Below are 144,179 nucleotides of genomic sequence, written 5' to 3' on the forward strand. Positions count from 1 at the left end.
GACTGAGGGTCTCCTGCATTGCAGGTAGATTCTTTACCAGCTGAGATGCCAGGGAAGCCGTGATAATAGTAGGAAGCCTCAATACCTCACTTTCAGTAATGGAGAGAACATCCAGACAGAAGATCAGTAAGGAAACATACTATTTGAATAACACTCTAGATCAAATAAATCTGGCAGACATATATAGAACATTTAACCCAACAGCAACAGAATATACATTCTTCTCAAGCACACGTGGATATTTCTCTGGGATAGGCCATCTAGGCCACAAAACAAGTCTTAACAAATTTAAGAATACTGAAATCATATTAAGTGTCTTTTGGATAACAATGAAATGAAGCTAGAAATCAAAGCAGAAAGCAAATCGGGCAATTCATGAACATGTGGGGGCGGAAAACCACATGTTGGAACAACCACTGGGTCAAAAAGAAATAAAGAAGGAAATTAGGAAATACCTCATGACAAATAAGAATGAAAAGACAACATATCAAGACTTATGAGACAGTGAAAGCAGTACTAAGAGGGATGTTCATGCCTGCATTAAAAAGAAGGATGATCTCAAATCTAGCTTTAAACCTCAAGGAACTAAAAGAAGAAGAAGAAGAACAGGACTTCTCTGGTGACTCAGTGGTAAAAAGTCCGCCTGGCAATGTAGGAGGCACGGGTTCGATCCCCAGTCCAGGAAGATCCCACATGTCACAGAGTAACTCATCCTGTAAAGTCACAAAATGGCAACCCACTCCAGTGTTCTTGCCTGGAGAATCCCAGGGACGGGGGAGCCTGGCGGGCTGCCGTCTATGGGGTCGCACAGAGTCGGACACGACTGAAGCGACTCCGCAGCAGCAAAGCGACAAGTACGGGGCCTGTGCTCGGAGCCGCGGCAAGAGAAGCCACTGAGCGCCACACTGCGCGCGGGGCCCAGCCCCCGCAACTACAGGAGAGTCCAGGCGGCAACCGAGACCCAGCACCGCCGGAAAGAGACAACCAAATAACACTTGAAAAAATGTATATAAAAAAGAACAAACGAGCCACAGCTGGCAGAAGGAAATAACAGACACTAGAAAACAAACAAAACCAAAAAAACAACAAAACTAAGAGTTGGTTTTTTGAAAAGATTAAAATATTTATAAAACTTTAGCCAGATTAACTAAGAAAAAAAAGAGAAGACTCAAATAAATAACATTAGAAATGAAAGAAGAGACATCACACACGATACAACAGAAATATAACTGTGAACAGTTCTGTGCCAACACACTGGATACCCTAAAAGAATGGACAGATTCTTAGAAACGTGAAATTTTACCAAGACTAAATCATGAAGAAATGGAAAGGCTGACCAGACGTATGGCTAGTACAGAAATTTAATTGAAGGCCCAGAACCAGATGACTTTACTGGTGAGTTCTACTGAACACTTTAAAAAATAATTAAAACCACTCCTTCTCAAAAACTTCCAAAATACTGAAGAAGAAAGAACACTTTGAAACTCATTTTACAAGGCCAGGATTACCCTGATGTCAGAGCCAGACAGAGACACCACAAGAAAAGAAAACAACGCGTCAATATCCCTGATGAATGTAGACACAAAAAATCCTCAACAAAATACTAGCAAACCAAATCCAGAAGCACACTGAAAGGAACGATGGCTCGAGACACAGAAATCAATTAATGGGATACATCACGTCAACAAAACGAAGGACAAAACCCACCTGATTGTCTCCATAGGTGCAGAAAAAGTGTTTGACAAAATTCAACATTCTTTCATGATAAACACTCTCAGCACACTAGGAACTGAAGGAAAAGTACCTCGGTGTACTGATCTTTTCTTCCGAGAACTCCTCTGCGGGTAGTCATGTCATATCTCTTAGCTAAGTGGTTTTCTTCTCCCCTCCTTCTATTGTTAGTTTATATTTGAAGAGGACAATATCTTGCCCTAAGTTAGTAGATGAATTAGCAGTAGATCAAGCTGAGATTAAAAAAACACTTACTTTTTATGTATTCATCTATTTAGTCAAAAACAGCTATTGAATGTCTTCTATGACCTAAGGGATCTATTAGGCAGATACATTTATCACTCATCAGAAATATTTCTGTTATCTTCCTATTTTGGTTTATAGCTAAACATTTTAAAGCCGAGACATACTTTCGAGTGTGTCTGCAGTGGTGTGAAGGCAACAAAAGAGAAGTTGTTTGTGAAATTGTGTATTAAAGGTAATGACAGAGGGGGCTCCGCACATGCCAATTAGGTTACAATGTGCTCCCACAAATGCACTCAGACACCATGATTAATGCTCCCTGGAGCCTTCAGTCTCTATAACTAGCTGTCATTGTACTTATCAGAACCCTACTTGCCCAGGAAATTATGATAAATACTGTGCTGGTTCTAATATCGCTCTAAGTGATCAGGCCTGGGTGTGAGAGGCAGTGGTGAGACGAAACGGAGATAAAACGCAAAGTTTCTGTTCTGGCCTGCTTAGCAAGAATTTAGTGCGGAGCCAAGTCAACAGTCCTTAAGGGAGGTTTTAGGGCAACACAGAGACACCCCACCCCACAACACACACCCAGGTCCAGTCTGTGCCAGTTATAAGTGCTGTTTCAAATCGGTTTTCCTTTGGGTGTATCCAGAAGCTCAATGGGCTTCCCCAGTGGCTCAGTGGTAAAAAGTCTGCCTGTCAATGCAGGAGATGCATGTTCGATCCCTTGGTTGGGAAGATCCCCTGGAGAAGGAAATGGCAACCCGCTCCAGTATTCTTGCCTGGGAAATCCCGTGGACAGAGGAGCCTGGAGGGTTGCCGTCCACGGGGTCACAAAGAGTCAGATATGACTGAATGACTGAGCACCCACACACAGAAGCTAAATCTTGGTGAAAGAAAAAAAGAAAAGAAAACTAGTCTCCATGTCAGAGGCATGGAGGGCATCCTAAACCTCATTCCTAGTCCAACGGAGAAGCTCTCAGAGAATGACATCATCAACAAACAGTCCCATTGGTTGATTACATGGCCAATGCCATTGCTCCATCCCACCCTCATTAAGGGAGAGGTAACTGATTGGAATGTACACCCCAAGTCAGTAAATATTCACTATTGTGGATAAAATGTTTGTGTCCCCCCAAAATTCATATGTTAAAACTCTAACCTCCAATGTGATGGTATTTGGAGATGGGGCCTTTGGGATGTAATTAGGGTTAGATGAGTTCATGAGGCTGGGGCTCTTATGATAGGGTTAAGAGACCCCATAGAGCAACATTCCCCCTGACCCCATACAACCCACCAACGAAAGGCCATGCGAGGACACGGTGAGAAGGCGACTGGGTGGCTGTCTGCAATCCAGGAAGCGCCCTGGCCAGAAACAGAAGGGATTGTCACCTTGATCTTGGACTTGCCAGCCTCCAGAACTGTGAGAAAATGATTTTCTGTTGTTTAAGGCACCCAGTGACATCTTGTTATGGAAGTCCCAGCAGATTTACACATTCACATTCACCAGGCTGTGCTCCCCTTGAGGCTGGGTGCCCTCTGAGTTCAATTTCTGAATCCTTAGCCCATAGCAAAAGATGTGTCCCCACCCTCAGTTCCAAGCCCCAAGAGAGGTGGGGTAGAACAAAGTCTTCATGATGTCCTGGGACCACAGTGTCCCCAGAGATGAGTGAAGTTGCTGAGATCTGAGTCCTGCCTTCCCCAGAGGCTCTGACCTACCCAGGAGGAGCCCAGCATCCTCTAATGTGGGGAGCTGGGGTCTGGCCCAGGAGCCGGGAGGCAGGAGGCATGCACAGCCAGGCTGAGCTATATACTTGCTTCGCTGGGCCTGCACACGTTCTCTCAAGGGTGTCCTTTTTCTTCTCTCATCAAAGTGGCCTTTCTTGAAAGCAGTGCTAACACAATCAATCATTTTCAGGCAACTCTCAGATGTCTTAGGTAAAAGCCAACTCAGTATGGCGATGCCCTCATTGTAGGCTGGGCACCTGGATTCCCCAGCGCTCCAGCGCCTCCTACCCTACCCTAACCTCCGTGGGTGGGGTGGGTGTACACACCCCTCCCTCTGGAGAGGAAGGAGGCCTCAGGAGGGGCCACGCCTGTGCAGGAGAGGCGCTGGGGAAGGGGTCTGTCTTTGTTCTACAGGAACACAGTCTGCTGCAAGTTTGGTTTTCAGTTACTTCCTTCTAAATCCATCAACTTTTCTCTATATTTCTCAATATACAAAATGATAGGTGGAAGAAAACTAATGAAAGATATATTTTACTGAAATCATCAAGCAGCAAGAAAAGCAAAGTGCGGGGGGGGGGGCACAGAAAAGGCGAAATAAAACTGGATCCTCCTTTTGAAATCAGTAAGAGATTTCTGAGGTGATTATTCAACAAGTGTTCCTTGAGAGCCTACTATGGACCAGTCTGTGTGTAGGTGGCAGAGAGCACAGGGCAAAGACTGAAGCGTGGGTGCCACCTGTGGGTTACTCAGGACTTTGTACCAGTGATGTCTGTAAGGGCCCACAGCCACAGACCGGGGATGCTTCCAGGGGGACACTCGGTTTCTGGGTGAGAAGCAGATTCAGGGGACGTCATGAAGATACCATTTGGGCTGTAAAGAATGGTAGGATTTTTGCAGAACCCGCCGTCTCTGTGAGACAGTGAGAGCTTTTGGGAACCATGTCTTATTCATATGTGTCCCCATATCCAGCAAGGTCAGGCACATATTAGAAAGATGATGGGAAGGATGGCTGGGGAGCGGAACAGCATCCAGAGCATCCAGTGACCTGCCTGACCGGAGTTGAAGGGTCTTTGTTTAGGTTGGCCCTGAAGGCCCGGTGCAGAGGGAGGCTAGAATGGCAGTGGGGAGGGGAGGCTTGGGTGCCACTGAAAGGTGTGAATATTATTGGAGAAGGACTTGGCAACCACTCAAAAGCAGAGTAACAAGGTCAGAGTCGGGTTTCAGGAAAATTAACATATCCACATTTAAAACATGGATTAATTCATAATCTCATCAGCAGAAACCATTTCGCCTCTCTGGGCCTCCCTTTCCTCCACAGATGCAGGAAGGCCCCTCCTTTCTGGGCGCCACCGTGACCAGTGACACAGGCATGACAGGCTCCATGGGAGCCAGGACACCCACTGATAGAGCACAAGTGTGCATAACTGTCCACAGAGAGAGAAGGAAGGATGTGGTGCTCAGGGGAGAGGCATGCTGCCTGGCCCTGGAGACGCCTCTTTCTTACCTGTAGTTCAGTTTCAGCGCGACAGCTTCCAGGCCACCAACCTGACAGAACAGCTCCAAGTTAGAGAGTTCATACAGCTGGATTTCACGGTTTCTGTTCAGAGATCAGCACACTTGGAGTAAACTTCAATTTCCCACTTGATTTTTATATAGAGCATTTTTTATAATCCACGGATTCCACAAAACAGAAACAGCTGACCAGTGAAACACCTGCCTTCCTGAGCATGGCCCCTTGCTGAGCTGGAGGCTTCCTCTCCAGCTCCACTCTTTGGGGACATCATTTCCATCTGGTTCTGAACTGGTCATGGTACCCGTATTCCCCATCAGGAGGCTGATTCCCAACAACATGGGCTCTGGATGCCAATTCCCTCGTCTGTAAAATGGGGCTCATGCCTGTCTTACAGGAGAGTTACTGGGATTAAATGAGAGGGTATGTGAGAAAGTAGTTAGCTTGATACCTGGGACTTGAGTGCCCAAAAACGTGAACTGATTTTTGCTGCTAATAATACAGATGATTAGATCCACACAGTGGAGAGTCAAGGACTCAGTTCCCTGCTCAGTCCTCCTTAACTTGGGTCCTTGACCCCTTCCTCCTATGTTAGCTTGTCCACCCAGGAGCTGACTGAAAGAACAAGTTTGTGGGTATAAGAAAAACAGCCTGCTGCTTCAGCCTGCTCACATGGAACGCATGTGTATGTGTGTGGGGGTGTGCATGGGGGGGGGGGTCACTCCGTAAATTCCAAAGCCTTGCCTTACTTGCCGTCAGTGATTAATGTAGTTTTCCCACTTCCTTTCCACCTGACACGCAGCTCAAGAGTGGTTCGCTGCCTCCAGAGTCATTTGTCTTGCCTTATTTTCCCATTTGCCAGCTCAGAGAGTCTCTAGGAAGTTACTGCTTTAATCTCTGAATTTCTATGTGTGTAGAAGACATGGTAATTAAAGCTATTGAACATGCTTTTTAAAATCAAATGGGGCTGAATTTAGAAATCCAAATTTGTTGTTTTTTAATGGTTGATATTAATTATATGAGTAATATTAACATGCTAATATGTTTTAATAATTAAACTTAATATTAAATTTAATTGTATTTGAGAGCCTGGATGATGTGGGGTTATATTAACTGTTAGCTAACGTCACTGAAGCCTAGGGAACCAGGGGCTGCTAAAGGAGGAAAGTTTGGGTTTGGGAGGAGTCAGAGGTGGAAGGAGCAGTCTGAAGACGGTCAGGCAGGGCGATGGAAACCACATTCAACCTCCACTCCTTCATGTAGCCACACCCCCAGCCCCATGCTCAGTTCAGTTCAGTTCAGTCGCTCAGTCGTGTTGGACTCTGCGACCCCAAGAATCACAGCACGCCAGGCCTCCCTGTCCATCACCAACTCCCGGAGTTCACCTAAACTCATGTCCATTGAGTCAGTGATCCCATCCAGCTGTCTCATCTTCTGTCGTCCCCTTCTCCTCCTGCCCCCAATCCCTCCCAGCATCAGGGTCTTTTCCAATGAGTCAACTCTTCGCATGAGGTGGCCAAAGTATTGGAGTTTCAGCTTTAACATCAGTCCTTCCAATGAACACCCAGGACTGATCTCCTTTAGAATGGACTGGTTGGATCTCCTTGCAGTCCAAGGGACTCTCAAGAGTCTTCTCCAACACCACAGTTCGAAAGCATCAATTCTTTGGCACTCAGTTTTCTTCACAGTCCAACTCTCACATCCATACATGTCCACTGGAAAAACCATAGCCCTGACTAGATGGACCTTTGTTGGCAAAGTAATGTCTCTGCTTTTGAATATGCTATCTAGGTTGGTCATAACTTTCCTTCCAAGGAGTAAGCGTCTTTTAATTTCATGACTGCAATCACCACCTGCAGTGATTTTGGAGCCCAAGGCCCCATGCTAAACAGTCTAATTCCTCAGCCTGGACACACCCACCACTCCCATCACAGTTCACCCTCCTCTGGTTGCTTTTGCCTTAATTTGGAGTTTCCCAAAATTCCTTCCCACCAAGCTGTACACGCCCTTGCCTTGGCGCATTACTGAGGTTGCTCAAGCAGTGCCCAGGACGCTGCACATTTATTTTCATTATTTTGAAAGTGTTAGTCGCTCAGTCGTATCTGACTCTTTGCCACCCTGTGGACTCCAGCCCTCCAGGCTCCTCTGTCCATAGAATTCTCCAGGCAAGAATACTGGAGTGGGTAGCAATTCCCTTCTCCAGGGGACCATCCTGACCCAGGGATGGAACCCAGGTCTCCTGCATTGCAGGTGGATTCTTTACTGGCTGAGCCACCAGGGAAGCCTACTTTCATTCTGTTCAGTTCAGTTGAGTTGCTCAGTCGTTTCCGACTCTTTGCAACCCCATGGACTGACAACAGCTTCCCTGCAGGCTTTCCCTCCCTGCCAGGCTTGCCTGCAGCTTCCGTTCCCTGCCTTGCTTCCTTGTCCATCACCAACTCCTAGAGCTTGCTCAAACTCATATCCATCAAGTCGGTGATGCCATCCAACCATCTCATCCTCTGTTGTCCCCTTCTCCTCCTGCCTTCAATCTTTATGTTGCCCTTGATCAAAATCTTCAGTATATCCCTTCACAGCTTGAGGCCATTCTTCCAAGGCCCATTCTTTAGAGGCTCTCCACCAGTGAGTATAGTTTTCACTGTGGATTTTATTTTTTGAATCAGTCCAAAGTTTTCTGGACTGAATTTTGGTGGCTAATAAAATAGCAGCATTATTTTGAATCTAAAATAAAGGGTGCTAAAACGTAATGACATTTTTTTCTCACTCTGGAAGTATTCCAGAAGAGGACTATCAATTTGAGACAATGACAATGTCATTGCAATTGGCCAGACAAACTGATAGCTTTCTTTGCACAGCAGCTTTGATGATGTATGAGTTCTAGTATATTTTTTAAAGGGCTTCATTCTTCATCCTTTAAACATGAATATGTCTGTGTAAACCCACACATGGAAATGAATTTCACAGACCAATGATGATTCTTGTCCTAGTTGAACAGTCAAAGACACTCACCCAGTCCCTAGGATCAGTTTGTTGTACTGGGGCATGATGGTAACATCCGTCACCCACCTGGACTTCCGAATAATGGGCCTGTCCTAAAGGGTAGAAGGATGGAAATGTACAAAAATAAAACTTTTTAATGATAAGACAGTTTCAGTTGTCTCAAGCCACTCTGGTCCATAATACACGTACTTAACATTATACAGTTTTCTTCAGTTTCCTTTCAGCCTCAAGTATAGGTACATCTTGGAGATATTGTGGACCACTGTGCTGAAGTGAGTCATGTGAATTTTCTGGTTTCCCTGTGCAGACAAAGTTATGTTTACATTATGCTGATAGTCTATTAAGCGTGCAATGTGTTTTTTAAAAAAAATCAATGTACACATCTTCATTAAAAAATGCTTTCTTGGGAGGGGACTTGGGTCAATTTATGGCTGATTCACTTGGTTGTTTGGTGGAAACCAATGCAGTACTGTAAAGTAATCATACTTCCATTAAAAATACACACATAAATAAATACTTTCTTGTTAAAAATGCTAGGCACCATCTGAGCCTTCAGTTGAGTAGTAATCTTTTTGCAATAGTAACATCAAAGATCCCTGCTCATTGATCACCACAACAGATATAATAATAATGAATAAGTTTGAAATATGGCAAGAATTACCAAAATGTGACACAGAGACACAAAGTGAGCAAATACTGTTGGGGAAATGGCCCTGATAGACTTGCTCAATAGAGGGTTGCCACAAACCTTCAATTTATAAAAAATACAGTATCTGTGGAATGTAGTAAACCACGATTTGCCTGTATAGAGAACTTGCTACATAGACTTGAGGGATTGACTTTATTCTCTCCTTCCCTGGTGGCTCAGATGGTAAAGCGTCTGCCTAGAATGCGGGAGACCCAGGCTCGATCCCTGGGTCGGGAAGATCCTTTGGAGAAGGAAATGGCAACACATTCCAGTACTCTTGCGTGGAAAATCCCATGAACAGAGGAGCCTGGCAGGATACAGCCCATGAGGTCACAAAGAGTCAGACACGACCGAGCGACTTCACTTCTAGGGAGGGTTTATTTGGCAGCCTGAGGGGTATAGTTTAGCTATAACTACTAGGTGGATGATAAGTTTCCTGAGGGCAGAAATGGGCGTCTATTCCCAGCACCCAGCATAGAATCTGAGCAGCCACAAGAGCTCAACTATTTGCTGAAAGATGTAATTAAAGCAAGACTTCAAAGTTAGACTCTATTCTGTAATGGGTCAGGTACTGTTATTCCTAAGTGTACTTCCCCAATGCTTCTTGCCTTCTGAATTTCTGATTCTGTGATTCAGTAAGTTCTCCCAGAATTACCTAAACTGAAAGAACCATTAACAGGGAGAAAAACGGAAAATTCCTTTCCATTTGTCATTCATTAAGACATGATAAATTACATGATGGAATCATGTGTAATTCATCACTCCATCTGATTTTAGCAGCGGAATGAAGAATTATCTTGTCCTACATATACAGATCATATTTGCATCCCATAGACTGGCAAAATCCAACATGAATATATTATATTCAAGGACACAATTTCTATAATCATGCCACTCAAGGAGCAGTTTAAAATAGCAAATAAAATCAAACTGGAGCACTCAGCATCCTTATCAAATGAGAATCACATACAAAAACCCGCTTTCTTCTTTTCAACTTCAGCTGCAGGGACCAGAAATAAATGGCACCATCTTCTCTGATCGTGATTAAGGTGTCATCAGGCGCAGCGAGAATGCGCAGCACGGGACCCCTGAAAGACAGCCCCTGCAGCACAGCAGGCAGCTGGAAGGAAGCCTCTTGCTGTCGAGCCCGAGCATCAGCCTGCTCTGAATATACTAGCTGCGAATACGTGCAGAAGCCATCCTGGGGAAGAAGGGAAGGTTCATTAAATGTCTGCTGCCTTTTTGGCTTTCAAAAATTCTCCTTATCATCAGGGCATGGACATGAGGTAAATATTATTATGAACTAGGTCATTGGCATGAACTTGGCTGCCAAAAACTTGGAGCTAATAACTGGGGTGCACTAGCTGGGCTGGGGCTGGAAGTGTGCTACTGAGTGTCTGGGCTCCCTTCCCTGCCCAGTCTCTCTAAAGATGATGATGGTGGTGGTGGTGATTCAGATCATACCCTGTCTCACTTAGTGTGGACCTTCGCCTCCGTTCTTGCCATAACTGGATGAGATAAGTGCTATCGCTCTCATTTTACAAAATGGGAAACTCAAACCTAGAAAAACGAAATTATCTGCCCAAGATCAAACAGGGGCTTCCCCGGTGGCTCAGATGGTAAAGAATCTGCCTGCAATGCAGGAGGCCTGGGTTCAATCCCCAGGTCAGGAAGATCCCTGGAGAAGGAAATGGCAACCTGCTCCAGTATTCTGGCCAGGAGAATTCCATGGACTGTATAGTCCATGGGGTCGCAAAGAGTCGGACACCACTGACACCACTGACACCACCGACTTTCACTTTCACTTTAATCTTAAATGACTAACACACACACACACACAGCAGATCAAGCAACTAGTAAGTGGCTTGCCTGAGACTTGAGCCCATGCCGGTCTGACTGCACAGTTCTGACCCACCAGGACATAGGCTTCACTTCAAATCTCAGCAGTGCATGTAGGGAAGAGCAGACCAGTGGTCACAGGGAAGGAGTGGGAGTGCCCAAAAGGCCTGGGAACTTCTCCATTTTCTCTCCACTTCCCGCAAAGCCCTAATTCACTAGAGTCTTTCCTTCTCTTCCCTGGAATCCTGACTATTCCCTTTCAAATCAGATGACAGTGAAAACACTTGTATTTGCTTTCATTAGGGGATTGGTCCAAGTTCTGACTCAACTTGTCACTTTAGAGCTTAATTCATCCTAGAGTAATAGGAGGCTACTGATGTACAATGGCAGAGAATTTCATTGGCAGATGTCTCAGCTCCTCATTATCCAATCCAAACTGGGAAACATTGATGATGACGATGATGATGATGATAGTATTTGTAGAAAAATTATTCTGTGGCTGTCCTTGTTCTAAATACTTTCCGTGTGTCTCAGGGATCTGATTATCATTAGGTGTTGCTTGTTCATAGGGTTTCTTGCTCACTGGTGTTTCACTTTTGCTTTTGGGTAAGGTAGCAAATCCCCATGGACTGAGGAGCCAGGCAGGCTACAGTCTATAGGCTCACGAAGCCTCAAACACGACCAAAGTGACTTAGCATGCATGAAAGGTAGCAAATACCCAGGTGGCACTAGCGGTAAAGAACCTGCAGGAGATATGGGCAGGAGACATAAGACACACAGGTTTTGATCTGCATGTACGCAACGCAGCAACTATGTCCTTCATTCCCTGGTTTTAGGAAAGCCTTCTCAGGACTTGCCTGAGCTACTGAAATTCCTAGTTAACCTGATATACAAGAGCCTGAAAATTGTGAATGTGTATGTCCCCTTGGTTCACCTTCAAATTGGCAAATGTACTAAGGGGCATAGGATACTCCAGAAAGGCTCCAGAAACAAACATTTTATACCCTTTCCTCAGTAACTTCAAGTCTGATTCACAAAACACAACCCAGCTTACCCACTGAATTCTGCCCACTGCTTCATAGTCTATTTTCATGAAAAGTTGTTCTATTTGTTTAATATTCTAGAGGAGAAAAAAAAAATGTCTTTAGAGTGAGCTATTCACTAGATTGGTGGGTGGGTGGGGGGATACAAAAGGAGGAGAAAATCTTCATTTTTCCAATTTATGAAATTTCATATTCAAAAATACATAATACTCAAAGAAATCTGGAACATTCGCTCTAAAACATTAATAGGACTCTTAATCTGAATTCAGTGCACTGACACCAAAACTCTTCTGCAGTGAAAGACTGGGCTTCTAGAACTTCTGTCTTTGAAATCAAGCCTTAATTAGTAGAAGGAGCTGTGGGTCTCTCAGTGCTCATGTTCCCAGGAGGTCCCACTCCACCCTGGGAAGTGAACTCTGTTTAGGGGCTCCACTTTGACACTGCAAGCCGCATAGCAAGTTCTGAGGACAATGGCTGGGATAGTAAGGATACTCACTTGACTATAGCCAAGATGAAAAGATGTGAAAGTTACTTTCAAGTATTGGAAGGATGATTCTGTGGGAAAGAAAGTAAATTTCTTCTGTGTGGCAGTCTAGGCAGATGGACCCCGTGATCCCTGCCTTTTGGTATTCATGGCTGATGAATACCAACCCCTACTCCTTGAGTAACTGCTGGTAGCTAGTTGAATACGTCAACCCCAAGGGGATGTCACCTCTATGGTTATATGAGACCATAATTTCTGTCTTGCTGGTAGGCTCTCTCTCCCTTGCTGGCTTTGAGGAAGGCAGTGGCCATGCTGTGAGCTGCCATGTAGAGATGCTTACATGGAAATGGACAAACAGCCATCAAGGAACTGAGGCTTTAGTCCAACAACTGGCAAGAAACTGAATCCTGACAACAATTATGTGTCCTTGGAAGTGCACTGTTCCCTAGTCAAGCCTTCAGATGAGACCCTAGCATAACAAATACCTTGATGCAGCCCCATGAGACATCTTGAAACAGAGTCTAGCTAAGCCACAACTGGATGCCTAACTTACAAAAACTGTGAAATAATATGTAGCTTTAAGCTACTGAGTAGCTAGGAATGGATAACTCATCAGTTCAGTTCAGTTCAGTTGCTCAGTCGTGTCCGACTCTTTGCGACCCCAAGAATCGCAGAAGGCCAGGCCTCCCTGTCCATCACCAACTCCCGGAGTTAACTCAAACTCATGTCCATCGATTCGGTGATGCCATGCAGCCATCTCAGCCTCTGTCGTCCCCTTCTCCTCCTGCCCCCAATCCCTCCCAGCATCAGGGTCTTTTCCAATGAGTCAACTCTTCGCATGAGGTGGCCAAAGTATTGGAGTTTCAGCTTTAACATCAGTCCTTCCAATGAACACCCAGGATTGATCTCCTTTAGAATGGACTGGTTGGATCTCCTTGCAGTCCAAGGGACTCTCAAGAGTCTTCTCCAACACCACAGTTCGAAAGCATCAATTCTTCGGCACTCAGCTTTCTTCACAGTCCAACTCTCACATCCATACATGTCCACTGGAAAAACCATAGCCCTGACTAGATGGACCTTTGTTGGCAAAGTAATGTCTCTGCTTTTGAATATGCTATCTAGGTTGGTCATAACTTTCCTTCCAAGGAGTAAGCGTCTTTTAATTTAATAGCTGCAGTCACCATCTGCAGTGATTTTGGAGCCCGAAAAAATAAAGTCTGACACTGTTTCCACTGTTTCCCCATCTATTTCCCATGAAGTGATGGGACCAGATGCCATGATCTTCGTTTTCTGAATGTTGAGCTTTAAGCCAGCTTTTTCTACTCTCCTCTTTCATCAAGAGGCTTTTTAGTTCTTCTTCACTTTCTGCCACAAGGGTGGTGTCATCTGTATATCTCAGGTTATTGATATTTTTCCCGGCAATCTTGATTCCGTGTTTCTACCAGTCCAGCGTTTCTCATGATGTACTCTGCATAGAAGTTAAATAAGCAGGGTGACAGTATACAGCCTTGACGTAGTCCTTTTCCTTTTTGGAAACAGTCTGTTGTTCCATGTCCAGTTCTAACTGTTGCCTCCTGACCTGCATACAGGTTTCTCAAGAGTCAGGTCGGGTAGTCTGATATTCTCATCTCTTTCAGAATTTTCCACAGTTTATTGTGATCCACACAGTCAAAGGCTTTGGCATAGTCAATGAAACAGAAATAGATGTTTTTCTGGAACTCTCTTGCTTTTTCCATGATCCAGTGGATGTTGCCAATTTGATCTCTGGTTCCTCTGCCTTTTCTAAAACCAGCTTGAACATCTGGAAGTTCACGGTTCACGTATTGCTGAAGCCTGGCTTGGAGAATTTTGAGCATTACTTTATAGGCGTGTGAGATGAGTGCAGCTGTGTTTGAGCATTCTTTGGCATTGCCTTTCTTTGGGACTGGAATGAAAACTGACCTTTTCCAGTCCTGTGGCCACTGCTGAGTTTTCCAAATTTGCTGGCATATTGAGTGCAGCACAGCTCCACTGGAATCCCGTCACCTCCACTAGCTTTGTTCGTAGTTATGCTTTCTAAGGCCCACTGGACTTCACATTCCAGGATGTCTGGCTCTAGGTGAGTGATCACACCATCATGATTATCTTGGTCGCGAAGATCTTTTTTGTACAGTTCTTCTGTGTATTCTTATAGAGTGGTTCAAAAGATTAGAAAGTGGGCTAATGGGTAGAAAGTCAAGACAGACCAATTGCAGTTCATAAAGGGAAAAAAATTAAGGTCAGAGCTCTCCAACCTTGAAATGGGAAATGGGCTACCTTTAGCTGAAGTTGCCTCTAACTTAAGGTATTCAAGCAGATGCAGGCTCCTGGCTCACAGAAAAGAGAATTTGTGCACTGAAGAGGTAATATATAAGTGACCTTTCAAGTCCTCTCAAAACCCAGGCTTCCATAATTGCAGCTTCACTAGAGATGGTCAGGTTTTATGTCTATTTTGGGGAGTGAGATGTTGGCTTTTCTCTTACAAGTCTCAGGGGTGTTTGCCTTTGCACAGTAATGACGCTGAAATGGAGAAAAAGAGATGATGCCTGATCTTCAAGACACCAGGGCATCACCCCATGGTGAGTCAATACCCAGTTTCAGCGTAGGGGTCATGAGGAGACACCCTGGCTGTGGACTAAGGTCAGCCCAGTTCCTTCTAAGTCATGCTCCCAAGGAGACATGCTCTGCATTCCTGGGCGTGGCTTACAGTGCAGACATTACCATGGCAACAAGACGATACTATGCACATAGTTTGTAACAAATACTTTTAGAATGAAAACAAACCAAAACACCCGGAGGGGTGGCTTCCTGAGAGACTAGGACGGAGAGGGAAGTGAAAACAAAAAAGCTCAAGAGGAGGGCAATCACTGCCTGGGCTCAGGCTGCCCACCTGGTTCTCCCCTGTCGCCACAAAACAGAGTCTGGGAGAGGCATGGGTCTGCCCGGCCACCAGCAGGCAAGGGCCACGGTGGGAGTGGGCCCTCAGGCAGTGCACCGGCTATCACATGACCACCCCTTGGCCTTGCAGCATTGTAACTCTGCCCAGAGACACCCAGCTTCTTCCATCAGCCAGAGCGGAGTTGAGAAGCCTGTGTTTACACGAACAGCCTCTGCCCCTGCCCGGGGAACTGCCTTCTCAGCATGACTAGTGAGGGACACTGGACCACTGCCGCCTCACATTGCTCACTTGTTGAGCACCAGTGGTGTGCCAGGCTTTGCGCTGGATGTTGTGGCTTCGGAGCTGAAAGATGCCTTATTGCCCTCATGGCATTTGCTGCCTACTGGGGTTATGGTGAGTCAGCAATGTAGTGCAAAAGATAACTTCTGTGTTACAGGAAACTGCAGACCACTATCAGCTTAAAAGAAGCAGCAGCTACTTCTAGGAAAATTGCTGTTGTTCAGGCGCTCAGTCATGTCCAACTCGTTGTGACCCCATGAGCTGCAGCACTCTAAGCTTCCCTGTCCTTCACTATCTCCCAGAGTTTGCTCAAACTCATGTCCATTGAGTCAGTGATGCCATCCAACCATCTCATCCTCTGTTATCCCCTTCTCCTTCTGCTAAGACATACTCAACTGAGTCCACGATGACTACATTGCCTTAAAGTCATTCACTCATTCCGTAGCACTTATTTGGGCACCTGTACGTGCCAGGCATGGTCCTGAATTCTGGGAATATAAAGAAAAACCAGAAAACAGAGAGGATTATTACTCTGGCAAAAAATGGGAGGGAAGCATTCTAGATAAGGAGACAGCACATGGGAAGATACAGAAACAGGAAAATAGAACATCACCTTCTCTGCTCCCCAAGGCAACCACAGAGCCTGGTGTGAGACCACCGTTCCTCGATGCCACCCATATCCGAAATACTCACCCTTCACATCGGGCCCCTGAAAACAGCCCAGGGTTCATCTCCTCCAGGAGAACTTCCTGGCTTCCTGCTCTGCTTTAGATGTTCCCACAGCACCCAGACTGAATTCTAGGTAAACTCTGACCTGCCTAAGGACAGAGACCACGTCTTGGCTGACTCTGTGTGCCACAGGTAAATATTTATTGAAAGAATGAGTGACTGAGTGAGTGAATGAATCAGAGGAGAAAGAATGAGATGACTGACTAGGCTGGCAGGCATGCTAAAAATGTAGGTAATCAGACTGCTTTGGTTAAAAAGATCTGGGATATTGTTAAAACACCTGATAATTTATATGTTTATTTTCAAATTTATATTATTGAAGTATAGTTCATTTACAGTGTGTTAATATCTAAAATACCTGATAAAAATCTATTAAAAACACTCCTCTCTCTACCCAGAAGAAGGTTTTTTGTTTAACATTATGCATATGGAGTAGATATTTCTTAAAAGGTAGGTGCTATTTAATGATCACTTCACAGTGGATGAAACTCTAAGCACACTTAAACTTCTACTATAGCCATGAAAACTGGACACTTTGTAACACAGAAGAGGCGTTGGGGACCTCATCCACTTGCAGTTTGACAACGGTGGGGTTTTGTTCAAACTCCAGGGACAAGACTGTAGAACTTTACCTTGAATTTTATTTTTTTTTTACAGTTTAAGATGCAATGAAACTTTAGAAAGTAGAGTGTAAACAGCATCTCTTGATATAGCCTGTATTTTATCTTATGAATATAGCCTGTTCATCGCTATGGCTTGAATGTTTGTGTCCCACTCCAGTTCATATGTTGAAACCCTAATGCCCAGAGAGATGGTATTAGGAGGTGGGACCTTTGGGAGGTTAATGCTTGGGGCATGAACATGGAGCCCTCAAGAATAGCATTTGTCATCTTATGCAAGAGACCCCAGAGAGCTCCCTTGTCCCTTCTTCCCTGGGAGGATCCAATGAGAAGTCTGCAACCTGAAGGAGGACCCTCACCAGAGACTTTGGGCACCTTGACCTTGTTCCAGCCTCCAGAACTGTGAGAAATAAAGGCTTGTCATTTATAAGCCACTCTTTTCATGGCATTTTTGTAGCCTGAACAGACTAAAATATTCAATAAGATTTCATACTCTGGGCCAAAAACCAGGCAACTAAGATGGCAGAGAGAATATTTAAAATCCTAATTCCAGCAGTTTGGGGGTGGGAAAAATGCCCAAACTCTTTGGGAACAACCCATATCCCCGATGGCTCATTGGTAAAGAATCCGCCTACCAATGCAGGACATGCAGGAGACTCAAGTTTGATCCCTGGCTTGGGAAGATCCCCTGGAGGAGGAAATGGCAACCCGCTCCAGTATTCTTGCCTAGAAAATCCCATTGACAGAGGAGCGTGGCGGGCTACAGTCCATAGGGTCACAAGGGGTCAAATGACCGAAGCTACTGAGCACATATATACAAAGAACCAGTGATCTAATAAGAGGCTTTTTCTCCTTTTCCAGAAAAGTCTCCACATGTTTTGTTGGCCTAGTGTACTAAGTAATTTAGAAACATTTTCCCATATAAACTGTTCAGTAAGTCAGCTGGATCTCAGCAGAAATCACAGTTCAGAGCTGAGAGCGATTGTGCAGATAGATCATCAGGCCTAATTGGTTCCTACAGTTGAAGTTTTAACTGTGGTTTCAATGATCCAACATTTATAAAACCCATTTACTTTCTTCTGTGACCTCATGCTCTGCTTCATTATGCATTTGAAAGTTTCCATATCCAGCAGCTGTCTTCCTCTCTTCTCATACTCCTAGGAGGGAAAAAGAATAATTAGCTATGAACAAGTTGCATTTTGTTTAGTCTGGGAGCAAGAGTCCAAAGAATGGAATGTCTAATTGGACCTACCCTGAACTCTGTCAATTTCTAACATGCTATCCCTTTTGTTCACTTCTCTGATGCACTCACAATTTGTTTCTAATTCCATTAAGAAGTGACAATTACAGAGAGTTTATTCTTTGATGCTATTTTGTAGGAATTAAAAGGATTGTACTTTTCACTGAAAAATCAACCATCAAAAAGAGAATCAGAAAGCTCATCTGCTCAGTTCCTACCTGAAAGAGTGCGTTTAAGTGCTGTAGCTCTTCAGGAGTCCCTTGATGTTCGATCTCATCAAAACAAAAAGAAAATAAATTAAAAACATATAACACGAATACGAATGCCCATAAAATGCAATTTCTGGAAACCAGTGATTCTCTGTCTATGGGAGGCCAACGGGTAGCTGAGCCTGTGAGTAACACTTAGGCTATTCCAACCTTCATTGTTCCAGTCTCTACTCCAATTCAGCTGATTCCTCAGCCCCTAGCTCTGGGGCAGGCTTGGCCCAACTGGGTGGGAAGGAAGAGGTGGCAAGGTGGTGGAAGGAAAGAAGAGGACAGGCATTGACTTGGGAGAGAAAAGATCAGGAGCTGGACTGATACCAGAAAAGAAAGACTGAAAATATTCTGCCGGATCACATTCCAAAGATGCTCTTTTCCCTCTCAGGAGTCCAACGCGTTAGAACTGCCTTGTGTCACATTCTTTGCTCCCGGTCCATTTCATCTAGGCTGAACCAGCAGGAGACCTTGGGGGAACTGACCCCTTTCCCTGGGGTAAATTCTCTGAAGCTGTTGCCAGAGACTCTTGGTACTCTTGGTGTTAGGGAATTTCATTAACCTTCAGTAGGCCATCCTTAGTTCAATAAACAGACTTCCAGAGAATGCCTCTACCTCACCCTCCAGTCTTATAACTATTATCTCAGCAGTTTGGCTGGGGCTTTCCTGGTGGCTCAGACAGTAAAGAAGCTGCCTGCAATGCAGGAGACCTGGGTTTGATCCCTGGGTTGGGAAGATCCTCTGGAGAAGGGAATGGAAACCCACTCCAATATTTTGCCTGGAGAATTCCATGGAGAGAGGAGGCTGGTGGGCTACGGTCCATAGGTTCACAAAGAGTTTGGCCTTTATAAACAAAAATTGTTAAACTTCTGGCTTATAAAGAATGAATAAATTGTCATAGTGGATAGAGCCAAACTAAGCTCTGATGTTCTTGCACTGTCTCACGAGGCCAGAGGAAGATAGCCAAGCAGAAAATCAGCATTTCCTTGATAGGATCATCTTCTGAAATTTCTGTGATCACCTCAAGCTTCTAGGGCGGTGGCCTTTACCATAAACCTCAGGCTGACACCAAAGCCACAGGGAGCTCTACCGTCTTGTAAAATCGAAGCATCTGCCAAATTCTGTCTTAAATGACTCAATAATTACTTTTTAACTTGCTTTCACTCAGGAACAAAATTGGAAACACTAGCGCTAGAATGGGAAAACACTCCAGCTGTAGTTTCCACTTAAAATTTCCCTGTAAGGCTCTTCTGGCAAGACCGGAACCTGGGAGGTAATGTTTAAAAAAACTGACCAAGAGAAAGACCCTAACGGTATTTAAATACATGTAAAGGATGATTCCATCAAACTGAGGGGCTATTTCTCCTCCCCAGTAAAGGATATTACCCCGAATTAATTCATCACTTGCTTAGACTAAGCCTTCTCCAACATCCACAAAAGCAGTGAGTGTACCAGGCTCACCCACAAGACCAAACAAGAAGACAGTACCCTCTAAGAGCATGTGACTTCTAATCTTCCACCCCAGGTGGGACTTCCAGAGGGTGAAACAATTTTTAAAAATTTTATCTTTGTTAATCTTTGATTGGAGGATAATTGCTTTACAATATTGTTTTGGTTTCTGCTACATATCAACTTGAGTCAGCCATAGGTGTATATATATATATATCCCCTCCGTCTTGAACCTCCCTCCTGCCTCCCACCCCATCTCCCCCATCTAGGTTGTTACAGAGCACTGGATATGGGCTCCCCGCGTCACACAGCAATCTCCACTGGCGGTGTAAGTTTACACGTGGTAATGTATGTGTTTCAGTGCGACCCTCTCAATTCACCCCACCCTCTCCTTCCCTGCCTGTGTCCACAGGCCTGTTTTCTATGTCTGCATCTCCACTGCTGCCCTGCAGATAGATTCATCAGTACCATCTTTCCAGATTCCACATATATGTATTAATATACAACATTAGTCTTTCTCTTTCTGACTTCCTTCACTCTGCATAATAGGCTCTAAGTTTATCTACCTCACTCTCACTAATGCAAATGTGCTCCTTTTTATGGCTGCGTTCCTTTTTATTCTATTGTTTTATATGTACCACAGCTTATTGATACATTCATCTGTTGATAGACATCTAGGTTGCTTCCATGTCCTAGCTATTGAAAACAATGTTGTGATGAACATCGGTGAACATGTGTCTTTTGTGTGAAATAATTTTTAAAGATTTGAAAATTATTCCCCATAAGGTTGGAATATTATGGGAAAACATGATATTATTTAAAATTTTCAGATTGTATTCTCTAAGCCTTTACAATTATATTTAAGATACAATATACTTTATGAGTCTATATGTTACATAAGACATTTATTCTCAAATTTATAATCCTAAAAACATATTCCTAGAAAGGGGTGGATCTGGATTTGTACACAGCAGTCAAAACATATTGCAGATATGTTATCCTTACTGTATAACTTCTGTCTTTCTAGTGCTCCTGAATATTTTTTCTCTCTAGCTTCAAAATTTCCTGAAATCTATACCATAATCATGATCTGTCCACTAACCACCTTATTATGTGAAATTGGCCTTTCCATCTTTTTCTGCCTCCATTACTGAAAAGAACAAATAACAAAAAATTGCCTCCTTCCCAGGAGGGGGCTCCCCAATCCAGAGAGACTCTAATTCATCTTCTCATCTTAAATTTACTAGAAATGCTTCTGAGAAAATAAAGTGAATGTCGTCATTAGTAATACTAAAGACGGGTGTGAAATCAAAGCTGGTGATTATATAATTTATAAAAGGTTTTACAGCAATTTTCAATTAAGTATAAAACGTGACCGAAAAGGCTTGCTTTCTCCCTTCATAACTTCTCCCCAGAGCCATCCCTCCATCTCCCCAAAATGTCCTACTGACCCTGCCTCCTACTTGCTCTCCTGACACACCTACAGACTCTGGTACCTTCCAAAGTTTGCTCTTTGTTATCCTGGTCATTCCATTCCATCTTTGCTTCCTGGTTACAAATACACCTGCTTCCCGTCTCCCTTCTCCCACTGTCCACAAAAATAAGGAAGTGAATGAACAGTCTAACCACACAAGATTTTTCAGGGTGGCAGTACCAATGATGTTCACTGAATTTCCATTGCTTAAATGAAGTCAGTTCTTAAATCTCACAGACCTCATCAAATTTTCATACGTCATGACCGAGAGCAAAGACCCAGTGATCATTAGCCAATTTCATTTGAAAAGGCAGCAATAGAAATACAGCTACAAAACAGAGCCATTATTGTGTTTTTCCTTGAAAATATAAATCAGGCCTTCACTTAATTGCATGTTTTTAAGGCAGATTTGGAACACAAAGCAGAGAAAACATATGTCCCTTCTGGGTACTCCTGTGCTTGGCAGGGCTTGAAAATTTGTAACTGCCATCGACAGCCAGTCACATTATATCACTAAAAAGCTTGAATGACTTGTTTTCCTACAAATAAAAACAGAGAAAAGCCGGACTATTTTATTTCCAAACTATCATAGCTATAGTGACAACCATAAATAACTCAGTCCGTAATTGTGGAGTCTAGTTTTAAACATATTATCTATTGCCCAGCAATGCATTTTGGTGTGTACATATGCAATTTTGGAGAGAGCTACCTGGATAATTCTCTGAGATCCTGTATTGGGGAGGATTCGTGGAGCTCTGATTCTGTTTGTCCTTACACTGCAGTCTCCCCAAAGCAAGCAGTTTTTATGATAACAGTGGCTTTCCCATAAGGATTCATTTGCCTGCTGGTTGCTCATTTGCAATGCAAATCAGCACTCCTATTGTTCCACCCCAGCAGCTCATTGCTTCTCACTGTAGAGTCTCCTCAGTCTGGATGGTTTAGGGGTAATTTCACATCTACGACAAGGGAATTGACTAATTAATCAAATAAAGTATCCTTTTGAAAATCTGTTCCTTGAGTTGCTGTCTCTATAGCTTCAGAAAACAGACAGTTACAATCCTGTAGTCTTAAGATTCTAAAGGAGATGGTATTGCAGAAGATTTGAGGAGTTTTCCAGGTTGAAATTTAGGGGCTCCCATGGTAGAAGGTCCTAAGGAAGAGGAAACAGTGGGGCTATAGGGCATTCTCCAGGGAGCCTACATTGTGAAAGCAGTCTTTTTCTTGTGTAACACAAGATCATAACCATGGGAAGAAGAGTTAAAAAAAAAAAAAAAAAGGCCTGTGTGATTCTGCCAGAAACTTTAAAATCCACAATAAACCAAGGCTTTAAAAAAAAAGCCTGTCTTTTTAGCCATTTAAGGAGCAGGAAATCAACCCTGAATACTCATTGGAAGGACTGATGAAGCTAGACCTCCAATATTTTGATATTTTGGCCACCTGATGTGAAGAGCCGACTCACTGGAACAGACCCTGATGCTGGGAAAGATTGAGGGCAGGAGGCGGAGGAGGGGACAGAGGATGAGTTGGTTGGACAGCATCACTCCACTCAGTGGACAAGAGTTAGAGCAAACTCCAGGAGATGGTGGGGGACAGGGAAGCCTGGCTTGCTGCCGTCCATGGGGTTGCAAAGAGTTGGACACGGCTGAACAACTGAACAATTACAAAAAGGAGCAGGAAGACTAGAAAGTGGCTTCCACTGCAATTACCGTAGCCTTAGGCAGCACTGCCACTAACATCTAACCTTCGCTGAATTTATTATGTGCCAGTTGCTGGGTACTTTGCATGTGTGTTTCCCATTCATCTTCATAACAGCTCTGTGAGGGAGATACTAGTATAGTCCCCATTTTACAGATCAGGAGACTAAGGCACAGGGAGGTTGGTTAACTTTCCAAGCAAATGCTGGCACCAGGGCCTGGTACTGGCTTTCTTTTCTGTTGCCCCTCTCTCTGCCCATGGGCCCTGGCCAGCTCCCAAGAGAACACAGGCAGATGGGTAGACGGGAGGGGCGTGGACGTCCAGACCTCTAATGCCCACCATCACTCGTGTCCCTTCTTCACAGAGTCTAAAAAATCAGAGTGAATTGTTTCAACCCAAGTAACTGGTCCTGTAAGAGGGAACTTCGAATTCTTCTTTACTTGGGGTTACTTTTACTTTACTTGGAGGTATTATATGTTATAAGGCTAAAAGTATGGTGCCATTTCAAGAGTCAAACTTCTTCCTTCCTTCAGTGAGTATTAAAGACTTCCTACCACGGGGATACTCTATAGCTTATACAAGCTTTTAAGAGATTCAAATTTGTTGCAAGGAGCAGCGCAAGCATTTCCCACTTTGCTTCTGTAAATTAATCTAAAATGAATACCTTGCTGCTTTTCCAGCTGCTTGGGTAGATTCTATGGCCTCTTAGTGGTTAAAAAATAGAGAGAGAAGAGAAATGCTTCTGCCAGCCTTAGCAAATCAGAATGGCAAAGCTGACCTTGCACGTGCACACAGAGCAGATCAGCTGCAGCGGCTGAGTACTGTGTTGAGAAGGATGCTGAGCCTCTCAGCAGGGAAAAGCCAGGATGGATTTCCTCTATTTGCCACCAGCATCGGAGGGAGGAGTGAGAACATAAGAACAAGCAACAAAGCTGTACCAAGAACAAGGCGATGGAGAAAGAGACAGAGAAGGACGGAGCCGGAAAGGGTCTTAGAACCCCAACAGTCACCCGTTTTCATGACAGTGGGGAAGCTGAGGATGGGAGAAGACAGTTTACCAAGGAACTCCATGGTAGAGCTGAAAAAATCTTCATCTCCTGTATCCAAAGCCAGTACTCTATGAGCAACTCTGGTTCTAGTTTTAACACAAATTAAAAATAGCTGCCGGGTGCCTGTTTTCCCACAACTATTTAAATATGTGTCATTGAAGCCATGCCTCTTACTTTGAAGTGGCAGCATCCAACATGCTCCTGCATAGCCTGGACTCTGCACCAGCCCACACAGACTTCGCGCCAGGAGCTCCAGAGCCTGTCACTATTCCCAGACAGCGACAGGGGAGCCTCAGGCCTCAGAGGCAGCCGCCTGGCCACAAGTAGTATGGCCTGGGTCATTGCAGGCTCCAAGCTGGCTATTCGAGTCAGCAAAGGAGCATCAACCCGGCTGGCTGTAGTCAGTGAAAAACTCGCCCTTAACCAGGAAACGTCCCACAACCTCTGACAACGCCTGAGACTTCCTCACAGAAGCCTGGAAGACTGAAAAAGGATTTGATGGGCAAAGTGAAAGTGAGAGTAGAACCTACATGGCTAAGCGTACTTGAGAAAGTGAAAAAAAAGTGAAAGTGAAGTCGCTCAGTCATGTCCGACTCTTTGCAACCCCGTGGACTGTAGCCCGCCAGGCTCCTCTGTCCATGGGATTCTCCAGGCAAGAATACTGGAGTGGGGTGCCATTTCCTTCTCCAGGGGATCTTCGCAACCCAGGGATCGAACCTAGGTGTCCCGCATTGCAGGCGGATGGTTTAACCTCTGAGCCAGAGGTGACCAGAAATAGACTGCTCGTGAAGGTCCTCACAAGCTGAAAGTCTTATCATGCATGCGTGCTTAGTCGCTCAGTCATGTCCGACTCTTTGTGACCTTTCGGACTCGTAACCCATCAGGCTCCTCTGTCCATGGGGTTTTTCAGGCAGGAATACTGGAGTGGCTGCCATTTCCCTCCTTTGGGAGATCTTCCTGACCCAGGGGCCGAGCCCAAGTCTCCTGTGTCTCCTGCACTGCAGGTGACATCACATGGGGAAGTCTGATCACATGGGGTCAGCTCGTTTCAGACTTTTCGGATCCATTTGACATCATGACTCAGTGCACACTTAGGTAACAAAAGCTTCACAATGCACGGATTGTGCTTATTCAGAAGATGCTCTCCGATACTATTATCTGTCATTGTTCTAGATGCCAGCCATATTCCAACAAATCGGCCTCCTAACCTATCAACTACTCTTGCCCTCTCTATGACGATTCACACTCTGAGGAAAGCTTCTTTTTGATATATTATCTACATAGGTCACAACAGCAAAAAGAACAAAACTGATTTTTTCCCCCACCACGCAGCTTAGGGGATCTTAGTTCCCCAACCAGGGATTGATTGAACTCAGGTCCTTGGCAGTGAGAGTTCAAAGTCTTGACAACTGGATTGCCAGGGAAGTCCCTAATTTTTGACTCCTCATCATCTATTTCCAACCTCACTGTCCAGCATTCATCCTATTCCTGCTCCTCAGACCCTGTTTACTTTAATCATTTGTGTGGCTTAGTGTGCAGTTTCCTTTATGCGGGGTGGCCTCCACTTCATATAATCTTAGAAGAACTCTGAGAGATCCTTGAAGGCCCATGTCATATGATACTTCCTCCCTGACATCTTCCTTATCCCCAAAGCCAGAAGTAATTTTACCCTCCCTTTGGATGGGGTACGTGCCTTTGGATACACATCTTTCTCTATTATTGAGCTTCTGTTTCCTAACAATTAGTAATGAGTGCATCACCTGCACAGATTCTTGTCATTTCTTTTGTTAAATATTTCTCTTTAAATAGACATACTACCTTCTTTAGCCTCATCCTAAACAACAGTAATCATGAAATCATCGATTTGCTGTGCTTGTTAGATTTCCAGAGAACATTAACATAAATAAACTATTATTAAAATTTAAAAAATCTCAATTTTCCTTTGAGGAAAAACTGTACTGGTTGTGTAAAGTCTTGAGGGGCTGTATTTTGTTTAAATTGGAGTTTTCCTCTAGGGCTGGGTACGTGCTATTGCTCCATAAATATTTGCCGAATTAAACTTAAATGAAATGGATTAAATGGAATTTATTCATACTCTTAACATATTAGCATGAATCCGGAGAGGCAACTGTGACCGTGGAAAGCAAAGAATGAGACTGGAAAGGAATTGGACCTAAGAAGGAAAACGCTGATAGACGCTGAAAGGGCAGGGCAAGAGACATGGAGAGGCTGACCCCAACTGGTTATAGTGACGCTCCCTGAGGTGTGTGCCTGCCTCAGGGGCCAGCTAAGGCCCAGTGAACAGGGCGCAGGTCCAGATGGGTCTTCCGTGGGAGGAAGCCACAGCATTCCCCATATGGACCCCAACTTTAAACAGGGTGACTGGCCACAGGCCCTAGGGGATTCTAGCCCTGTCCCCAGCCTTGCCCCAGAGCCCACCTGGCCTACCAAGGCCATCCGCTCGCCGCCCCCTCACCTTTCCCGCCCGCAGGCTCCCCTCCAGATCTGCGTGGGGAGGCAGCATCCTCCTCTGGTCTGGGTCCTCTGTTCCCACCAAGTAGCTGCGTATCCTCTGCCCAGTGAGGCAGGCCCGTAGCAACCAGGATGGGGCATCTGCATTCTGCCGGCCCTGTTCCCCTGAAGGCCGAGGTCCCGCTGGGCAGGTCTGAGCCCAAAGCGTGACTGGCTCCCCTCCAGGACAGTGGCTTCGGTCAGGATGCTGGCCCGATCCCATCCCCAGACACAGGCCCGTCAGTCCGAGTCTGGTCAGGAGACTGGGTCCCACCCCACCCGTGCTGCCCCGTCACCCTGGGTCTCCTTCCCTTTTGAGAAGCCACATTCTTAGAGGAGGACCCAGAGTGGGGAAGGGACTTTAGAGGGTGGAGGCAGGGTCTCTGCCTTCATGTGTTATTGAAACACAAGTCTCTGGGCCCCATGGCCCAATGGGGCCAAAAGATACTGAAATGTCTGCTTTTGGTGCAGAGGAAGATTTCGGGTAGGGCCACCGAGGAGACAGGTGGCTCAGCTCCTAAACCCCAGACTCCCCAAAGCTCTCAGCAGAGGCCTTTTCTAGGAAAGGGGAGGGAGGGGCATGATGAGGTGTCTAAACTCCTTGGTGTCGTGGAGCCTTTCCCAAGGTCAAGTCCTGGTCAGGTAATGATGTTCCTGTAAATCTGCGCTAAACAAGTGTTATTCCTGGTTCTGAGGAGAAACGACCAGGCCCTCAGGCACGACAGGCACGACTTTCTCTGAGGTCCCGTCCTGGCTTGAGAGGAGGCAGAGCTCAGCTAATGGCTCCCTCAGGGCCAGGTCCCCAGACCCTGACCAAATGGCATCCATGAAGGACCAAGACGCCCGGGACACAGCCCTCTCGCAGGCTCCTCAGGCTGCCCAGAGGCAGGGGTCAATCCCACAGACCGCGTTCTATGCAGATGGTGGCTTCCATGAGGAGGCAGAGGCGGGGAAGGGGGAGAGGTTCACTGCCACCTCAGGGCCCGGCCCAGCAATAGGGCGGCCTTGGTGGGGACTCTGGAGCCCTGCAGAACACCACCTTCAGCCTGTTTCCTGGGCCACCTGTTCACCCACTGGCCCTAGGCAGGGTGAGCCCCGGGAGAAGCCAGGATCCACCTCTAGTCTCACTCTTCACCTGAGGACCACCACTTTGCCTACAGCTGACTGAGCAGGACCACTAACGGTTGCTCTCTGACAGTTGGTCGCTTGTGGGAGGGGCCACTGTGGCACCAACCAGTGGTTGAGCAGGGCCACTAGGGGTACCGGGCTGCAGGGTAATGCTAAGGGCTGCATCCCACAGGACTCTGTTACAAATTGACCAAGACAGAAGGCAGCAAGCCTTACCACTCTACTTTATGAAAGAGAGAGACCCCAATACAGCCCTAGAGCTACTAGTTTCTTAAATGTTTTCAGTTCTGAACAGGCAATATATATATAACAAGTAAACAGTAAATTGAGACAAAAACATGGAAGTTAATGATTGTAATTAAACAAAGCTTACAACAAAATGAATCTGCCATGATAATTTTTATTGTAGTGCATGGTAATTAGATATAAATGATAAGTTGTTTAAGCAATGATTCTAATTGCTATTAATTTGACAGCACTGTTTTGGGGGCTGCTCAGGAAAGCTCCAAAGGTGCCTGGGATGTCTGCTTTTTCCATGTTTCCATCTTACGGAAACAAAAGCAATAACAGATTTGAAATTAAAAAAAAAAAAGCAACTACTTTGCCCTTCTGTATTTGTACTCAGAGTAGCACTTTCTAGACTCTTGCTTAAATTTCCTTGATTTAAAGTTCTTGTTTATTGGATTTTTTTTTTTTAATATAGAGGTTAGGGAGAAACTCATCTCTTTGGTTGACAAATAAGGCAAAATAAGTTTGTAATCTCAAGCTAGAGTCGAGATTGCTGGGAAAAATATCAACAACCTCAGATATGTAGATGACACCACCCTTATGGCAGAAAGTGAAGAAGAACTAAAGGGCCTCTTGATGAAAGTGAAAGAGGAGAGTGAAAAAGTTGGCTTAAAACTCAGCATTCAGAAAACTAAGATCATGGCATCCGGTCCAAACACTTCATGGCAAATAGACGGGGAAACAGTGGAAACAGTGACACACTTTGTTTTGGGGGGTTCCAAAATCATTGCAGATGGTGGCTGCAGCCATGAAATTAAGACGCTTGCTCCTTGAAAGAAAAGTTATGACCAACCTAGACAGCTTTTTAAAAAGCAGAGATATTTCTTTGCCAACAAGTCCATCTAGTCAAGGCTATGGTTTTTCCAGGAGTCATGTATGGATGTGACAGTGGGACTATAAAGCTGAGCACTGAAGAATTGATGCTTTTGAACTGTGGTGTTGGAGAAGACTCTTGAGAGTCTCTTGGACTACAAGGAGATCCAATTAGTCCATCCTAAAGGAAATAAGTCCTGAATATTCATTGGAAGGATTGATGTTGAAGCTGAAACTCCAATATTTTGGCCACCTGATATGAGGAACTGACTCATTTGAAAAGACCCTGATGCTGGGAAAGATTGAAGGTGGGAGAAGAAGGGGACAACAGAGGACGAGATGGTTGGATGGCATCACTGACTCAATGGACATGAGTTTGAGTAAACTCTGGGAGTTGGTGATGGACAGGGAAGCCTGGCGTGCTGCAATCCATGGGGTCACAAAGAATCGAACACAACCGAACAACTGAAGTGAACTGAACTGAACTTCAATTAATTGGGCCTGTATTTGGGCTCTGGGAAAAGGAACAAAAAGGTAGACTGGTTATCCCATCAGAGTCCCAGCTGTCGGCCCTGGGGAAGACCATGGGTCCTCATCAGGGTTTAGGATTTTTGGATGATTAAGAGGGCCCCCTTTTGGCATCCTGGAAGCTGCATGTAGAAATTGAGTCTTCAGAGACTGTGAAACCCTTTGAAGAATCTCTCACTCTTAATGCCTTGAAATTTAATTCTCTTGTGACCAGAAGAACATAAAATCTGTTCTGGAGGAAAGACCCCTCTAATAATGGCAGGCCTTACCCAATAAATGAGACTTTCTGGGATCAGGTGAAGAGAAGGGCAGGGAGCTGGGGGTGAAGTGAGTGGGGCTGGATTTGGGTGAGTAGGGGAGGGGAGAAAGAGTAGGGATGGTTTTGTTTGGACCATGGAACATTTAAACAAAGCTCTTTGGATAAATAAATTGGAGCATGAATCTCTGCAGGGTGAGGGGCTGAAGAGGATAGAAGAGGTTAGGATATGGAAGCACTGCAGACGCACAACCTTTCTCTGGGGTGGTAGAGTATAGAGAAACAGCTCCACGACTTAGAATATTTAATTTCCCCAACTGGAAAAGTTGTGATTATAGCGCCCACCTCATAGGGTAAAAAGTAAAGTAAATGTTATAATGTGTGTCAAGTATTTAGAGTTGTGTAAGGCACACAGTAGGTACTCCAGACAGGTTAGCTATTGTTGTTGTTGTTATGAAGGCTGATCCTGCCTCGTTCTATCCTACAAAATGCTGATCAAATACCCTTGACACTCTTGCGCACAGCTGATTGGAAGAGTAAAAGATGTCCATCAACCTGAGGACTGTTGAAGAGATGAGCTGGTCAGTGTGAATCTCTCTCTCAGTGTTTAAATAGGACTTCTGAAAAGTGTTCAGGAAATGGTGGGGAAAATGTTCAGAAAATAGAGGCAGGACAGACACAGGCACAGACAAGTGGAGTGAGCTGAGGTACATGAGCAGGGAGGCTCCAGAGGAGAGCTTTCGAGCTATTGCTCCTTGGCTCCCAAATACCCTCTGAGTCCAAGCCACTCCCGACTCTGCCCCATGAAAGCCCAGTTTAGAGACAGCTTCCCCTTCTAAGATTTCCAGGAGATACCCAGTCATTGCATGTGTGTCCCCACCACAAAGCCCCTTGGCTTGACTCACCTTGAGGGGATTTCTGTTTCTTCCAAAAAGCCAAATTGAAAGAATAAATTGTCTTTGGATTGCAAAGAGTTGGACACAGCTTAAGGACTGAACAACTGGATGATAAATGGTGGCATAGTTGTATGAAACACTGTTTCATTTCTTCATCCATTCTCTCACTTTGATCTAGTTTAGCTAAGTGCATGACCTATACCAGACATTGAGCTAGATGTTGGGACTATTAACACAAAACACGGGGCTGACAGGGGAGCCAATCATTTTAATACTCTGAAAAGTGTCAAGTCTGTCGGAGACCTGGCATTAAACAAAGAGGAAGCACTTAACTGCGGCTAGTCAGCGTAAGGAGGTGGTTCTCAGAGGAGAAGCCACCGAAAAGATAAGTATTCGTTTTCCTGGCAGACTAGAGGGACAGTGCCTTCCAGGAAAAGAGCAAATAAAACAATGGGTGTCAGCTCCTGACCCCTGTGTACGTAGCGTACAGCAGGTTTAGGAGGTTGGATTTCGTCTTCAAGGAAATGAAAAGCCATCATTTCATTGAAGCCTTTGAAGAAGAACCATTCTCTCTGCAGCATGAAGGAGAGAGATGGGGAGGGATGGGGACGGTTTGCAGGAGTCTTGAAGTGAACTGCTGAGGCCTGAACCAAGAAGCCGTGGGAATGCAGATGTGCATGTGTGTGTGGGGGGTGTTGGTAACAGGCTTCCATGACTCTGGAAGGTGGGGGGAGATGGGACCAGGATTCTGGATGACAAGAATGGGAAGAGGCTACCAGGAAAACAGAAAGGGAAAATGACCCACAGTTTAAGATAAATCATTCCACTGGGGGCATATTGAACTGAAGCTCCTGTTGAGATATCCAGGGAGAGAGGTCCAACCAGCAATTAGAAAGGGAGGTCAGGGGCACAGAAGAGGTCTGGGCGTATCACTGCAGGGGCCACTGTCAAATGAGGTCACCACAGGGGTCACGGTAGGGTGAGGGGCCCAGGGAAGACCTGGGTGGAGGGCGTTTTGTTCTCATACAGAAATGTGAGTGTCACTGAAGCCCACGTGCACAGAGGGTGATGTTCAAGGTTAGTAATGCAGAGGAGATTGTGCACACAGTTTAACAAGGGATCTGAGCTTGGGGCTGATAATAGAAAAGATAAGGCCAGAGAATTTAAGAATGAGGGAGATCCAAGCAAGGGGCAAACTCTGGAGCCAGAACTCCATTCTCACCCAGTGAGGTTTGGGAGGCGGAGGTGAGAGTCTCTCTGTTTCTAAAGACCCAGGGCAGCCCTCACTGGCTGTAGGATCTGTCCTCCTGTCTCCCGGTTCCAGCCTGCCATACATGGCTCCTGCTTGATTTCCTCGGAATGACCCCACCTTTGAACCAGACTCAGAGCCCGAGTCCTTTATGATTAATTCTACTCCACTTTCCTGGAAACAAGTGCCATTTGACAAACTGTTCAAACTCAGAAGCTGAGTCATTATTTTCCTCTTTCTCCCTCTCCATCCCCAGTCACCAAGTCAATCTGTGCTCCTGTTACTCTGTTATCATGACCCCAGCCCGGCTGATGTCTGGGTCCCCCTGACTTTGCCTGCTCTCATCCCTGACCCTTCTGGATTCCAGATCCAGTTTTCTGCAGCCTTCTGTTCTCACCCCGTCCCTTTGCTTGAAGCCCAGTGGCTCCCCACTGCCCCACACCTGCTGCTCTCTGGTTTTCTGACCTTGGACAAATCGTTTAACTTCTGTGACTTTAATTTTTGTGTTGGTAAAGTGAGGTAGTCAGTCGTTTTATGATTTCTCTGCTGCGCTTTGAAGCCTCTCCTCATCTCACATCTGTTAGGATGTCTATTATCAAAAAGACCAGCGATAACAAGTGCTGGCAAGTATGTGGAGGAAAGGGAACCCTTGTGTTCTCTTGGTGGGAGTGTAAACTGGTGTAGCCACTATGGAAAATAGTGTAGTGGTTCCTCAAAAAGTGAAAAATAGAGTGAACCAGCAATTCCACTTCTGGAATATATATATCCAAAGGACATAAATCATTGTCTCAAAGAGATCCTCGTTGACAGCAGCATGGTCACCAGGTATGGAAACAATCTAAGTGTTGATGGATGACTGGATAAAGAAAACATTTTATATATATATATATAAAACATATTTATGTACACACATAGATATCACATCTTTTTAACAGAATATTATTCAGCCTTAAAAAAGAATGAACTCTTGTCATTTGCCACTACATGAATAATGAAACCGGAGGGCATCATGCTAAGTGAAATAAGCCTTCCGGAGAAAGATAAATAAATTGACATGGCTGGTGTCAATTCCATGTAGAATCTAAAAACAAAAGTCAAACTCATGGAAATGGAGAGCAGAGTGGTGGTGGCTACCAGGGGCTGGGGGTGAGGAAACAGGCAGAGGTTGGTCAAAGGGTGTGAACTTTTCATTGTAAGGTGAATAAGATCTGAGGATCTAACGGAAAACCTGGTGATTTCAGTTGTTGACACTGAATTGTAACTAATACAACTGAAATTTGCTCAGAGAGAAGAACTTAAGGGTCCTCACCAAAAAAGGATAAGAAAAAGGTCTCTGCTGATGGGTTCCCACCCCAATTCGTGCGAGCCCTGAGGCTCCCGGTCTCTCCACAGTCCAGGGACACCCAGTGCTAGTCTCATCTAAGAGCTTCGGCTCACACTGTTCCTACCTGGGGCACGTCCCCACCGTGGCAGGCATGTAAACTTAGGTCTTTTCATAGTGTGAGGAGACGAGAAGCCAGCTGTCCATGAACCAGGAAGAGAACCCTCAGCCAGGACCTACCATGCTTGAGCTTCCAGTCTCCAGAACTGTGAAAAATGAGTGTGTGTTGTTGAAGCCGGCCAGTTGATGGTATTTTGCTACGGCAGCCCAGGCTGACTAAGGCTGCTTTGGCAATGAATTTAGGTTTTATGTTGCCATATTTGGGCTTCCCTGGTGGCTCAGATGGTAAAGAATCCACCTGCAATGCGGAAGATCTGGGTTCAGTCCCTGGGTTGCGAAGATCCCCCGGAGAGGGGAACAGCTACCCACTCCAGTATTCTGACCTGGAGAATTCCACGGACTGTATGTATAGTCCATGGGGTCACAAAGAGTCGAACATGACTGAGTGACTTTCACTTTCTATTGCCATATTTAAATAAAGTCACCATGAGTACTTCCCATGTGCCCGCCCCTCCCCCTTGCCCTTTTAACAGGATTTGCCCAAGCCACCTTCTCTTTCCTCTTGATGCCTTCTTGTTTCTTGCTTTTATTCTTCCAACCAACATACATCAACAACTGGTCAGGCCCTCTTTTGGGGAAGACTAACCCACCGGATCCACTTTCCAGTTGACCAACCAGCTTGCTCCCAGACCCTGACCTGGGAACCCCCTGTGCTGTCAGTAGACACGGGTGGAGTTTCTTGTTCCTCTCGTTCCATCCTACTGTCCCTGCTCCATCCTCCAGCCTGCTTGAACACAGACACAGAAGGATAACGAAGAGGTCCTGTGCAAATAGGAGTTTTAAAAACTGCACTGTTCAGACGAGAACAAATCCAAACTGTCACAGGAGTGCATTTGTGGGGCGGCCAGATCAGAGCCAACACTAACATCCTCTGCTCCCCTGGAGTCTGTCTGCAGAATGTGCTTCCCAGGCTGGGAGACATGGGCCTGTTTGAGATCACGAGCTGGCATGCCCCAGTTGCCCATGGCAACCCAGCTGCAGTGGCGCGTTCGCATTTATAAATGCGTGTGGGCTTAAAATTATATTATTGATTCTGTCTGGAAGACAGTCGTCTGATTTGTATATAGCTCTGAATAAATTACTCATTATCCTTTACAGCCATCAGAGTATGAGTCTCTTTCTCCCCCTCCCCCTTTTTTTTAATTTTAGAGAGACAGCAAATTGTGTCAGCAGATGTGAAATGAAATGCTTCTCATAACAGCCATCCTATGAAATCAACATCCAGGGCACCGTCCCGGGAAGTAGTCTGGCTGTTACTGAAGAGATTAAAAGATGGAATGGGTTTGGAAGGGATGGAGCTGATAGTGGGTAGTCCCTTTGAGAGGGGCCATAAGGTATAGTTTGGAGCACACGGCAGAGCGGACAGGAGCAGAGGGAGCTGCAGCCCCACCCTGGACTTGACCAGTTCACGCTGAAGCCAAGCTTTCCCTTCTGTTTTCTTTGAAGTGTAGTATATACCCAGGCAGATTAAAGTATTGTTCCAATTCGCCTCTCCTCCCAGTGTCCACGCGTTTTGCCCTGTGGCTCTGTAGATCATCCCACAGAAAGCGCTGTGTGCTGCCCTTGACTCTGGGCTTGATCTTACAGCTTGTGTTGACTAATCAGCAAAGTGGGAGTATGCCAGCTCTGAACTTTTGCTTTAAGAAGCTTCAAGTGTTTTCACTTACCCTCCTGTGTTTTTTGTCATCAGTGTGAGGAGAATTTCCTTTGGGTAAATGCTGCCACTTCAGCTGGGACGCAGAAAGAATACATGTGGAACAGTCACCCCTCCACCATCAAACCCAGCCGGACTGATGGCTTGAAGCCCTACCCCAGCCATGCCCAGCCCAGAGAAGCCGCTTCAGCCAAGCTGCAAATGTCTGGGAAATAAATCCTCACTGCCACCAAGATTTTATAAGTGCTTGTTACACAGCAGTAGCTGACTGTTACAATCTTCCATCCTTTCAACATCATGGCCATCAGTGTCACTGATGTTGGAAAAGAAAAGAACAACATCCCTCTCTCTCTGTTTCAGCTGTCACTGATCACAAGCCTTTAGGGAGAAAATGCATATCAGGCATCACAATTTCAATTCACTTTGGCCTCTCATTGTGCCTTGTGCCGTCAACCATGGCATTGTTATCAGGAGTCGTGAGGAGACCAGTGCACCTGGGAGAAGCTCCAAGTATATTGGAAGGTTTCATCTATACTCCTTTAGTGCTCATGGAAGTCCCACCAAAGGTTAGTGGGCTTGTGTCTGAATTAGAGAGGAAGAGTGTCGTGATCACTCTCAGAAAGCACTGTCAATGTTCCTTTCAATCTGTCCCTAAATGAACACTTTTTATCTTTGATCTCACAGCTGGGGTTGTTATTACCCTCAAGCTCTTTATAAACCTCTACATTTCCACTCTTCAGTCTAGGGATGTACACACAGGCACACTCAATCATTTTCATACAACATTTACGGAGCACCTACTGGGGGCTGGACACCTACTGCAGTAGTGAAGTGCCAGGTGCTCTGTTGAATAAAAGAAGCACGGTTGTGATAGGCAGTTAAGGAGGGTAAGGGTCAAGCCTCACTCCTAGACGTCTGTTCTGAGACACAGGGCAGGTAGAAGTGCCGTTTACTAAGGTGGAACAATCTGGGGAAGGACTGGTTTGAGAGAATATGAAAAGTTCAGTTTTATACTCATATGTTTGAGATGCTTCTGAGACATGTAGAGCTGTCAGGTGGGCAGTTAGATGTCCAACATGGAGCTCAGGGGAGAGAGGTCTGGACAGAGGATATCCATTGGAAGGGTTGCCAGCATGTAGACTGGGGTTTCCCTGGTGGCTCAAGAGGTAAAGAATCAGCCTGCAATTCAGAAGACCTGGGGTCGATCCCTGGGTCACAAAGATCCCCTGGAGAAGGGCATGGCAACCCACTCCAGAATTCTTTTTTAAAAAATTTTATTTATTTATTTTAATTGGAGGCTAATTACTTTACAATATTGTAGTGGTTTTTGCCATACATTGTCATGAATCTGCCATGGGTGTACATGTGTTCCCCATCCTGAACCCCCCTCCCTTCTCTCTCCCCATCCCATCTGTCAGAGTCATCCCAGTGCACCAGCCCTGAGCACCCCGTCTCATGCATCGAACCTGGACTGGTGATCTATTTGATATATGATAATATACATGTTTCAATGCTATTCTCTCAAATCATCCCACCCTTGCCGTCTCAAACAGAATCCAGGGCCAAAGAACTAAACAGACATTTCTCCAAAGAAGACATACAGATAGCTAACAAACACATGAAAAGATGCTCAACTTTACTCATTATTAGAGAAATGCAAATTAAGACCACAATGAGGTCCCATCTCTTGCTGGTCAGAATGGCTGCTATCAAAAAGTCTACAAAAAATAAATGCTGCAGAGGGTGTGGAAAAAGGGAACCTTCTTACTCTGTTGGTGAGAATGCAAACTAGTACAGCCACTACGGAGAACAGTGTGGCGATTCCTTAAAAAACTGGAAATAGAACTGCCTTATGACCCAGCAATCCCACTGCTGGGCATACACACCGAGGAAACCAGAATTGAAAGAGTCACGTGCACCCCAATGTTCTGCAGCACTGTTTACAATAGCCAGGACGTGGAAGCGACTTAGATGTTCATTGGCAGATGAATAGATAAGAAAGCTGTAGTAAATATACACAATGGAATATTACTCAGCTATTAAAAAGAATGCATTTGAATCAGTTCTAACGAGGTGGATGAAACTGGAGCCTATTATACAGAGTGAAGTAAGTCAGAAAAACACCAATACAGTATATTAACACATATATGTGGAATTTAGAAAGATGGTAATGATGACCCTATACACAAGACAGCAAAAGAGACATAGATGTGAAGCCCACTGCAGTATTCTTGCCTGGAGAACTCCATGGACAGAGGAGTGTGGTGGGCTACCGTCCATGGAGTAGCAGAGTCAGACACACTGAGCAGCTAACACTTGCACTTTCTTTTTTCAGCATGTAGATGGCATTTAGTACCACAAGACTGAGCAGAGAGCAAACATAGGGAAGAGAAGAGGGTCCAGTTGAGTGATAAGGACCCCAGCATTTCAAGGACAGGCAGAGAGGAGTAAGGATGAGGACTGTAATGGTGGAGCTAAGGAGATAGGAAGAAAACCAGAGATGAGGGTGGAAAATGTTGGTGTCTGCTTGTCATTCCCTCCGGGCAGCCATCTCCCCCACCCTCCCCTGCTGATGAAACTCTGCTTTGTTTGGGTCTTGGGGGTCATGCCCTTCATGAGAGGCAGGTCTCCTCCCCAGTTTTGTGGCGGCGGGGCGGGGGCAGGTGTGAAGCCTAAGACATTCATGGTAATCACTCTCCTTGCTGGTTTGGGGTTAGTCATGAGCATGTGATACAACTTTGGCCAATCAGGTGTGAGTGAAAGTCCACTGGGTGGCTTTGTGTAAAGTTCCCATGCTTTTGAAAAGTGAAGGAAAGGAGAAAACAGAGTTCCTCTCCTGCCTCAAATGTGGCCTCTGGATGGAGACTCTGCAGCCGTTTTGCAACCAGGACAAATGTGAGCCCCAAAGCCCAAACAATAAAGATGCAAAGAATATTTGTGTTAAATGACATCTTTGAATTGTTGGATTGACCACATTTGGAGCTCTCCTAGCAACAGATTTACTTTGCAAGATGATCATTTTTCTAAAGGTTTAGGCATTGTGGGTCTTCCATGACCTGTGTGCAGCTCTAAGCATCCTAGCTAGTACTCATGGTTTCACACGACAGAGCAAGGCGGCTCGTGCCCTCTAGTAGTACGATTATGCCAAGGGCTTGAGGGTGATATTTAGTTCAGAACTTAATGGTTTCTTCTACCTTATTTGGGGGGAATAGCAATTTCCCAATCTTTTATGTGTATTCTTTGTCACTCAATGCTAATTTAATATTATGCTTACAGTTTATTTCTTTCAACAGTCAAAAACCAAAATTTTCTGCCAAGCTAAAAGCATATTTTATCTCAGTCATCTCAGAAGAAATGGATCGCTTTTAATTATGACATGTTGTCCACACTTGGTCAGTAGGAAGGATGCTGAGAATAACTGAGCTGGAAATAGCCTAGAGTTTATTTTCCAGCTAACTTGGAAAAGATTCAGAATAGGGCAACATAGGAAGGAAGAAATAGATACCGAAGGGTCAGGACAACAAGAAATGAGATAGAGATTTAAATACAAATAAAGTGCCTGAAGTCAAAATGTTTGATGACACTTAGTATCTTAATTAACCAGATTTTAAGACAATGTCTGTACACCGTCAAATGGTTTGGGCTGTCCTTTAAGCTCTTTGAATAGTGTTCTTTTTATTCAATTAATGCTTCTGAAAGAGCTTTAATTTTACATTAATCAAAAGCCCTCATGATATTCTCAGGATTTACTCAAATTCAAGGGTCTTTTTTTTTTAAGTGCAATTAAGTTATCAAGGCAGAGCCTCTGATTGCAGGGACAAAATTCCATAGCAACAGTCAGTTGTCTAAGCCTGGGGCACTGCTGCACCCCATGTTCGTGCCAGGCCGCGGCCGGGGGGCATGTGGTCAGACTCCACAATGAATGGGACCAACTTCCCTTTACCTTCCTTCTGAGGAGCAAAACCTGCTTCCTTGACAATGTAGTTACCTTATAATACCCATTTTTACCGCAAACAGCTCTCTGCCGGTACTCCCAAGTAGAATTCTAGAAAATTCTACAATATTTTAAAAAAGAGAAAAGCAAAGAAGAGAATGCTTTCTTACCTGTCAGCATGAGATGTTTCTAACCTTCCCAAAGCAGTACCTGCTCTTCGTCTTTTCCAGCTCATGGGATCAGGCGGCCAAACCTGTCAGGAACTCCTGTACTGATTAGAATGATGTCTGCTCGGCCCCCAAGGGCAATTACTGATGATCAGAGGGATGCCAGGTGAAGAAAATCTTGCTACTTTCTTGTTGGGAGCAGCCAGTGCTGATGAGCTGTACCCGCGATGCTGGCTTACGCCTCACTGTGCCTGGATTTGTAACTGGAGTACCTGGGTACGTTCTTTCTCTCTCCCCTCCTCCACGGGTGTGTTAATCCCATCACAGGAGAAGGTAATTGATGCTAACATAAAGCTGGGAGGTGGGGTGGGGAGACAATACCAGAGAGTGAACAAAGAGGAAAATAACTCCAGTATTAAAAATGTTGTCTTATCATCTTGCATGCTAAGTCACTTCAGTGGTATCCGACTCTTTGAGACCCCGTGGATTGTAGCCTGCCAGGCTCCTCTGTCCATGGGATTCTCTAGGCAAGGATACTGGAGTGGGTTCCCATGCCCTCCTCCAGGGGACCTTCCCCACCCAGGGATCGAACCCACATCTTTTGTATCTCATGTACTGCAGATGGATTCACCACCACTGAGCCACCTGGGAAGCCCCTTATCATCTCTCTGTTAATAATAATTATATGTGGGTGCATTCCACAGTCCAAAATAGAACCCTTGATTACCCAATCTCACGCCTCCTCCAACTGCTCTATCTCAGATAACAGCTCCATTTTTTCCAGTTGTTTAAGGGAAAAACCCTTGGAGTCATCTCCTCCCCTACCCCTCCCAAACACACGTCCAGTCCACCAACAAATCCTACTGATTCTACGTTTGCAGTGTCTCCAGATTCCAGCTACTCCTCACTTCCTCCGCCAACACCTCTAAGTCCAAGCCACCGTGTTTCTCACCTGGACCTTGGCTATACATCCTGACTGGTCTCCCTGTTTTCATTTCTGCCCTGTTGTTTAGTCGCTAAGTTGTGTCTGACTCTTTGCAACCCCATGGACTACAGCACAGAAGGCTTCCCTGTCTTTCACTATCTCCCGGAGTTAGCTCAAGTGCATGTCCATTAAGTTTGTGATGCCATCCAATCATCTCATCCTCTGTCATACCCTTCTCCTCCTGCCCTCAGTCTTTCCCAGCATCAGGGTCTTTATTGATGAGTCAGCTCTTTGCATCAGGTGGCCAGGGTATTGGAGCTTCAGCTTCAGCATCAGTCCTTCCAATGAATATTCAGGATTGATTTCCTTTAGGATTGACTAGTTTGATCTCCTTGCAGTCCAAGGGACTCCCAAGAGACTTCTCCAGCATCACAGTTGAAAAGCATCAATTCTTCGTCACTCAGCCTACCCAGTACAAAATACTCTATGTAGAGAGTGATCTTTCAAAAGCAGAAATTGGACAATGTTAACCCTCAGCTCAAATATCTGTCATGCTTTTCATATCATCCAAAGTAAAATTCATAACCTCAGGCTTCCCTGACCTGCCCTTCTCCCTGTTTGACCTCATCTTCTACTGCTCTCCCCTGGCTCCCCCAGGGCCACCTTGACCTTCTCTTAGAACACGAAGGGTTTCTGCCCTTGTTCCCGCTCACCAGAAGTCCTTTCTCCATACAGCCGCAAGCTTCTCCCCTGCTCCCTCACTTCTGTCACGAGCGGGTTCAGCACAGTGTTGAGAGGCCTTCCTGACCACCGTCATTAAAATATCAGCTCTCATGCCTCTATCCTCAGCCGGCTATATTTTTCTTCCTACTCCTGAATTCAACATCATATTATATATTTACATGGTGTATTGTATGTATGGGAGACCGGGGTGGCTTAGACGGTAAAGAATCTGCCTGCATTGCAGGAGACCCAGCTTCGATCCCTGGTCAGGAAGCTCCTGCAACCCACTCCAGTACTCTTGTCTGAAGAATCCCATGAACCAAGGAGCCTGGAGGGCTGCAGTTCATGGGGTCACAAAGAATCAGACATGACTGAGTGACTTGCACTTTTCATTATACATATATGAAACCCACTATATTATTTTTAAAACATTTATTTATTTGGCTGTGCCAGGTCTAGTTCCTGGACCAAGGATCAAACTCCTGTCCCCTGTCCTGGGAACACAGAAGCTTAACCAGCGGACAGGCAGGGAAGTCTTTCCTGTCTTCAGTTTAAAGTAGTATTATTTTTCTACTCTTCTATTTGTGAAAGCATTTTTTAATGAAACAGAACAAGTTTAAACTTATAGAACAGCTTTTTCAAGAGGTTAAAAACAAAGAATAGATGTCTTGGGAAAGCATGGAAATCTGCTATATATACTTTTTTTGGATTGGGTGTGTGTGTGTGTGTGTGTGTGTGTGTGTGTGTGTGTATAGCTGGGGGCAGGTAGTGAGGTTTGCAGGAGGTTAGAAAGAGAATCAAAAGAGCCATCAGGGGATACTAGAAGAGAAAAAATTTCAGAATCATTTTCTGTGTTGAAACACTGCTCTCTTTGAAATACAATAGTGAAGGTAATGGTGCTACATAATTAACTCACCTCATGCACATTGACTGATCTGTCTTGACAATCTGCTCTGAAGAAAGGAACCATATTAAAGCACTCTTTCACATCCTTTGGCACATTAGAATAAGCAGTGGCCGCTGGCCGCATGAGAACTTTTGTAGTGTTCAAAGTTTAAAATGCCTTTGCAGATTTTAAATTACAAGAGGACCACAACCACTCTCTCCTGTCTTAAAAAAACAATCTCTATTTAAGCACAAGTGTCAGTGGTGATCAGATTTAATATTTTTAAGAGGGAAAAGGGATTCTACCAAGCTTTTTATTTTGAGGGTTTCAGAGGAGTCTCATCTAAATAAACACTGTGCCCCTACCAATTACCTCTGTGTATGTGTATGTCTCTGTGCGTGTGTGTCATGTCTTGACTTTTCACGACCCCAAGAACTGTAGCCCGACAGTCTCCTCTGTCCATGGAGTTTTCCAGGCAAGAATACTGGAGTGGGTTGCCTTTTCCCTCTCCAGGGGATCTTCCCAATCCAGGGGTGGAACTTGAGTCTCTCGCATCTTTTTACCACTAGCACCACTGTTAGCTATTGCAGTACTAATCTCAGTGGCACGCAACAGAAAGCATTTACCTCGCACTTTGTGGGCCACAAGGGTAGGTCAGCTAGGGTAACTGTATTAGTCCATTTGGGCTGCTCTGACAAAACACTGTAAACTGCATAGTTCTTAAGCCACAAACACTTGTTTCTCATAGTTCTGGAGGCTGGAAATGCCGAGATCACAGCACGAACAGGTCTGGTGTTTGGTGACGAGAGAGGCATCTTTTCTCTGTGTGTCTTGCATGGCAGAAGGGAGCTCTCTGGGGTCTCTTTTATAGGGGCACTAATCCCAATCATGAGGGCTCTGCCTTAAGATCTAGTCCCCTTCGAAGGTCCCACCTCCTAATACCATCACTTTGGGGAGTAGGATTTCACTAGAAGAATCTTTGTTGTTGTTGGCATTCGGTTGCTGAGTAATGTCTGACTCTGCAACCCCGTGGACTGCAGCACACCAGGCTCCTCTGTCCTTCACCAACTCCCAGAGCTTGCTCAAACTCATGTCCATTGAGTCCGTGATGCCATCCAACCATGTCATCCTCTGTCATCCCCTTCTCCTCCTGCCTTCAATCTTTCCCAGCATCAGGGTCTTTTCTAATGAGTCAGCTCTTTGCATCAGGTGGCCAAAGTATTGGAGTTTCAGCTTCAGCATCAGTCCTTCAATGAATCTTCAGAATTGATTCCCTTTAGGATTGACTGCTTTGATCTCCTTGCTGTCCAAGGGACTCGCAAGAGTTGTCCAACATCACAGTTCAGAAGCATCAATTCTTCAGCACTCAGCCTTCTTTATGGTCCAACTTTCACATCCATACATGACTACTGGAAAAACTAAAGCTTTGACTAGATGGACATTTGTTGGCAAAGTAATGTCTCTGCTTTTTAATGTGCTGTCTAGGTTTGTCATAGCTCTTCTAAGGAGCAAGTGTCTTTTAATTTTGTGGCTGCAACAATTTTCAGAAGAATCTTGGGAAGATGCAAACAGACCATATCAGCAGCTCTCCTCCCCACACCTCTCATCCTCCTCCTGGGACCAGTGGGAAGCCAGAAATTAGGTCTGCTAACATCTCATTGGTTAAAGCGAGTCAGATGACTAAGTTCATAGTCAAAGTCTGGGGAAACACCTCCCATCTTTAGTAGGAGGGGTTGCAAAGTTACATAGCCAAGAATGCAGAGACAGAGAGACATGAAGAAACCGGGGCGGGGTGGGGGTGGGGGGGGGGGTGTGATACTTCAGTTTACCACGGTGCCCAAAGAAAAAGTCTATCAAATAGTGCATCCCAACACTGTGCTTAAGTAGCATTTATGGTTCTAGGGTGGCAGTCACTTACTGTTCTGCAGTTCTGGAGGTAGGATGCTTTCCTGTCTCCAGCCACATGGATGGCAACCCATCTGGCTGGCTGCCAGCTGGTTGTCTGCTGCAGGCAGTGGAGGTGACATAGGCTTTTCTTGCCTGTGCTGCCCTTGGACTACCAAAACTATCTCCGAAGAAGTAAAGGGAGGTTTGGGAGAAGGGTCAATTATGTGCAGATAGGGGGTATTCTAGGGCAGTGAAACTATTCTGTATGATACTGTAATAAACACGATACTATGCTTTTGTAAACGCCCATAGAATGTCACAGCACAATGAGTCAACTTTAATATCTATAAATTTTAAAAAATTCATTTAAGAAGTCAAGGATCAGAAATTCACGAGCGCTCCAGTGGTTGGGACTCTGCACTTTCACCGCTGAGGGCCCAGGTTCAATCCCTGGTTGGGGAACTAAGATTCCACAAGCCAGGCAACTTGGCCAAAAAAATTTTAAAAAGGTCGGTGATCCCATTTGGGACTCCCAGGGGCTGGAGTCCTCTTCAATCTTTCCCAGCATCAGGGTCTTTTCTAATGAGTCAGCTCTTAGCATAGGTGGCCAAAGTATTGGAGTTTCAGCTTCAGCATCAGTCCTTCCAATGAACACCCAGGACTGGTCTCCTTTAGGATGGACTGGTTGGATCTCTTTGCAGTCCAAGGGACTCTCAAGAGTCTTCTCCAACACCGCAGTTCAGAAGCATCAGTTCTTCGGGACTCAGCCTCCTTTTTTAAAAAAAAATCCAACTTTCACATCCATACATGACTATTGGAAAAACTAAAGCTTTGACTAGACGGACCTTTGTGGAAAGGAAGATAGTGGAAAGCTGAATATCCAGCTATAACACGTCTGGAGAGATGAAACCCTCAGCCTCAGGCGAAGCTTTGTTAGCACAGCCTGAGAAAGTGGGTTAACATAAAACCAAAACCATGTTCACAGGGATACACCAACCTGTACTAGCACAAGTTTATTGACTATTCTGGAACACAGAAGCGAGAACAAGAGAGCCCATGCTGTCAAGAGCCAACGACACTCTCTCCATGCAAGATCTGACTCCCGCCTCTTTGACCTCTTTTGTCTGACCGACCCTCTGCCCTGTGTCCCCAGCCGACTATGCTTCAGCCACTCTGCCTTCTGACTCTTTCCAGAACACTTCGAGAAATGCTTCAAGATATTTCCTACTTGGATGGCTTGCTGTTCCCCAAGCCTGGAAAGCTATGGCTCATCTTTTGGCATGGCTGGCCCTTCCTCTTCCTAATGGGTCAGCTTAAACCAGGCCTTCTTATAGGAGCCTTGGACTATCACAACACTGCTTACACTGTGTGTGTGCATGCATGCTTAGTCGCCCAGTCGTGTGTGACTTTTCTGTGACCCTCCAGGCTCCTCTGTCCATGGAATTCTCCAGGCAAGATTACTGGAGCAGGTTGCCATTTCCTTCTCCAGGGGATCTTCCTGACCCAGGACTAGAACCCAGGTCTCCTGCATTGCTGACAGATTCTTTACCATCTGAGTGACCAGGGAAGCCCTATGCTGTGTGTAGCACTTACACTTGGTAATTCTGTTCATTTTCACTTGTCTATGATCTGTCCCTCTCTCTGCGATGCAAGCTCTGTGCATGTCTTCTCACTATTAGTTATTCCCAAGACCTACAACACTGCTTGGCACATAAAAAGTGTTCAATAAATATTCATTGAAAAAAGCGCTCTTCAATGTTTAATATTTGGTTCAAGAGCCTGATGGGATATGGACCATGCTCTGGAGAGTGCTGGGAGGACAGGAAGTCCCACTGCACACACTAAACTGAGAGAGAACCCATATGAAATTACTCGTGGGCCATAGCTACAGTCCTCGGTGCTCCAAGAAAGACATAAACAGCAAAAAAAAAAAAAAAAAGGAGACAGAGAGAAATTTCGAATTAAGTAAATGCACAGAAAAAACAAACCCAGCATGAATGGCAACATGAATATAAATTAAAACATAATTCAAGGTCAAAACCATTAACATGGTCAAAGAAGAATAACATGTGATAAGAAAATGAAGAAGCTCTGTGTAAGTCATAAGCACTGAGAAACAACATAGGAGCCAAAAATATGTAGCAAAAATCCCAGAAATACTAGGAGACATTGATGAAAACACTTCTATTGTGGAATGGTTTTAATATTTTTGCCTCAGAATATGACAGTTAAAATATACAATTAAGACAAAGAAGTGGCTTAAAAGTACAATTAACTATACATTTTTTTCTTCTGCTATTCATGTAATACACAAATCATTCTTATACTTGGCATAAAAAAATGTTTGCTAATTTTCCAAAAGCAGAGATTTGTTTGAATTTTTAATCCCCTAATTATTGAAAAATTAAGAAACCTCTTCCATATAATTCCTAGTTCAAAGAGGAAACCAGAATTGAAGACACAAAGTAAGTATCCAAAAGAGAATGGTGAAAAAACATTATATCAAAACCCACTGGATACAGTTAAAATTGGGTAGGAATAGATTGGGAGGCAAGGGATGGTTTTCAGCCTTAAATGATTTTATTGTTTAAAAATAAAACAAACAAAATTACACCAAGTCATGATAAAATTATAATTCAGAACAATTTGGATCTTATTTTTTCTTGATTATTGAGAAAAGAACTCAGTTACTTTCAGATGTTCTTCATTTGAACTATTTTTCTTTTTTATCCATCCTTTGGCCCACATCACAGTAAGAGCGAATAAATCGATCAAGAATCTGCCTTTCTGAAAATTATGAAGAAAAACAGGATGAAATTTTCCACTTAACTCTTTCAGGGCTAAATAGAGAAATTTCTAAGTGACAATTTCTACTGACAATAGTACTCTAAATATGAATTCAATGAGACCAAAAGAATCATGATAATCAAAGCTGTTATGTCTAATAGCTAAAAAGACTCTTCAATAGTCAATATCTCTTGAATGTAATTATTGACTAAAAAGAGCAAACAATATTCAAGGGATCAGCGAGACTTCCTGGAAAGAGCGTGGATTGTGGAAGGAAATAGACTTAGGCTTTTGTTCTGTGCAGCCGCTCTAGTAGTCTTGCCTGGAAACTTCCCTGGACAGAGGAGTCTGGCAGGTTACGGTCCATGGGGTTGCAAAGAATCAGACACGACTGAGCACACATCTGTCATCTCTCTTTATCCGCTACCTCATCTCTGAATCACGGTACCGATACTTACCTAGCACAGTTGTTGGAATGGATGAAGAGTGCTATATGTGAAGCACCCAGACAGTGCTTGCTCTGCGTGATGCGATGATAACCAAAACAATAGAGACTATTGTTCCAAAAGTTTCATGAAAGCCAGGGTTGCTTTTCTGCCCACCAGTCTTTGAGTGATAACTGACCTCTCTCCCCAGCCTCCATTTCCTCATCTGGAAATTGAAGGAGTCTTGCCTGGTTATGAACATCTATGGTCCCCTAATACCAATCACATATTTTTAAATTGTACATGGTGGAGCTATAAAGCTTTGTCACTCCTAGAAATTACCATCTGTGCAGCCAAAACTAAGAGAAAGGAAGAATGCAAGTGATGCTGCCTGTCCTTGTGCTCAGTGTGACAAATGCCACCCGAGGGCTAGAGATCAGGGTGTGTGTGTGTGCGTGTGTGTGTGTGCGTGCGTGTGTGTGCATGTGCGCGTGTGTGCATGTGTGTGCGCACACGTGTGCGTGTGTGCATGTGTGCCTGTGTGTGCATGTTTGTGTGCATGTGTGTGGGCATGTGTGCATGTGTGTGTGTGTGTGCATGCGTGTGCGTGCGTGCGTGCCTGAGTTACTCTCCACCTAAGTTTGCATTTGTTTTTGTGATCTCACATTTAACTTTGAATGTTTTATAATGTACATGACATGTTAGTTCTGTGATATAGGAATATGTGTCCTAGAAAGTGACCCAACCAGTCCTGAATGACATTTATCTCTTTGTGGATGAGATACATGAAGATTTGCATGTACCGCAAGAAGACCGTCACACACACACACAAAAAAAACCCACCAAACAGGAAATAAAGATTACACAAACTAAAACAAAGCTGTGAGAGAGTACAGACTTCCACTGGAGAAATCAATTAACCATAAGAAAAAGAGAAGTCGCCCTGGAGCAGCTCAACCACAGCAAAGTGAGATCAGAAGTAAGTGAAAAGCTAGATGTTTTCTTTTTAATAAGTGGGGATATATTCACTGGGGCCTCTTTGAAGAAAAATTTATTTTCAATGGGTTGAGGTTTACACAAAACTTTGTATGTTGCATGCGTGTTCAGTCGGGTCTGGCACTTTGTGACCCCGTTGACTGTAGCTCTCCAGGCTCTTCTGTCCATGGGATTCTCCAGACAAGAACACTGGAGTGGGCTGCCATGCCCTCCTCCAGGGGATCTTTCTGACCAAGGGATTGAACCTGCGTCTCTTGCATCTTCTGCAATGGCAGGTGGATTCTTTACCACTGTGCCACCTTTTTGTATTCACATACATATATATTGAACACCAGGGGCTAGAAGTTGGGAAAGTTTCTATTTGGTGGAAAGCCATGTATTATTATGATCTGTAATTTATCAAATAGTAACTTGAGACCTCATTTTACCTTTGTAGGAAACACCCTGAAGGTACTCTGCGACTTGAGAGGGGCTGAATGAGTTCAGAATTGTCAAGAAATCCAGATAGGCTTTCCCATAGTCACTTTGGTAGACGGACTGCTTCTTCATGCGCTCTTGGCTCCTCATGTGGCTGTACAGCACCGAAGGGACTAGAGACACACAAGGGAAGGAAAGGCAAGAAGCTGTCACTGAGCAGAGAATCCCAGCCTCTATTTGTGGGACTCGCCAGGTCCCACAAATGTGTTGTGGAATGTATTGAGGAATCTCAGAATAGGAACAGTCTACAAAATTGTTTTAAAAAGCTACAGGTGTACTCACCTAGACCTTGAGAAGCAATGGGTAGGCTCGAGTAGCATCCATATTTGAAACTAAAATCCTGTAACTCAGGAATTTTAGCTGGAACTTGGTAATTCCGTCGGAATTCTGTGTCTGCTGGTCGGGGAACTAACTTTTTCCATTCTAGAAACATCTGAGAATGCTGTTTATTCTTCTGATCTGGGGTGGAGGTACAAATGGAAGGCAATAATTACTCCTTGTAAGGTATCTCTAAATAGCATCATATTTTCATTCCATTTTGCTTCTGGCAGTAGCTTCCAATGTATCACATTCAGAACCCTCTCTTGCATTTAGAGATATGGTCAATGTACTTTTTATGGACATTTCAACCAAGAAATAATTTTCTGCTTTATCAGGCACAGGAAGCATAGGCTAAAATGATCAGAAGTAGTTTCTAATGAATATACAGTTCATCAGTCAGGAGTGTTCTTTTGTTTCTGCTTCATGGACTCAGAAAGCACGCCTCACTCCAGTAGTCCTGCCTAGGCCCTGGGGCTGGGGTTAGGAAGCAGAGTGAGGTATTTTAGATAGGGCTATGGCTGCCATATAACATATAGGAATTCAGTTAAATTTGTTGTAGTTGCTGTTTTGGTTGCTGCACAAGGCCCTTGCAATGGAAATGTGGAGTTAAATTTGAATTTCAGATAATGAATAATTTTTTGTATCTGTATAAGCACTCATTTTTTACCTGTTATTAGGACTTCCCTGGTAGCTCAAATGGTAAAGAATCTGTCTGCAAATGCAGTATCCTTGCCTGGGAAACCCTATAGACAGAGGAGCCTGGCAGGTTTCAATCCATTGGATTGCAAAGAGTCGGACACAACTGAGCCACTAATGCAATATCATTATTCAGTTTTAATTGAGCATCTTGTATTTTTATTTGCCCAATCCAGCAACCTTAGATGGGCAGTACACATCATCCCCATTACCTGGAAAAGAACCACTTGAAAAAGGACCTTACTGATGGATGGTTAGGCCAGATCATTGTTATTGAAAGTGAAAGTGAAGTCGCTCAGTCGTGTCCAACTCTTTGCAACCCCGTGGACTGTAGCCGCCAGGCTCCTCCATCCATGGGATTCTCCAGGCAAGAATACTGGAGTGGGTTGCTGTTTCCTTCTCCAGGGGATCTTCCCAACCCAGGGATTGAACCCAGGTCTCCCACATTGCAGGCAGACGCTTTAACCTCTGCACCACCAGGGAAGCCCCTGAGATCATTGTTATTAGTGGGTCATAATAATATTATTTCTTTGAGCCTGTGTTTTGGTGGGGGGAGGCAAGAATACTGGAGTGGGTTGCCATTCCCTTCTCCAGGAGATCTTCCCGACCCAGGGATTGAACCCGGGTCTCCCACATTGTAGGCAGATGCTTTACAGTCTGAGCCACCATGGAAGTCTTACAAATAGAAGAAGTAAGAAAAGAAAGTAAAAAAGAAGTAAAAAGCAAAGGAGAAAATGAAAGATATAAGCATCTGAATGCAGAGTTCCAAAGAATAGCAAGAAGAGATAAGAAAGCCTTCCTCAGAGATCAATGCAAAGAAATAGAGGAAAACAACAGAATGGGAAAGACTAGAGATCTCTTCAAGAAAATTAGAGACACCAGGGAAATATTTCATACAAAGATGGGCTCGATAAAGGACAGAAATGGTATGGACCTAACAGAAGCAGAAGATATTAAGAAGAGGTGGCAAGAATACACAGAAGCACTATACAAAAAAGATCTTCACGACCCAGATAACCATGATGGTGTGATCACTCACCTAGACCCAGACATCCTGGAAAGTGAAGTCAAGTGGGCCTTAGAAAGCATCACTACAACAAAGCTAGTGGAGGTGACGGAATTCCAGTTGAGCTATTTCAAATCCTAAAAGATGATGCTGTGAAAGTGATGCACTCAATATGCCAGCAAATTTGGAAAACTCGGCAGTGGCCACAGGACTGGAAAAGGTCAGTTTTCATTCCAATCCCAAAGAAAGCCAATGCCAAAGAATGCTCAAACTACAGCACAATTACACTCATCTCACACGTTAGTAGAAGAAGGCAATGGCACCCCACTCCAGTACTCTTGCCTGGAAAATCCCATGGATGGAGAAGCCTGGTAGGCTGCAGTCACCTATGGGGTCGCTGAGGGTCGGACACGACTGAGCAACTTCACTTAGACTTTTCACTTTCGTGCATTGGAGAAGGAAATGGCAACCCACTCCAGTGTTCTTGCCTGGAGAATCCCAGGGACGGGGGAGCCTGGCGGGCTGCCATCTAGGGGGTCGCACAGAGTCGGACATGACTGAAGCGACAGCAGCAGCAGCAGCAGCAGCACGCGCTAGTAAAGTAATGCTCAAAATTCTCCAAGCCAGGCTTCAGCAATACATGAACCGTGAACTTCCAGATGTTCAAGCTGGTTTTAGAAAAGGCAGAGGAACCAGAGATCAAATTGCCAACATCTGCTGGATCATCGAAAAAGCAAGAGAGTTCCAGAAAAACATCTATTTCTGCTTTATTGATTATGCCAAAGCCTTTGGGTGTCTGGATCACAATAAACTGTGGAAATTCTGAAAGAGATGGGAATACGAGACCACCTGACCTGCCTCTCGAGAAACCTATATGCAGGTCAGGAAGCAACAGTTAGAACTGGATATGGAACAACAGACTGGTTCCAAATAGAAAGTACATCAAGGCTGTATATTGTCACCCTGCTTATTTAACTTCTATGCAGAGTACATCATGAGAAATGCTGGGCTGGAGGAAGCACAAGCTGGAATCAAGATTGCCGGGAGAAATATCAATCTCCTCAGATATGCAGATGACACCACCCTTATGGCAGAAAGTGAAGAAGAACTAAAGAACCTTTTGATGAAAGTGAAAGAGGAGAGTGAAAAAGTTGGCTTAAAGCTCAACATTCAGAAAACGAAGATCATGGCATCTGGTCCCATCACTTCATGGGATATAGATGGGGAAACAGTGGAAACAGTGTCAGACTTTATTTTTTTGGGCTCCAAAATCACTGCAGATGGTGACTGCAGCTATTAAATTAAAAGACGCTTACTCCTTGGAAGAAAAGTTGTGACCAACCGAGACAGCATATTCAAAAGCAGAGACAATAATTTGCTGACTAAGGTCCGTCTAGTCAAGGCTATGGTTTTTCCTGTGGTCATGTATGGATGTGAGAGTTGGACTGTGAAGAAAGCTGAGCACTGAAGAATTGATGCTTTTGAACTGTGGTGTTGGAGAAGACTCTTGAGAGTCCCTTGGACTGCAAGGAGATCCAACCAGTCCATTCTGAAGGAGATCAGCCCTGGGATTTCTTTGGAAGGAATGATGCTGAAGCTGAAACTCCAGTACTTTAGCCACCTCATGCCAAGAGTTGACTCATTGGAAAAGACTTTGATGCTGGGAGGGATTGTGGGCAGGAGGAGAAGGGGACGACAGAGGATGAGATGGCTGGATGGCATCACTGACTCAATGGACGTGAGTCTGAGTGAACTCCAGGAGTTGGTGATGGACAGGGAGGCCTGGTGTGCTGCGATTCGTGGGGTCGCAAAGAGTCGGACACGACTGAGTGACTGAACTGAACTTAATATTTTTGGAAATAACTCTGCTAAGAAATATTCACTAACATGATCATTAAAACCTCTGACGCACTAGCTAAAGCCAAGTTCCACAAGCATTACCAGATTAACGAAGGAGAGAATCACGTCATCTTACTTAGAATGAGCTCACCCCTAATTCTTGCTACAAAATGTTGGTTCAGAGGCACATCACACGACACCAGCTTTAATCAGAACAAAAATATTAAAAATAGGAGTATCATGAGCAATGTCACAACAGTGCTAATTACTACTGACACTAACCTTGATTCTTCTTCCAAAACAGTTTTTCAATAGGTCTTCTTGAAATAGACTCCAATGTACATTGTATATCAAGCAATATGTGATGTCATCTACTGGCACCCAAGAGCAATTTAATATTGATTTTTTAAAGAATGATCTCCGTCCAGAACAGCACAGTGGGAAAGGGTTTCACTACATGGTGTCTCTTAATTTAGATGTTGCAGGGAGAGAGGACATGGGTACTCAATGGCTCTCATAATGACCTCATAAACTGCCTGAGGAGAAGACAAGGTTATAGAGAAGAGAAAACTCTAGGGCTCCAAATTCAGGACACTCCTTAAGATATTTTGGACAACCATCTGGTATTGTTGCTAGTAAGTACCATCTATATAACTCGGTTTTTGTGAATTACTAATAGCTTTGTTAATAAACAAATTCCCATTTGTTGCAGATGTCTATCCCTTTTTCCTAGCTACAACTCAAAAGCAAATGCTTTCAGTTCCTACACGTGTTCTGTGCCAAAGTTAGAGATAATGAAGTCATTGTTCTACCTTAAGACTACCTCAAATGAGTGTGATGAGAAAAAGATAAACAAGAGACACAGATACAGAATGTAATATCTTGTGACTGTAACAAATGGAGATAATACATCAGAATTACCTAGGAAGGTTATGCCAAAATATACCAGCTGAACCTCATCCCAGACACTGAGAATTTCTAGCTGTGGGAGGGACCCAGGCACTTACCCTGTGAACAAGCTTCCCATATGCTTAAGAATCCCTGACTCAGAGCTTTGGATAAGGTGCTACAGAAGCCCAAAGTGAGGGGCTTCTCTGGTGGCCCAGTGGTTAAGGCTTCACCTTCCAATGCAGGGAGCGCAGGTTCAATCCCTAGTCAGGAAACTATGATCCCACATGCCTCATGGCCAAAGAAATCAAAACATAAAAAACAGAAGCAATATTGTAACAAATTCAATAAAGAATTTAAAAATGGTCCACATGAAAAATCTTTAAAAAGAGAAAAAAGAAAAGAAACCCAGAGGTGGAAGGAAGACAAGAATCAAAAGGCAGATATAGTGGGAGGAGACATGGGTAAAACTATGACTGATTCATGTTGATGTTTGGTAGAAACCAACACGATACTATAAAGCAATTATCCTTCAATTAAAAATAAAAAAAGAAAGGCAGACACAGCAGAAGGTGTGTTTTGACAAATGGTCAGCACTGAAGCTAAAATGCACAGTGCATTCATCAAATGCAGTCTGCTGCTGCTGCTAAGTCACTTCAGTCGTGTCCAACTCTGTGTGACCCCATAGATGGCAGCCCACAAGGCTCTCCCGTCCCTGGGATTCTCCAGGCAAGAACACTGGAGTGGGTGGCCATTTCCTTCTCCAGTGCGTGAAAGTGAAAAGTGAGAGGGAAGTCACTCAGTCGTGTCCGACTCTTCGCAACCCCATGGACTGCAGCCTTCCAGGCTCCTCCGTCCATGGGATTTTCCAGGCAAGAGTACTGGAGTGGGGTGCCATTGCCTTCTCCGCAAATGCAGTCTAGTTGGCGTGAATGTGAAGAATGCAGGGTAGGGAGGAGCAGTAGCTGAGGGTGAAGCAGGAGGGGAAGGTTGCGATCCACACTGTGAAGGGTCTTGAGAGACTTGTCCATATAGAGCAACTGGAGATGAAGACCCAGAAATGACAAAAATCAGGCTCTGGATTTACTCTGAGTTCCTTTGAGAAGAAAAAGTAAGTCTTCATTGATCCTTAGTACATAGCACCATAATAGACCTCATTAAATATTTACTAAATTGAGTGAACAAAAGAGAAAAAAGAAACGTAATCACTATGTATTAGTAATTAATCTGAACCACACTCTAGTGACTGCCTACATGATATGTGCTTACAGTAACTCTTAGTTCTTAATCCTTAACTAATGGTTTTATAGTCTTTGCAAAATTTCCTATAAGTGAGTTCCTTCAGCATGATTTGGAGAAATTCCTGGCACAGAAGGATCTGAGGAACTCCATATGAGTGCTGAAGTGCAGCCGTAATGTTGTTGAAGTCCCAACAGAGGAGACCTGACCCAATGCCAACCCCACCCCGAGGGACTATCCCTGCGCCTCAGGAGACCAGTTCCCACTGGTTTTCTTTTCCAGTTGGTAAAGGTGACAGGGCTTCCCTGGCGGCTCAGTTGGTGAAGAATGCACGTGCAGTGCGGGAGCCCCAGCTGTGACCCATGGGTGAGGAAGTCCTCTGGAGAAGGAAATGACTGCCCACTTCAGTATTCTCACCTGGAGAATTCTATGGACAGAGGAGTCTGGTGGGCTACAGTCCATGGGGTCACAAAGAGTCAGACACAACTGAGCGACTAACACTTTCACACTTTCACAAACGTGAGACCAGAGTCCTTATAGCCCAAAGGGAGAAACCGCCCCTCTGAGATAGTCCATGGAATTGCAGAGAGTCAGACATGACTGAGCAACTAAGCACAGCACATAATGTTTGATCCCTAGGTGGGGAAGACCCTCTGGAGAAGGGAATAACTACCCACTTGAGTATTCTTGTCTGGTGAATTCTGTGGGCAGAGGAGTCTGGCAGGTTACAGTCCATGCAGTCGCACCGAGGTGGACATGACTGAGGCGACTTAGCACACACTGCCCACGATGGCTGCAGAAAGGCCCCTGTACATCTACAGCAAGGACTGTTCAAAACGACTAAGACCGTGGGCACTTAATCTACAGCCAGGTGAAAGCTAGTTCTGCTGTTCTAACTCATCAAAGCCAAGTTCTCCAGCCTGAATGTGCAAACAAGCCCCATTTACTGCTTCTTACTCATTGGCCTTAATTCAATAATGAGGATTCAAAGACAAGACACAGCCTCTGTGTTTCAGAAGCTTAAAGTATTAGAGAAAGATACATAAAAGGGAATCACAATATTATTTGATAAATGCTGTGGAAGAGGAAAGAACAGGAGCTATAAAAACATGGGAGGGGCACTGCTCCAAATCTGGAGGATCAGAGAAGACTCCTGGGAGAGAAATGAAGTTTACATTTAGACTTCAATTACGGACAGAGATGGGGCTTTCCGGGTGGCTCAGTAGTAAAGAAACTGCCTGCCAGTGCAAGAGCCGCAGGAGACATGGCTTTGATCCTTGGGTCAGGAAGATCCCCTACAGGAGGAAATGGCAACCCACTCCAGTATTCTTGCCTGGGAAATCCCATGGACAGAAGGGCCTGGAGGGCTACAGTCCATAAGGTGGCAAAGGGTCAGACACAAATGAGCGACTGAGCACGCATGGACAGATAGGCTAAAAATAAAAGGAGGGAGAGGTCTTCACACAGAAGAGGCAGAGGGCAAAGGGAACAAGGTTACAGGAGGTATTGTAAAACTGGAGGGTCAGGGGCAGTCGTGGGGGCTGGAGGATGCTGTGGGGGTGGGCAAGGACCAGAGTATACAGCACTCACCTTAAGGCACTTAGCTTTTATCCTGGGGATAAAGGTGGAGAGGGGGATATAACTGAAGGGTTTTAAGCTGGAAAGTGATGTCAACTGGCACATCTGGAAACTTACTATGACCCTAGTGTGGACATGGACTTGAGGAGACAAAGTTAGAGAGGGGAGTGGATTAGAGGTCATCCAAGAGATAGATGATGATAGCCTGAATTAAGGCAGTGGCCATGGGGAGGGAAAGAAGCAGATGGAGGTGAGAGATTTAGGAGGGAGTCTTGACAGGTCTGGGGTATTTATCCACACGTGGGGAAATGGTAATTTGTGCTTGCAGAAAGCACAACTCTAACTGGAAGCTCAAAGACATCTTTTAAGAATGCTGACATTTCAGATGTTTTTCCATGACCCTTTATCTGCAAGTATGGAAGTCTTTTGATTCTGTTCCCGTCCAGCTTCAGAAAGGATACTTCCCAAACATGCCCTCCATCACTCAACAAATATTTACAGGGAATGAGGCTACATGCTGTACTAGGCCCTGAGTGAATAAGAGCTTTGGGGGTCATGCTGAGTCATGGAGGAAACAGTAAAACACACACAACAGGAAACAAGAATCAGTCAACAAAGGACTGCAGAATGCAAAGGCGACAGGCAAGCAAGATGACAGCAGGCCTCTCCAGATAAGTCTAGGAAAGGTCTCACAGGCGAGGTGGCGTTTAAGCTGGAGTTAAGAGAGTGACAAAATGAAACTGCGCCTTTCGGGCAGAGGGGACAGGCCGAGTGCTGACCGGAGGTGGGAAAGAGCTTGCAGCCTTAAGGGAACTGAAAGAAGGCGCGTGTGGCTGGAGACTCGTGAATGAGAGGGCCGGAGTGAAGAGGAAAGCAAGGGCCGGGCCAGGCTTGCAGGGCCTTGTGAACCAAGAGAAGGAAGTGGAACATGGATTTTATTCAAAGTGCAAAGGAAGACAGTGAAAAGAAGCAGCAGAAGTATTCGATCCAGTTTAGACTGTGAAAGAGCCTCTGGCTGCCATGTGGCGATGGAATTGCAGGGGTCTGTAGATGATACACAAAGTTCAGTGCTAGGGGAAGAAAAAGGTGATGACTTGGAACCCTAATGAGGCCTCTACTTGATCCCCCAATACACAAAATCAGGGGCCCAGGGAAGGACTTGAGGAAGAGATACAAACGCAGAAATCCTCAGGATGATGGAGAGTTGCTTTTATAAAGGAACCAAGAACCCTAAGGAACTCTGTTAGAGGTCAAGTAGAAAAAAAAGACCAAAAAAAGGAGACAAAGTAGTAGGGGAAACCAGGAGAGTGTGGTGTCACAGAAGATCAAAGGAAGAGGGTTTCCAGAAGGAGCAAGCGGCCCCTGACATTTCATGCTGCCAGGTTATTGGGCACGTTGACAAGAGTAGCTTCAGTGACCAGATGGGGGCAGAGACCAGATTGGAAGGGTTTGGAAGTAAAAGAATTAGCAGCGCTTCCTAGGAAACCCAGTGGATGGTAACCACGCAAATGACTCCTCCCTCCCCACACTTGACCAGACTGAGAGCAGAATGGAGAGGGTAACACATTTTTAGAAGATGGAAACCAAACAGAGAGGCAGCAATTGAGTTAGCAAAGTAGAGAAAGCTGAAATGAAGGGACTGCAAAAGGGGTTAACCAAAATGTGAGCTAATCCACACAGCAAAACTCCAGCAGGCTCAAAGTCAGAGGGAGTTGGTTCCGTGGAAGGCTGGTATGGAGGCTCAGGGCAGAAACAGGGGATCTTGGTCAAAACTTGGATACAGAGTGGTTAGAATCCCCTGGTTCACCCTCTTAACCTCATGGTAGTCACATGATTACCCTTCCTAGCCAGGCTCTTGGAGCAAAACTGAACCTAAGAAGCTCTGGATTCAGGGACACCGGGCACAGTAGAAGGTGATGTACTGAGATGTTGGACCAGGTAAAAGTGGATTCAGTGAGTGTGACAGGCATATAGAAAACTAAGCATTTGAAAAGAGTGAATTATTAACTATGGTAAAAAGAGCAAAAGAGAACTAAAAGGAAATATACCCATAAAATATCATTTGGCTCAGCAGCGTTTGTTGTTGCTGCTATTTAGTCTCTAAGTCGTGTCCAACTCTTTGTGACCCCATGGACTATAGTCTGCCAGGCTCCTCTGTCCATGGGATTTCCAGGCAAGGATACTAGAGTGGGCTGCCATTTCCTTCTCCAGGGGATTTTCTTGACTCAGGGATCAAACTCATGCCTCCTGCTTTGGCAGATGGATTCTTTACCACTGAGCCACCAGGGAAGACCAAGCAGTGCTAACATAATTATAATATATCCTATGATCATAATTATAATATCTGTTCAGTTCAGTTCAGTCACACAGACGTGTCCGACTCTTTGCAACCCCATGAATCACAGCACACCAGGCCTCCCTGTCCATCACCAACTCCCGGAGTTCACTCAGACTCACGTCCATCGAGTCAGTGATGCCATCCAGCCATCTCATCCTCTGTCGTCCCCTTCTCCTCCTGCCCCCAATCCCTCCCAGCATCAGAGTCTTTTCCAATGAGTCAACTCTTCGCATGAGGTGGCCAAAGTACTGGAGTTTCAGCTTTAGCATCATTCGTTCCAAAGAACACCCAGGGCTGATCTCCTTCAGAATGGACTGGTTGGATCTTATAAACACTAGCAATTGCAGTAACTCCAAACTTGTAATATAATTATACTGAGAGGATGGATGGAGGGGACTTGAGAAAGAGGACAACATCCTCAGTTACTGTAACTGAAGTCAATCATAATGCCTAAGACTGATGAATCAGAAATAGTATGTGAGGATATGATTTAAAAATATGGAGGATCCCATAAGAATAAATAGTTGAAAGGATGGAAATTGATAGTCAGTGGGAGTAGGACCAAGAGCAGATGGGGGAGGGGTCAGGGAATTGCTATTTCACTGTGAGCCTGTAGGTAACTATTAGATTTCACTCTATGCACATATCAGTTTAATAAAAGGAATTTTAACATAAGTGTTTTTAAAATGGTAAACCAGCAGTAAATAATTGAAGGCAGCAGGCTTAACTTGACCCCATCATCTTCTCCTGGCTCGTCCTTGTCCTTTGGATCCAAGAAGCCTTTCCTGACCTCTTCCTCCAGCGTTAGGCTGAATGTCCTACTGTGCACCCACAGCACCCTGCATTTCCCACAACGTGCACCTTTTTATAGGTGCTCACTAGGTCAACTCTTGTTTGCAAAATTGCCTCTCTCCACGTCTATACTGTGAGTGTCTTAAGGGAAGAGACTGCATCTGTGTTGCTCACCATGGAGACTCTGGTGCCTAACATTTTACCAGGGAAAGGAGAAAAATGAACGTTTACCCTTTGATCGGTCCACAAAGTCTCTCTTTGTGATGGAAATGAACTGATTTCCTATTGCCCTCTGAACCTCTTCCATTGATGCAGCAATTTTCCAAGGAAAGTAGCTCTTCAATAAGGTTGTCGATTGAGGTAGTGTCCAGAGAAAGAAGTTCTATGGATACAAACACAATTTTCAAGAAAATCCACAGGGTTTCACCTTATGGAATGAATAACACATGTGTTTTTGTATGTATGTGCTAAGTTGCTTCAGTCGTGTCCAACTTTTGTGACCCCATGGACTGTGGCCCGCCAGGCTCCTCTGTCCATAGGATTCTCCAGGCAAGAATACTAGAGTGGGTTGCCATTTCCTCTTCCAGGGGATCTTCCCAACCCAGGGATTAAACCCAGGTCTCTTACATCTTCTGCATTGGCAGGTGGTTTCTTTACCACTAGTGCCACTGGGAAGTGGTTTTGTATACACATTCTTTTGAGTTCTTTACACCCGGCTACCACATTGAAGTTGCAGAGTCTTGCAGAGCCATCATCTGACCCAGCTATAACATGGAGCTTTGTCATTTGTTTGACTTTTCATGTGGAAGACAAGAAAAAATGACTGGGAGAAGTGATCATATTCTAAATGTATTTTATAGGTAAATAAGGTTTCCTGATGCATAGAATGTGGGATGTGAAGCAAAACGATGGGCCAAAAATTGCAGAGAGGCCTCAGGAGAGTAAATAATGCAATAGATCCTCAACTTAGGTGATGGGAGAGTCTACAGGCTGGCAGAGGAACACTCATTGGCTAAGATAGCACAGGACCCTCCCACTCTGGCTCTCATTGGTTGAGACAGCACAGGAAACCCTGCCACCCTGGTTGCCATTTGTTGAGAGCCTTCAATAACGCTTCCCTAGTGGCTTAGATGGTAAAGCGTCTGTCTGCAATGCTGGAGACCCGGGTTTGATCCCTGGTTTGGGAAGATCCCTTGGAGAAGGAAATGGCAGCCCACTCCAGTATTCTTGCCTCGAAAATCCCACAGACCACGGAGCCTAGTAGGTTACCGTCCATGGGGTCGCAAAGAGTCAGACACGACTGAGCGACTTCACTTCACCTTCAATAACACTTAAAGGGAAAATAAATGCTGTCCAATATGTATGTGTATGTCATATGTATACATATACAGTGTAATATTGTAACTATTTGGAATTAATTATAAATCTTAAGGAAAATACTCGAGGTAAATAGATTATATGTGGGTGCCATGAGGAACTAAATTAAATGGGGCATGTGTGTGTGTGTTCTAATGACTCCAAAGTCTACATCTAAAGCTCACCTTTTCCATTCGAGTCACAGATTTGTGCATTCAATTGCCTATTGGACATATTCTCACCCAACATGTCTTCAACTGAGCTCACATTTCCCCTAAACTCTTCCGCACCAAACCTGGTCCTCCTGAAAGTTCCAGTTCAGTAAATAGCATCAGCACAGACCCAGCCATCCAAGTAAAAAACAGAAACAGCATCCTTCATTCACTGCCCACCTTGTCTTTTACATCGTTTCAGTCATCAAATCCTGACCTTAAATTCTACTGACCTGATCATCAAATTCTACTACCTTATTACCCATTGAACATGTCCAGATGGTTCCATCCCAGGTGGCACCATGCCATGTGGCAACCCAATAAATGAAATCCTTTGCTACAATTGAGCTTTGCCTTTTATGATTGGAGAAGTGTACATAGTACCTAGAAAACAGAGAGAAGGTCAGCTACTTTCATTTAGTGGAGAAGGAATTCTAGCTGGCTCTTTTGAAACTAAGCCTATGAGTTACCTTGGCGGACAAGAGAAGAGCATTCTGGATAATCAAAATAGTATAAGTTGTGATGGGTTGAGAATGCATATACCAAATACAAATACTTGTACATGCCTGTTCATAGCAATTTTGTTCATAATAGCCAAAAGGTCAAAGCCACTCAGTTGTGTCTGACTCTTTGTGACCCCATGGACTATGTAGTCCATGGAATACTCCAGACCAAAATACTGGAGTGAGTAGCCGTTCCCTTCTCCAGGGGATATTCCCAACCCTGGGATCGAACCCAGGTCTCCCACATTGCAAGCAGATTGTTTAGGAGCTGAGCCATCAGGGAAGCCCAAGAATACTGGAGTGGGTAGCCTATCCCTTCTCCAGCCTATCTTCCTGATTCAAGAATCGAACCGAGGTCTCCTGCATTGCAGGCAGAGTCTGCAGCCAAAAGGTGGCAACAACCCAAATGTCCATCAATAGATAAATGGATAAACAAATTGTGGTATATACATACAATAGAATATTATTCAACCATAAAAAGGAATGAAGTGCTGATAGATGCTACTATGTGAGTGAACTTTGAAAATGATGTTTTTAAACAATGCTAAGTGTGAAGCCAGACACAAAGGTCACATATGGTATGATTCCACATATAGAATATCATCCATAGAGACAGAAAGCATATTGATAGTTTCCAGAGACTAGGGGAGAGAGAAATAGGAACTAATTTCTTAATGGGTACAGGGTTTCCTCTTGGGATTATGAAAATATTTTGAAATGTGATAGAGATGGTGGTTGTATAACATTATGAATACTAATTGCCAGTGATTTGTTTACATGAAAATGGTTAATTTTATGCTACATGAATTCCACTATAATCAAAAAATATTTTTTATTTAGGGGGGTAAGGGAGAAGTAGTTAGAAATAATTGTGAGAAAGTGAGCAAAAAATAGTCTAAGAAGGACCATAGCTGTAGATGATGAAGGATCTTTGGGGTATATCCAAACTCTCATTCTTATGGATTATGGATACAATATTAAAGTCAAAAGATATGTAGATAGTATCTTACCTGACTAGGGTAAGATCTGTGGTTCTTGATTCCTCTTGAAGTCCCAACATTGATCGAATCCTCTTTAGAATATGGTTTCCAGACATACTCATCATTGTACTGTGTTTGATTAGGAATAGGATCACCAAGTGAGTATGTATATCCTAGCCTTCTGGTACTTTTCTGACTACAAGAAAAGAGTAGAAACCAAACTAAGATTTACATAACAAATTTCACAACAGTACACATGTCAAACAATTTTTCAAAGGTTGGCTGGCTTAAGGCTTGATGCAAGAAATAATTCAATATCTAGGTTTCCCTGAAACAAAACAATCCTGTATCTTAGGATGGCTCTTAACAAAAGTATGGGAGTCCTAATATGAAATTTAAAAGAATAATCTGAAATTCATTAAATTTTTAAATTAATTTTTTTTAGTAAGAACTGAGTACTCTTCTGTATAAACAAGTAGTTCAGAGTAACTCTGGTTACCAGTAGTTCTGGTTACCAAGTAACCAGATACTTGGTAAAGAAAAGTTTCCATGAAAAGTATTCCAGTTAATAAAAGGAAGAAATATAAGAATTGAGATACCAATGCTTTTCAAGTCCCTACTGAAATAATGAAATAATCAGCAGTTGCCACTGTGAATATACACACAAAAAACCACCTATTAAATATTTTTGTCAAAATACCCAACCTGAATCAGATGAAGTCTTTGGAATATCAGATTACAGGAAATACATGAAAAGGAGGATATTTTTAAATGATATGATGAGGGTGGAGTCAGAAAAAATCCAGAAGAATAACTTGCTTCTTTGACAAAGAAATTCTAAAAAAAAGAAAGAAAGAAAGAAAGAAAAGTAGAGGAACCTGTTGATTAAGTGAATAAAGATAATACAATGTGTAGACCTTGTCTGGATTCAATTTCTAGCCAACATTTTTTTTTAAATTATGAGACAATTGGGGAAAATTTTATTGCTGATTGGCGATTTGATATTAAGGAATTGCTTTTTTAGGTGATATAATGGTATTGTTGCTGCTGCTGCTGCTAAGTCACTTCAGTCATGTCCGACTCTGTGCGACCCCATAGACGGCAGCCCACCAGGCTCCTCTGTCCCTGGGATTCTCCAGGCAAGAACACTGGAGTGGGTTGCCATTTCCTTCTCCAATGCATGAAAGTGAAAAGTGAAAGTGAAGTCGCTCAGTCGTGTCCGACTCTCAGCGACCCCATGGACTGCAGCCCACCAGGCTCCTCTGCCCATGGGATTTTCCAAGCAAGAGTACTGGAGTGGGGTGCCATTGCCTTCTCCGAATGGTATTGTTACATATTTTAAAGAGTCTTTATCTTTCAGAGAGACATGAAAACATATTTAGAACTGTGTGTGTGTTGGTCACTCAGTTGTGTCCAACTATCTGCAACCCCATGGACTGTAGCTCACCAGGCTCCTCTGTCTTTGGGATTCTCTAGACAAGAATACTGGAGTGTGTTCCCATTCCCTTCTCCAGGGTATCTTCCTGATCCAGGGATCAAACCTGGGTCTCCTGCATTGCAGGCAGACTCTTACCATCTGAGCTTCCAGGGAAGCCCAAATATTTAGAATTAACATGATACAATGCCTGGATTTTGCTTCAGTATTATTGAGTGGGAAGGCTAAGTGGAGGATATACATTAAAAATGTCCATATGTTGTTGATTATTATAGCTGGATGATAATTGGGAATTTACTGTATATTTCTTTTTCTATGTCTAAAATATTTCATGTTGACTTAAGAAAAAAAAAAGAGGGATGGGTTAGATTCAGGTTATGTTTGTAAGAAACCAAACATCTGGAAAGTGGGATCCATCTGGATGCTGGACTGTTTCACTTGTCATTCAGATGAGCAGATGCAAGCATGACTGTGGTCCTAAATCAAACCGAAGTCATCAAAGGTACATGAAGATTTTTGCAAAGGGAACACAACACAGATTACTTTAAAGGAATTGATTTGCACATCTGCATTTCTCCGTATACTCTTTTCTAATGTGTCTCCCCAAGTACAAATCTGCATATCTATGTGGGTCTTTCCCGCATCTCCCATCTCTTTCTCCCTGCATTCTTCTTCATCACTATACTTCGGGGTATAAGCTACCAACCGTGAGAAGGGTGCCTGGCAAAGGGAAACTTCATTATAGTGCTTTCAGGGAAGCCTCTTGTAACCCAAGTTCCCACTTACCCAGGACTTGCTGTTCTAGGTCAAGAGTAAAGGGTGGGACTATAACCAGAGTATTCTGGCCTGTGTGGGGATGTCCTGAATGTAGGTGTGCTGTAGATGGTGTGGCTGAGAGTAACAGCTAGTTTTCCCTTTCCTAACAACTATCAAATGTTCATCCCTCTCTAAGGAGAGCTTCTAAGAGAGCAGAGAATATAGATTGCTGAAAATGGCTCTTTCACTCACATCTTTAAATGTAAGCATTTTTCTAGCTTTTAAAAAAGTCCCTAGGATATGTCGATAGCAGAAAAGAGCATCTCTGTGAAGATGAAACGGTACAGGATGGCAATGCTGATTCTTTTCAGTGTAACTGGAATCTTTCTGAGACTATCACATTTTTAAAGATTTACTGTATAAAACTGGTACACGAAAATCTTGTGATCTTTTTTCAGATTTTTTTTATTCATCATTCAATAAGATACTTAAATCTACTTTTTAAACCCATATGTATTATGAAACATTTACTTCAATATAGCCAATCCTCATTTTATTTTATTATGTAAAATATTTAATACATGAAAGTATATGCTAGCTTATTATACTATTAATTTTACATGTATAACTATATGCTAACCTATATAACTTTTTCCTTTCATTAAATGCATAGTAAATATTTGTTTGGTATCTAAAGAAATCAATTAAATTGTTTCTGATTTTTATGCATGGTATTATTTAATTATTTCCCAAAGTCAAGCACCAGAGTTCCGTACACATGAGAACATATTTAACTAAGAAACCTCATTTTTTTTAATCATACTCCTCACTTCAAAGGTAGCTTACATATATAGCTACACATTTCACTGTATTATTTTTATTACTTGGATATAATTAATCATATTAGACTTAAGTCACTTTACACGTCCCCTGTCTACTTTTAATAATCTTCACTATAATATGGATTCCATAATTTATCAGTAGTTTTCACAATATTTCTCAAAATATATTTTAACATTTATTTGAACTATAAGTGTAGCCAGATTTTATTTTGACAGGAAGTAAACCTAATTTCACTTGCTGGTTGGACAACGACTGATTTTACCAGCTAGGTAAGCCTAGTATAAATTGCATGAGTTAAATCTTCAGCTCAAAGATTTGGATAAAAATAGATTTAAAGTATGTAATGATAAAAAAAAATATTATATTGGAAAACATTTATTGAAATTAATGTTCCTATTTTCCAAGTCCTTTTTGAGTATATATGAAATAAGTTTCTTCCAAGTGAAGGAGTAACAGATGTAATTTAATAATCATTTGTTAAGACATGCCTTTTCACGTCTCAGAAAATGAGATAGGGAATAACTCAATAACTGGATGACAAATCATCTAATTATTTGCTTTCAATAAAAGTGAAGGAGTACCCAACCAAGCTGTCAGCCAATCAATCATTAAAAATCACCTGTGATTTTGCCATAAAACCCATTAAGAGTTCAGAGTATTGAATGGTAATGCTTCACTAAAACTCCTTTCATTCACATCTACTTAATTATGAGAACAAGGCTTCTCAATATGAGCATTTATAAATAAAAAAAAGTAAGCAGGAAAAATTGATGCTGAGTGTGGTCTTATTCCAAAAATAATAACACTCAAATATGGAGACATGAAGTAATTGAAAACAAAACATCCCCATTTATCTCATTAAGATGCAATTCCAAAAAATTTACTTTGTGTGTTTAGTAATTATCAACAATTTGTAATGTGTTTATTGCTTTCAGCAATTCTGTACTAAAAATAATTGTGATAACTCAATACTTGGAGTCATATAACATGTTTAAAAATTAATTTCAATTAATATACTGAAACAGTTGCAAAGAGGTATAATGGAGTGATCAATAAATTGCTTTCAAACACAAAATATATTAGAGCAGAGTAAAATTCTATGGAGGAAGTGGACTGGGAGTAAGAGTTCAAGAAGGAAAGAGAATGAAATAAATAATCTATTAAAGAAGAGCTTGTTTGTATATATTTTTTAAAGGGTCAGAGAGTATCAATTTGCTAAGATGGTTAGATTACTCACTGGTTATATGTAAAGAAACGATTTAATGGTCTTGTTTTAAAATGTCAATATTCAGGATGGGTTGGAAGTTTTATGTTTTACAGCTATTTTAATTTATGATGAGAACTTTCCTGTGAACTTTAAAAAGACATGAATTTGAAGACCACTAATCTAGACTCCTTAAGTACCCATTTGGTTTTGGCTTTCATCCCAAATGTTTCCTCTTCAGACAACTGTTACTGTCAGATGGTAAATCTCCCTGTAGGGGACATAATGTGACTCAGTGGGATAGCAAGCAACTTGGAAATCAAGAGTCTTGCAGCCCTGTGCTTTCTGGAAGTCTGTCATAAATATTAGGCTGGGGGGAAATGAACGGAAATCTGGGGGGGGGGGTAACTTCTTCATGCTAGCCAGGAGACTAGTATGTTCAACTTGTCCTCAGAACAAACATGTTACGCCAGTCTATGTCTGACGCAGGATACAGCATGCTTGGGGCTGGTGCACGGTGATGACCCAGAGAGATGTTATGGGGAGGGAGGTGGGAGGGGGGTTCATGTTTGGGAACGCATGTACACCCGTGGTGGATTCATGTCAATGCATGGCAAAACCAATACAGTATTGTAAAGTAAAATAAAGTAAAAATATAGCCTTTAAAAAAATAATAAATTTTAAAAAAAGAACAAACATGTTAGTCAGGAGTCATCATTCCCACTTTGCCAACCTTAAAACTTTCAGCAGAAGTAAAACTGGGCTTGTTACTTGTCTAAGGTAGCAGAGAAAATAAGGGCTAATTAGAACAGGGAGCTGAGCTTCAGCTCAGAACCCATTTCTGCCTGACTGCACTGCTGCAGTCTGGCCAATATTCCATTGGACTTCTCAACAACATGCATTTCTAAGGTGAAAAGATCCTCTACACTGGAAGCAATCTACAGGGTAAATATGGGTAAGGGAGGGTCCTCCATGGTGATTTCCCATCAACCACTGATGCAATGAAAGATGGCAGCCCCACCCTTGCTCACCCACCAACGAGTTTAGAGGGGCAGCTGATGGAGAGAAATTCCCACCACCCTCAGTTCAGGTGGAGCTGGGGAGAAGCTGCAAGGCAATATTGCTTTAGGAACCAATAGTTGGAGGGGTGAAGGTAAAGGTAAGCGGACCTTGACCTTGTTCAACCTTCTAAGACTACAGTTGGGTGAAAGTGCTAACAACACCTCACTTGTCCATTCATTCAGTTGTTATTGCCTACCTCCTATAAACCAGGTAACGGACTCAATTCATGCTCCATGTTTAGGTAGCACAATTATATTAACTATATATTGACTCTGTTGTAAAGCATGACACACAGTGGCTTTATGAAGGATCCATGTATTAAATTTCTAAATCTCCCTATAGGTGCCTGGGACACTCTTTTAAGGTGAAAACCCTCTCTGACGCTGGGAGGAGACCTGTGTGTGCATTGGGTCTTATCTGAATGCATTTTCTATAAGCCTTCTCTGATTACTCTTTATCAGTTTTGGATTCTGAGTAATACAAGACAGGTGAACAAGTTCAAGTGTGTACATCAATCTGGCACGAATAGGGATGTACCAAAATAAAGCAGGTGCTGTTCCTGTCTTAGGTGTGAATGCAGTCCTCATCGTGGTGGCATAAGGATCCCAACTGGTATCACCTGCTAAGAGCACAATAAACTGGTTTTAAATATGGCAGACAGCATATTTTGATCAAATGTTATTTCAATACTTAAAGCAATTTTGCAAGAGACAAACATTTGGAGTGGTAATGTAGAGTCTAAAGGAATGAAGGCCAACTTGTGATCTCCACCAGGGAAGAAGGGAAGCTCAATTCAATCATCTGAGTTTCCCCCCTAAATAAAAATGTGTTTAGCCATGTCTGATCCTTTGAGACCCCATGGACTGTAGCCTGCCAGACTCCTCTGTCCATAGGATTTCCTAGGCAAGAATACTGGAGTAGTTTGCCATTTCCATCTCCAGGGGATCTTCCTGACCCAGGGACCGAACCCATGTCTGCCACGCTGGCAGGCAGATACTTTACCACCGAGCCACCCGGGAAGCCCTCCTTTAAGTTACTTGAATAAGTCTATTATTGTTTTCCTTGAGAATTCACATAGGCTGTTTTCAAGAATTTGAGCAATACATAAAAATATAAAGGGAGTTCATCTGAAATTCTATCATCTTAATGCACTCACTATCACTGTTCTAATGTCTGACTTTTCATGCATCATATTGGATACATCTATAAATGCATGAACTGATTTTACACAAAGGGGGTCATAGTCTGCAAGTCAGGTTCTCTGCTGGAGCCCTTCTCCTTACTCCTTCCTGCTCATGCTGTCCTCCCCATCCCTCCTCCCATGTTAACAGTTGTGCCTGTTTCTTTCCAGACTTTCAGACCAGCAGATATAACCATATACAGATCGATATATATGTATATCAATTCGGTAACAAACTGGTTTGTAAAATATTTTGTTTTTTAAATTTCCCCTATTCTTTATTTATTTTTAATTTTTTGGCTATATGACATGGCATGGGGGATCTAGTTCCCTGGCCAGGAATCAAACCCATGCCTCCTGCCTTGGATGTGTGGAGTCTTAACCACTGGACTGAGAGGGAAATCCCAGTGTATTGGGTTTTAGTCCTATTTTGTTTGACAAAAACAGGCTCATCCTACACAAAGTAACCTTTGTGTATCTCTTCTGTCACTTAATAGCATGATATGAAAATCCCTCGTCTGGTGCAGCACCAATTCATTCTTTGTAATGACTGGGCAAGATTGTATGGTATGGTGAAGTCACTCAGCTGTGTCCAACTCTTTGCGACCCCATGGACTGTAGCTCCTCCATCCATGGGATTTTCCAGGCAAGAGGAGTGGGGTGCCATTTCCTTCTCCAGTGGATCTTCCTGACCCAGGGATCGAGCTAGGGTCTTCCGCATTGCAGGCAGACTCTACCAGCTGAGCCACCAGGGAATCCATTGTATGGTACAGATGTTCTTTTTTTTTTTTTTTTTGCTTGTATATTTTATTTATTTTTTTTTCTTTTTTTTTTTTAATTAAATTTTAAAATCTTTAATTCTTACATGTGTTCCCAAACATGAAACCCCCTCCCACCTGGTACAGATGTTCTTTAAAGCTGTGAGAGTGGGTGAGCTCAGCAAGGGACGGAGTGTCATTAGAAGAGCTGATGTCCTAAGGCTGAAGCCCAGGCTTGCCCAATGTCAAGAGGTTTGGGAGATGAGGAACAGCTGGAGAAGGAGGCTGAGAAGAGTGTGAGATGAGCAGAGAACCAGGAGGCTGTGGATGGCGGAAGGAAAAAAGAGGTTCCAGGAGGAGGGAGGGATCGCCTACAAGGCAAATGCTGCCGGCAGACCCGGGAGAGTGTGGACATAGAATTCACTGCTGTGCCTAGTCACTCAGTCGTGTCTGATTCTTTTCAATCCTAGGTACTATAGCCTGCCAGGCTCCTCTGTCCATGGGATTCTCCATGCAAGAATACTGGAGTGGGTTGCCATGCCCTCCTCCAGGAGATCTTCCCAACCCAGATATCAAACCCAGGTCTCCTGCATTGGCAGACCCTAGAACTGATCTGCCCAACCTCTCATTGCCAACAGAGTACCACCAAATTACTTGGGAATATAGTTTTAAGTTTTAATTCAGTGGTCATTTGCTCCTTCATATATTGGCAGTTACCTGTGGCTTTTTACATTTCACTAACACCTGGGTGAAATGATCCCTTCGCATTTGGTGAGTTTCACCTCCATCTGAGGCTCCCCTAGTCTAATGAGAGGCTTAGCCCCTGCCTGTCATGCTCTGTCCCTCTGCTTGCAGAGTCCTGTCTACTCTCTGATCCCATCATACTAGAAATGACATTATCCTTTGATTCTCCTGCTTTAGTGAGAATCACTTTACACTTTAAAGCATTTTATTCCAATTGCAGAATTAATGTTCTTTGTTGAGAGAATTTCAAGCATAGACAAGTAAGTGGGGAGAAACTGTGAGGTGGTGTTGCTCTCTAAAGAACCATCACTGAGCCTGATTTGAAGCTCTGAGTTTGACTCTTAGAGAAATCAGGAAGTTTTTTTCTAAGCAAGCAACACCAACCTAGGCCCCATCACTCTTGGCAGATGCAAGTAAGGATGTGAGGTGAGGAACATCCTGGATTATCTGTTGGACCCTAAATGTAATTTCAACATCCTCATAAGAGAGAGGCAGAGGGAGGTTGAGGAGGCCATTGTGAGCATGCAGGCTGAGACTGGAGTGATGGGGCCACAGGTCAAGAGTGCCAACAGCCACCAGAAGCTGGAGGACTCAAGGCAGGACTCTCCCCGGAAGCCACCAGAGGGGGTGCAGCCATGTCAATAGCTTGATTTCAGACTTCTGGTCTCCAAGATGTAAGAAAATAAATTTCGGTTGTTTACAGCGACACGTTCATGTTAATTTATGATAGCCCTTGGAAGAAATACAGCACTTAAGAGCCCAGTTGATAGTAATAGTCCGATAGCAATCAGCCCACGGTGGTCATCATCGACCTCATCCTATTTTGAGACCAGACCTGGGCAGTGACACATGAGACCCACCCTTTGGAGGGTGCCCTTCCCGCAACGGAGGACGGAGCAGCACGGAGTGGCTGTTAGAGACTTGAGACTGGGTGTGAAGGGGCAAACTCCCCCAGGGGGAAGAGGCACTTTGGAGGCAGAATCAATGAGACCTGGTGATGCCCTTGAGGTGTCCGTGCCCTCCCCTCTACTTTGAGCAGCTGGGATCCTCCTCACTGCACTTCCGAGTCTAGGAGGACAAGGAGTGTCATTTTGTACATGAGTCTGAGGCTCTCCTATGACATCCAAAGGCATGTGGTAGATGAATATTTTGGTCTGAGACTGAGGAGGGGTTTATGAGCTAAAGATTAGAGAGCCACGAATTGGCACTTGAAGACCTGTGGCAGGATGTGGCCACTCAGATAGAGTATGTAAACCAAGGGGATACACCTTGGAGGATCGCAACATTCCCAGACAAGAGAGGGGAGAGCAGACAGTGAAAGAAACCAAGACAGCATGGCTAGATTGGGAGAGGAGATTCACGGGGAATGCAAACGGGGAGATGCTGGGGAGGAGCATCCCCCCACACACACACTCACCTTCCTCTGCCTCTCCTGTTTGCCTGGACACCACAGAGAAGCTCGGCGAAGTAAATATTTTTGTATTAATTTTTTCATCTGCTATTTGTAATTTACAAAGGGATGAATGGGATGAAAGTATACATTTCATTCATTCTCCCCAGACTGCAATCCTCGGGAATTTACAGTTGAACAATCCCCACTCCTCTGGAGCCACCAGGGAACCACAATTACCCAGCTAGAGGGCTGCAGTGGGTTATTATTGCCATGAGAAAGGCTAGGATGGAGCTGACTACACAGTAATCATGCCACTAGCATCACGGCTAGAGCGGCTCTCCCTCCACCGACACAAAAAGCTGAGTTAGTAAACCCGCGGCATTTGCATGCAGAGTTAGCATTAAAAGCACTGCCTCTGTTAGATACAAAATCCCTTTGAAACAAAGGGAAGCGAAGCTTAGAAGCGAGCACCAGCGGCTCTAGTTCCCAGCCTCTGCTGCCTATGCGCCTGGGGGTCGCGTCTCTGCATTCTTCAGCCCTGCCCCGCTTTCTGGGCTGTTTCTCAGATCCTGCCTGGGACCAGGGCTCCCCCTGGGTCTGCTCTCTTCAGAGCTCCCCATCACCGTTCCGTCTTCGTCTTTAGCCTTGTTCTCCCAAAGGCGTCAGTCCCCCCTTTCCCTTGTACCCTCCTGGGCATTTCACGGGGCGTTTAAACAACTGAGCGTTTTGGGGAGGGGTTTGGCAGGAGTTAGGGCGAAGGGCTGGGGAGAGGCAACGTCGTGAACGCCCTTTCATTCTCCCTGAATTCCCAGCCTCTATTTAAATTGAGTTCCATCCATAAGAGCGCGGCCTCTTGAAGACCTAGGCAGCCTTCGCCCTGGGTACCCCAGCTCCAGGAGAGACCCCGCCCCCGAACCTCGCCGGGCCAGGTGGCAGGGTCCGCAGGCTTACTTGGCCGTCTCTTGTTGCCATATTGAGAAGGGCACGCAGCTTCCGGCCGAGACTCTGCCATTCTTGCTCCAAGAGGCCGTCGTCGCGGGGCGCTTTCCACCAGCTCGACTGGGTGCTGCGGTGGAGGCTGTTTTGTGACGCGTCGCCATGGAGACGCAGGAGGCTCCCCGACAGCTCATCCCCGGTGCACCGAGGTACTGAGCGCTTCACCAGGCCGGCTGAGGACACGGTGCGATGGTAAAAAGATGTGTTTCTAGTGCCATGGATACCTTGCTTTTGTGTATTTGTGTAATTCATGCAATGAGCTTTCCTGAGCACTGTCGTACATTTGGGGAGAGGAGCAAAAGGGGATTAGACTGAAAAGAAAGTAATATTGTCCGACTTTAACTGCAGATGTTCCTCTTTGCGCAGTTTTCAGCTTAAGCGAATGAAGGCTAAGTTGTCAGGGATCTTGCAGGCTCTGAGCTAAAGGAAGTAGGTATCGAGCAAGAAGACAAAATCACAAGTCATGTGTGTCAGTGGAACTAGAGCCAGAGTCTCTGAGATAGCTCCATGCTATCAAACGGGTGACCCCGGCCCAGGAATTAGGGGGCAGTGGGAAGGTGGAAAGTGTGCTGGGAAAGAGGACTGAGCAGGGATGTGCGGGACCCCATTCTCCTCACCAGGCCATGTTCCTGGCACCAGAAACCGTGTTTTGTACTTGTTGATTTAACTGTTCTTCTGTCCCCGCAGATTGGACTGTGTCTCCCCCCAGGTATGTTAGCATTTTCACAGCATGTAGAGGGTTTTATATTATTGGCAGCTACCTGGTAATCTGGTACATACTAGCTGTTTAGTAATATTGAATGTCTCCAAGTTAGGATACAGCTATTACCTACTTCCTTAGCTGGTAAAGAATCTGCCTGCAATGAGGGAGATCTGTGTTCTATCCCTGGGTTGAGAAGATCCCCTGGAGAAGGGAAAGGCTCCCCACTCCAGTATTCTGGCCTGGAGAAGTCCATGGACTGTATAGGCCATGGGGTGGAAAGGAGTCGGACATGACTGAGCGACTTTCACTATCATTGCCCACTTAGGGCTTCCCAGGTGGCGCTAGTGGTAAAGAACCTGACTGCCAATACAGGAGATGCCAAAGGCTCGGGTTCAATCCCTGGGTCAGGAAGATCCCCTGGAGAAGGAAATGGCTACCCACTCCAATATTGTCGCCTGGAGGAGTCCACGGATGGAGGAGCCTGGAAGGCTACAATCTAGGGGTCGCAAAGAGTCAAATGTGACTGAAGTGACTTAGCATGGGTTACCCACTTTGGTGCAAAGAGAAAACAGTAAATAAGCATTGGAGACTGCAAGCTCCACGTTTAAAAAGCAATTTACGACAATCCCTTATCCTTTCAAGGAGTTATCCTAACATAGACCTTAGATAAATATGTTTACATGCAAGTGCTTAAAAAGTCTTCATTTTTAGCCTAAAAATGAAGTGCTAAACAAGAATTTTCTGAGAGTAGAGTCCCATCTATGTAATGAAATGAATATAACACATTCAGACTCTGAAATTTGTTGCAATGAATGGTGGGACACACAGACTTCTGTCGATGTTATTAGAAGGAATGCATCTAAATTAAGATTTAGTAGTGAAGTCTAAATTAAGCAAGTAACACCCAATAACAGATTACTGTCTGGAAATAGTAGAGCTCCCTAGCATAGTATAATTTAAAAGAGGTATATTTTAAAAATAGAGCATTGAGTATATTGAATTTTTAAAGTGAATTTTTGTTAATATCTTATGTTTGTCTTCTCCGGGCAGGCTGTGAAACGGGCAAGGGGTGGGGTGGGGTGGGTACACACTGAATTGAGAGCCAGAAGATCTGTCAGTTTTTACCTGGGGGCCTTGGGCATAAAGCAGATACAGTTCCAAGTCTCAGCTTCCCTATCTGTAAAGTGAGTATACAAGTACCCACCTCGCTGGACTGTAATAATTCTAACGATACTTTATAAATCATAAAGCCATACACACCTATGGTATTGCTGTTTTGTCTTATTGCTCTTCTGATCGTCATTCCTTTTTGTAGTCTTTCATTTCTGCTTCAAAATGGATGGTTCTTACAGGTCCATTTCATTGTGAGCAGTACAGTGCTCTTCTTGCCTTTGAATTTGGGTTCCTTGAGGCAACTAGAGACTTGCCTGGTGGCTCAGACGGTAAAGCGTCTGCCAACAATGCGGGAGACCCTGGTTCAAACCCTGGATTGGGAAGATCTCCTGGAGAAGGAAATAGTAACTCATTCCAGTATTCTTGCCTGGAAAATCCCGTGGACGGAGGAGCCTGGTAGGCTACAGTCCATGGGGTTGCAAAGAGTCAGACACAACTGAGTGCCTTCATTTTCACTTTCACTTGAGGCAAATCTGTTCAAGGATTAAATAGAAATGTTTCCCTTTCTTCTTTCCCTTAACAGATACTAAGCACCAGAAGTGAGCCGTCTGATGTGTGTTAGAGGCATTAATGGTTATTACTGGAGCTTTGGGGTAGGTGTGTGGGTGGGAGGCAGTGAAAGCAACCTAAAAGGAATTGACTGAGCTGAGCTCCCTTGGAGAGTAAGATCAAACCAGTCCATCCTAAAGGAAATCAGCCCTGAATATTCACTGGAAGGACTGATGCTGAGGCTGAAGCTCCAATACTTTGGCCACCTGATGCAAAGAGCGGACTCACTGGAAAAGACCCTGGTGCTAGGAAAGATTGAAGGCAGGAGGAGAAGGGGTGACAGAGGTTGAGATGGTTGGATGGCATCACTGATTCAATGGACATGAGTCTGAGCAAGCTCCAGGAGATGGTGAAAGACAGGGAAGCCTGGTGTGCTGCAGTCCATGGGGTTGCAAAGAGTCAGACACGATTGAGTGACTGAACAAGCTTCCAAGGGCATTCAGAAGGCAAAATGGGGGCTTCCCAGGTGGTGCTAGTGGTAAAGAACCCACCTGCCAATTCGGGAGACATAGAGAGGCAGGTTCATTCCCTGGGTTGGGAAGATCGCCTGGAGAAGGAAATGGCAACCCACTCGAGTATTCCCTAGAGAATCCCACGGACGGAGGATTCTCCCCGGCTGCAGTCCATGGGATCACAAAGAGTAAGACGCCACTGAAGTGACTTGGCACACAACACAAAACCAGTTGAGAGTAGCTGCATCGAATGGGTTAAATGTTAATGGGTTATTCCCAATTTAAATAATTACAATCAATTTCTGTCTGCCACGCACATGGACAGAAGCAGCATGAGATGAAGAAGTAAGGACGGGTGGGTGGTGGAGGGAGGAGACAGCAAGGAAAGAACACTTGGATTTTGCCCGTGTAAGAGAAGAGAGTCTAGTGAGGGAAGAGGGAACGGGTCAGGTAGAGGGTTATTACCTGAAAGGAGAGAAGAGTAACCGAGTTCACAGGCTAAGGAGCCGCGAGAGAGAACTTGACCCTCCAGGGAGGGTGGATGGGGCCCCAGCCTGGAGGAAGTAGATGTGCCAGGAAGTGGTCCCCAAACAGAGCATGTCTGCCACCACCTGGGCATCTGGTAAGGACACAGGTTCTGAGTCAGCAAGTCAGGGCAGAGGGTGGGGAGAGGGTAGGATTCTGCTTTTCTAACAAGACCCGCAGGTGATTCACAGCATTTGAGACAGATAGATCTAGAGTCTTGTCCCCGGGACCAGCAGCCTTGGCATCACCTGGGAGCTTGTTAGGAACACAGACGCTCAGGCTCCATCCAGACCTCCTGGATCAGGATCTGCAGGATTCCTCAAGAGATTCCAGGGCACATTCCAGCCTGAGGAGCTCTGCGTCGGTTGACATGAGATTCGAGTTTGGAGAGGGAGTGGGAAAGAGTTGGTGGGAGCCTCGGCTGGTGGCTGCTTCCAAAAGCCCAGAAAAGGTCACAGATATTCTTCAGCGATGCCAAGTGCCTTGGGTACCAATATGTTGAGTGGGGTTTTTCTGACTTGCTTGTTATAGTTGGGCAAAAGACTTCCTGTTACTATGTGGTATGCAGTGCTTTTATTTTTATTCAAGTCTCTTCATGTAAAAAAATAAATACTGCCATTTCTCTTTTAGCTGACTGATTACCTTGTAAAGACATTTCCTCAATTTCTGTGATGGACTCTGTGTTATTAAAGGTTCTCTAGAGAAACAGAACCGATAGTATGTGTGCGTACACAGAGACTTAGTTTAAGGAATGGGCTCCCACACTTATGGGGCCTGGCAATTCCTAAATCTGCAAAGAAGGCCAGCAGGCCAGAGGCCCAGGATGGCCTGGGGCAGAACAAGGTCCAGGTCTTCCTGAGGTCACCTGGTTCCTGTCTGCCACCAAGAGGGGTTATGGTTAAGCAATCCAAGAATGACTGCTATCTTTCCACTGAAAAATCCAGAAAAGAAAATCCCATACTAGTCTCCATTAGGACAGTCCAGTTTAACAGGGTAAATTCTAAACTCTGCTTCTAACTTGCCACTCATCAAACTCACATTTTATTCAAATAAAGCCATAACAGCAAGTTCAGACCTTTAATTCTATCAAAACCTTGTCAATTGTACATACATGTCACCTCCCTCCCGGGCCATCTCTGTTGTCTCTGATTCCTGAGTTTTTGTCTTCTCTGAACTCTTAAGAGTAATTATTCATGCCTTACACTGTTGGTTCTCTCAAGTTTATTCAAACCATGAGTATCAAGTGTGAACATTCATTTAAAATCTGTTGGACCAGCATTTATCCTTCTAAATGAATGTTCTCTTCTTCAAAGTAATCATTTATTATAATGACACTGCTATTGCTTAAAGCATCTTTGAAATGCGTTAGAAACTCCGTTCAGAAATTGATGCACATTCTTTTGAATTTCTTAAATATGGGTATAACTTTGCTCTTTGAAGATAGAGTACTTGAAACAGAAGACGTTTGAGCTGATAATTAAGGCAGGCAATCGAGTTAGGCAGTGTTATCCTTTGGCCAAAATTCAAACTCTAACCATGAGGTAATAAGAGAAAAATTCCCTCCTGTAGATAATGTCTGGATTTGCATTCTTTTGGAACAAATTAATAGCTTCCAAGGTGACTCTTTCACTGAGAGCTTCTGTAATCTGTCACTTGGATAAATCAATCATTACGTGTTTATTTTAAAACTAAATTTTACACTTACTGTCATTAATTTTATCACCAAAACTGGATCATAAGCATTTTAGATGCTTTCAGTTTTGAATCTGTCCCTGAGCACTGGTACTATTGTTCTTACTAGCTGAGCACCTGTCTGTTACAAGACTGGACGCTCCTTGAAAGCAAGGGCCACGTTTTAGGCACCATTACTCACCAGCCCTCGGCTTCCCTGGTGGCTCAGATGGTAAAGAATCCACCTATAATGCGGGAGACCTGGGTTCAATTCCTAGGATGGGAAGATCCCCTCGAGGAGGGCATGGCAACCCCCTGCAGTATTCTTTCCCGGAGAATTTCATGGACAGAGGAGCCTGGCAGGCTAAGTCCATGGGGTTTCAAAGAGTCAGACATGACTGACCAACTAAGCATACACACATATTTCCTTAGAGGCAGTGGATAAAACTTTGCTAAGTGAATATCAAATGAGTGCATTTGGTTCCAAGTCAACTGATAACAAATTTTAATGATAAAAGAAAACTTTTAGATCTTTAGTCCATTTCTGGAGTGATGACTGATGGCTTTTCAAAAAATGGACTTGGTCAATTTTTGTGAATAGAGTTTCTATTCCCTTTGGGAAGCATATACTATTGGATATCCACCTAAGGTTTGTTTGCTCTGGTATAAAACTTATTTGATTGTTAATACTCTTCATTTTGCACTGAATTTGAATAATAAACATTTGTCATTTTCTATTATTAAGGAAGACTCCCCTTTTCTGAAACATCATCACTTTTTTTCCTCCAAATACTTCATAGACTTGTTATTCAAAAAAGGCTCTTCTGTTTAAGAATTTTTCTTTATTTATTTTTGGGCGTGCCCTGCAGCATGTGTGATCCTTGTTCCCTGACCAGAGATCAAACCTGCGCTCCCTGCATTGGAAGCAGTCTTAACCACTGGACCACAGGGCAAGTCCCCCAAAAGGCTCTTCCTGAGAAAGTAGCTATGAAACCACAGTTCTTACTGTAAGTTCGTAAATTAGAAGGCCAACATACCACCTGCATAGCATGATGGAATGGTCACACATATTGGTCACAAATTTAATCAATTCTATATTAAATGCTAAGGAGAAATTTAATTGCACAAATATGGGACATACCATTTCAAATACAAATGAAAGGACAATCGGTGATGCTATCAAAATGTATCATACAAGAACATTCTTTAAAAGGATAAGAAAATTATACTCGGGACCCATAAATCTTTCTCATTAGAAGCCTATGTAGCGATTCATTCATGCAGGTTTTTTTATGTAGATAGGATGATTTTTTTTTTCTTTTTGAAGAACTCCACTGTAGCTATGAGATGAAAAATGTATTGATGTGACTACAATGTATTCTGGTAATGTATAGCTTTCTTCTGTTTTGCTTTTAGTGTTAGGATTGCTAAAAGCTTATAAAATACCCAACTGACATTATGTGCTTTTAATAGAGAGGACACGGCCGCATACATTATCCTTCTCCCATCATGTGTGGCGTTGCATCACTTGGCCTCTCTCTACACAGGCCGCTTTGTTAGGAGGGAGACCACAGGGGTTCAGGTTTCAGGCAGCGGGGGCAGGCTTGCAATCCTACCAGCCTGGCCAGTCCTCCGTCAAGCCTCAGCTCCGATGTTTGTCCTAAGGTTTCATCCTACCAGCAGGATGAGAAACAGACTTGACTTCTGGAGAAAGATGTCCTGGACTTTTTGCTCAGCCACATTTGCAAGACCGTGGCACTGCTAACCTCATACTTGCTGGGTTTAGGTTCAGACAGGGATGTCCCCAAGCAGAGGGCCAAACCTGGAAATAGGAAGCGTCTTGGGGCAAAACCTGGGTAAGATGGCTCCGCCTGGGAAGCCCCCAGGATGCCAGGGTATGAGGTGCCAGGGTATGCCAGAGTATGATGCATGCTGCTTCCCTCTGGCTCTTTGCAGAAGCATTCAAAGGAGAGGAACCTTCCAGCCATGGGGCCAAAGCCTCCCATCCTGAAGTCAGCTGCATCGGGCTGCCAAGGCATCACCCTCAGAAATGCAAGGAAGGGGCCTCTGTCGGAGGAGAGGGTCTGGAGGTACCCGCCTCCCCACTCTCTCACTTCCCCTCAGCCCTAGATGCTGGCACAGGCCTGGGGTGTAGGAGGAACTGCGGAACATCCAGCCCAATCAGATAAATGGGTTTGGTGTCTCCTCAGATTCCAGAACACATGGAAATGGCAATTCTGCCACAAGAGGCTCCATCAGAGATGATCTGGGTGACAGATTGCAGTTAAAAACTTCATCTATTGAACCTGAAAAAGAAGTTAAAAGGGCCTGCATTATTACCATCTCTGGAAAACCAAAACCAAAACCCAACAGTACTTAAAACCCACACAACATCCAACGTAACCATTTCAATGAGAACGGAGAATCCTGGCTTCCCCAGAAAAACTCAAAAGACAGAACATGCTGCTTGCTGTTCACCAAGAGAACGCGGATGGCTACTTGCCTCTCCATGGACTGGGCATGCAGGTATCGTTTCTCACTTGATGACAGAAGGCCCACAGGTGGGGACCAGATGCCAAGAACAAAGGTCAGTTTCTGAGAAGGAGACTAACTGATCACCAGGGCAGAGCCAGTGGAGATGCCTGCCTGGCCACTGATGTGTTGTGGCTAGACCACCTCAGGTGCATAATTATGGCTCAGATGAGCCTTGAGAAATCCTCCCTCCCCAGCTCTGGAGTGGAAGGGGGCCCCAGGGCTGGCTCAGAGTAAACTTGCAAGGAAGCACTGCCCAACTTCACACGCCCCTCGGTGTCCCCGGGATAACCAGTGGATGCCCAGGCAGCCTGTAGGACAGAGAGTGAGCAATGGTGAAACAGAGAAAGCCTGCCCAGGCTGCCCTGGTCAGGGGGGAGGCTGGAGGGCGTCCAAGGGAGGACCGGGCATCTGGTGTGGGCACAACCAGGCAAGGTAATCTTCCCCCAAAAGGATGAACATATAAACCTCCCCCTCTTCCCACCACCACACAGGGCTGCAATGGAACAGAACATAAAGGCATCTTTTTAAGGAACACCCAGACAGAGAACATAAAGCGACACGGAGGGAGAGAGGAGGAGGAGCCAGGAAGGCAGGAGGGAGGGGGAGACATACAGAGACAGAGGGAAGCTGCCTCCAGGACAAGAAATAATGGGGAGTAAGCTTCCCTGGTGGCTCAAGTGGTAAATGATCCGCCTGCAATGCAGGAGACCTGGGTTCAATCCCTGGGTCAGGAAGATCCTGGAGAAGGGAATGGCAACCCACTCCAGTATTCTTGCCTGGAGAAGTCCATGGACACAGGAGCCTGGCAGGCTATAGTCTTTGGGGTTGCAAAGAGTCAGACATGACTTAACAATTAATACACACTTCAAGCATTTTTGCTAGAAACATTGGAAGAAAGCAACTGTCATTAAAAACAATTAGTGAAGCATCTGTATTAAAAAAAATTTTTTTTTTAACTGCAGGTTCATAGAGACTGGTGGATTTTTTGTCTTGTTTGAGTGTTTTCCTTTGTTGGCAATTAGCCACAAGAGTTCTGGTTCAAGGAAGTTGCCTTTCAGCACAGACTAGCCTGGGACAGAGGGCAGGCTCAGCAGAAGACAAATCCAGACAAGACTTGACTGGTGTCACTGCCTTAGCCACACCACCTGAAAAGTCTTGCCAAATCCTGGGGAGGAGCTACTGGATAGAAAATCCAGAATGCACCAGATATGACCTGCAGTTTGTTAAGAGAAGAAGTCTCAAGGGTTATTCTTTAGCGGTCTTAGAAATCCTGGAGAACCTTCCAAATATATTTTTTATAATTTTATTGATCTTATTTATTTTCTGGCTGTGCTAAGTCTCTGTTGCTGCAGTGGGCTTTTCTTTAGTTGTGGTGAGTACAGGCGACTCTCTAGGTATGATGGGAGGGCTTCTCATTGTAGTGGTTTCTCCCGTTGCAGAACACAGGCTCAGTAATTGTGGCGCAAGGGCTTAATTGCTCTGAGGCATGTGGGATCTTCCCAGACCAGGAATGGAGCCCGTGCCTCCTGCACTGGGAGGCAGATTCTTTACCACTGAGCTACCAGGGAAGCCCTCAAACGTTTTTAAAGATGGATGTCTCGACCATGTGTCCTCCTCCCCTAACTAACACATTTCCCTAACATTCTACTGCCCTGAATATGCACATCAGGAAAGCATCATTCTTCTTTAGTTAAATTGTTAGAAATACTTCAGAGCATTAACATGTATTTATGTTAACAATATATTTAAAAATTATTTTCTGAGTGTCCTGCACAGTGAAACCACTGAGAGAAAACCTTAAGGAGCCTAAAAGGAAAAGTCACTATATTCTTTTTAAAAAAAATTTATTGGAGTGCAGTTGATTTAGAGTGTTGTGTTTACTATATTTCCTTTTGGTAGTAAATGTTTCTCACTTCTTACATTCTGAAAAATGTGATATTATATTTCCCCTTTATCAAGATGCCTTTCCTTTTCCATTAATTGATTCTTTTCTCCCGTGATATTATTCTACCCTTTAACTGTCGTTCTGGGGGTACTTGAGAACTTTTTTTAAAGGTCAGATTTATTTTTTCATTTTAAAAAATTTTCTGGCCCCTCCACATGGCATGTGGGATCTTAGTCCCCTGATCAGGGACTGAACCTCTCTCCCTGCCGTGGAAGTGCAGAATCTTAACCTCTGGAGCACCGGAGAAGCCCCTACTTGAGAATTTTTAACATACCTCTAGAAGTTACGCTGAATTTTCGATCAGAAAAACTGCTCCTTCGGATTAAAGGTTCACTCATTTTTTCCAGAAATAATTTAATGGTCTCCTTCTTTTCTGGGCTTGTACTTGACAAATTTAGAACTTTTCCATTCACTTTTACAGTGGAATTGCTGAGCCCAAACCAATAGAAGAAATCAAACAATGCATCGGCTTTGAATTCATACGCAAAGCTCAAATCTTCTCCGTTAACAACCTTGTTTCCTGGAGGGAAAAAATTCTTTACTGCCTCTTGAAAATCAAACTGAAAGAGAAAGAAGCATTTAATTAATTACATGGATATAACTATAACATATTATAGACATACATTACCATCCAATTATATTATAGAATTAACAGCTGTCCAAATGTCCAAAATATCACACCTTTTATTTCTCTTTCTGACATAATTTTAAATAGGTGCCTTTATTTAAAAACAAACAAACAAACAAATCTTTGCCTTTGCATCAAGTTCCAACTGCTTGGTCAAACTGATATTTATTCTTACCCCACTTCTCAGAAGTTGCTAGAAACTAAGTTCACTTTACTGGTAGTGATAATGCAGCAGTAGAAAATGTCAGTCTGGATTCAGTTAAGTGAGAGTTAAGCTTTAGGGACTCCACCCTGGCTTGCAATGTCCAGACCCCCTTCTGTGTTGGCAGCTCTGGATTAACACAGGCCAACTCACCTGGAGCCGGTAGCTTTCTCCAATCACTGAGGAAATGACCATGTCCATCCCCTGCTCTATCTGTCTTCTTATCTTGGGGTGTCTTGTGTTCACAAGAAATGCATATGTCCTTTCTAGAAATGAGGAAGCACAAGTCAAAAACAAGGGTGCACTTGTGACCTAGACCTACTTCTTAGAGCATAGTCGGCTTTCCGGTCACCAGCATGCCAAATGATATCAAGGGCTCAGATGCACTAACAAGCATTCCTTGTTACACTGTGATCTGTTCCTGGCCCCTCCTGCAGAGAAGGGCATCTTGACTTTGAATTAGGAAGTGAGCAGGGGATCTGAATGACTGAACAAGATGAGCAGAGAGTCGGCTCTATGAATCTGAATGAGGAAGGGCGTGTTTGAGAAGTCTCTTTGGAATTGGTAGGCCCATTCTTACTCTCTTGAACTCATTTTTAAGAACATTTTAGAAGTAAGTTTAAGAAATTCTAACGCTATCACAGAACTTATGCTCGTTGACTCTCCACATATCACTTTGAGCAGGAGGAAGATGGGCAAATGGAGATATTTTCATATTGGAATTTGAGTTAATTTAGTTGCTATCAGTTTGATTTCCTGGAAGAAACAATAAAGGGATATCTTTGAAATTTGAAGGCCACAGCATGAAACATGAAAGCATCTGCAAGTCATTCCTCACAGGAGCATCTGATACGGGGTAGACAGTATGATGTATCGTCATCATCATCATCACTCCAGTCATTTTTGCAACCCCTTCAGGCTCAGAGATCACTTCCTGCCAAGACAGGAAGTACGAAAGAAAACTCAGAGACAGATGGCTTCTGCCGCAGGGTCATTTAGAGGTTTGCTCTGCAGGCCTCCGCTGATGGCCTAACCCATCTAGCTTCCAGCCTTGCACAAGCTGACACCTTCTCTGCTTTCTCCATGTCCAACTTCTGCCTCATCAACAGGCCACAGTCCACAGCCCAGAAAGGCAGAACCAAACCCAAACTTTATATACCTACCTTTCAAGGAGTCCTTTTTGGTCTGTACATGAACAAAAAAGAGCATTGGTTTGCTCAATATAGTTTCCCTGTAGTCTTTATAATCGCAGTAGTTGGTCAGTTCCACATATCTGTGAAAAAAGCAGAGATGATTACAAATGCTATGTAGCCTTCCACTGAAGTCAGGTTAGGCATGTACTCAACACGTGCCTGCTATATCCACAGATCTTCCAAGGGAAGTCCTCTAAAATGTATTCTTCAGGAGGCAGCCATATCTTATATCAAATAAGCAATTCCCCCTCCCTGGTTGACTAACAGATCAACCTGCCACCCAAAGGAGGCCTGGGCCTGGGGGTGCCTGGCACCAGCGCTCAGCTCTCAGGGGCAGCCTTTACCAGATGATGACCCCTTCCATCTGTTTGGGCTGTAAGAGCAGTGTGCGTGTGTGTGTGTGTGTGCATGTGTGTGTGTGTGTGCATGCACGCTCAGTTGTCCCTGACTCTCTGTGACCCCATGGATTGTAGCCCACCAGGCTCCTCTGTCCATGGGATTTTCCAGGCAAAAATACTGGAGTGGGTTGCCATGTCCCTCTCCAGGGTAGCTTCCCGATCCAAGGATCAAACCCTCATCTCTTGTGTTGGCAGCTGGATTCTTTACCACTAGCCACCTGGGAAGGCCCTAAGATAGCGCTACCAGAGCACTATGTATCTCTGAACTGAGAATGAATTACGCTTAATAAGTGGACTTCTCAAGGTCTTCTCCAGTGCAGTCATCCTAACTGATGGATCTGAAATTGTCCTTTCCTTCTCTTCTTCTCTTCCCTTTTCTAATCCTGAGATAAACCCAGGCCCCTTCAGAGATGCAATATTCACATGAACTACTTCACATCTCCCCCGATTGTGAGCTTGTACAGTTTTTAAAAACTAATGTAGGATTTCTCTTCAGGGCCCTATTCAATTTAGCCTCCTTGGTCTTAGTTCATTATTTCAACCCAGGAAGATCTTTTTGCTTTTTGACTGTGTCTTCCAGCATGTCAGTTTCCTCTCCCTACTCTGCACATTTTCCAAGCCTCCTTTCTGTGTCTCTACCTGCACTGTTGATTTAAAAGAAGACAGATATAAATTGGCTTCTTTCAAGAAGATGGCTAATTTTCTAGCCAAACCCAAGTTCAGAAGCAGCATGGACACGGGTAGGCTGGGGGACGCGTCTGCCCCGGGCCCTCTTCAAGACAGAGAGGCATCCCCACTGATGGGCATCACTGTGAGGCCTGCATGGGGTGAATGGGGGGCTTTTGCTATAGGGCTGTGTGTTGGCTTCTAGTCCCAGGCAGAAACCGCTCCTGCATTTCTGGCTTGTGGTCCTTCCAGAACCTGACCTGAAAAATCACCGCCTTGGGGACCACCTGCAGCTGGGGGGCTCTGGCCACACAGTCTGCAGCCTCCTTCCCCATCAAGCTGGTTAGAGGGGCCAGAGCTGGAGACCCAGACCGAAGCCTGGGCCAAGAGCAGTGGGAGAATTTAGCTACCCCCGAGTCAGGAAAACACAGCTTCCGCTCGTCTGCCTCTAGCTGCGTCTCTTCCGGGTGAGATAACACAGATGCAGACTGGGATCTGCATGGCTCTTCCTCCGTGCCTCCCCCACCCCACCCTTCCTGGGCAGAACAGGGTGGAGAGAGCATGGGGTGAGCAGGCCCCTGAAGGGCAGTGTCACCGTTCTCTTTGTCCCAGCTGACCAACTGCCAAAAGGTCCTGGAGAAAGGAAGCAAAGGAGAAGGAAGGAGGAAGGGAATGACCCTTTGCTGGGTTCCCTCTCTCTCATTCATTCATTCACTAAGCCTGGGTGCTGACCTGTGCCTTACGCAGCTGAGGCGCTCAGGGCCCAGAAAGTGGGGGTAGGGTCGCAGGGCAACAGTACAGGGGTCCCCCTGTGCTCTCCATCCCCTCTGTCATCCATCTATTCCATCTATTTCCCTCAAGGTGATTCCTCTGCTCTCAATAGCCATGGTCTTATGGTCACTCTCTAGGGCATGCGTGCGAGTGTGCGTGCGTGCGAGCATAATACATTCAGAAAGCCTGCAGTCTGGACTACCCAAATGACAGTGCACTGTTTGCCTCTGGCTAAAATCGATTGACCTCTCATTGGAGGTATTGTTTGGCAGGGAAAAGATAAAAATCTCAACTTGGAAACAATCACTGGTTGGGAAAATAATTGGTTTCCCCCAGAATTCCGCAGAAGAGGCTTTTTCTGAATGCCACTAGCCCTGATCAAAGAGGAGGGACTTGGAGGAGGGAGGGGAAGGGGGAGGTCTTCTGGAGAGTCACATGTTGAGTTAAATGCATAACTTATCATGAGTCACTTCTTCTGGAGCCTGAATTTAATAAGATATCCTGAATAATAAGACGACTCTCAACATCATATAATCTTCCTTTGATGATTTAGAGGCACTTTTAGGATCTTACCCGGGCTGTCAACAACATCACAGAGCAGTGCCAGTTATCGCTGTACCACAGATGTGAGAAAATGCTGCTCACACGAGAGCTCTGATAACAGAATTTACAGACGAGATTGTGGCAAGATCCCCTGCTTAACGCTCTATTGAAACCAGGTTGCAAAGAAGAAATATCCCCTTACGTTCATCCATTCCCAGCCTCCCAGATATGGTCCAATTGTTAAACGCCTCAGAATCACAGTGGAATAAATAAATGGGAACATCCCTTTTGAATTCAGACAGATGCACAGACACTGCCCTTCAGAGGCCTGCTGGTATGAAATCTGGATATGCAAGTCACTAAGATACAAAAAAGACAGAGGACCTAATTGTTAAATCTCACAGGTCTTCAAGTACCCGACATTCAACCAACAGTTTTAAGATGAGCCTGAGTAGACTCCCTTAGTCTGATGAGACTAGCTATCTCATCTTTCATTATGTGTATTTCTGAACTGCTAATGCAGATACTGCTCCTGCGTCCTGGATATTTATTATATTTGCTGAAGTTATCCCTAGGGAAGAGAAGCGAACATTTGGAGAGAGCTGCTTTAAACTCTGATTTCTTCAGTGCTTTCATCCTGACCCCAGGATGCTCCTAGGTTGGAACTTTCTACACCTGGCTTTCATCCAGGGATTGAAAGGCAGAACACTGTGATAGCAAAGCATGGTGGTGGTGGTGGGTAGTCGCTCAGTCGTGTCTGACTCTTCTGACACTGTGGACTGTAGCCCGCCAGGTTCCTCTGTCCATGGGATTCTCCAGGCAAGAATACTGGAGTGGGTTGCCATTTCCTTCTCCAGGGGATCTTCCCAACCCAGGGGCTGAACCCAGGTTTCCTGCATTGCAGGCAGATTCTTTATCAACTGAGCTATGAGGGAAGCCGCAGTGGAAAGCGTAGTGATTCAAAATAAGAAGATTTAAATTGTATCCTGATTGACTGGCTATGTGAACTCAGTCCCAGAGCCACAGCTCATCATGACCTTGAGTGAGTTACTTAACCCATCTGACCTGGTCCCTCATCTATAAAAGGGATATAACAGAATCACTTTCCATTTGATGATGTAATGAAGTGCCAGTAACATAGACATACAGACATGGGCTCATAGTAGATGCTCAACGAACATTATTAGTGTCTTTAACTCTGGCCAACTCCACTGGCCCTAGGGTGAAACTCTATAAGCTTCTGATGCACAGCCAGGGATGTGTTCATTCAAGTTACCAGGAAAAGAGGACTATATACGTATCTGAAAAATAAATAAGAGTTTCTCCTTCCTTGATCCAATTTCTTTCCTAATCTTTTTAGTTTGGAAAGCTAAAGGGAACTGCTTAATGAAGGCAATATCTGAAAGATGGGACCAAGAAAGAACATAGAATTTTTGCTTCTAGCAAATCAGGGGTAGGTAAGATCACCCACCCCAAAGATACCTATTCTTCTCCAGTTCCCTTCAGATTTTACATCATCTTGGAATGATTCAAAAGTCACTCCAAATTTTCCTGGCCCCTGAATATTTAAACTGGCTTCCCTCATGGCTCAGCAGTAAAGAATCCGCCTGCTAATGTAAGAGACTTGGGTTCAATCCCTGGGTCAGGAAGATCCCCTGGAAAAGGAAATGGCAAAGCACTTCAGTGTTCTTGCCTGGTGAATCCCGTGGACAGAGGAGCCTGGTGGTACAGTCCATGGGATCACAAGGATCTGGACACAACTTAGCAACTAAACAACAACTGACAATTTAATACTCAAAGACAAATAGAAATTCAAACACATGGCTCACATCTGTGTGTGTGTGTTCATTTCTAAAATATGTAGGGAATAGAGAAAAAGAGGAATACATTGGATAGTCCTTGTGTAAAAGGCCCAGAAATTGCTAATAGCTTCCACAATTCTTTGCTGTGACTAAGCAAAAGCTTACAAGGACATTCTTTCCAATGTCAACTTGTTAGTTTTATGCAAAACCTCCCCTACACACTCAAAACAGTTCCTTCGGTTCATCATCTCAACCGTCATCTTCTGCCCGACTCCTGTGAAATAAACAAAAATTTCAGATTCATCACTCTAATGTCTGTGGCTCTAATCATTGATATGCATGTTCAATCATTCATTTCTGCAATAAACAGTGACTAAGCAAATATTAGGACAAACCTAGACAGTGTGTTAAAAAGCAAAGACATCACTTTGACAACAAAGGTCCGTATAGTCAAGGCTATGGTCTTTCCAGTAGTCATGTACAGATGTCAGAGCTGGATAGTAAAGAAGGCAGAGTGCCAAAGAATTGATGCTTCTGAACTGTGGTGTTGGAGAAGACTCTTGAGAGTCCCTTGGACAGCAGGGAGATTAAATCAGTCAGTCTTAAAGGAAATCAACCCTGAATATTCTTTGGAAGGACTGATCCCGAGGCTGACGCTCCAATACTTCGGCCACGTGATGCAAAGAGCTGACTCACTGGAAAAGATCCTGATGCTGGGAAAGATTGACAGCAGAAGAAGAGGGCAACAGAGGATGAGATTGTTGGATGGCATCACCAATTCAATGGAGATGAGTTTGAGCAAACTCCAGGAGATGGTGAGGGACAATGAAGCCTGGCGTGCTGCAGTCCATGGGGTTGAGAAGAGTCAGACACAATCTGGTGACTGAACAACAAAGCACCTACTATGTGCTTGGCACTGGGGACCTAACAAAGAAAATAGTCTTGCTCTCTAGAAGCATACAGAAGCCCTTAGGAGAGGGCTAAGAAAACACCATTTCCGTATGAAAGGATTCACAACTAAGACCTCATTGCTTATAGTCTGATTATTGGTCCTACAGCACTGACATCACAGGGGAGCTTGTAAAACTGCAAAATTCTGGGTCCCTCTCCAGTTGTGTCTGATCTAAAATCTGTGTTTTAACAAGCTCCTCAGTAGACTTGCAAGCTTATTAAAAGTTTGAGAAGCTTTGGCCTAGGACACAGCCCCTGTTACTCAGAGGCTTACAAACCAGTTAATCATTCAAACACACACAGACCAGAGGAATGCACAGTGCTCTGCTTCTTGTGTCCACAGGGCTATGTCCTAGCGATGTAAATAAGAAGAAGTAAAGCCAAGAGCCTGGAGTTAGAACCGTTTACTGAGCTGAGTCAGGTATAGCAGAAGGGTTGTTCTGTCAGGCTAAACAGACTGCCAATGGGTGGGCAGAGCAGGAGACAGGAGCCCAGGTCGGGGCAGGGAGTCATGGCTTAGCTGAGCCTTGCGGACTGGGGGTAGCTGCATCCAGGCCTGCAGATGTGTGTTTGTAAGGACTAGAGTGTGGCTGGGAGGACAAAGCCAGGCTCCCAAGGAAGAAAGCAGCAATGGCTTGTGGCTTTTTTCTTGTTTTTAAATTGCACCTGGTCTTAAAAAGTATTGCAGCATGCATCCCCTTAGCTGAGGCACATGGGATCTAGTTCCGTGACCAGGGATCAAACCCAGGCCCTCTGCATTGGGAGCTCAGAGTCTTAGTCACTGGACCACCAGGGACGTTCTGTGGCTCATGGCTTTTGAATCACCCCATCTGGGTTTGATTCCTGCCTCTGTGGCTTCCGCAAGTATTTTAACCTTGTTGAGATGCATATTCTCACCTATAAAATCTGGCTGACAAGAGGTGCCCCATGAGGAGGCTGAAAGATTAAATAGCATGTAGAAGTATTTGGCATTGGGGCTGCTTGATGAGAACATAAGCTGACATTGATCCCATGATGAAGATGTGCAACTGACTATCTTGAGGACTTAACACATTTTAATTCTGAACAACTTATAAAGTTGTTGGCATTATTAGTCCCAGTTTACAGCTGAGGAGACTGAGTCAGAGAGATAAAGTGACTTTCCCCAGTCACTCAGCTAGTAAGCAGCGGGACTAGGGTATAGACCAAGGCAGCCTGGCCCCGGCGCTCATGCGTGTCCACACTTTGTTCTTGTGGTTCAGTCGCTCAGTCGTGTCTGACTCTTTGTGACACCATGGACTGCAGCACACCAGGCTTCCCTGTCCTTCACTATCTCCTGGAGTTTGTTGAAACTCACATCCCCTGAGTCAGTGATGCCATCCAACCATCTCGTCCTCTGTCACCCCCTTCTTCTCCTGCCTTCAATCTTTCCCAGCATCAGGGTCTTTTCCAATGAGCAGCTCTTTGCATCAGGTGTCCACATTTACCCTGAACTGAATTCCATAAAAATCATAGTTCAACATATGAGAGGTTATTACTTCATCAATACCACTATGCGTCCTGTTTAAGGGGCTGCTATCCCAGGCAGGTCATTAAATCCAAGACTCAGACCTGGGGCCAGAGCACAGGATTGGTCGTGTCAAGAGCCCACTGAGCACAACAGTAAGGGTGGCCAGGCTCCATGTGGACATGCTTCTGAGAAGTGGGCCCAGGCCGCAGACAGAGCCCAGGCACCTCCCACCCACGGTGGATGGAGCTGACACGTCCCCCAGTGACAATCTAAGTGTGATCCAACCCTGACGCATCCTCCCTTGAGTCTTTACCCCCATGCGTCTCCTCCCTGCCTCCCCTGCACTTCTTGCCCCAGGCAGCTCACCTCAAGAGGGTTGAGACCATCACCCAGCTAAGCGATGCTCAGACCTGAGCAGAAGCAGGTCACAGAGCTACTTTCAGTGGCTTCCTTCATACCGCTGGACTTACTTTCTCTCTTAGGCTGATTATATGTGTACTGGCTGATGTAATCCCAGTCATTTATTTGAGGTTCAGGAAATCTATGAGCGCGCTGCTGCGTCCCAGAGGAAGCCAGAATTATTCCAGGTTGGAAGCAGCTAGCTGACAGCCTGGGCTGTAGACAACTCTGCAGAGAGGCCCTGGCCCTGCAGTTCACCGGCATCTCACCTGGGGAAATTACTTAATTTGAGTCCTAGTTTTCTCATCTGTAAAAATGGGAAACAAACAATGGTGCCAACTTTGCCAGCTTTTGTGAGACAATAGCTGTGAAATACTTTGCACCAATGCTGAGACTCAAGTAAACATTAAAGAAAAATGTATTTGCTTTTTTTCCAAGCAGCCTCTTACATGCTAGAGGACGATGGAAAACAAGGGATTAGGGCTCCTCTTTGTCAAATGTTAGCCATTACATCCCACTAACAGGGTGCATTACAGGAAAAAAGAAAAAGGGAAAGGTGTGTGTATGCGTGTGTGATGGTTAATGGTAATTTACACCTGGTACCCTGAGCAAATTTCATTTGTAACATGGGTGGGAATTCTGAGCTTGATTCTGGGATCTTTAGAAGTGTGCTAGAACTTACTGGGAAAGAGTAAATCATGCAAATTACTCTTCAGTTACGTTGGCTAGAGATCACCGAAGGAAGGAAGAAAGGAAGAAGTGAACGACAGCTCAAGAGCAACTATTTTGAGACAGAAAGCTGCATCTATCTTCACACCAAAGACAACTGGGTAAATCTGTGGCAGCTTGAGAAGCAGCAACTTCAGACACTGAATTTTGACTGTGCCCCTCACTCCTGATCCACGAGGGCAAAAGCTCTCACTGCCACCCACAACTGTCTTCCCCTTCTTTCCAGAAGGCTCCCTCTGTTCCGACCAGGTTCTCTCCCAGTCCTCTTTCAGGACTGCACACCCACCTGCCACGGTCTGTCCCCCAAGAGGAAGGCAGGTTGTTCCACCTCCCGAATTATTCTCAGGTACACCTTGTCATTCTCAGGTACAAAAGCTCTCACGCTATTGCTTAGCCCATAAGAACCTTGTATTTGCTGATTCTTCTTTGCACCCTGGTCTCTGTTACCTCGTCATTGTTTATTCTGGACTCCAAACTGCCGGGGGAACCACTGCTGTTTAATTTTCCCTTATGGAGGAGGTGTTCAATGCAAGAGTTTAACAACCAGACTTCAATACCAGTTCAAGTTTTGCAGCGCTGTTGGCTGAGATCGGGGGAGTAAGGACTGCCTAAGACCTAACTTATAGCTTCAATTAACTCTGGACATTTTTATTTTTCATACTCTGTTCTCAAATACAATGCTTACCTTCTTTTTTAAATCTCTGCAAATCTGATTTCTAGCTCAGTTCCTACCACCCTGCTTATGGCTTGGAATTTTCAATTCGCTCAGAAAGGGAGAGATTTTTGCTGGGGAATCCTGTATCAGGTGCTCAGTGAAAGCCCTCACTATCTTTTGAGAGGAAAAGGAAGGTGTTCCCCAGCAGCTTTGAAGAAGGCATTTTAAATATCTCCTTTGGTTTGCTTGCCCCTCTTGACTTTATTCCACCCATAGGGTGCCCGGGGCTGCTGTCTCTCCCTGGAGCAAAGGCTTTCTAGCTTAATAGCTGTCTGCTCACTCATCTCAGAATCAACCTGTTCCACTGCCTGATACCCAGCTCCACAGCACAAAAGCAAGCTCCCCACCGTGTAGGTGACTTCTGGAGGCACCGGGTGACCTCTGAAAGTAAGAGACCCCAGCAGAACCCAGGGTGAAACTCCTCCTCCTTTGCCCTCCCAAAGCCTGCCTCAAATGGGCTTCAATCCCGCTGCTTTCAAGTCCCCAAGGAAGTGCTTCAGGCACTTTTCCACCACACTTAAACATTCAGTGAAAGTGATGTCGCTGTCCTGTCGGACTCTTTGCAACCCCATGGACTGTAGCCCATCAGGCTCCTCTGTCCATGGGATTCTCCAGGCAAGACTACTGGAGTGAGTTGCCATTTCCTTCTCCAGGGGATCTTCCCGACCCAGGGATCAAACCCAGGTCTCCTGCATTGTAGGCAGACGCTTTAACCTCTGAGCCACCAGGGAGTGACCCTCCATCAAGTCGTTGTGGCCCCAGCTCTGTTCCCGGAAGCCACACTCACTGCACTCATCTTCCCAGAACGGAACTGCCCACTCGACAGCCGACTGCCCGCTCAACAGCCCACATGGTCCCTGGGTTGGACTTCACGGGCTTTGGTTCCTTCTCAGACCCGGTTTATTAATTTCTTTTTTGAAAAGGCAGTGAGGCTAAAGATGGGAAACTGTAAACTGCTTGCTCTCACCGGGTCTCCTCTCCGGATCCAGCTGATAGCGCAGAAGAGAACCACCTCTCCAAGCCGCCCCCCCCCCCCCCCCCCCGCTAAAGCGAGGGTGTGAGTCTCTGCTTAGCAAGGGTGTGCCCCCAGTTTGATCTCATTTGACCGGGTTAAGGAGCCAGAAAGGAAGAATCATCAGCCAGTTCCGCGCTCCCCTCCCTGCCCACCCCTTACCACCCTCATGAGCGGCTTGGACAGCTGAGAAATGGTGCAAAGGGCAGAAAAAGCCAGGGCAGGGGGAGCTCCGCTCCTCTGGGTGATGTTAGCAATGAGAAAAATCTAGAAGTGTGATGGGGGTTAGGGGGTCCAGGCTGGATCTCTGGAAGTGAAGCATGGGGATGGGGATGGGGGTGGGCAGCGTGGAAGCCTCGCGGGAACCAGGAGGCTGGCCGGGGTGAGCGGCGAGGCCACCCACCTCCTCATGTAGCTGCTCAGGCGGTAGAGCTGCCCGTCGAGGCGCACGAAACCGTCTCCGAAGACGTTGAAGCCCCCGCGCGCGGCGGCGGGCTCCGCGGGCGCGGGCACCACGAGCTGGTCGCCGCGCAGCTGGAAAGCTCCGGGCTGCAGCCGCAGCAGCTGGCCCAGGGGCAGCAGGGCCAGCTCGCAGTCGCACGTCCACAGGCTGCGGAGCTCCCCCGACGAGATGGACGTCAGGCTCGGCCTGGCCGCGGGCGCGCTCTCCAGCCCCGCCATGGCCGGGCTCGTGCTCTCGCTGTTGATGGCCCCCGGGGAGGCGCCGGCGCCCCGACTCGGTCCGCCCGGGACCCCGGGACGCCGCTCAGGTCCCCGCCGGCGAGGAGCGCAGAGCTGCGGCCACCGCGCCGAGAAAACGGCCCCGGCCCCGCGCGGCCCTTTTATCCCGCGCCGCGCCCCTCCCGGCCCTCGGGCACGACCCTAGACGCTCCGGGCGGGCGCGTCACAGCATCTCAGGACTTGGCACGCTCCCGCCCGGCCGCGCCCGCTCGCGGCCAAGGGTTTACTCATTGCCCTGGGGTCCGCCGCTCCACGCCTGGGGCTTGGCCCGCCCCTGCCTGGACACTGTGGCGGCGAGAGGGGGGTGTCGGGGGGGGGGGGACACACACTGCCAGGGGACACTGCCGCGGGGACAGTGCCAGGAGGGAGGGAAGTGTCCACCGAGGGTGCCGGGTCAGGCCCGAGGTGGGAGCCAGGGCTCGCAGCTCGACCAAGGGACCACACCTCCGCGCACGGGTTGGAGCGAGGCCTGCATCCCTCTCCCGGCTCCCCACCTGGGGCCCTGGGGCCTGGGGCAGTTTCGGATCTCCGTTCTCTACTCCCATGCCCCGCCTCCAAGCAGGAGTCAGATGCCAACCACCGCCTCCTATCCTTGCTTTCTGTTTTTTCCCTTCTAAACTATTCCGTGAATTTCCCCTGCTCAGCCTATCCTTCACCTGGATTCCCTTCCATGTGGAAATCCCACTGGTCATCGTGTCACTTTCCCACAGTGGCTTCGTGAATCCCCCGTGGGTTCCATCACTTTGTTCTGCTTGCTTCTCTGGCACGGCAGACCACGGGGAGCAGTGTGTCCAGAGCAAGGGTGGGGAGGGGGAACCGAAGGGGCCCAGAGGTCCTCTCCTCCCCTGCCTCCCCAGAGGCTGAGCCCCTCGAATCCTGGAACACCTCTGGGTGTTCAGTCTGGAGATATTTGAGAGTTAGGTGTGGCTCGTTTTGTGCAAGGCATGAAAGGAGGGCTTTCCCATTCAGTTTAATTGTACAACTATTTCCAAAACATCTACTAGGGGACAGGCAGAAAGCTAAATTCTGAGAAAAGTAGAATGAATAAACATAAGCCCTGCCCTTGCCTCGAGTGTGCCTGTCCTTCAGCCGAATCCGACTCTGCAACCCTGTGGACTCTAGCCCACCAGACTCCTCTGTCCATGGGGTTCTTCAGGCAAGAATACTGGAGTGGGTTGCCATTTCCATCTCCAGGGGATCTTCCCGACCCAGGGATCGAACCCTCATCTCTTATGTCTCCTGCATTGGCAGGCAGGTTCTTTACCACTAGCCTCAACTTACTGTCTAATAGAGAGGTGGACAAGCAAGCATTCCAGCGGTTCTATGACACTGAATGAAAATCTCTGTTGAGGATAAGCCTGAATTTATGGGAGGAGAGTCCAGTCTAGCGCTGAGATGCTGGGAAGACTTCCTAAGTACTGTAACTTAGGACTGACTCTCAGCCACTTCCCAAAGTTTGAGTAGAACTTAGAGAATATCTTTAACTTGTCTTTGTGTGCCCCCACCAGGACCCTGCATAGGTTTAATCATGTGAAATGAGGTCTTTCTGTCACATCTCATTGAATCTCAGAATATGAATAAGCTCCATTCACTCCTTCCTCCAGACAAGAGTCCCCATCATCTGTCCTTATGGCTGTGTCTTCCTGAGCAAATCTAATTTGTCCCCATGGACTGTAGCCCACCCGGCTCCTCTGTCCATGGGGATTTCCAGGCAAGAATACTGGAGTGGGTTGCCATTTTCTCCTCCAGGATTTAGGGTGAGAAGGTGAGTTTTGTAAGGGATGAGACCAGAAAGGGAAGGTGGAGCCAGATAGCAATAGGTTGTCTGAATTGTCTGAGAATTAGGATTCTTAGGGTACTGAGGAGGCTTTGAGTGCTTTGAAGGAGGGAAGTGGCATAATTATGCCTGAGTTTAAATAGATGCTTTCGGTTATGACCACACAGAAGAGGTTTTGAAACAGGAAGATTGGAGGCAAAGAGACCAGGAGATTGGCTCAGTGGTCTAGGTAAGATTTAAGGAAGGCCTGACACAGCAGCTTTGAGAATGGAAACGACAGGATGAATTGGGGACATTTTTTAACTAGAATCAGCAGGATTTCATGAGCTAATCTACAGAAGACGAAAGTGCGAGGCAAAGGAGTAGAGAGATGCTTTTAGTTTCTCACTTGGGTACCTCGAGGGTGATAACAGTCATGAGGTCAGAGGTTGTGGGAGAAGGAGCAGATGTGGGAGGGAATCTGATCAGTATGTACGGTTGTGAGAGCTGGACAGTAAAGAGGGCGGAGCACCGAAGAATTGACGCCTTCGAACTGTGATGCTAGAGAAGACTCCTGAGAGTCCCTTGGACAGCAGGAAGATCAAACCAGTCAATTTCAAGGGAGATCAACCCTGAATACTCTTTGGAAGGACTGATGCTGAAGCTGAAACTCCAGTATTTTGGTCCTCTAATCCAAACAGCTGTCTCATTGGAAAAGTCCCTGATGCTGGGAAAGAATGAGGGCAGAAGGAGAAAGGGGCATCAGAGGATGAGATGGCTGGATGGCATCACTGATGCAATGGACCTGAACTTGGGCAAACTTTGGGAGATAGTGAGAAACAGGGAAGCCTGGCGTGTTGCAGACCATGGGGTGGCAAAGAGTCAGACACAGCTGGGTAGCTGAACAACAGCAACAGTTACTGATGAGTATAGGAGGAAACATCCTTATTTGGGGCTACTTATGGAACAGCCACCTGGACAAGTCCAGTAAGCAGTTAGTGAGAGGGATCTGGAGTTTTGGAGAGAAGACATTGTTAATGATTGAAATCTGAAAGCCATTAGCTCAAGGACAGGGATCAAAGCTGGAATAGTGGATGGGAACATCTACCAATAAGTGAGAAGGTAGGAATTTGAACCCAAGCCTTTAGCTCACTTCCACAAATGTTTGTTGAGCACCTGCTACATTCCAGGGCCAGTGGTTTGCTGACGATTCCAAGGTGAATAAATAGAGGAGCTCCCTTTCCTCCGGTCACGGAGAAACGTAGGGATCGGCACAGCTTTTTCTGGCGTCATGTCCAGATTTGTTGCTGAAGCCAAGTTATTTATTTTGCTTGTAGCAGGTCTCTGATGCAGCAACAGCAATAACAGCTCCAGAAGTTGCTTTCCCAATTATCAGGTCAATGAGAGCATGTCTAGGGCAGAGCTCCATCCAGCTCCACATGGACCAAGTTCAATACTACTGATTATCCTTTAACTTTTACTCTCTATGAATGGTTTGGCTTTGTTGAGAGGCAAAGTGTTTTGTGTCAGAGATGTATGCACTTGGTTAAGATGAACATAGCAGCTCTCCCAGCTTCCCAGGTGGCTCAGTGGTAAAGAATCTGCCTGCAATGCAGGACACCTGGGTTCAATCCCTAGGTCAGGAACATCCCCTGGAGAAGGAAATAGCACCCACTCCTGTATTCTTGCCTGGAAAACTCCATGGACAGAGAAGCCTAGCAGGCTACAGCCCAGGGAGTCCATCAAAATGTGTTGCAGTAAAATATCAACAATTTATTACCTGAAAAGAAGAATTCAATGAGATTTTTCCTTGTTTTTCCATAGTTCTCTGATTTTCCAATTGTTTTGTGGATTTTCCAAATGAGTATATATTGTTTTGTACAGAAAAATGATGTGGAACACAATAAAAATATTTTAAAGAGACTTTCCTGATGTGTTATCTAGAGGCTTCATTTCATGCATTTTCAGTAAAACGCCTGCATTTCTTAATGGATAATTTACGCACTATTAGAATGCCAGAGAAAGACATGAGAGAGTGAACAGAAAAGAATAGCAGTCATTGTAATGCCAGACATTGCTAACTAGCGGAGAGTTAGTGAGAGCTTTCATGTGTTGTTTCCTTTTCATTAAAAAGTTTTAACCAGGCAAACGTTAATCAAGTCTAGCAAAGATATCTTCAGTCTTTTTTATATTGTTGGCTTGTTTACACAGTTGTGTTCATACGGTAGAGTTTTCATTCTGCTTTTCTCGTTTAAGACCATTTATATGTATATGTGGTGTTGGAGAAGACTCTTGAGAGTCCCTTGGACTGCAAGGAGATCCAGCCAGTCTTTTCTAAAGAAGATCAGCCCTGGGTGTTCTTTGGAAGGAATGATGATAAAGCTGAAACTCCAGTACTTTGGCCACCTCATGCGAAGAGTTGACTCATTGGAAAAGACTCTGATGCTGGGAGGGGTTGGGGGCAGGAGGAGAAGGGGACGACAGAGGATGAGATGGCTGGATGGCATCACTGACTCAATGGATGTGAGTCTGAGTGAACTCTGGGAGTTGGTGATAGACAGGGAGGCCTGGCGTGCTGCGATTCATGGGGTCGCAAAGAGTCAGACACGACTGAGCGACTGAACTGAACTGAACTGAACTGTTATGTATATGTATATGTATATATATATATATTTCATGTTTCAAAAATTGTTTTTGTAAATATTATTTTAAGCCACTGTTTTTTTCATCCAGTGGATACATTATAGTTTGTCTTGACATTTCTTTGCTGTTAATCTCTTATGTTATTTCCAGTTTTTTCTTATAAACAATGCTGCAATGAACATCCTTGCACATTAAGTTTTTAATCCAAACTCTCAGAAATAGAATTATTGAGATAAGTGATATGACAATACACAAGGCTCTTGAAACATGTACCATTGTTTTCCCAAAGAATTGTACCCAATTGTCTTCTCACCAGCAGTGAATTCTCATGGTTTCAAATCTTTGGTCCTAGGGGTATGATACCTCAGCTATCTATATTTGTAGTTCTTAGATTACAAATGAAGATAAAAGTTTCGATGTGATGTTATCATACAAATTTAGAAGACTGTTCATAGCAGAACAATAACCCATGGGTGAGTCTGTGGCTATATTTGCAGTTCAAGCAAGACAATCAAGATCTTGCCATCCCCATATGTTCCCTTTGGGGTGACGTCACCGGCTCACAGGAGGTTCAAGTCATCCAGACCCAGGGACCTTGATTGCAATTAACCAAACTCACAGCAGACTGAAAGCCAGTTCTCCACCAGCATAACCCCCATCCTTGGATTTACTGTCAGCATGCAAAGACATGCAAGTTTTCCCCTCTTAACAAAAAAATAATTTTTGAGCATTTTTATCTCTCTCTTTTTAGCTGCTCTCCCATCTCTCACTTTCCCTCTTTAGTCAAACTTCCTGAAAGGACCATCTAAACTCCTGCCTACCATTCATTCTTCAAGACTTTACCACCAGACCTCCACCCGGTCACACCACTGTAACTGACCTTCCTAATTCCCCAGGGATCTCCATGCTGCCAAATCTAACAGATACTTTCTGTCCTAATCTCACTAGACAACACTTTTGCTGCAATTCTTCCGTCCCTTAGCTTGTGAAAAAGTTGCACAGACATTGGATAGTGCAAAGGTTTTAGTTTAAAACTCAGTGCTGACCCTTATTGGCCCTGTCGTCTTCACCTCTCTGGTGCTTGACTTCCTCATTCTTAAAATCCGTGCAAGGCAGGAGGAGGCAGAACAGTCACGAACGTGACTCCTAGTTCAGCTGTTGCCGCTTTATCACCTGGATTCCAGTTCCATGTCCAGCTCGCTCTGTGATCCTGAGCATCTGGCTCCTTTCTGCTCCAGTTTCCTCCCCTGTAAATGGTGGGACTTTGTGAGGATTCGATGAACTACTGCCAAGTCATCTCAACAGTGCCTGGCCTTCAATAAGTGCCCTTTTAAGAGTTTGCTTTATGCCAAGAGTCACATGAGATGCTATCACCGCATCTGTTAGCAGAGCACGGATGGTCACGCCAGCTCCCCGTCGTCTGCTGGTCTTCCTCCCACTACTCAGGCCACTCCTTTTCCGGAGCCCCAGGGTTCTGTCCCTGGCCACCTTCTCTTTACCTGGGTGACCTGGTTCAAATCCTGGCTCCAGATCCTCAGCCCCAACTTCACTGATGATTCTCGAATCTCTAGTTCCAGACCAGACTCGTTTTCAGATTCTCTGACCAACATCCCCAACTCCTTGCTAAACTCTCCCGGGGGTTTTCCACTGGCACTTCTAACTCATCAACTTCCTCCCCAGCTCCAGACCTGCTCTTTCTCCCCTGTTCCTCATTCCAGGAAGCATCGCCATCCTTCGGTTCAAGACTTCAGAGCCATCCCACCCTCTTGCTCCCTTCCTTCCCACACACCTTCCTGCACTGTCCCTCTGCCCTGTCCTCCCCGCCGACTGGCTGCCTCCGTCTGCAGGCTCTGCTGCAAATCCCAGGAATCTCCTGCTGTCTCCCCAGGCCCGCTGCGGTTGTTCATTTAGCTTTGCATCACTCTCCCCTGGACTAGTTGAGTAACTGCCACACTGGCCTCAGCCCCCATCCCCCCTCCACCTTATGGCATTCAGATGAATTGCGTTGCTTCTCCTGCATTAGGGAGGGGCCCCCATCCAATGGGACTGGTGTCCCCCAGAAGGATGGCTGTGCGAGGCCAGAGCAAGAGGGTAACATCGATAAGCTCGATGAGAGAACACAGGAGGTAACTAAAGGGCTGACACCTTGACCTTGGACTAAAGAACTGTGGGAAAAACCAATGTCTGTTGTTTCAGCTCCCCCAGTCCATGGGATCTTGTAGGGCAACCCGAGCAGACTGAGACCCCACCTCAGCCTCAGGTCTGGGCCCCCTGCTCTAGGCTGGTGGGGTTGGGCTTGCTGCTCCCCAGAGCACAGGCTGGCTTTCCATCAATGCTGAGCTCAGGCTTAAACATCACCTCCTCAGGGCAGGTTACATGCGCTTCCTCCTCATCCCCAGGACGAATGATACCCGCTGTGCGTGCCCCTACGCCAGGCATTGTGCTACTGATTTCCTTGTCTGTCTCTTCCACTAAGCCCTTGAGAGAGAGAGAGAGAGGGAAAAAAAACAAAAAAACTGTATCCAATGCCTTTTTCATTCCTAGCACAGTGTGGTTTCACAGAACACATCCAATTCATTTTTACTGAATGAATGAATAGGTGAATGAAAGGCTGCATCATGGCATTATACATAAAGTTCTCAGAATGGTACCTGACTCTGAATACGTCCTATTGAGTGCTTGCTCAATAAATGGACCAAAAAAAAAAAAAATTCTGAACATGCTTTGAATCACTTTTTCTTCTATCGTATCTGTTGACTCTTATGAGAGCTAAACTAAGAACATATGGGAAAATAAAAGCCCAGATTTGCAAAGAGATTTACTCATGCAAAGCGGTTCAAACTCAGTTATTGCACTGATTCTTGACCACTTTAGTCATGGCTGAACCAGAATGGAAAATTTTATCTCCTTCACTGTATGCTGACCTCACTGGGCTCTGACTGTGTTCATCTCTGAGTTCACTGTCTGCCCAAATAAACACTCCCTTTTCACGGCAGAGTTCACAGGGAAGCCTACCCAGGCCAGTCGGTTCATCCTGTTATGTTCTTTGGAGCTTTGGTTAAAACCTCTTTAATTGCTGGTGGGGCACTCAGTGATGTGGGCAATGAGGCAAATGTGGGTTAGGATGTTGTAGCAGCCGGAAGCATCTAGCACAGGAGAGAGCCTGGAGGAAGGGAGATGATTGGAGAACAGCACTGTGTTGATGAGAACCAAGTGTGGGAACAAAGGGCCAGTTCAATTCTACAGACGCTGATTGAAGGCTTGCCTGGGCTAGGTGCTTGGGAGGCAAAGACGCCTAAGACCTGTTTCCTGCTTCCAGGGACCTCGAGCCAAGCCAATTCTGAGTATTCAAAACCTAAAATATTTACATCCGAAGTGGGAATATAATGCTGTACATATGCAGCTTACGTAATGTTGTAAACCAGCATTACCTCAATTAAAAAGAAATATTTATTTTTAGAAAATAATAAAATATTTACTGCCTGGCCCTTTACAGAGAACACATGCTAGTCCCTGCTTGGGGTCCAGACTGGGGTCTGGAGTGAGTTCCCCTCACCAGGGCGCCTCCCCCTCCTGGAGGCAACTGTCTGCCCCCCACCTCTCCCACAGTCTCTCCAGAGCTACTCCCCACCCCTCAGCCATGGAAAAGACTCCAGACCACTAGAGAATAAAAGCTAGCCCCCAAACCCAGACCCTCAACCCCCCAAGCCCCTCTCTCAAATTAAAAAAAGTAATCTGACTTCACGGCCACTTTCGCCTTCTTTGGTAGTTGGGTCCACGCATTCATGCGCCCAATCATTCATTCATCCCATAAACACTGCTTGAGCCCCTTGGCCCTGGTGCTTACTAGGGTGGGTGAGAGTGAGAAGCAGACCTTCAGCCTCCACAGAGTCAATAGTTACCTCTAGTCTTAGACCCTGATCTCAGTGGTCAAGGCACAGACTTGGCTCTTGGGTAGACCTGGGTTAAGACCATGATTCGGCCCCTTGCGAACTCCGCCTGCGTGAAAGTGACTAAACCAGCCAGCCCTGAGGAAGTGAAAGGGTGGAGTCGACTTAACCCCTTCTCATTTCTGTGCATAGCCCTTTGCATGGGGCGGCAGGGGTGGGAGGTAGGGGATGGCATGTGGGAAGTGGGGTGGGGGAGGGGCGCACAAGCCCCACCCAAGAGAACTGTCATCCCCATCTCCAGAGACTGAAGAATCCAGCCAGCCACACCTCTGCGTTGATAAAGCCAACACAGATTTAGAGAAAACAACCCCGGGTGTGTTTTCCCTTTTTTAAAAATTTAATACCGGGAAACACTGCACTATTTCTAGGCCCCTTGGTATTTGTTACAATCTCAAGAGCCAAAACGATTTGAGTCAACAACAAAAAATGAGAATTTTCCTCTCACCACTCACCTCTGGGATTCTGAGAAAATGCGGAGCAGAAATAATAAGGATCTTGGCAATGCCGGTCTGACAGCAGTGGGAACACAGACCCAGCTGCTGGTCCCAACGTCAGGCCTCTGGAATGCTGGGCCCTAGTGCAGTAATCCTTTTAGAAGGAAAAAAAAAAAAAAAAAAGGCCCAGCACAGAATGTTCAGAAAGAAGTGAAATTTAACAAACAAAGGAAAAAACAAGACATTTTGTGTCTTTGGGAGGCTTTACAATCAAGGGCTTAGCAGAAACGGGGGTTAGGAAAGCTGAGCCGCATCGCCATTCCTTAATCCTGTTTTGACCTGTAAATTACTAGAACAGCCCAAGGACGGAGAGAATGGCTACTTCCTTATCACTTTGGACAACTCCACAGCTTTGAAAAATTTGTAATTCATTACCAGTAAGCAATGTGTGCTAAACGCAAAAAAATCAGAAGACATTGATCTGATTTTTAAAATTAATACAAGGAAGTCTCCCCTCTGGAATTTCCCCCATCCAGAGGTAAGCACTGAAAGCTGATCAATGTGTGATGCCTTTCTTTCTCCCGTGTAAAGCGAGCGAGTAAAACACACTTTTTCACCCCGTGTAGCTGCACTGGTAGTTAAGACCAGGCTCCCTGAGGCCACACGACCTGGTCTGGAATCAGGCTCTGCCCTCACCAGCTGTGTGGCTTCAGGCATGTGCTCCCCTCTTTCTGCCTCAGTTTCCTCTTTTGTGATGCAGAGTTCTTTACAGCACCCACTTGACAGGGTTGTACTGAGGACTGCATGTGGTGCGTGTGGTCAGTCGCTTCAGTCGTGTCCGACTCTTTGCGACACTATGGATTGTATCCTGCCAGGCTCCTCTGTCCGTGGGATTCTCCCGGCAAGAATACTGGAGTGGGTTGCCATGCCCTCCTCCCAGGGATCTTCTCCACCCAGGGATCTTCTCCACATCTCGTGCATCTCCTGATTTGCAGGCAGATTCTTTACCCACTGAGCCACCTGGAAAACCCATCAGTTCAGTTCAGTCGCTCAGTCGTGTCCGACTCTTTGCGACCCCATGAATCGCAGCACGCCAGGCCTCCCTGTCCATCACCAACTATAGCAAGGATTAAATGAGTTATTATATGTAAAGAATTAAGACAGTGACTAGCACTGTTGCGTGTGTGTGTATTCATTAATATACACACATTTATCTTAAAATTACATCAAACTATTCATGGTAGCCCTTCTTTTTATGGGTTAATTATAATGACAACATTATAATTATTGTCAGTATTTTAAGTTGTTTCTCATTTCTCACTATTATTTAAAAAAAGGTACTGCCAAGTTTTTGCACTTTTTTGCAACTTGTCTAATACTGCCTAGAATTCATTGCTAGAAACTGAGTCAGATGCTATGCCTTTTCAAAAGGATTTTGATACATAATGCTGAATTATTCTACAACAGGTTTTACCACTTTAAATTCCCAGTAGCATAGTATGAAGATGACTTTTTTCCTAAATTCTTGAAAGTACTGGATATTTTCATCCTTTTCCATTTTTTCCCCCCATAAGGTTGGGGAGTTTTATTGTTTTAATTTTTATTTATTTTGTTACCAGGAAGGTTAAACACTTTTGTTTATATTTACTGGCTACTTCATTTTTCCCCTGGAAAATTGCTATTTATGTCCATGTTAACATATGCATTCATTTTTTACTTATTGGTTTGTAAACACTATTTATATATTCAAAATGTTCCTTATATTTTTATCATCTGTCTTTAAATTTTGTTAAATACCAAAGCATATCCGAGTATATTTTTTATCATTCAGAAGTTTTTTGTGTGCATGTGTATTTTAAGTACTCAAATCCAGCAATATTTTCCACTATGATTTTTATCCTAAAAGTCAGTTATTAAATCCTTCTCTACTATCATCTCTCAAGTTACAACAATCTATTTTCTCCCAAAATACTTAAAATTTCATTTTTACATTTGAAAATTAAGTTTATATCAAGCAATATGTATGGTTGTAGCTAATATGTATGGTTTCTCCTGCAGATTCGGTGATGAGATAGACTAATCATCATCCAACGTGCTTGATTGTTTTGAACATCAGTGTTCTCTTTTCCCAAACCTGAAAATGATGAAATAGCCTCTGCTTGTGATTGTGATTGTGTGTATTTTGAAAAGTATTGAGTGACATAGCGGTGCACATAATTATAACCAAATTCAACTTGAAGATGTGAAAGGCATGAGGCACAGAAGAAAGGTTTGAGACTTTCTTTCAAGACTTTGAGGAGAAGTGAGACATCTTCAGCTCTAAGATTCCCTGATTCTGAATGACCAATAAGCTTACAAAAGCCCAGAGCAGAGAGGCATTTGGGATTTTATAGCATAAATATATGACTTAAATATGTGAATTGACACTTTATGCCTTTAGATATCACAGTACTGACTTTATATGCTGTCTAAAAGCAAACAAACAAAATTCAAGCTTTATAATTTAAAGAATTAGAAGTAGTTATTATTACATGGGCTTCATGGTGGCTCAGATGGTAAAGAACCTCCCTGCAATGCAGGAGACCCAGGTTCCATCTCTGGGTCGGGAAGATGCTCTGAGAAGGAAATGGCAGCCCACCCCAGTATCTTGCCTGGAAAATCCCATGGACAGAGGAGCCTGGTGGACTACAGTCCATGGGGTCACAAAGAGTCAGACACGACTGAGTGACTAACACTTTTCACTTTCTTATTATTACATATTTCAGCTAAAAAAAAAAAAAACCACCAAAAAGCTTCCATTTGATTCTCTATAAACCTCATGGCAAATTTATTAGTGTTATGCAAGACTGTCACTTTTGTTGCTCAATATTTGCAAACTCTCACCTTGTTATTTTCTCTAAATCAGAATATGTATACTCAGTCACTCAATCACGTCTGACTCTTTGCGACCCCATAGACTGCAGCCTGCCAGGCCCCTCTTGTCCATGGAATTCTCCAGGCAAGAATACTAGAGGGGGTTTTCATTTCCTTCTCCAAATCAGAATAGTGCAGATAAGGGATAGGTCAGAAGTCGTTGGTGGGGCCATCCCTTTCAGCCTTTATGTTCTGGGCTCTGTTCAGAGCTGCCTCCACCCACACCTGGTAACTTTGCACCAGGATTCGTCCCCAGAGAAAGGGGGAGGGAGTAGTGTGGGAGGAGCGGGGGAGGGGGAGCCCACAGCCACCCACCCTTCTGCTTTATCCTTGGTCCTTAACAGGAATAAATCATGCCATTGACAGCTGACGTGGACTCCGCTTCAGAGGCACATTACCCAAGAGGAAACAGCACAAGTTCATGAGTAAACAGTTACAAAACCATTTTAAGCATTTCTGAAAGGCTTCCGAGAACCCGCTGAATAATCCTCAGTCATCCATCTCTTTTATTGTTGATTTGCTCAGGTTCCTGCAGGACACTACCAGGAACACGAGGCACTTTGGGTGGTTTTCAAGGATGTGAACTAAGCCTCTCTCGTTTTCTCAGATGGAGGCAGTAAATTCAGCAATAAGAAGTACACGAGGGCTGTGTTGCACCCTCATTATGCAGCTGTGATTGAATTTGGGGTAAGAAATTTTGGTGCTCTGGAAAGTGCCACACGTTCTTCATTTGGTTTTTCCTTTCTGTGCTATCGAACACTTTTCTGAAATCTTTTTCTGATAAGAAAAGCAAGAAGTGTGACAACACTTTTTTAATGAGCCCAAGTTTGTCCTCCTTATATAAAAAGTACAAAAAAACCCCAGCTACCATTTCCTGCATGCCTGGTGTACACCTGTAAGGAGTCTGCCTGCAATGCAGGAGACCGGGGTTTGATTTCTGGGTTAGGAAGATCCCCTGGAGAAGGAAATGGCAACCCACTCCAATATTCTTGCCTGGAAAATCCCATGGACAGAGGAGCCTGGCAGGCTACAATTCATGGGGTTGCAAACAGTCGGACATGACTGAGCGACTTCACTTCACTTCACATTTGACTGCCACACATCCTGTTAAGGTAAATATTATCACTGTTTTCTAGGTGAGGAAAGGAATTTCAGAAGGATTAAGTAACCAGCCTGAATTGTCAGGGGATTTGAACCCAGTCTCCCTCTAAAGGGTTTTCTCTTCCCACTCACTACTTAGGCTGACTTTCCTAAACTTGACCTACGAAATGGCATTTAACAAACAGCTTTCTCTTTTCTCCACTCTCATGCAGGACAGGAAAAGGGGGAAAAAACCTTGTTGATAAATCATGAAACGATTTTCATCATTGATTCTGTGATTTAATGCTCTGAGGTTTCTATTAGACATTAAGGAACTACATTTCTTGGTTGTGTCTTTTTCCTGTTCCACACTCTGTCCTTGGGGAATTACAGTTCAGGCTGTTTTCCTGACTACTTGGTGAATGCCTCATTTCCGCAGGGTAATCTTCCTTCTACTTTCCTGTTACTCTAAAATCTGACAGAGTTTCAAATCCGTGTATCGCCTTCTCCCATTAAGTATGGATTTCTGATCTACTGTGACATACACTAAAATAGGGAAAGTCCATCTCCATGGTTCCCGGAGAGTTGTATGAACGGACATTCTAACAAACTGTCAGAGACTCAGACTTTGAGGAGACTGCAGTTCGGTATTTGTGAAATCTTCAGCTGCACAGAGCTCTTACAATATACAACCGCTGACGTTTCTTTCTACCCGAGAGGTATGTACTCCCGAGTTCAATGAGGCAGAAACCATGGATATGAGCTACAGAAAAGAGATTTTAAAACACAAAGATTCCTCTCTAGCAAATCATTGCAGGCTTTTAAATAATCTCTTAACAATTTGAAATTTTTGAAAAAGAATAAGAAAGACTTCAACCATTTTCTCTTTTTTTTCATGTGGGAGGTGCTGGCACAAAGAGTATTTCATTTGAACATGTAGCCTCATGACTGGTACATAGTAGGCATTTGATAAATGTTTGTTGGGGAAAAGGAATGAATAATTAAAACAAAAGATTATTACTCTTTTTTAAAATTTATTTTTAATGGAAGGACAATTGCTTTACAATATTTTGTTGGTTTCTGCTGTACAATCAAAATGGTTCAGCCATAGGTATATATGTCCCCTCCCTCTTGAGCCTCCCTCCCACCTCCCCCCATATCACTCTTGAATAAAGATTATTAGTTTATACTATTTCAGTTTTGTTCTTCAATTTATTTATTCAACGTTTATTCTACCCAGTTGACAAGTATGGTAAAAGAGGCTGAGAATACAGCACACGGCCTGTCCTCACATAAGTTTTAAACTTAACCATATGTTTAACCTAGGGCGATGCCTTCGTGGTCCTTTTCTTCATATAGGATGAGAAGAATTACAGCTTCTCTGAATCCGTTGTGAGAGCGAAGCAGGATAAGATGATTCCTAAGCTGTTAAGTTGTCTATTAATGTATCATCAATAAAAGCTATCAGAATGCAAGTAACAGAAGATTTCACTCAAAATGGCTTAACCCATCAAGGAAATTTGTTAGCTCAAGTAACTGAAAATATTAGAGGTAATATCGGCTTCACACAAGGTTTGATCCAGTAGCTCAACAATGTCACATCCAGTTTCTTTCCAGTTCTTCACTTTGCCCTTTTTCGTGTCCAATTCTACGGCTTACTCCCTGATGGTCTCCTGTAGGTTCCGGCAGCTCTCAGGCATGGTACTTCCTCATCCTGGTTCAAAGACAAGAGAAAGCACCCCTGCCCAGCCTTTCCAAAAAATAAAAATAAGATTCATTCTGATTGGGCCTCCTTAGGTCACATGCCCACTCTGTAACCAACCTCTGTGTCCAGAGGGATGGAAGGCACTGATTGGCTAAACTTAGACTACACGCCCCAAACCTGAAGCTGGATGTGAAATTGGCTTACTCTGAACTTCATGGAATCTCCCGGTAAAAGTGGTGGGCTCCTGGGTGGAGAATGAAAATGGAGGGAAATGGATGATGGATGAATATGCAGCCAACTGACTGCTCTGCTCGATGAACGCGAAGCAAGAGTCAGTCAACAATGCTGCCTGAAATCCGTTTTATAGTCCCAGGTGAACTGAAAAAAAAAAAAAAAAATCCCAATATTTGGAAAAATGAGAGGCATGAATAAAGTGTATGATGTATATAAAGGTTATAGAAACATAAATAGGACTCTGATAAGTAAGATAATTAACAGATTCACTGACGTAGTTCATTATTTTACTACAAATAATGGCCATATAGTTATAAAATCTTACTTTTTTGTTACGTGATACACTTTACACAGCGCTTCATACCATTATCCATTAACAAAACACTCCACAGCGAAGCACTTTGGAAAGAATAAAATGCTTAACATATGTAAGGAATTCTTCTCTTTCTTTGAAAACTGCTCTGGGTGGTTCGCCTATTGTTTGGTTAAGAGAATTATACAATTTTGAGACAGGCTTCCTTATCTCGGGTAGACTGAAAGGCAATTAAACAATTATTCATGTCAAAATCTGAGGTAAGGAGAAGACTGCTTCAAAGGGTCCACTTGACAAAGTGACAAGCTTTTGAGCAGAAACAGAAAGCTGTATATAATTTCCTTCTGGAATATCCACTCCATATGGCCCAAAGCAAGAATTTTAAACTCCTCCGTGGAGAAAGAGACAGAAATAAAAACATTAACTTTTTTGCTCCGACTTCTCTCAGCCATTTTCTGAAGAGCCTTTGGAAACCATCCATTCTTGTAAACAGAAATCAACGGAGAGTCTCCAAGGAGGTTTTTTTTTTGTTCCCTCTCTCTGTGTAGGGCTTGTTCAGTCATGAATCAATGTCTTGTTCTGAGAGGAAGGTGTCAGCAACAAAAATTGGTTGTAAAAAGGACATTAAACTTTAGTATGCTCTTCATGGTGCCTCCTATTTCCGGTGGCCAAGGACAGAAACCTCGGAAGACACAGGGAGGGGAAGTTCCCCACCCACAACCCACCAGTCAGGATGCCAGGAGTCCAGCTTCACGGCAGAAGACTGTAAAGTCAGTAGCCAACCCATCTGAGGAGGGCACGGCAACTCACTCCAGTATTCTTGCCTAGAGAATCCCATGGACAGATGGGATTCTGCCTGTTTGTCAGACAGACTACAGACCATAGGGCTACAGTCCATAGCGTTGCAAAGAGTTGGACATGACTGAAGCAACTTAGCACACATGGGCAGTGCCAGGCAGGGCTAAGTCGGGAGTGTTCGGTGGGCTGAGGGGGTGGAGGCCGTGAACGCTGTCCCCACACCGTGATTATACCCTCCTTGAGCTCCCTTCATCCCTTGCCTCCTCCAGGTCATCAACTTGGGAATCACAACAGCTTCAGTGCCTGAGCTATCACTCAGACCGCTGTGTGTTGGGGAGGGTGGGAGGGTGCAGGGTCGGGGGCGATGATAGCACAGAGCAGAGTTTGGTTTGAGAAATCTGGAGGAAAAGAATGAAAGTTCTCATCACTGCCTCCTCATTAGAGCAGGACAGGGAAGCCTGGCGTGCTGCAGTCCACGGGGTGGCGAAGAGTTGAACGTGACTGAGCAACTGAACAACAACTGCTTCCCCACCTCCCACTGCAGCCCCTCCCTATGCTGCCCTTGAAATCTACTTCATCAGAGCAGAAATGATGCTGTGCAGAGCTCCCTCAAGAGCTGTGAGCCCATGCCTCTGCCACACCTGCGTCGGAGTCTCCACCCTCGTTGGAATGAATTCCCTCTGCTTGGAACTGAGACCCACCAGCCTGCTCACCTCTGGAATCTTTCTCGTCACATCCTTGGGGAGGGGAAGGGGCCAGGATTGAAGAGGGATCTGGACCAAGTCGGGACCTCGGTCTTTAACTAGATTTAACCTTGATTCTGAGGACAGATATTTCCATTGGAAAGGATGTCTCAAAGAGAGCATTTGGTGTGCCTAGCAAACCATGGTGTAATTTGTGGCTTTTAACATTAGTCACCTCCCTGCTAGGGAAGAGGTTTGAAGTCCAGAAATAAGGATATTGCAGAAATGGACAAAACCACAGGGGAAAGGGTGGAGGAGCAGCTGCTGCCTTGCTTAAAGGTCACAAAGCTTTATTTGTACTTTAATACCCAGAGTCTAAGCGAGATAGACTGAGAGGTTAAATCCAAGTGAAAATTAGCTGAGGGCAACTGTGCCTTTTGGATTCTCTGAGTTGTGCTTGGCTGTAGGAGAATGCAAACCCTCTTAGCTGTCTCTCTGTCCATGAGCATAGATGAGGAAGGAAAAGGCATTAATAAGAATAAACAGAAAGAAAAAGTGCTAATTATTGGCATGGAATGGCAAGAAAAAATGGTGGCCTTCCTTTCCATAGGGATTATTAGGACAGATGTATGAGTTAGGTACAGATGCACGTGGAAATGGTTTTCTTCCCCTGAGAATGTGATTCTGTGTTGTGTGTAACCCCTAGTTCTCTGGGCCACCAGAGTCTGAGTCATTCTAGGGATGCAGGATGCAGGAACCATGCTAGAGGCAACCCACTGGCTCTTAGCCCCCAACCCAGACACACTGTGGGAGCGCTGACCTCCTTCCTCCTAGCAGAGTCTCTGAAAGGTCACATCTTCTCCTTGTGATTAATACAGATTTCCTGTCTGTTTCCAGCCTATGACTTAGCAGCCTTAATCTGTCCCCTCTTGTGTTGTTGATGCTCACTCCTGTATCTGTCTCAAGCTGATGGCTCTCCAGCCATTGATGTTGGCATTCCTTCAGGGGATGTTCACAGAAGAGGAGGTGCTGAGTGTTTCTGATAAAAAGAGGGGCCCTGCTTTCTCAGTTTCTGGTCAAATTTCCCCTGGTGGAGATACACAGGTTCTCCCACGGTTGAAGGATATATATGAGGACACTTTCTCCTGACACGTCTCCAAACAATAGTCACCTTGAGTTCCAGGATGGATGCTGAGAATGATAACCAATCGGTGCCAAGTGCATTTATTCACTAGATGCCATGCCAACTGCTTTGCATGCACTAACTCAGATGACCTTTGCTTCAAGCCTGTGAGGTAGGAACCATCATGTTCCTATTCTACATGTTGGCAGAGACCCAGCACCTCAACTCTCTGACCTCAAGGTGACAGGGTAGGAGGTGGCCTGGTCTGCTTTTGCTTCATTGTTGTAACCAACCCTCACTTTCAGCGTTGCGTCACGTCAGGTGCCCTTGGGTCATTAAGGCCATGATTCTCCAGTGGACATCAGGCTTCGTTACATTACATGTGTTGATAGCTTTGGTGTTCTTTTAGTTACAATGCAATTAAGAAAATATGAATAAAGTCTTAAGAAATAGAAGATGCAATCTGAGCAATAACAAAAGCTGAGATAGTTGTTAGGGAACCATTGACTGAAACCACCTACCTTGGCCAGGCATGATGATAACCACGTGATGAGTTATCTCACAACAGGAGGTCCGGATAAGGAACACCGTGCTGAAACCAACCGGGAGAATGCAGGAGGGGCTGAAGAGGGAGGAGGCACCAGCCCATAATATGTCCTACTGACCTCCCAGAATCCTTTGCGCCAGTGTCCATCATGACTGAACAGTGCACATGCCACCAGGAAGGACCCTGAGTCAGATCAATATGGACAAAGCAAGATGATCAGACACAACCTGGAAACTAACCCCATCATCATAAAACCTGAGACTGCGAGCCACACGGCAGAGCAGCCCTCCAGGGTTCCCTCACCCTCCTGCTCTCCATTTGGGCTCCCCTTCCCAATATAGTCTTTTGCTTTGTCAGTATGTGCATTTCCTTGGACAATTCATTTTGAAATGTCAGATAAGAGCCCACTCTCAGGCCCTGCAAAGGGTCTCCCTTCCTGCAACATGCTGCTGCTGCTGCTAAGTCGCTTCAGTCGTGTCCAACTCTGTGCGACCCCATAGACGGCAGCCCATCAGGCTCCCCTGTCCCTGGGATTCTCCAGGCAAGAACACTGGAGTGGGTTGCCATTTCCTTCTCCAATGCATGAAAGTGAAAAGTGAAAGTGAAGTCGCTCAGTCGTGTCTGACTCTTAGCGACCCCATGGACTGCGGCCCACCATACTGGGTATTTAAATATCATCATTGTCTGTTCTGTGAGGACTCAGTCCTCATTACAGCCCTAGGAAGTAGGAACCATTATTATTTCCGTTTTATAGGCACAGAGAGGTTAAGTGACTGGCCCAAGATTGCACAGCTCTTCATTGGAGAAGCCAGCATTCAAATCCAGCAATAATGGGAGTCCTTGCAAATGCCAAGTTCAACAAAGCTTTCAGTCTTCTTGTATGCTTGCTTCTTATCTCACTTTAGAAAAGAACACACCAAAATTATCAGAATTAAGATGACAAGCAGCTAAGAGGAGGGACTCAAATCCAGGGAGGGCTGCAGAGTTCAGGTTTTCTGAGTGGTCCCTCCTCCTGGTTCATCAGAGAATGCGATACTGCGCATAAATTGTAACAAAACTGGAAGAGACAAGTGTCCTAAGAAGAACACAAATACAGCCCTGTGGGGGCTTAGGTAACACAACACTCCCTGCCTGCTCCTGACCACAGGAGACACCACTGAGTTAGGTCTCAAACAATCACTGGGATCTAGTATCTCCATGGATGGAGACAGGAAAGATGGCTGGGAACACTCTGGAGAAGGAGGGCTTCTGGTGCAAGTGACCTGGGACCTAGAAGTGGTTACTGAGACCCATGGACCAAGGAAGAAGTAATGGATGATTCCAGAAGAGAAGATGCCTGGATTTATGAGAATGACCAGCAGGTGAAGGTTGGCAATGTTTCTAGCCCACACAGGGCCTTCAAAAGCCCTTGGTAGTGGCCCAGCAGGGGTCTACTTCAATCTGTCTGCAGGGACCCTGTGTACCTGTTTGTCAGGATGTCCTGGTTTACACCTGCTGTCTTGGCATCCCACCTCCCATCCACTTTCAGGGACAAAGAATCATATGGCTACTCGGTATCTGGCAAGTTCAGAGAGCCTATTGGTAGAGCCCAACACTTAGGTGCATTGAAAGTGCTCAAGAAACTGTGTTTTTTAAAAACCTGTGTCACAAACACTAGCTAAGCATTGTAAAGAAGATGGGTCTGAGATAGCAAACTTGTAAGCGATTGCAACCAAAAATAGTTTTGAAAGCTAGAGTCAATTGTTCTTCCTACACCTTATTTGGTCTGGGCCCAACTTAATACAAAACAATCTCAGTTGGTATCTATCACAAAGATATACAGGAAAAGCCAGCCTTTGATAAATAAATAGCCTTCTGTCTATCTGTAGCCAGTTGAAGCAAGGAAAAAGCTTACCAAAGGCTTATAACACATATTGGCACAATCTGATAGTGCTAACTTTTATCCAGAAACCTTTGAGCTTAAAACAACTGTATTCCAAGAAGTTAATTAAAACCACATAGAGTTGTCAGGGAGCTTAAAAATCAAATACACAGTTACTTTGAAACAATGAGACTTACTAATTGTGGTAGACCAGTCGGCCAGTTTTTGCAGAGGAGCCAGACTATTTGTAGATGAGCTAAAACACTCTCAGGAAAGAAAGAAAATTGCAGAGTGTTCACAGAGCAGAGGGCAGGACAAGGAGGGGGCAATTTTAATCGTCCTTTCAACTTGAACATGGAATCTGTCTACAGGGATTCCCGTGGGGGTACATGTAGGCTTTTTTTTTTTAGCCTTATTTAGTTGATTGATGCTGTGTTGTTGCTGGGGTTTATTACTATGTGAAGTTGAAAGGCTTGATGTTAATGCATCTTAAACTTCAAGTCTCACCACAAACACTCCTGTTTTGAACTTGGCTGTGCTGGGCAGTGTGCTTTGATTAGGTGGCCGTCCGGCTTGTGTGTTTCTGCTGTTCCCCAAGCACGTGATGTGACAGCTGAGGCAATGAACCCGTTTTCTCTCCGGCTGTCTTCTGATTCTTTGGTTGCTTGTTCATTGGAAGGTTAGTAAATGATAACAAAAATATTAATAAAGCCCCCCTTAAAGTCTTATATTTAAAAGAACATGTAACCAAAACCACAAATAAAGCCACTTGAACTCATTTACACTATGAGTAGGGAACAATGACTTTGGACCTGCCCTAATTTTGGATTCCAGGTTCCAAACATTTCATAAAATATGACCAGCCACGTGAAATCACAAGGTATGTACTATGGGAATGATATTCATAGCAAGATGTTGTTTTCAACAGTTCCTGCTGGCAAAGCCAGACTTCTCATCGCCAACTTTAACCTTGTCAAATAAAACCATTCCAGGTAGGGAGGTTGGCAAGACATCAAGGTATATTGGAAGCTTAAAATTTGACTTTCCAGGGTAGGGGGAAATCATATATTCATTTATGCTCTGTTATGGCATTTATTATGTATTTTTAAGGAAAGAAAAGGTTGATCACCTCCTTTTTATATGTATTATCTAAACGAACTCAATATTAGGTGGCAGTGAAATGCCAGATGACAAGTGAGATCACCTACATGAAAACGTGCTGTTGCCCTCTTCTAAATGAGTGTCTCTTTCATCCTAATAAATGTTATTAAATATATGCAGAAAAGGTTCTCTCATAAATAAAATCCAACTTATTTTCAGATGCTGAGGATCTGAGAAGACCCTCAGGGGAGGGAAAAAAAAAAAATCTTGCAAACTTATTTTATTCCCAGATAATTCCTGCACATGTTAAATGTAGTAGGTGCAAACAATGGCATCAAATACTCTAACAGATATCACTCAGGGAAAGCAAGAAAGCATATGCTCTAATTCATTCAGTAGCTATTTTCATAGTCAAGGAAGGCTGAAGACGCTAAGCTTCATCCCAGCACAAGCCATCTTTATTCAGGATCAGACAGAACACCTGGGTGCCAAGTTCAATTCCAGATCATCAAACACAAATGCATAGGTGCCTGGGCTATGACCATGGGCCAGGTACCGTGAGATCCTGGGTATGTTAATGAACCATACCATAGTGGCTAGAGTGGTGGCCCCAAAGGGATTGGATAGGATCTTTTCTGGAAGAATGGTCTTTGCAAAGGTGATCGGTAATTACGCTGGGAATCTTTAGATGAGGTCATCTTGGATTAGCTTGTGCTTAGTTGCTTAGCTGTGTCTGACTCTGCAACCCCATGGATCATAGCCCACTGGATTAGCTATGTATTCCCTAAATCCAGTGACAATGATTTTATAAGCAACACACAGGGACTTCCCTGGTGGCCCGGTAGTTAAGAATCCACCTGGCAAAGCAGTAGACTTGGGTTTGATCCCTGGTCAGGAAACTAAGATCCTGCATGCATTGGGGGCGGCTAAGCCAGGGCCCTCTGGAGCCTGTGTGCCACATCTAGACAGTCTGTGCTCTGCGATGAAGGATCCCACATGACCCAACCAAGATCCTGCGTGCTGTAGCTAAGACTCAACACAGCCAAGTCAATAGATATTTTTTAAAAAACTGAAATGATAGACTTTAAAAAGAGAGAGAGAAACACAGAGGAGAGACAGGCAGCAAGAAGCAGGAGGCATGGAAAGACGGAGGCAGAGACTGGAGTCTGGGAACATCTGGAGCCAAGCCTCCCGCAGGAGTGCGACCATGCCGGCTCTTCCATTTTGGACGTCTGCCCTCTGGAACTGTGAGGGGATAAATGTTGTTTCAAGCCATCAAGTTTGTGGTCATTGTTATAGCAGTCCTGGGAGACAGATACAAGCACCCTCCCAACATTTGGAGCTTGAGGACAAATTTCAGGGCAGGGAAAGTGAAAGTGAAGTCACTCAGTTATGTCCAACTCTTTGTGACCCCACAGACTGTAGCCTACCAGGCTTCTCCATCCATGGGGTTTTCCAGGCAAGAATACTGGAGTGGGTTGCCATTTCCTTCTCCAGGGGATCTTCCCAACCGAGGGATCGAACCCCGGTCTCCTACATTGTAGGCAGATGCTTTTACCGTCTGAGCAACCAGGGAAGTCCACTCAGGGCAGGGAGAGGATAGAAAAAAATTATTTTAGAAGTAGCTTTTTCACTGCAAAGAAAACAACAGGCAGAAAAATAGAAAAATTAATTGTATGTGTGATTTTTTTTAAAAAATCCAAGCCAGGTCAAGACCCACACACGTATTTTTGGATCCTCCAGCCCCAAATGCTGGAGTCCTGGGCTGTCGGGCTTGGCATGTGGCCTGGGTTTTCTGCCTTTCCACGCGGAGCCAGACTCATCTTTACAAGAGGCCCTGAAGAGTAGGCTTGAGTAGGAAATACTTTCTTGCACATGCTTATTTATAGACAGCATATGTGGAATAAGGGACTTGGAAATTCATGTGCATGTGTGAAGATCCTCAGCGAAGGCCTGGGTGCACCCACAGCAGGGGTTCAGCTGTATTGGGGGTGTCTGGCACACTGGCGAGTTGGATTGGACCAGAGACCAAAGCAGTGCTGTGAAAATTCTTGCTAGAAAATTCCTCCTTCGGCAGGATTTTTACCCAGAGGCCCAGGCATTGACTTCCCACGTCTGTAAACTTCAGAGTTTGTCTATGAAATGCTGCATGTGTGCACGCATAGTTCTGAGAGAGTTCAGGGCTTATTATTGACACTACCCTTTCGAAAGTCTCTGTGATCATGCCTCCCCTCCCCACCCCCCAAATGTAAAAAACCAGAGGAAGACTTAGTTAGCAAGACCCATGAGAATAGCCTCAATGGTCAGAGAAATTCTAGTTCCAAAGACACAGCTTCTACTCGGCAGGGCTCCTGGAGGCAAGGTTGGGTTCGAGGTGATGCAAGCAATGACTGGAAGGCTGGCGTGTGGAGGTCCAAGTGGCCTCGCTTCAGGACCCCGTCAGGGGCCAATGCAGCAGGGAAGGCCATTGTCCTTCTCCCCCTGCCAAGCATCCTACAAAGGTTTGGCACACCGAGCCTTTGGTAACCGCCATGGAGACTGGCTGCACCTACAGAGCAGAGCACACAGGCGACGGCCCTGGAGACCCTAGAGATGGTGGGAGAGCTTCGGGGGTGGTGCTGAGTGTCCTGCCACAGCTGAGGGCACAATGGAGGGAGCGGCATTCAGGTGGCCATATTCAGGAGGCCATGTGCTGCAAACTCATGGCCACCTGCAGGTGTGGTTGTGTTCAGGTGACATACTTCTATGACACAGGATTTGAACCTCACAAAATTATATAAATATATTTAGGTGATCAGTGCTCATTACACTGGGGACAAGTTTTAATGCTTAGTCATTTTTGAAAAAAAAAAAAAAATCCCCTAGATTCCTGCTAAAATTCTTGTGACCAAGATAGTGATGTCCATGCTTATTCCCTAATGGGCCTAGAGTACCATTTGCCCTGAGCATCACAGAAAAAGAACTGGAGGCACATCTCTGGAAACTATGATTGGGTGGTATTTTCAGACTTCTGGTTGACCTCTGCTATGTGACCTATGGACTAGGAAGATGTTCTACCCACTGGAGGTGATCCTGCTAACCTCTCTGTCCCAGGTTTGTCCAGAGCCTTTTTTCATTGAGATAAACAGGAAAAGCAGACCCTTTCTCAAAACAATAGACAAAAAAAAAAAAAAAAAAAAAGGCAAAAACCCCACAAATGCATAGTTTTTGTTTTGTTTTGTTTTGTTTTATGGCCTCAACAAGGCAGGTAGAGACGAGAGAATACATATTTATATAGAACATTTTTTGACAAAATAGAAAAGGAGCTTTGAGAGTTCTCATTTTATGATTTGCTTAAGAACCAAAAAAGCTAAAGCCTCAGCCACAGTCTCTATTGAAAAAGAACAGAAAAGAAGAAAAAAAAATCAGAGAAGAGGAACTAGCTGGAAAGTGGAGTGAATGCTGGCTTCCCTGGGCCCACTCAAGCCTGTCACCATGGAGACTCCTGAAGGTTCCAGGAATGACTCACGCAATTCGCTGGTGGAGACTTTGAAATGGAAGCAACACCGCAGCACAAAAGCAAACTTAGTCTGCAGCCCTTGAAGAAGGAGCCTTTGACTTCTGACTGATGCGCAGAATGCAGAATTTATGCCCTTTGCTTCTTTTGGGTTCTCATTATGGCAGGGGGTGGGGGACGGGGGGTGGGTGGGTTCTTGCCTCCAAGAGCAAAGGTCAAGAAAATACTTTGGCCTGGTTGCCTGGGATGGGGTTTTGGCACCACTGTGGGGGGAGCAGGGATGTAAAACCCAAGTGTGTGAATGCTGGGAAGGTGAGGCTGCTCTGCAGGGGCTGAGGCCAGGGGCAGGTGCCCCGGGGTGGTGGCAGGGTGCTTTTCAGAAGCTCCAGGCTGGGGACAGGCAGTGTAGGTGCTGTGGGGCTGCTGAAGCTTGGTTCCAGGGCTGCCCCTGTGGCTGCGGGACACTCAGTCATGTTAGGTGCTTCAGAATTCAGGGATGCAGGCGCCAGGCCGAGTGGCCCTGGACTTCACCTCCACCTTAGCAAGGATGTAAAGACAGAGAGCCCCAGGAGGAAGCTCAAAGGAAGCCGGTCTCTGTGCAGAGTTTTGTCTGCTGCACACTCCTGAAATCACCTTGGGGCAACTGTGGCACCAGGAAAGCACCAGCCTGGGGTTCTGGGGAACCACACAGAATGACCTGCTTGTGCTCAGAGGGCTTCTCCCTCAAGGGCCTCCTTGCCTGTGTAGCAGATCCTCTTGCAAAAACAGGCTACCCTGGGGTCACGTGAGACGTGTGTGCTCACTTGTGCCTGACTCTGCGACCCCAAGGACTGTAGCCTGCCAGGATCTTCTATTCATGGGATTCTCCAGGCAAGAATACTGAAGTGGGTTGCCATTTCCTCCTCCAGGGGATCTTCCCAACCCAGGGATCAAACCCACATCTCTGGCATTTCCTACATTGTCAGGTAGGTTCTTCCCCACTGAGCCACTTGAGAAACCCACCCTGGGGGCCATATCAGTTCCCAAACTGGGGGTGGGGACAGGACCAGTGTCCCCTTCAGGGGAACATCCAGGGATCCCAGCCCCTGCAGGCACATTGGTCAGGCTGGCCGTCCCCTCCATCCCACGCTGCTCTCTGGTTACAACCAAGTCCCCCAGCCACAGAGGAAAAAGTAAGGAGGGAGAAAACCTTCTGGGGTCAGGCCCAGGCCTTGTCTCACACTGAACAAAAGCAGTGAGCCTGGGACTCTGGGTTGCCCCTACCACACTTTCATGTACCTTTCACCAGAATTCCCAGGTCTGAGATGCATGGAAACGGTGTCCCTTTCTTCCCTCAAAGCGGAAAACCACAGGGAAGACGTGTATTTGTCCTTCTCCACCCTGAATCGCCCTGGCCTGGGGTACCACACCTGCCGAACCAGGAGAATGAGGAAGAAATACAGGTCTGAGCAGAGACTCGTCTCCACGATTTATTCTGATTTCCCGACAAGTGAGTTAATTGGATGGGCCCCCGTGACAGACATTCCATACTCAGACTCCTAGCTTTCTGCCAAAACAACATATTGTGTGCTGCTATATTTTCCGAGTCGGAACTGGGAGCTGACGTGGCTCCTGAGCAGCTTCATGTGGGAGAAGGGAGGCAGGATGCGCAGAACAAAGACGGCTGCTTCAGACGTGACGGGCGGCCTGGCAAGGAGAGCCGGGGGCCTGTCCCCTGCCCTTTGCACTGGCATCTGCTCCCTTTGCTGTGTCCTTGTGGCTCTGCCTTTGCGGGGTTCAAGTTCAAAGAGGGACACAGAACAGAGGCTGGTTGACGAGCCTCCCTACCTGGGGCCTCGCTGCAGCCTGGGAAGGACCCAGGTTGTCTGGCGGGGCCTCCGTGGGTGTGGCCGACACTTGGGGAGGGCAGGTCCCTGCCACGTGGTTCGGGCCTGTGTCTCCATTCAGTGTGTCCATGCAAGGCCCCTAGATTTTCCCAAAAGCATGGTGTCCCCCAGCTGCCACTTCCCCAGGGAGGCAGGGTCCCGGACGCACAGAGTGAAGGGCCAGGGCAGGCTCAGAGCCGCGTCTAGTGGGTTCCTCTCCCTTTCAGCAAAAGTGTAACGGCTGCCTCCTATGACGAGATAGTACCTCCCCTCTGAAACATCTCTCTTCATTTTCTGGTGTTTTCCATCCCTCCCCGCGTTCCTCCATCCGTATGCCGAGGTCCTCAGCACCCGCCAGTCCTGGCCCCTGCCCCAACCCCAGCACCGTCACGGAGCACCAAGCAGTGATGTCAAGGCCCCGGCTCTCCTCCCAGTGCTCAGGCTCCCCTCCACCCTTCAGCCTCGGTGGCAGCTGCTGTCAGTGCTAAACAGGCAGAGAGAGACTGCTGCCTTCCTGGGAGATGGGGGTCTGTAGACTTTGTTCACCATTCAGGCCCCAGAGTGCTCAGCAGGGAGCAAGCAAATGCCACCTTGGAGTGCCCTTACTGGAGACAGAAGGCGCATGCATGACTCCACCCCAAAGAGCCCCCCAGGGCCCCCTCCCAGAGCCCCCCAGTGTGGGCCTGAGCTGTGTGGACCCCCCAAACCTCTGCTGCTACTCTTCTCACCTCCATGACCTCAGACTGCGCTCAGCCCCCAGGAGCACCTACTGGCGTCGTGTCCGTGCTCTAGTGACACTCCTCTCCGGGGGTTCTTCCCCCCCACCACTCTGGAAGCAACATCTTGAAGTCCCTGGGTTGTTGCCAGTGCTTCTTTTGGCTTTTTCATCACGCTGGAAACCTCTCGAGGATGGAACCACGTCCTCCGTTTCTCTGATGGCTCCCAGGAAACTCCTTCTGTGGGGTCCCCCCGCCACCTCTCTGAGATGCACCCGGGCAGGTCTCTTCCCTGTCCCCCCTTCCACTGGACTTCTGGTTTGGGGTCTCAGTCCTCTGATGGTCCCTTCTCCCCTCTGAAGCCGCAGTCTCTCTGGGCTACATCAGCCATGCACAGCCACCACCGTGGCCTCCAAGTCTGACAGTCCCAACCGAGAATGCAAACCCACATCTTAACTTCCAGCTGGATGTCTCTGCCTCAAAGCTCTGACTGCTGCTGCTGCTGCTGCTAAGTCGCTTCAGTCATGTCCAACTCTGTGCAACCCCACAGAGGGCAGCCCACCAGGCTCACCCGTCTCTGGGATTCTCCAGGCAAGAACACTGGAGTGGGTTGCCATTTTCTTCTCCAAAGCTCTGAGGTGACTCTGATTCAGTTTGTCATGCGCTAAGCAAATTATGTGTCTCTCAATCTGGTCTTTCTCTGGTCTCAGCTGTCTTGATTAATGGCTCCACAACCCACCCAGTCACCCAGAAACTTGGAATCCCCCTAGATCCCCCCACCGCAACCATCATCGTCGCTACTGCACCCAGCTCAACACCTCAGCTGCTCTTTCCAGACTCACCACAGCTCAGGACCAGAGATGGGTGCTAACTTAGACCATTTCCTTTTTTTCTCACCAGAAGGCTATCTATCAAGCACTATTTTCATCCCTGTCTTACAGATGAGGACACCAAGATTTAGAGAAGTGAAGAAATCTGTCCGAAGGCACGCAAATGGCAAGTAGCAGCTTTGAGACTCATATGAGCAGAACCCGGAGGAGACATATACATTTTCCTACATTCAGCCAGAACCTGTCCTTCTCGGGAGAGGACCCGCGAGGCAGAGGGCAGTCTTTCTATAAAAGGCAAATGGGGCCTTCCCTGGAGGTCCAGTGGTTAAGACTCTGCCTTCCAATGCAGGAAGAGGAGGTTCAATCCTTGGTCAAGGGACTAAGGTCCCACATGCTGCAGGGTGCTGCCAAAATGTTTTTAACGGGGGAGGTAGGTGGGCAAATGGTGCTTCCCAGCACCTGGTGACCAGACCCAGGCTCAGCAGAGCCTTCTAGCTCCCTCACCACACATGCTACCTGCGAGGGAACGGGCTCCAGAGCCACCAACAGTTACCACCTTCTGCTAACTGCCTATAGAGTTTAAAATTCTTGTGTGAGTTATGATTATTCTGGCAAGAATGGTCAGTTGTGCTGAATTTCCACTGAGAATAAAAAGCCAGTCTGAAAGTTGCAGCATGAAAGATCTAAATTTGAAAAAAAAAAAAAAAAACACAAAAAACCTAGATGTGGAGAGCTGGTGGACTGTGTATTCTCTTGTAAGGGACCCCTCGCTCTCTTTTTAAGTCCTTTTAAATGGCTCAGAGGACTTCCCTGCTGGCTCAGTGGTAAAGAATCCACCTGCCAAAGCAAGAGACACAGGTTCCATCCCTGGGTCGGGAAGATCCCCTGGAGAAGGAAATGGGAACCCACTCCAGTATTCTTGCCTGGGAAATTCCATGCACAGAGGAGCCTGGTGGGCTACAGTCCACGGTCAGTCACAAAGAGTCAGACACGACTTAACAACTAAGCAACCACAGCAACAGACAGCTCAGAGGCTTGGTATAACTGCAATGAGTTTAGAGGAACCACAATAAAGGTAGCCCTGCCACTAGACACCATCAGTTGTTTTTTTAAAAAAATTCATTTTATTGAACTATAGCTGATTTACAATGTTGCGTTCATTTCTGCTGTAGAGCAAAGTGATTTATATATATATATATATATATATACACACTCTTTTTCATATCTCTTTCTATTATAGTTCATTACAGGAAACTGAATATAGTTCCCTGTGCTCGACAGTAGGACCTTGTTGTTTATCCATTCTATATGTAATAGCTTACATCTCCTAATCTCAAACTCCCAGTGCATCCCTCTCCCACCTCTTCTCCCCTTGGCAACCTCAGGTTTGACCTGTACATCTCTGAGTCTCTTTCTCTTGCATATGTTCATTTGTGTCATACTTTAGATTCCACATGTAAGTGATGTCACACGGCATTTGTCTTTCTCTTTCTGACTTACTTCACTTACTGTGATAATCTCGAGTTGCGTCCATGCTGCTGCAAGTGGCATTATTTCATTCGTCTTTATAGCTGAGTAGTATTCCATTTTATGTATATACCCCGTCTTCTTTATCCACTCATCTGTTGATGGGCGTTTAGGTTGCGCCTACGTCTTGGCTATTGTGCATACTGTTGCTATGAACACAGGGGTGCATGTATCTTTCGAGTCATAGTTTGGCCCGGGTATATGCACCGGCATGGGATTGCGGGACCCATATGGCAACTCCACGTAGCTATCTGAGTATCCTTCACACTATTTTCCACAGTGGCTGCGGCAATTTACGTTCCTACTGATGGTGCAGGAGGGTTTCCCTTTTCACCAGAGGTTGCTGTTGGCCTGTAGGCATATTTGCCTTGGCACACATAGTGTTTCATGAAAATCCTGATTTCTGGCTTCTTTTGAAAAATCAGTTGGTATGCCAACCCCAGCCTCTCTCCCTCTATTGGCAAAAGCCTGGCTGGAGCAGGGTCAGCCAGCCTCCCTGGGAGGGTCCTGCACACTCCAGGTGGCCTCGGCCCCCAGCCAGCTTAGCCACTGATGTCACCTTCCTGACCTCCCCAGGGCTATGAGTAGGTGACCTCAGGTGGCAGTAAGCAGGCCAGCCTTTCAAAGGTGCACTTTCCACTTGGCCAAAACCTGAGCTATGCCAAACTTTGTTAGGCAGAGTGTGGACCACAAGCCAAATTCCTTTTGCCTTGAAGGGTCTGGTTTCCATACTCCTGTTTTTTCACTCCAGGCTTCCCAGGTGGCTCAGTAGTAAGAATTCTGCCTGCCAATGCATGAGATGAAGGAGACACAGTTTTGATCTCTGGTTCAGGAAGATGCCCTAGAGAAGGAAATGGCAACTCACCTCCAGTATTCTTGCCTGGAAAATTCCATGGACAGAGGAGCCCAGTGGGCTGCATTCCCTGGGGTTGCAAAGAGTCAGACATGACTGAGCAACTGAACACACCACACACACACACACACACACACATTTTATTGCTCCAGAAAAACACAGCTACAAGTGATCTTACCTACCTTCTGGAGAAATCAAAAGGTTTCATCAGGTATTAAAGCACAAGCTTCTTTCTCAGAATCACCAACTTGGCTGCACAGGATCACACGATGATTTCTGCCTAATGAAAAATCCAGAGCAGGAGGCTGGGGTCTGACAGATAGAGCCCGTTTGGCTATTTACTCCGGTGCTAATCACAGTCATGTTTACAGGAAAATGCCCTCATCGGCCTCCAGCAGCTCCAGCCACTCAGCCATGTGAGAGCTGTCTTCAAAGTCAATTGCCTGTCATTCTGCTGATTTATGTTGAGCAACTGCAAGGCCCCCTCAAGGTATTTGTAGCGGCTTGATGATTCCCAGCTTATAAAGTGGCAGTGGGCAGAATATTTTGGTTCAAATTCCCATCAGGACAGACTTTTAAATCCCCGGCTCTGCTGCTCATATTTGCAATGTGAGCACTTAAGATAAGCAGAAACCACCGCGCCCTAAATGCTGAGGGGAAAGTGCAACCTGGGTGTCTTCAAATAGAGCCTGAACCCAAATCTTCTTTCAGACTTTGGCTGGAAAGGGATTCTAACAGTCTTTTAAAATCGTGATCGCATATGCCTTTTCCCAAAAAATCCTGACAACGGAGGCTGGTTGAGAGCTATCAGATAAGGTTAGAGGAGTCTGAATGCCTTTCCCTACCCTCCCACCTGCATTCTTACATTGCAACCAGCAGAATCTGACTTCTTTGGAATAGCTTGCCCTCTGACAGAAGCAAAATAAAAATATTACTGAAAAGGGTGACCTAGGGCTTCCCAGGTGGCACTAGTGGTAAAGAATGTGCCTGCCACTTCAGGAGACGAAAGAGACATGAGTTTGATCCCTGGGTTGGGAAGATCCCCTGGTGGAGGGTATGGGAACCCACTCCAGTATTCTTGCCTGGAGAATCTCACGTACAGAGGATCCCAGAAGGCTACAGTCCATATGGTCACAAAGAGTTGGACACAACCAAAGCGACTGAACACACACACATTAAATGTCTAACTCATTCGTTTCTGGTTTAGCTTCCATTTTAATAGAGACGAGCCTCCCTTCTGATCCCATTCTCTCTCAACCTCTCTTCCACGCCATAGAAAGTGCTAGAAGGATCCAGACCCGGGGAGCCGGCCTTCCTCTGCTAATGCTTGGAGGTGAGATAGCAGGTTCTTACTGAAACTCACCCAGCATCCTGCAGGGAAACCTTCCAAGCTTTGTCCCAGAAGGAAGTCATCAAGAGGTGAAAATGGATGCATCCTTTATGTTCTCCCATCTTGCGTTTGGAAGTCAGACACCCATGATTTATGGATTGCCTACGGCTTATATTGCCTGTATTTCTGCATTGCTAGTTCGCTGGGATAATAAAGTTTCACAATGTTAGGGCTGCAGGGAGATTTAGAGATCCTGTTCTCTGGGTAAAGAAACAAGTCTGGCGATGTCCCCTAAATCAGTAGAGCCCAAGGATCCTTAAAAACTCACACATGTGAGAGACTGAGTCATCCGAATTGAGCCCAATCCAAAGGGTGCTCCATTGATTCATCTCCCTGTCATCCTTCTCCAGCTCCCACTTAGAGAAAGTGTGCATTTCTTCCATTTGGAAAAAGACAGCTCATCCGTACCACGTCTTTACCGTCATTCTTCTCTTTATATCCCAAGTATCTCTTCCCATGTTTCCATGACCTGCCCGATGTAGCCAGTTCCAAACTAGCTCCCTGCTTTTGTGCCTAGATGGATGCTTTTCTGAAGCTTGTTCCAGACCAGTTTTCACAGCCTCATCTTGGTCAGGTCCTTCAGCTCCTGAAACCCGGTTCCCTGCTGCCTGGCTGGGAATTGTTATGCCTTGGAAGTGCCACTGGGTGGCAATATTTCAGAGTATTCCTGAGCCGGCGACGTGGCTCTGGGCTGGGCTGGTGGTTTGCCTTGTGCAGAACAAACCCAGTCAGTCTGGCCGTGTGAATAGGCAGAGTGAAGAGGCTTACCCTGATGCTTGAGAAATTGAGGATGAGCTATTCCGGAGTTGAGGGCACAGGTATGAGTACTGTCTGTACTTTCAGAGCTTGCTCGAGCCACAATACTGACTCCTGCCCTCCTTCTAACAAAGGACCTTCAAATCCCAAGGCTATTTGGGAGGTGTCCTCGAAAAGAATGACCGTAACCCTCTGCCCTCCCTGTTATGATTTTTCAACAAATCATCAGGCCCTGATTCATCCATGAAAACAACAACCGAAGGGGGAAAGGCGGCCTTTGTGAGCGTTGTGTGTTTGCTGGACAGGAGGGTAATGGCTTAATCCTTCTAATGGCCTTGGTCGCTGCAGGATATTAGCTGTTAGAAGAGTCTGCTGCAAGGGGGGCCCTGGGGAAGGTAGGGCCGGCCATCTGCTGATTACAACACACCGGAGGAACAGAAAGAACATTTAGAGAGACACTGTCTGTCTCCTCAGACACACATAATTGCTTTGTCATTTAAAAGGTACATGTAGCGCTTGAGTTTTAGCATCCAAATTATTTGCATGCTCAGACTAAATGCAAGGGCGCTGACTGGAGACACTCCCAGGAACTGTTTGTTTCCACCCCTCTTGCTTTCTGAACAGAACTTCTCTGGGGATGACAAGGAATGTGGGCTAAAACGCTTGAGCATTTACATCATAGGCTGGATTCTGTGGAAGTCAAACCAAATGTTTTTATTATAAACAAGTCAGCCTGAGACCGACTGTGAAGGGCCCATTTGGTTTCCAGGCCTCTCGCCTCAGCCCCGGCCTCCTCACAGGAAAGAGTCCCTGCATGCCTGGTGTCCTTTAGTTCCTGTCTCATTTCTTTCAGTTACATTTCACTTTCCCTCCCAGACTCGAGAGGAAACAAAAGGAAAGGAGCTCACCTTGAGTGTCAGGAAGTGTCAGGAAGTGTCAGGAGAAGGCAGGTCTTCTCTGGGAAAGCTGGGCGCAGGCAGCCCCGCCACCCAGGTGGTCTAGGCCAGGATGGAGACGTGAACAGGTAGGTCTCTGGCTTCTCCTCCCAGCCAGACAACACAGGGACACCCGTTGTCACATCTAGGAATTTTATACCTCAACTCAGCGGGAAGGAAGATGGGGGGATGTGAGTGGTGATGGTGGTGTTTAGTCGTGAAGTCGTGTCCAACTCTCTTGTGACCCCCATGGACTGTAGCCCGCCAGGCTCCTCTGTCCGTGGGATTCTCCAGGCAAGAATACTGGAGTGGGTTGCCATGCCCTCCTCCAGGGGGGTCTTCCCGACCTAGGGATCAAACCTGCCTCTCCTGCCCAGAGGATGTAGTTGGTATCAAATGCATCCTGTCATTGCACAGAATCGATCATTTGCTCTCTGCATCCAGAGAATATAAAACCATAGGGAGAAATAGCTCCAGAACATTGAGGAGCAAGTGCTGCCCGTGTGAGGGGCATGAGCTGTCCTACAAATGTCCCAGGCAGTAGGGGGTGCAGGCGTCCAAGGAAGGACGTGGTTGCTGTGATGATGAAATCATGGAAACCTCAAAGGAGAGGTGAGACTGGAGTTGCACCTTGAAGGAAGAGTAGATTTAGCCAACAGAGGGAAGGAGGAGGGTATTCGTAATGGAGGCCTTGCATGAACACGGTGTAGAGAGCAGGAACATTCAAGAATAAGAAGGTACCCTGTGTGGCTGCAGCTGAAGGGTCTGAGAAGTACACTAGGAGAAAGGGCAGGAGAAGTAGGTACAGATCATATCTGGAATCTCTGCAGTTGGTATTTTTAGACTGCAAGGAACAGAGTCACTTAATTTACCTGAAGTGAAGGGGTTGAATCTAAGATGTGACGGGTAAGGACAGGAGGGCAAGACACAGCCCTGCCTCCAAGGAAAGCAGGACAGCCACGGTGCTGAGCTCCACAAGACAGGAGAAGGATGTGGGAACAGAGTGTCTGAAGGTCCGGTTTATTCACAGAAAAATTGAGGAATAATGTGTCCAACAGGGTCTCCCAGGTGGTGCTGGTGGAAACAAACCCGCCTGTCAGTGCAGGAGATACAAGAAACATGAGTTCAATCCTTGGGTCAGGAAGATTCCTGGCAACCCACTACAGTATTCTTGCCTGGAGAACCTCGTGGACAGAGGAGCCTGGTGGGCCACAGTCCATAGGGTCACAATGAGTTGGATACGACTGAAGTGACTTAGGTCACACACAAGTGCAACAGATCAGAAGATGATTTCCACTGAAAGGATAGGTTATTACTCACACTTCCTAAGAGGACGGGCACACCACACCACGCAGGGCCTCACGGGGAAGCACCACGGCTGGAGGGGTTACAGCAGGGAGCAGGGGCAGGAGCCTGTATTGTGGTGTATGCAGAAAGAGCAGGTGAGGAGGGGTGAGTGAGTTTGGGATTGGCTGGTTTGAGTCATTTCAGCAGCCCCTGGGCTGTAGAGTTGTCCCTAGGTGTGAGGTCCCTGGGTGTCCTGGGGTGGTTGGGGCAGGGAACTAGTGGCCGGGGCAGAGTGTGAAAGCCATAAAGAACTGGTGGGGCCTGGGCTCTGGGTTGGTTGGTTTGCATTTGGAAAGCATGCTCTTGGATGGGCTGTTTGGCAGCTCTAGTTCTTGGCTAAGTGTAGCAGAGGCGGTCCCTGCAGGGCCTGCAAAGCCCCAGATATCAAAGCATCAGGATATAGAAAATTAGACATGCATGGTTATGGCACCAGGGGATCATTCAGGACCTCATGTGGCTGAGCAGTTCGGTCATCCTGCCACCCCTGTGGCTGCCACTGCAGAGCTCCAGACTGCCTGACTCAGGCCCAGCCCCTTATTGACTCTCCTCCACTGCCCTGTCTGGACTCAGACTCCCAGGAAAGGACCAGATTGGTCCAGTGACCTCTGTCCAGTACAACTGTTTCCATTGGGCAGATCTTTCTGCCAGGCCACACATGCTGGCTGCTCACGAGTCTAGTACCCTTTCACAGGCTAAGGGGGCCTCATGTCTCGGCAAGCTGTTCTTACAGCCCACTGATGGTGGGGGAGCTCAGGGTGGACAGGGTCACCCTAAGGGGTCCCAGAAGGAGAAAATACACCCAGCCAGCACCTCACTCGGCTTTTACTGTTTAAAACTTCTGAAAGGCCAGGTGTGAATCTGAGCTACCACCGCAGAGGCACCCGAGGATTTTAAACATGGGGATGACAAGCGCGAGCAGTGTTTTTATAAAGAAGATGACGCTGGCAAAAAAAAAAAAAAAGTGGGAATGGATTGGAGAGAGAAGAAGCTGAAAAATGGAAGAATCAGGAGAATCTTCGCATGATCTTCAGAGATTTAGGCACCTGGAGTGGGTGGTGAGTGTGGGAGCAAAGAGGAAGGAGCAGTTCCCAGAGTCAAGGCTGAAGGAAGCACTGATGGAACTGAGTCACCGACAAGCCAAGGAAGAGGAGGGAGAAGGACCACCCAAGGGCCACATCGGGACTTAGGACCTGGAGGATGGAGAGAAAATGCCTCCCTGACAAAACAGCAGCAATGGGAAGGGAAGAGATACAGGGAGACTTGTTTAGGTCTGTGAACCGGTGATGGACCCTGATATTCCCAGTGGCTCCTGAGTAGGACACAGTGCAAGGACTTACCTGGTGGTCCGGTGGCTGAGACTCTGTGCTCCAGGGCTTTGCACCAAGTCAGCAAGGACTTTGGACATCCACACTGTCCAAGCAGAGCTTCAAGGCAATTCTGACTTAAAATCCAGGGAGGGCCCTGATGACCGTTACCCTAACAATGAAATCAAGGCCTTGAGGGTTCAAGAGTTTGCCCAGATCATCAAACTCCCAAGTCAATGTTCTTTTTTTGCCCTGTAGCACGATTTTCCATGTTACACCAGATCACTTGACTCTGAGAATTCCCTAGCCGGCTCTGGGTGACAGCCTGCCCGTCCTGTGACAAACACCCAGCTCTCCCCACCCCCATCTGGCCCAGCCCATTCCATCCTGAGGGCCAGTCTCTGCCTGCCTTGCAGATGTTTACTGAGTCTAAGGGAATGCTCATTTTCTAAAGCTTTGCCCTCGTTACATATGCGTTGACAGGCCTTTCCAAATCCATCTTGTTTATTGACTCTGACAGCGCACTCCACCAGGGGTGCAGCAGGTGTGGAATTCTTGGGTGATGACCACCCAGGAGCAGGTTGGTTTCTCTGGATTCTCTGCCTTCCTGGCCAGTGGAGGCCCCAGGCAAGGTCTTCTCCTCGAATGGGCAGCGGCAGGCTGCATGTTCATCACTGGCAGCTTGTCCCACTGCTGAAATCTGAGACCTGCTCTCATCACAACTTCAGGTCACAGGGCTATTGGCCCCTTTTCAGCAGTTTCCTGGAAATGGATGATGGAGACAAGTGCCAATCCCCCTGCAAAGTGGGAACATTCACAGCAGCCATTTACCACTTCCTTCAACACCGCTTACAGGGGAGCAGTTCGTGTCAAGCACTGAGCCACATGCCTGGGGCTCCCTGGTGAGTGAGAGGAACACATGGTCCTTCCCTTGAGACAGAAATGTGGGGAGGATGGGCCAGTCAGCAGTCACCCTGTAGTGGGGAACCGGTGTGCTGAGGCCAGGCCCAGGTGTTCACAAAGAGGCAGGTAGACCAGCTGGCCAGAACACAGACACACACACACACACACACACACACACACACACACGCGCGCGCGCGCGGCAAGGTGCAGCCAAAAGAGCTGAGGGCACTAAGCAGCAACCAGAATTGGTTTGTTAGCAACGTCAAGGTCATGACAGAACTGGCAGTCTGAGAATCAAGAGTCGTCTTCAACGCAGATTGCTGGGAAGCCTCCAGGAATAACTACAAAGCTGACATATACAGTCCAGCACTCATTTCTCCAGGCTTCCCAGGTGGCTCAGCAGTAAAGAATCCCCTGCCAAGGCAGGAGACATGGGTTCAACACCTGGATCAGGAAGATCCCCTGGAGGAGGAAACAGCATCCTGCTCCAGCATTCTTGCCTGGAAAATCCCATAGCCAGAGGAGCCTGGCAGGCTACAGTCCACGGGGTTGCAAAGAGTCAGACATAACTGACTGACTAAACAAAAACGACAACTCATTCTCTAGGCCTCCCTGGCTGGACTTCTTTTATTCCAGCCACCCTGGTGAGGCCTTGGAATATGGTGCTTAAACCACAGACTTTGGAAACAGACCCAGCTCTGCCTCGTACAACCTGTGTGTGCGTGCATGCTAAGTCACTTCAGTTGTCTGAAGTTGGACAGCTTCAGACTGTCCAACTCTTTGGGACTCTATGGATATGTAGCCTGCCAGGCTCCTCAGATTCTCCAGGCAAGAATACTGGAGTGGGTTGTTATGTTCTTCTCCAGGGGATCTTCCTGATCCAGGGATTAAACCTGAGTCTCTTAAATGCCTGCATTGGCAGGAGAGTTGAACCTGGGAAGTGCTACTAACTTTGACTTGGAGTAAATACCCTAACTCAACCTGAGACTCAGATTCCTTAACTGTAAAATGGAGCTAACCATAGCGTTGTTAGAGGATGGATCAGGGTTCTCCAGAGAAGGAGACTATCTCTATCTCCATTTATAGATGCATCCTTTGTATATATTGAGATTTATTTTAAGGAATTGGCTCACATGATTACGGGGGATGGCAAGTCAGAAGCCATGAGTCAGGCTGGGAATTCAGGCAGGAGCTGATACTCTGAAGAATTTCTTCTCTAGGAAATCTCAGTTTTTACTCATAAGGCCTTTCAACTTATTGGATGAGGCCCACCCATCTCAGGATGGGTAATATCCTTTTCTTAAAATCAACTGATACGAGATCTTAGCCACATCTACGAAATTCCTTCACAGCAAAACCTAGACTGTTTTTTTTTTGTTGTTGTTTAGTCAGAGATGCCCACTGTCAAGACTTTGCTATTTATCTTGAATAATAAGGTCTGGTGCCATGGGTGTTTTCTGAACGCTAAAGGATCCAGATCTGACTTACGTTTTAACAGGGTCACCTTGGACTGGACAGTGTGAAGAGAATAAACTGAAGGGGACAAAAGTGGAAACCGGGAGATCAGTTTGAAGTCTTCATCACCAGGCAAGAGGTCATGACACCAAGATGCAGAGTCAGGAGTAAGAAGAGATCAGATTTGCTCCTACAACTCAGTAGTAAAAACAAAAAACACCCAAAACAAAACTGAAGAAATCTCCCCAGAAAAAAAAAAAAGTCCTCACTGAAAAATGGGCAAAGGGTTTGAATAGACGTTTCTCCAAAGCAGGCATGCAAACAGCCAGTAAGTACATGAAGAGATGCTGCTGCTGCTGCTGCTGCTAAGTCGCTTCAGTCATGTCTGACTCTGTGTGACCCCATAGACGGCAGTCCACCAGGCTCCCACATCCCTGGGATTCTTCAGGCAAGAACACTGGAATGGGTTGCCATTTCCTTCTCCAATGCATGAAAGTGAAAAGTGAGCTCAACATCACTAACCATCAGGGAAAGGCAATTGCAGATCACAGTGAGATATCACTTCACACCTGTGTGCATGACTATTATTTTTTAAAAAGGAAGATAGCAAATGTTGGTGAGGACGCAGGAGTCTTAGTGTATAATACACTGTGCTGGGCATACAGAATGGCACTGTCACTGTGGCTACCAGCGTGGAGTTTCCTCACAAAATTGCAAATAGAGTTGCAATCTCACTTCTGGGTGTTTATCCAAAAGAGTTGAAATCAGGATCTCAAAGAGATAACTGCACACTGATGTTCACCATTGTTCACAAGGGCCAAGATATGGAAATAACATAAAGATTCGTTGAGAGATGAATGATAAGAGAAAATGTGGTGCACACGTACAGTGGAATATATTCAGCTTAACAAGGAGGACTGTGGTCCTTCCTATCTGGGCAAGGGGCTTCATCTCTGTGAGCCTCAACTCCTCTTCTGTAAAATGGGTCTATGTATAGCACTACTGCCGGTTTAGGTAAGATATTGAAGCTGAAGCAAGGTACTAAGGCTGTTTTTCTATTTTCAAGTGACTTCAGGGCCAGGAACATTGTAATCACAAGGAATGCAGAAGGAGGTGTATTCTGACTACATTTTGATTCTTTCTTTCAGATTCGTGTCATCTATGCCCAACAGCCTTGGATCCTAACAGGTGCTCGTCTCCTTGGTAAAAATCCAGTGTTTAGGAATCTTTCTGAGTTCAGCCCAGGTCCCCTTGTTCAGTGTTTTGTAGCTCACACCAGTTATAATTGAACTTGACAGAGCTTTCTTAGGTCAAGACCTGAAGAAGGTCTGAGATTTCACCTCACCTTCAAGCTAAGACATTTTACAGACACAAGATTCCGGGATCAGAGATAAAACACTACTATGGGCTGCAGTCTCGCTTCACCAAGTGTCCCTACAGTTGCCCTGGTCCCCCTGCCCCAAGTCCACAGAGCTCACACGACCAGCCCAGACAGGAGCCACCACCCCACAGCTCAGGAGCCCAGGGCCCAGGCCTGAGCTCTCTGAGCAAACAGGAAACCTTGCAGCTGGGAGCTGGCAGGCACCCCCAGCCGCCACTCCTGGGGAGTGAGTGGTTCCAGGGCAGTTACTGTGGGCACCTTGACCCCCTCAGGCGTCTGTGAGATGAGCCCTGCCGTGGGCATACACGGTGGGGACACCCAGGCCGCCGCCTGTTTCCCATCACTCCGTTGTCCGAGAACATCTTAAAAACATCCATGTTACTTTACAGACAGCTGAGATCCCGGCCTGAGAACCGTATCTCCCAGGCAACCCATCTCTCTCACAAAAACACACCACTTCTCAGAAAGAGCAAATTAGAGTTAAATAGAAAAGCAAGGTTTTCCCATCTTTCTCCCTGTGTTTGGGCTATGCTGACTTCATTTACAGAGTCACAGAGGCCAGGAGATGTATTAGTTTGGTTGGGAGTTGGGGGATATACATATACATACACACTGTGGTTCTGTGGAGCTCTGAGCCTAGACGGCTAACAAATGCGTCAGTGGTATATTAGTATATTAGAATAACGACAACAATAAAGAGCGTCACAAACGCTCTTCAAAACGCCATTGAGCAGCCCTCCTCTAAGCCTGGCTGAACCTGAGGTCCTCTTGGGGGCCACAGTGTGGGGATCTGTTCCACAGGGTGACCATCACCCAAATCCATCAATTCAACCCCCAAGTTCTCTCTCGATTACACTGCTTCTCTCCACCCTGCTCTTACCCATTATCATTTCTAGCCTGGACTATTTCAAAGGCCTCTTCATTCATTTCTCCATACAATAACTGAAACCATCTTTTTAAAACAATAAATCATACACTGTTTGCTTTAAAGCCTTCCGTTGTATGTAATAGAACAGGACAGGATAGGGTAGAATGCATACCTTTCCTCTATGGGACCTGAGCCCTGACCACCTCTTTAATCAACTCTCACCCCTTCACCTCTGCTCTCTACCCTCCATCCACCCGTCCCACCGCACCTGCATTTCTGAGCTCCTTCCCCCTGGAACGCCCTTCTCCCCACTCCTGGTACACGTTACTATCACTCACCAAGATTTCTCGCTGTCTCTCCTGGGCTTGCATCCCTTTGAGATGAGGCCTGACTGCGCTATTTGCTGTGGCCAGTGATATGTATCACACACACCACCCCCGACTCCCGCCCCAGCAGACGCCTTAAAGGAGGAGCACATTCCTCCACGCTCCGCTCCGCCGTGCGATGCTCACAGGAGACAAGTTAACAGGGCGATGCCGTCAGATCAAAGCCTCCTAGACCCTGAGCTACATGTGGAGGACAGCTGCCAGAGAGCCGCCCAGAACCTCAGCTGATTTAATGGGAGAGAGAAGTCAGACTTTAGTGGGCTGCACCATAGAAATTTGGGGGTTGGCTGTTATCACCTCTTTTGCTCAGGGCAGCCTGGCTGAGAGATTGTCAACTTTCCATGAAGAAGTCTTCCTGGACTTTGCTTACACAACCACACACATGCACACACACACACACACACACAGCACTCCTTTGGTATTCTCTCAGCTTTCTTTACTCTTCCTTCATCATCCTTATCACAGTCTGTAGTTATGTATTTTAATTTGTGTATGATTGCCTGTCACCTTGTGAGCCCTGCTGGACACAGCTTCCTGTGGGCAGGAGTTTGGGGTGGGAAGAAACTGGAGGAAAGGACACAGGGGTGGGGAGGTGACATGAGGGCAGGCCAGAGCAGGAGCTGGTGGCAATGGCCAAGAGGGTTAAGGACAGAAAGCTTAGTGTTCGTGTTGTAGCAATCTGATGCGTGGAGCTGGCATGTAGACCTTTTTGCCTCTAAGCCTCCTTCCTGTAGAAAGTTCTTCTGTATCTTATAATGGGGAGAGGGTGCTGCACGGACGTTGAGGGGGACGGGTCTGACCTGTGCTAGGGCTGAACCTGGGACAGAGACCAAGGAGTCTCTGCAAGATGCCAAGGGGAAAATGAAAATTCAAAGGCAAACTGGGTCTGAGTGAGAGTGGATGAACACCCAGTGGAGACATCCATCCTGGGTGCCTCTCCCCACACCACGTTCTGCCCTCACCTTCTGAATGAGTCCTGTTCTGTGTCAAGGACAGGTGGGCTCGGGAAGGAAAAGAACAAAAGGGATAAATGCATACCCTTCGTTCTTTCCTTCCTTCCTCATTCGTTCAGCAAGTATATGCTGCACGCTGGGCACTGTGCTAAGGCTGGGGTTCCGTGGGGGTTCTTCACGCCGGTTGTTCACGAGGGTTGTTCCGGGGGTGTCTGTGTTCCTGCACGTCTCCCTGTTGCACAGCAGAGCTCCCTAAACCCCTTCCCTGGGGCTTTGTGGGGAGGGGATGTCAGCCACACTGCAGGAGGAACCTCCCCCTTGCCCTTTTGGGTCTTTTGAATAGTGTGCTTGATTCCTTTGGGAATCAATTCCTTTTATGCTAATTCCACCAGGTCACATGACCTTGTCACTGCTTTCATCCTTTTATGATCACACGGGGTATGTGTGAGAGGAGAGAACTGGCGATTAGTGGGTGATGCGAGTTCCATCTTCTCCCCACCCCATTCTGTCTGGAGGCTGTGTGTTCTTGTGTTCACCTTATGCCCACACGTTGTATCGATGTTGGCTATGGGACAGCATCGCATGGACCTAAGTGCTAAGAATGTCGGTGTCCCCTCAATCCACTGGGGCCTATTTGGGGGCTAAATACAAGAGCTACACATCCAGGGTCTCTGAGAAGAGAAGAAACCCCATGAAGAAACACCTAGAGCACCCTCTTCCCAGTTCTGTTAATTGTGGCTCTCTCTCCACTTATTCTGGGATACAGGTTGTTATGGAGACAAGGGAGAACCGAACTGGAACGAACCTGGGGGAGACGTTGCAACATGGAGGGAGGCACTGGGGGCATAAGCTTCTCTGAAGATTCGGGGATCTGCTGCTGTCTGTAGTCTTAGTCTATAATTTCATAAGGCTCTGAAAATCGGGTTAGTTTCCTTCTTGCCCTTAAGGTCCCAGGAGCTTGGGGAGGACACAGCCCACTGATAGGGCCTCAATGCTGGATGAAGTGTCTGTGATTGGAGGATGAACAGATGCAGCATGGAGAAGGCATGTGCTTTCTCACCCCGGAGCCCAGACTTGGCAAGAAGAGACAGGTCACCATTCATCCGGGTCTTGGCCGTGACAGTTCTGTAAGTGGTGGAAGTACACCTGCAGGGACCTTAACACTGCTGAAGTGGGGTAGTGTGCCCCCCAAAGGCACCCCTGATCAAGTGGAGGTCAGCAGGACCCTCAGCCCAGCAGCCTCCTATGTGGTCACTGTGGCTTCATTCCCAAGGGTCTTTAGTGGAACCTGCATCAGCAGAGGTGGCTCGGGGGTCACCTAACTGCTGGAGTCCCAGGGAGGCCCTTGGGCACGTGACCCTCCATGAGATGCTCACTCACTTTTCAGACACGTGTGCTTCCAGCCCTAGGACACAGCATTGCTGCCCGCGTTCCCTGGGTGTGTAGGGACTCTGGAGGTGCCTGGAGGGCCCTGGAGGAATGGGTCAGTTTCCTGCACAGGGTCTCCTGGGAAAGACGAGCACAACCTGAAAAAGATGCCAGGCTTTTGTTCCAGCTGCTGGAACCACTCTCGTGGCAGGATGTAAAATACTAGATTCTCCTGTCCTTTGGAAGGAAACAGGAAAACAGAAAAGTACAGAAATGTCTAATACCTTGCACTATTGATTTTTTTTTTCTTTTGCTTTGAGATCCTGTCAAAGCCTTTTGCTGCATCAAAACCAGGTGTTTCATTGAATGAATACCTGTGCTTTGTGTGTGTGTGTGTGTGTTGGGGTGGGTGTCACCGCTTGGAGCCTCAGGAGATACAAAGGTGAATCAAATCTGGGTGTGCCCTCAAGGAGCTGAAAGCCCAATAGGACAAAGCAGGGTCACAGTTATTATAACACAAGACAGAGGTGATAAATAGATGCTATGTAGTTTAGAGGAAAGAGGTTTATACAGAGGGTTGCCAGATAAAACACTAAAAGCCCAACTAAATTTGCATGTCAAGGACTTCCCTGGTGGTCCAGTGGTTAAGACTCTACCATCCAATGCAGGGGGCACAGGTTTGATCCCAGGTCAGGACGCTAAGCTCCTACATGCCACAGGGTGCCAGTAAAAAGAAGTTTTTTTAATTAAAAAAAATAAAGAAAATTTGAAAAAAATTTGCACGTCAGATAAACAATGCAGCCTTTTGTTAGTGTCAGCATGTCACAAATATTGCTTGGGACATACCTATACTAGCAAAATGATGCAATGTTTAGTATTATTTGTCTGGCATGCAAATTTAACTGTGCATCCTGGGTTTTTGTGCGCTAAACCTGTCTGCCCTATATCTGGAAGACTTCCTGGAGTAAATAGTATTTCATCTAAGTTTTCAGAGAAGGTGAGCGGGTGCGTGGAGGGCCACGGCTGCCACACTCTCACATGCCCTCTGACCCCTGCAGAGATGTCTGTCCATGTGCTCAGGAGGAGAAACTGCGGGCTCACAAGGGGACAGGAACTGTGCTGTCTACTGCCTGTCATCCTGGTGGCCAAGATAGGGGCAGGTCAGTGCCGTGGTCCCCACAGGCTGGGTCACACTGAGATGTCGCACAAACCCTATGCCAGCCACTCACGTCCTCACTCCAGGACCCAGTCTGGGAGGGGGAGCGGGAGGGAGAGCCCAGGATCTAGGACATCGCCAGTTGCCATGGCGAAGGGAGAGGGTGCTGCACAGCCTAGGCTTTTAAAACTCATCCTCAGAAGCAACGCAGCCACTTGCACGCAAATGCCCGAGTTCAGCGAGATGAGAAAATGCCATCCTCCCATGTGCCCGGGGGAGCGGGGGGAGAGAAAAGCAAGGAGAGAAAAGCTGTTCTCCTTGAACAGCCAGAAAGACCACTTCCGTCAGCGCGCTCCAATTTTCAGTGGTACCAACAACCAGCTTCAAATCTTACTCAACCCCAGGCTTACCTTACCACCCCCAGGGGCCAAGGCTGGGTTCACCCTGGGGTCCACCCCGCCCCCAACCACCGCCAGTGCTAGACCTCAGGATTTCTGGAGGACGAGCCCACATGGTTCAGGGCTGTCTCAAACCCAGGTGCTGAGCGGTTTGATTGTCACCCCCCCCTCACTTCCGAAGGCAAACGTGGTTCCTGTCTCCCCACTATGGAAGCTTAGGGGTGGTAAGAAAGCCAGTTGTCCTCAGAGAAGGGCCAGTGATGGGGCAGCACCTGCCCTGGGCACAAAGAAGCCAACATCAAGCTGACTGTCCTAAGTGGCAGGGGACCCAGGGGTCTGCACTCATGTTGGAGCCTTTGGAGGGGAGGCGTGGGGGTGAGAGCTCACTGCTCAGCTCCAGCCGGGAGCCATGTGGTTACCCGCACCCTGGAGCCAGAGCAGCAGGGAGGCGACCCAGACTGACCCAGGTGGATCCAGAGTGCCCGCAACCGCTAACCCAGGGCCTGCCCCAGACGTCATCTGCGCGCTGCTACTGGCATTGTGCTTGAGAATAGCCTGTCTGCAGCAACTTCACGAACAGAATTGTTTTCAAGCCGGGGGACTAACAGGTTGTTCCCAAGGCAAGGTACACTGACCATGCCCAGCAGAGGCACTTCTAGCACAATCTTGTTGGGCCGCAGCTCTCAGAATTTTCAGGAAGCCTAAAGACAGGAAACAAACCCACAGTCTGGACGCATAACCTTAGGGATCATGGACTGATACTGGACTCTGAGCTGTGGTGTGAGGACGTTGTGCAGAACTGCCCAAACCCAGGGAGACTGTGAGCAAACATGTGCTAGAAAAATGATGACAGATGATGGATAGATGACAGATAGATGGATACAGACATATATAGGTACACAGATAGGTGGATGATTGATGGATTAGATAAAGCAGATCAGCCGGATAAGGTAAGATATGCACATAGGTGCCTGCTAGATTAGATAGAAAAGATATAGTTAAGTAATTGATAGATGATATATAGTGTGGATTTAGGTCATATCTGAATGATCTAGCGGTTTTCCCCACTTTCTTCAATTCAAGTCTGAATTTGGCAATAAGGAGTTCATGATCTGAGCCACAGGCACCTCCTGGTCTTTTTGCTGACTGTATAGAGCTTCTCCATCTTTGGCTACAAAGAATATAATCAATTTGATTTCAGCATTGACTATATGATGATGTCCATGTGTAGAGTCTTTTCTTGTGTTGTTGGAAAAGGGTGTTTGCTATGACCAGTGAGTTCTCTTGGCAAAACTCTAGTAGCCTTTGCCCTGCTTCATTCCGTATTCCAAGGCCAAATTTGCCTGTTACCCCAGGTGTTTCTTGACTTCCTACTTTTGCATTCGAGTCCCCTATAATGAAAAGGACATCTTTTTGGGATGTTAGTTCTAAAAGGTCTTGTAGGTCTTCATAGAACCGTTCACCTTCAGCTTCTTCAGTGATACTGGTTGGGGCATAGACTTGGATTACTGTGATATTGAATGGTTTGCCTTGGAGACGAACAGAGATCATTCTGTCGTTTTTGAGATTGCATCCAAAGTACTGCATTTCGGACTCTTTTGTTGACCATGATGGCTACTCCATTTCTTCTGAGGGGTTCCTGCCCGCAGTAGTAGAACTGGACATGGAACAACAGACTGGCTCCAAACAGGAAAAGGAGTGCGTCAAGGCTGTATACTGTCACCCTGCTTATTTAACTTATATGCAGAGTACATCATGAGAAACGCTGGGCTGGAAGAAGCACAAGCTGGAATCAAGATTGCCGGGAGAAATATCAATCACCTCAGATGTGCAGATGACACCACCCTTACGGCAGAAAGTGAAGAACTAAAAAGCCTCTTGATGAAAGTGAAAGAGGAGAGTGAAAAAGTTGGCTTAAAGCTCAACATTCAGAAAACGAAGATCATGGCATCCAGTCCCATCACTTCATGGGAAATAGATGGGGAAACAGTGGAAACAGTGTCAGACTTTATTTTTAGGGTCTCCAAAATCACCGCAGTTGGTGATTGCAGCCATGAAATTAAAAGATACTTACTCCTTGGAAGGAAAGTTATGACCAACCTAGATAGCATATTGAAAAGCAGAAACATTACTTTGCCAACAAAGGTCCATCCAGTCAAGGCTATGGTTTTTCCAGTGGTCATGTATGGATGTGAGAGTTGGATTGCAAAGAAGGCTGAGTGCCGAAGAATTGATCCTTTTGAACTGTGGTGTTGGAGAAGACTCTTGAGAGTCCCTTGGACTACAAGGAGACCCAACCAGTCCATTCTAAAGGAGACCAGTCCAGGGTGTTCATTGGAAGAACTGATGCTAAAGCTGAAACTTCAATACTTTGGCCACCTCATGCGAAGAGTTAACTCATTGGAAAAGACTCTGATGCTGGGAGGGATTGGGGCAGGAGGAGAAGGGGATGACAGAGGATGAGATGGCTGGATGACATCACTGACTCGATGGACATGAGTTTGAGTAAACTCATGTTGGTGAGTTGGTGATGGACAGGGAGGTCTGGTGTGCTGCGATTCATGGGGTCGCAAAGAGTTGGACACAATTGAGCGACTGAACTGAACTGAACCGAACTGTTATAGTTTAGATAGATAAGATATAGCTATAGATAGGTGGTTGATAGATTAGATAGATAGATAGCCAGCCAAGGTGGGCATATGTAGCTCAAGATTTCTGGGTCTCTCAGAGTGACCCAGTTTTTAAACAAAAATTTCTGCACAGACTGCCATCATTTTATTTTTCTGATTTGTTTTCTCATTGTGTGGACGTGCTAAGTCGCTCAGTCATGTCCGACTCTTTGCGACCCTATCGACTGTAGCTGGCCAGGCTCCTCTGTCCATGGGGATTCTCCAGGCATGAATCCTGGAGTGGGTTGCCATTCCCTTCTCCAGGAGATCTTCCCAACCCAGGAACTGAGTCTGTGTCTCTTATGTCTCCTGTATAGGCAAGCGGGTTCTTTGCCACTAGCGCCACCAGGGAAACCTGTTTCATCATCAGGTTTTACAAAAGTTTCCAAATGAAATCTTTATTTTGTCATTTAATAATTGCTCTTAACAGAAATTATTTAAAAGAATCAAAGCAAGAAGTCCAGAAATCAAAATAACATCAAATCAGAAATCTACTCTGGACAGGTCTGACCGTCCAGGTCCCCTCCCAGGACTGGACAGGTCCTCTCCCAGGGACAGGTCTGACTCCTGCCTTGGTGGAATACCACAGCACCTCTACTCAAGGAAACCAGAAAATTGATATATTCAAAGGTATTTTGAGCATGGTAGGAGAACACAAGGTATTTTCCTGCCTCTCTGAGCCTGTCTTCCATCCTACATCATGAGATAGGCCATTCATTGACCGAATCCATTGTACTGATGCCACAAAGTAATGACCAAACCTTCACCAACCTACATTTGCTGGGAAGAATGACTTGGACTCCAGAGAAAGGAATGAGATAAAGCACAAGGTGCCCCGTTATAGGAAATCACCTGCTGGGGGCTCAGGGGCAGCCTGGGGGCAAACAGCTCCCAACCTGGGGAAGCTGACTGGAGACACACCGGTGCTGTTATTTGGACAGCAACTTGCCTTCCCACGGGACAATCATCCTTTATACAGAGACAGCTGCAGGGTCAAAACCGCTCATTGATTCTTTAAGTGAATACCCTGGCTGTCTCCTGTGATAAATGGAAAACTGCTTTAGCCTAACCTGTCTCTTTTTCTCTTCACCTCTCCTCCTCATTCTGTCTGCATGAATTTCTCTCCTTCTGCTTTCTCATTCACTTTTCCATCCCTTCCACTCCTTCTCTGATGTTCATTCCTACTTGAAAAGACATGAGGCTTCAGATCAAGTGGCCACCACGCTTTTTGTAAAATACTATTCCCCAAAGTGACACTAATGGTCTGTGGAACTTCTCTGGTCTTAATTGCTTGGTGGTAGAAATCTCTGTGGGCTGCTCCTGCCGCTATCAATTCGTTCGGTAATTACCTCGAGCCTGAGAGGCGGAAGGGGAGGCGGGTCAGGCCGAGCTGCTGGGGCTGCTGATGCTGGCGTGTGCACAAAAGATGACACTTACAGGGGACCATAAAGGAGGCTGAGTGCTGAGGAATTGATGCTTTTGAGCTGCGGTGTTGGGGAAGGCTCTTGAGAGCCCCTTATGCGAAGAGTTGACTCATTGGAAAAGACTCTGATGCTGGGAGGGATTGGGGGCAGGAGGAGAAGGGGACGACCGAGGATGAGACAGCTGGATGGCATCACTGACTCGATGGACACGACTCTGAGTGAACTCCGGGAGTTGGTGATGGACAGGGAGGCCTGGCGTGCTGTGATTCATGGGGTCGCAAAGAGTCGGACACGACTGAGCAACTGAACTGAACTGAACTGGGCTGCAAGGAGATCAAACCAGTCAATCCTAAAGGAAATCAACCCTGAATATTCATTGGAGGGACTGATGCTGAAGCTCCGATACTTTCACCAGATCGAAGGCAGGAGAAGGGGGCAACAGAGGATGAAATGGTTGGATGGCATCACCAACTCAATGGACATGAGTTTGAGCAAACTCTGGGAGATAGCAAAGGACAAGAAAGCCTGGCATTCTGCAGTCCATGAGGTGGCAAAGAGCCAGACATGACTTAACAACTGAACAACAGGACAAACACAGAACAGGAGGGAGAGACAGATGCACCACGTTTTAAAAAACAAAGTCACCTTGAATAGAAAAAGAGAATGTGTTTCTCCAAGACAAACACATTTTTCCCTTGAGACCGAAATCACCAAGTCTAGGATGGCTTCACATCAACTTTTCCAGAGTGAAGTCTTGACATACTGGCTCTAGAACTCTGTCACATTCTGGCAGCATTAGAGGACACCAACGACCAGTGAGCAAGACAAGACCCTGTTCTGTTCATGCTGCTAATGAGCAGAACTTTCCATGTGAAATATACCAAACCTAAAATGAGCAACGATGCCTATGTTGTAGAGGCCTTGCTCACTCTGAAAAAGTGATCAGGAGGGCTTTGAAAGGGAAGAGATTCAGTGGTCATTGGGCTACTTTGAACAATAATACTGCGAAATCCAATTACAGGCACTGGATTGTCCTATGTTTCTTGGAGATATGGTTCTTTTTTCTTTTTTTTTTACTTCTTTAAAAAATGTTTTTAATTGAAAGATAATTGCTTACCAATTTTGTTGGTTTCTGCCATACATT

General features: G+C 45.7%; 2 protein-coding genes across 2 annotated transcripts; both read right to left on the reverse strand.

The window, feature by feature from the left end:
- Positions 1-46,031: 46,031 nt before the first annotated feature.
- TEX26 (testis expressed 26) lies at positions 46,032-72,138 on the reverse strand. The gene is made up of 7 exons (XM_068984737.1): positions 72,078-72,138; positions 67,589-67,670; positions 61,782-61,947; positions 58,932-59,082; positions 48,286-48,462; positions 47,955-48,116; positions 46,032-46,105 (listed from the first exon to the last, which is right to left on the reverse strand). Exons 1-7 carry the CDS (start codon positions 72,136-72,138, stop codon positions 46,032-46,034), a joined length of 873 nt encoding a protein of 290 aa, XP_068840838.1.
- Positions 72,139-79,322: 7,184 nt separating this feature from the next.
- MEDAG (mesenteric estrogen dependent adipogenesis) lies at positions 79,323-93,854 on the reverse strand. The gene is made up of 5 exons (XM_068984738.1): positions 93,577-93,854; positions 83,669-83,778; positions 82,659-82,771; positions 81,950-82,235; positions 79,323-79,501 (listed from the first exon to the last, which is right to left on the reverse strand). The coding sequence occupies exons 1-5, from the start codon at positions 93,852-93,854 to the stop codon at positions 79,377-79,379; spliced, it is 912 nt and encodes a 303-aa protein (XP_068840839.1). The 3' UTR covers positions 79,323-79,376.
- Between the last annotated feature and the right edge of the window lie 50,325 nt (positions 93,855-144,179).

Source organism: Capricornis sumatraensis, chromosome 12, assembly GCF_032405125.1.
Source record: "Capricornis sumatraensis isolate serow.1 chromosome 12, serow.2, whole genome shotgun sequence".
In the NCBI taxonomy this organism is placed as follows: domain Eukaryota; kingdom Metazoa; phylum Chordata; class Mammalia; order Artiodactyla; family Bovidae; genus Capricornis; species Capricornis sumatraensis.

Bases quoted from the DNA above. Each gene is read 5' to 3' on its own strand.
- MEDAG (XM_068984738.1), bottom strand. From the start codon at position 93,854: ATGGCGGGGCTGGAGAGCGCGCCCGCGGCCAGGCCGAGCCTGACGTCC. The intron at 82,236-82,658 runs GTGAGTTGGCCT...TTTCTCTTTCAG, and splicing joins GAGAAAGCTACCGGCTCCAG to TTTGATTTTCAAGAGGCAGT. The intron at 79,502-81,949 runs GTATGTTAAAAA...CTTCTTTTTCAG, and splicing joins ATTCAGCGTAACTTCTAGAG to GTTCAATAGATGAAGTTTTT.
- TEX26 (XM_068984737.1), bottom strand. From the start codon at position 72,138: ATGGCAGAGTCTCGGCCGGAAGCTGCGTGCCCTTCTCAATATGGCAAC. The intron at 67,671-72,077 runs GTAAGCCTGCGG...TGCTCTTAGCAG, and splicing joins TGGCAACAAGAGACGGCCAA to GTGATACCAGTTGGGATCCT. The intron at 61,948-67,588 runs GTACATCCCTAT...CTTTTCTTGTAG, and splicing joins ACAGCACCTGCTTTATTTTG to TCAGAAAAGTACCAGAAGGC.